We start from the raw sequence: 131,472 nt of genomic DNA on the forward strand, positions 1-131,472 counted from the left end.
TTAAAGTTACAATAAATAACGAACAATAACAGGTACTTTTTTTAAGATTGCTTTTTAGTTCCTAGTGAAGAAATTTGTACTTATTTATTGTTATTCTTAATAATAAAGATTTTACTATAAAATATCTGTTTTTTTTGTCATTTCGACTCCTTGGATTTTATTTTTTCTTTATAATTTTTATTTTGAAATTCACTTCGCCATTTCATTTTCTATCCGGGAATATGATTTTTGCGTCACTTTAAAAATCACTATTTTTTCTAATATGGCGCCCGGCCGACATTTTGAATTTTTCAAGTATCATTAATAGGTCAAAATAAGGGCCTACTAGGAATATAAAGGAAATAGTCTACCATAGTGACCTTAAACTACCTTAAAAATTACTGAAAATTGCTTCAAACATGGCATAAGGTCACATTAACATTTGATAGTGTACATTAAATTTTATTTTTACAAGATGGCGACGATCCGCCATTTTAAGACCTGATGCTTGACATACTATTTAATCTAGGCGTAGCTACATTTTAACGGAAATAACCGCGTTTTGATCTTTGAATTGCAATAATGCAAATTTAATCGCTTTGACCTTTTCGTGACCCATTAATCGCAAAAAAAATATTTATAAAAATATTAAAATTTATTGAGGGGATCCATAACAACTGGGTTAAATTCATGTCATAATATATAAAAAAGCTCTTTGTGGTTTGACATTTGAGAGAAAATTTAATTTTTGCAAGATGTCAGCCGTCCGCCATTTTGTTACGTCAGAGCTTGGGCTTGGCTTATCAAAGGCAAAGTCACGCCCTCTGGGGACAAAAAGTCAAGTTAATAATAGGAGAAAAAAATTTCTACTCGTCACTCCGTATTTAACCGGAAGTGAACTTTTGCCACTTCCGATTTCAACGGAAGATAAGCACTTTCCCGATTTCATGGATCTCTGATGGGGACACTGTAAAAATATATAGGGGGTCCTTGAAAACTCGGTAATAAGTCACAAAATCCCAAACGTCACTTTAATTAGACAGTTTATTTAACTTGATTTTGCTAAGATGGCGCCCGTCCGCCATTATGAATTTTGGAAGTGTCATTCATACGTCAAAACCTGGGCGTGGCCCATCATTAATGTCAAGAAATTAGCCACTCTAACGCTTCTATAGTCCTTCAATCCGATAATATTAAAAAAAATAACAAACATCCATAAACGCACACAAGCAATAAAGCAGGGATTCTTAAAAAAAAATTACAATCGCAAAGTCTCCGACTTCACGATCATTGACAACTGACATTTGACGGATGGACATAATTCAATCACCTTTTTTCAAGATGGCGCCCAACAGACATTTTGAAACATAGAGTTGTCATTTATACGTAAAAACCTGGACATGTGACACTGGCCTATTTTAACAAAGAAATTATATATTTTTTACCTTTTGATAGTTTCGTAATCAGAGGATTTAAAAAAGAATTAAAAAATAAACACAAATACAAAATTACGATTGAAAACTCTCTAACTTTACGATCATTGACAGTTAACATTTGACGGATGGATATAATTCAATCACCTTTTTTCAAGATGGCGCCCAACAGACATTTTGAAACATAGAGTTGTCATTTATACGTAAAAACCTGGACATGTGACACTGGCCTATTTTAACAAAGAAATTATATATTTTTTACCTTTTGATAGCTTCGTAATCAGAGCATTTAAAAAAGAATTAAAAAATAAACACAAATACAAAATTACGATTGAAAACTCTCTAACTTTACGATCATTGACAGTTGACATTTGACGGATGGATATAATTCAATCACATTTTTTCAAGATGGCGCCTAACAGCTATTTTGACACATAGAGTTGTCATTCATACGTCAAAACCTGGGCGTGGCTCATTTTTTACTGGCACATCATTAATATCAAGAAATTAGGCACTTTACAACTTCTATGGTCTTTTAACTTCACGATCATTGACAACTGACATTTGACGGATGGATATAATTCAATCACCTTTTTTAAAGATGGCGCCCAACAGACATTTTGATACATAGAGTTGCCATTTATACGTAAAAACATGACTTATTTGACAGTAGCCTCTTATAACTAAGAAATTAAATATTTGTTAACTTTTTAAAGCTGTTTAATCGGAGGATCTAAAAAATAATTAAAAAATAAACAAAAATACAAAATTGTGCAAAATTACGATCGCGAACTCTCCAACTTTACGATCATTGTCAGTTGACATTTGACCGATCGATTATAATTCAGTCACCTTTTTTAAAGATGGCGCCCAACAGCCATTTTGAAACATAGAGTTGTCATTTATACGTGAAAACCTGGGCATGACTCATTTGACTTTTACAATGAATATTTTTTACCTTTTTATATATCTCTAATAAATTAAAAAATAAATAAAAATACAGAACTGCGCAGATGCAGTTGAATATAATATCGTTTAAACGTAGTCAAAATTGCAAATTCTCCAACTTCATGATCAATGATAATTGACTGATCGATTATACCTCAATCACCTTTTTTCAAGATGGCGCCCGTCCGACATTTTGAAACTGTCACTTCCACCACGCCTAAATGGAAAATGAAGGTTTTTCAAGTTTTTCACAACTTAACAGAAAAAAAAAAACACATTTTAAGATAAACACTTTATTCTTCATTAGAAACGTTACAATATTATATTACAATAAATAAGTGAATTAAAAATATTACATTTTCTTATACCTTAGGGGAGTTATATTGCAATTTGGGTGGCATGAGCACAGAAAAGAAAATATATTAAGACGAATATCATACTCATTTAAATTATGCACATAATTCCAATAAATCCACATGCCACCATTCATTCAAGTTCCATAGCTAACTTATATACAATATATTTTATTATAGGTTATTATTATACATTATACATTTTCTTTTAATATAATAATTATATCATTTACTAGGTTTTCGTGGCATTTATCACCTCAAACCCGGTCAGTTTAGCAGCGGTAGGCAACGGATCGGACAAATCGTCCTTAGAAGTCTGATTATAGTTGTAACCGATATCGTGCGAACGTACTGGATAAGTCAACTGGTTTCCTCGATCCCACGAGTATAATTCCTATATAACATTAAGTTTAATAATGGTTTAATTAAAGAGGTATTTATAGTTACTTTCGTTTTATGGTTGTAGCTCAACATGGTGGTTTTTCTAAACGGGTTGGAAAACTGTAAATTGACGTCCAGCAGAACGTTCTTGTATAAATCGAAAGCGAACCGGATCTTCGTGTTTCTTTCAGTCACACTGTCGACCGCATACAATACTCCGCACACGATGAACATTTCACCCACTTTTTGATGTTCTATGCTGATGTTCCACGTGTATTGGGGGGACATTTTGTCAATATCAACCTGGAAATAAAGGAAAGTATTGAAAATGGTTTATTTTTTGCATAGTTCGTTATTAAAAGTTTAGGGTTGATCCTAAAAGAAAATGATAAAAAAAATGTTTGGTTCAAGGATATTGAAGTACTCATTAATTAAACAAGGCCTTGTATTTATAGAGGATCTTGGACCAATTTATTTCATCCCTTAAATGACCACGATCAAATTTTGAATTCTGAAGGGACTAGTGGAATCCTCTCAAGGATTTCATGGGGCAATTGACTTATTTATTTCTTCCAGGCAATTGAAGTCACTTCTTACTTTTTTTTTAAATTACAAAGTTAAGCATGAAAGGATAGAAGGAGGTTGATATCTCGAGCTTTGTACTTCCTGCTTTCTTGATTTCAGGAAAAGTCTCAAAAAATGCCTTCAATTAGTTGAAGAATTCAAGATTCAGTATTGTTCCTACCCTTAATTGCCTGGAAAAAATCAACTAGGACTTCAACGACTGAGACAAATTAAAAACCTGGAGAATGATCCAATATTGTTCTTCCCAGGAATAAACTAGTTCAACTGCCTGGAAGAAGAAAATCAATACTTTAAAAAGTGGGGAAATATTCAGAAATTTCAGTTTTCCTGTCTGGAAAAGGGAGAAACTACATCTGCTGCCTGGAATTACCAAGAAATGACTTCAAGTTGTGACCTAATGCTTTCACCAAATTAAAAAAAAAAAAATCATTCAGACTTACTCGTTACCCAGTGCCTTCACCAAATACTTCTAAAAAAAAAAAAAAAAGACGTCTAAATTTTACTTGTTGGCCACCAAACTTTACTACATAAAAAAAAATATTTTACTAATAATCAATCCGAGGGTAAATTCACCCAATATTTTGCAATACCGTTTGTTATAATACCTGTACATTTTTTTTCCAAACACAGGTAAAACGTCAAAGTCATTTTTCGTACGCAAAGACCAAAAATTCGTCTACATGAGTTCGAAACTCATTCGGCTGGTGCAGCGACAACTCACGAGAAAACTATCAACCTCGGAGGGCGGTGCGATAATCAGATCCCAATTCTATCGTTTAAAGAAAACCCAAAAGAAGTTCACGCAAGATGACGGACGTCCAGTTCATTTGAAGAAGGGGCTGCCCGATCAGATTTTGTATAAACTCACCTGGATTATGGTCCTGACCGGAAACCTGTTCGGCTTGAAGACGTGCATCTACGATTTGAGCCTGAAACCTTTTTTGGATTCTTTTTAATTTACTTTTTAGGTATTTGATGTGAATAAAAGTGTTACACTGAAGCCTTTATCTTCTTTTATTATTAAATATTATTTTACAGTAGTTTCTTATCATAATTCACGTAGTTAAAATCATTTCTTAAAAGAACGTTACACCTTTTCTTAGTAATTCCAAGCAGTGTCAACTCTTTTCAATCTCTTACAGATAATTAAAGTATTTTTTTATTAATTTCATCAATTTTTCCAAATATAAGTAGATTCTTTACAGTGGAAGCCATTTCTTATTAATTCCGGGCAGTTGCCACTTATTACAAATAACCCAAATCCAAAAATCTGTAGACTTTAACGTCCTATAAAAATAAACCAAAGCTGTAACTACTGAAAAAAAAATTAAAGAAATAGCATTAAATGTCTTAAATTATTATCAGACTCCTTAAATAAAATAAGGATTTGGCCTGAAATTAGTTAAAAAAACCTTCAACCCTTTTTCACCGTTTTATCAAGCATACACCCTAATCGATTAAGAGACAATCCTGATCTTTTGGTGCAGGAGCCATATAATACAGATCCTTCCTAAAATCGTCTTACCTTCATCACAGCAGTATTATTCGAATCTTCCACAGCGAAAATCAACCATAATCCATTCTCGTCCACACAAAAATCGACGTAATTATGCTGCCCGGAATATAGTTTGGACGTTCTATTCATATCCCCGGGTAGATCCAACGAAATGGTGCTTTTATCTGCTAAACTGTACTTGAAAATCCGTTTTGTCCCTTTGACGTTGTAGAAGAAGAACCCGTTGTAGACCACGTGGGAGTTGCCGCTGAACGGGTGGTCCAGACGATACACCCTGGAATATATTTAAATTTTATTAGATAACTTGATACAAAATTTGCAGACTTACATTGACGGTATGTTCTTCCTATAAACGGTTTTATTTCGATATTCGATCAGTTCGTTGGAGCTGGTCTCGTTGGTAACCCAAATGTAACCGGGTTTGGAGTCTGGATGCGCGTCTGCCATCCAGCAACCAAAGTGGAAATCCGAGAAGCGGTTGTAGACCGGTTTACCAACTGCGTAGAGCAAACAATCTACAAGAGAAATGTATACATTAAAATTTGATGATTTTTTTCCTTTTGTATAGGAATTGCATTAAAAAATTATTATTTTTTGACTTTTTGGCGCCCAACAGGTGGAGAACCTACTGGACGAGTAAATTGAAGAATTTCATGAGGACAGGGTGGGTTGTAGAAATTCTGGATTGGGATGGTTTTCAAAAGGTTTATGAGGTAGTTTGTAACGAAATTGAAGAAATTCTTCCAGGTAGTTTAATTAGTTTCTTATTAACTTTAGCTAGTTACAATTCTAGTTCTTCTCGTCAAGTTGGTTCAATTATATAATGAATTTTTTATTTTCTGTGTTAAGTAGTGCCTTCCAGAAATTTCCAGGCAGTTGAAGTAGTAGTAAAACATTTTCTATATATTATCTGGAATCAAGAGAGTAGCCTACTGTCTGGAAGGAATCCATTACATTTTCTGGAAAAAAATACCAGTCTTTTTTCTGACCATTAATAAAAGACATATTTCGTTCTACTTCTAGGTAGTTAAATCCAGATAATTAAAGAATACTACTGAAAGTGTAACCCATCTCTTGCTAATAAGTGGAAGTACTGAGTCTGAGGGAGAGAGCTAATGAATCAAGGAAGGAAGTTTTGAAAAAAATATTGATGACAATTAAAAAAATATATTAAAAAGCCAACGTGAAAAAAAATTGGAAGAATGGTTAGATAAAAAGAGAAAGGTTATAAACCTTTCAAGAATATTTGAACCGATATAAGAAATAGAGATAATAAAATTGTAAGACCATAAATAGAAGCAAAATAAAAAGGAGAGAAAACCTTCGAGACAACTTAAAGGAATTTTAAGAAACTTATTAAAAAAAGAGGATAGCTATGAACACGAGGCAGTTTTTGATTATTGAACAATAAATAGCTGATCAGTTTTGCTCAATCTCATCCAACCTAACTCAACTTAATACAACCCAACCTAACCTAATCTAATCCAGCATAACCAAACTCAATCCAATCCAACTTGACTCAATTCAACCAAATCAAAACCAATTCAATTTAACTTAAACGATTTTAACCTTAATCAAAAGTCAAAGTCAAAATTAATAATTTTAAAGCCTCATCAATTTTTCATTAAAAATAAAATTGTTATGGTTTCGGCTAGCACTCATTGGCCATCGGAATTGATTAAATCATGCTTTTATTGATTTTTATAGGTTATCGATCAGGAATCAATTAAATTATTAATACGATGCAGCTTTCTTAAACAAAAGATGTTAAAATTTAAAAACTAATACCTTGATTATCAATTAATCATGTTAATGATTATAAATATTTATAAGCCATTGTAAATTATAATTTAACAGATCTTGTTAGCAAAGTCGATGTATGTATTTCAACTTGAAATGTATAGACTTTGTTGTTAGTAATTAATTGATGAAATGAACATTTTATTAAGCATCAACTCTGAATTTAACATACTATTATTAATGATGTTGATATTGTTTGAGATTATTTCGATAGGCACTTATTGGCTAGGAATTGATTAATAAATAGTCAACTCAATTATTCTAAAAGATCAGAATTCAATAAAATAATTGTCATGATAAGCTTGTGTTAACTATAAATGAATAATTTTAGTGACGCTATCGGGAAAGAATTGATTCAATAAATTTCCTAATAATTATTGATTCTTAATATGTTTAGAAAATTCTATTTACCAGGATTAATTATTAATTAATTATTTTATTGATTAATTAATAATTTATTTGAGTAGAACAAAAATAATTAATATGAATTTTTATTGAAATAAAACAATTGCTGGGTGGTCATCACTGTTCATCAAAAGATGGGATTGTAAAACAATTGCTAGATATTAATGGAAATTGTTAAAGATCAATGTTAAAGGGAATTTTTATTAAATAAAGTAAATAGTTGATCAGTTTTGTTTAATGTAATCCATCCCAACCCAATAATTTAACCCAACTTAATCTCATCTAATCCAACCTATTCAACCCAATAAAATATAATTTAATTTAATTTTAACTATTTTAACTTAAGTTAAATTATGAAATTTGGAGCCTCATTAAATCTTAATTAAAAAAAAATCGTTATGCTTCCGAGGACCAGTTATCGGCCAGGAATTGATTAAATCATGATTATAAAATCATTTAACAAGAATTAATAAAATAATAAAGCATAAATAATTGATTGATGAATTAATGAAAAAAAATTATGATTAATTATTGATTTTGAAAATAGATTATTGATGATGTTGATATTTCATTAGTGACCATGATTTTATTGATTCTAAAGGTTTATCAATCAGGAATCAATAAATTTGTTGATATGATGAAGCATTATTGGACAAAGCAAATTAAAATTTATCAATTTACTTTATTAGTAAAGTTATTGAAATTATTACTTTGATTATCAATTATTCATTTTAATGACTATAATTATTTATCAACTAAATATCAATAAAAAAATTGCTATGTTAACTTTATGTTATTTAAAAATTAATGATGTTGATGATTAATCTTTTTAGCAATGAATTGATGAAATCAGCATTTTATTAGGCATCAACTCTCAATTAATAAAATTATTATTGATATTGGTTGAGATGATTTTTATACATTGATAAGTAAGGATTAAATTACCATCTCAATTATACTAAAGAATCAGGAATCAATAAAATAACTGCTGTGATAAGGATTTATTGTTGATAATCTTTACATTAAATTAATTGAATTGGTTTCTTGAATTGTGAAGGCTAATTAATAAAATAATTATTATAGGTGAATGAATTACTTATATTAATATCTTGGATTTACGATATTATCTTGGAGTTGAGAAAATGATTAATTTGTCATCTTATAGATCATGAAGATTCTTTTAGAAGAAATTAATGCAAATATTGTTTCGATTAGGGTGAGTTCTTATCGTCCACTAATTGATTAAAATATAATTTTATTGATTAATAATTTATCTAAGTGAATTAAATTATTGAAATGCCTGATAATCAACAAAACAAAAATAATTGTTATGAATTTGTATTGAAATGAACAATTCCTTGGTGATGATTGCAAAGCAATTGTTGCATTTTAATAAAAATCGTTAAAGATCAATTTGTAATATTTTTTTTATGTGATATAACTCACAAACCTGTGGTTCTGGTCAAATTCACTGTTTGATACTTGATATCCCCGTAAGGACGAATCTCCCATCTGGTAATCAGATCGATCAGACTGACACCACCTGGACTACACTTGACGTTATCACATCCAGGACATGGTGGAGGTACCGGACATAAGTTCTCATAAACCTCCTTGATCGGAGGTAAAATTCCCGATACAGATGGGAAGTATTGGCGGCTAAGGTAGAACCTGGTAGGATCCATTTCTGAAATTGATTAAAATTTTATTGAATTATTTGAAGATGCCACGTTTGCTTACCCTGCAGTTTTATTTCTCCACTGGTTATGTCTTTCTCGTTTTTACTGATGCAACGATAAAGATACTGCATGTCGTCGTATGTTACCCTGGAAATGTTCAGTTGCATGCGGGATTTGTATCGGTGTCGCACCTTCGAGTTGTCTATGCGGAATTTGTCACCGGTTTCTAATAATCTACCGTCGGAGCGTTCCCAGTATCTAAAATCAAACATTTTTCCTAGGATAAGAAATAAGGCATAAAGTTGGTTCTTAGCGCCATATTTTAGGCATTTTAGGCAGTAATAAACTTCGAGTCGAATATTTAGGATCAATAGGAATGATCATTGTCATTGGACACACCACAGGCACTTTTCTCTTTCTTTCATGCTGTGTATAATCTCCTGAAAGGACTCTTCCTGTTTTTTTCCTTATTTCATTGGGAACGTGCCAATTTATTCCAATAAATATAATTTTTTTTATGGGTCATTGAAGCTATTTTTTCAGCATAAAAACTCCTTTTCCAAGATTTTTAAATTTCTTTTAATGTATTTCAATTTTAAAAGTAAAAAAAATAATAAAAAATCATTTTTTCAATAAAAAAAACATTCTTTTTTACAGGTCATTGAGGTCAAATTTTGGAATAAAAAATTAATTTTCTTGGCAGTCAAATTTATTCCAATAAATTTAATGTTTCTTACAGGCAGTTGAAATTACCCTTTTTCCGAAAATCATTAGAAAAGTAATTTTTCCAGGCTGTTTAAGCTTTTTTTTAAACTATTCCAATAAATTTAGTTTTTTTTTAACTTCTCCCTCTCTGTCTTTTAACTCATTAACCAATACGGTCTACTCATAAAAACAATCGCACCAAAACCGAATTCCAGATTGCTCGCCCATTTATCCAGAATAATCGAACAAAAGACATTTTTATATTATATTATATAACCTTTTGCGTGATATTTTCCAAACAAAAGCTTCCGTTATATAAACCAGTACAATAAAATCGAAAAATTAATAAAAACGGAAAATTAGTTTTATAAAATTGCACAGATGCATATTTAAAATAAAAATGGAAACATTTATGAATCAAAATGGTTTTTTTCGGTCCTCCGAGCCGGATATATTGGCCAAACAAATATGAAGATTAATGTGTATTTAATGCTAAAATATCAATGGATTTGGAAATTGAAAGTCTATTTATCAACGTTTATATTATTATATTTATTAAGAATTAAAATTTTGTAATTTTGAACGACGTAATTTTTATTTTTTTTTGGAATAAATCAGTAATACTTAAAAAGATTTTTTAAAATTTTAATTATATACCTGATCGGTTCAGGAAAAGCCTCAATATCACACTCCAGGACAGCAGTAGACCCATTGGCCACCTCCACTACAGAGTTGGCAATTTTTATTAATGGTGGAACTACAAAAAAAAAGTTTTTTAAAAATATAAATAATTAACAAAAAACATACTTACAAGCCACTTCTAAATCAAAAGTATGATTGGCGGCTGGAGGAATTCCGTTATCGGCGGTACAAAGGTACTTTCCCATGTCCTCCCTGTTGACCGTGGTGATGTTTAGGGTCGAACCGGTTACGTGAGAATCTAACATTTAAAATAAAATGCCAAAAAATTTTTATTGGCGTATAAATTCACTTTATTCCAATATTATTTTTACAGCTATAGACTGAAATAAGGATATATAAATGAGAAATCGACTTTTCCACCTTTTGCTATATCATCGCTTAATTTTTTTAATAGTGTTTGGATCGCCTGAAAATAGTGTTTTTCTCATTTAATTTATCAAATTATATACGAAATACATCACTTTATTTCCATACTCTTTTAATTCCCAGACTGAGATAAGAATATACAGGAAAAAACATCTTGTATTCTGGCTTTTTAATTTTTTTTAAATTAATCTTTATTATTTATATTATATACAGTTATTACTTACTACTATTGACATAAGGTTTTTTTTAATATTTTTAATTTATCCTTATTAATTTAAGAAAAAAAATTACGGATTATCTTATCAAATTTTAAGGCATGTAGGGTTTTTCTTGAAATATTCCAATAAATTTAATGGTTTTGTCTAAACACTTCAGAATATTTTATAAACGCATAACGAAAATAACTACCTGTCACTGTGTTGTTTTTTCAATATAATTTTTTGAAGTAAAATTTAAAGTTTTTTTCTAGACACAAGTTGTTTGTTACTTCCAATTTATTTTCATTAATTAATGTTTTTTACACAAATAGTAATTTTTTTCAGGCCTCTAAATAGTTTAAAGTATTCCTATTGATTTATGTAATATTTAAACAGCATTTTTTTAAATAATTTTTTTAAATTTTGAGTTGAATTTTTTAACAATGTATTCCAATAATTTTTTTCAAACTTTCAAACAATTTAGTTCATTCTAATACAAGTAAATAATTTTTAAATAGTAATACAAATACACCGTCTCATATCTTCCATATGAACCGTAGCAAAGAGTCAAACATTGCATGCCACTTTCAATTTATATATTCCAATAATAATTTTAATTAATTTTTTTTACAAACAGTTGGATTTTTTATAAATGTATTCCAATAATTTCTGTCAAAGTTTCAAAAAATTCAGTTGATTTTAATACAAGTAAATAATTTTTAAACAGTAATACAAATACACCGTCTCACATATTCCACATTATGAACCATGTTAATGAGCCAAACAATGCACATGAGAAAACTTATAAAAAAAATAGAAAAAAACAAATTTTTTCCTATTTTCAAAACTTTCTAAAACTCCATTTAGAAACTTTTCGTATTAACCGCGTGGTAAAAAGCACCTGCGGTCCCCTTCCAGTATTTTAAATAAAACGAGACACAAATAGCCCCGACACGGTCCGGAAATACGAGTGTTTTCGAAAGTACAAAACGGCGAGGTGAAATAAAGTTACGTTCGAAAAGGGAAATTTTATCTGCGTAATTAATGGCAAAAGGGTTTTCATTTACACACAGAAGGAGAGTAAATGTTATTTTAACATTAAGAGAAGAGGCGGAGGGGCGGATGCTTTAAAGCTTTTTAACGAAAAAGGCCAATTTGTTAATTAGAGTTTGTTTTGTTTCAATTTGCCTGAGGCTTGTTTGTTGTTTTATTTCATTAAACATTAAGTTGAATTCGAGGGACTTTAAACAATTTTTTATAAGCTGAAAACTTCGATAGATGCACGTGACTTGCTATAAATAGATCACGGGGACCGAGAGCTTTTACAACGTGGGATTCCAAAAATAAATATTTCCAATAATTATTGATGAATTGATGAGTTTTATAGCATTTGCTTGGCATATCATGAAAATACCATGAACTGTCTAAGGAAAAATTATTGGAATAAATTAAAAAAGAAACTTCAACTGCCTGTAAATAATTTAAAAGTTTTAGAAATATATTTTGTTTAATTTACATTGTAAATAGCATAAATTAATTTTGTAATTTTCTTTAAACTTATCAATTCTTAAAATAAGAAATAAAAATTAAATGCCTTGAAAATGTTCCTTTTATGCGAAAAAATAACTTTAATTGTCGAGAAAAAAAATTAAAAACGACAACTAGAGTGAAAGAAAATTATTAAAAGAAGTTAAAAAAGAAACTTCATCTGCGTGCAAATAATTACAATATATAGGAATAATAAAATTAAATAGGAGTAATTAAATTCATTGAAGTGAATTAAAAAGAGCTACTTCAACTGCCTAGGATGTTGGCTTAATATTTAAAAAAAAAAATTCAATTTTCTAAAAGAAAAATTTCAACTACATGTAAAAATATCAAATTTATTGGAATACATTTTTAAAAATTCTTAAAATATCTGAACAAAATCATTTTAAATTAATACTTTTAATGCTTGAAGAAACTACTACTCCAAAAAAAAATTAAATCGAATTAATAAATTGAAAATAACAAACAACTGCGTCTTATTTACTTTGAAAAATTACTATAACTGCCTTGATAAATTATTTTATAGGCCATAAAAAGTATTCAACTACGTGTTCAAAAAAAGTCAAATTTATTGGAATAAATTTAAAAAAATATATTAAAATAGGTTTTAAATGGTTACTTTTATTGCTTGGCAAAACCAGTATTCCAAAAAATAAATTTTTGAAATTAATAAAATAATTCGAATGAATTGAACATAACAAACAATTTATAATTTACCTCGAAAAATTAAAAAAGAATTTATTCGAATAAACTAAAAATTAAATCGTAAACCATCTGTACAAAGTTCAATTAGTTAATATAAATTGAAAATTACTATATTTATCAAATTTATTAAAAAAACCTTTACTGATTTTAATAAAAAATTATCTTAACTTTAATTGCTTAGAAAAATGATTTTATATGCCAAAAAGGCAAATTTTAACTGCTTATAAAAAAATCAAATTAATTGAAATAAATTAAAAATTGCATCTAGAATTGCCTGGAAAAAAATTGAAGATATTAGAAAAAAACTAAACTACCTTAAAATTATATGAATTTCGTAAAAACTGTTTAAATTTATTGAAATAATAATTATAATTTTAGAAAATATTTATACTTAATAGAATATATTAGGAATTACCTTTTTTGTCAAGTTGCATTATGTGAAATTAAACGTCAAATTGTTAGAATTTATTAAATTCATTAAAAGGGATAAACTGAATTTAATAACATGAATTTTATGTTAAGAAAATTCATCGGGTTAAGTTAAGATAAAATTTTACTAAATTAAAAAAAGAATATTAATTATTTATTAGAATAAATGCAAAAAAGGTACATGAATTATTTATGCATACCATGCAACTAGGAAAAATTTAATTAATTAGAATAAATTAAAAATTACTTTGGATGTCTTAGGTAAAAAATTCAATTGCTTGTAAAAAAAAATAAATACAACTATTAAAAAAAACTAACATTTATTTTATATGATAAAAAATCTAAATACTGCCTTAAAACTACACAAATTCTGTAAAAAACAATAAAATTTAATAAACAAAAATTATACTGTTTATATAAGTATTTATTTTTATTAAATATAAATATTTATATAGGAACTACTTTTCTTGTTAAGTTACATTAAATGCAGCTCGTTAGAATTTAATAAGTTCATGAAAAGAGATGAATTTAAAAAAAGAAATATTAAAGTAAAATTAATTAAGTACTAAAAAAAAACAACTTTGGGTTAAAAAAAATTAATACGGATAAATAGAAGGAATAAAAAGAGAAAAAAACTTAAGAATTTCTTGGAATAAATGAATAGGGAGTTTTTCCAATGCCGAGAAAAGTTAAAAAGTTATTTGCAATGCTTGGAAAAAATAATTGCTAAAAAATTTCAAATTCTTAAAAAAATATTGGAATACACAAATACAAAAAATAAACTTTACAGAAATAAATTAAAACTTGCATAAAATTCAAAAAAAAAATATTTTCACTACCTTAAAATGACACATACTGCATATAAAAATTTAAAAAAATATATATTAAATAAATATTTTAACAAGTTTCTTGCTTGATTTATTTATAGATTAAAAAAAATTGGTATATATATTTTTTAAACTACAATTATCTACAATAAAAAAATCATATTTTATTGGAATAAATTAAAATTTACTTTAAATAACAAACATTATTTACACATATTATTTAAATAAAATCAATTGCAATTTCTATAAAAAAGTGAATTCTGTTTAAAAAGACATACAAAAAAATTTAAACATTTCGGAGCAAAAAGAAGTACATTGTATTAAAATCACGAAAACTGCTTAAAATTGAGATTAGTAGATAAAATTAAAAAAAAAAAGATAAAAAATAGAATTAATAACAGAAATATGCCTAACTCAAATAAAACTGCTTGGAAAAAAAATAAAATGTAATAAATTAGATTATTAGAATAAATTATAAATAAATTTAGATGTCTGCTGAAATTATCCCTGAATTGCATGCAATTATCGGAAGATTTGTCTATAAAAACAATTTTTTTAAAAGCAGTTTAACCTTCTTTTAACGAGAAATGCTTTACACAATAAAGCAACAATTTTTGTAAATTCATGAGTATTTAACGGCATATAAAACAAGCCTTTTTTCTGATCCGTTTACGTACTAAATAAATAACTTATTGACAAGATGGATATTTTCCATGAAAACAGATAACAAGATAAACAAGTCAAAGTCGTTAATACCACACATCGGGATTATACCGCGTCGAAAACGCGGTTAATCCCCGAACGAGAACCGATAGTTAATGAGTTTGGCCCCAAAAACTCTTGTTGAAACCTGAAATCGGTTTGTCTAGTTTCACCCCTAAAAGTTACACGTTGGAAAAGTTTAGTTTCGGGTCTTTAAATTAAAGAAAATCACGCGTATCGTATTCGAAAAGGATTTGAAGAATAATAAAGTTTTCCACCCCCGTAAATTTCATTTCTGCGACACACGCGGTGACTGTTACAGAACTCGTAAAAACAATAACAAGGGTGAAATTATATCTGTCGTCCTGGGGGATTTGTTCGTTTCTCATCGAAATAAGGGTGGAAAATGAGTTTTATACTGAACTCCTTACATGACTCTTCTAAAGGATTTTATTGGAAATTGAACTTAAGTACTCAAAAATACTCAAGAACTGCGTAGAAAAGCACGCTTTAAGAAGTTTATTAACCTTCTTAAAAATGAACTGCTTGGAATAATATGGAAAAATAGGTTAAAAAAATTAATAGCTAAAATAGTTTTTAGCTATTAATTGCTTAGCAAAATTGGCTAAAGAATGGCAAATAATTTGATATCATATTATATAGATAGATATTTTACTATCTATCTAATTACCTCTAAAAACTAAAAACCAGATTTTTCAGCTAATCCACTCTAGTCTAATAAAGTTGTAAAATAAAAAAAAAACAAACAAAGTAATATAGTAAAAAACTAATAACGAAATTAAACAAGAAAATCAAGAAAACTAAAAAATATTTAATAAAAGCGACTCGAAATAAGGCTCGTAAAGTGACGCTTTTGGTTGTCTTTTAATGCCATGGAATAATACTCAATGAGATCACCTTAAAATATGTCTTCTAAAGGGCTTTACTAAAAATTGAACTCAACTAGTCAAAAGTTACTTAAGTAGCATCAAAATTAGTTTTAACTGCTTGGAAAAACATGCTTTAAGAAGTTTATTAATCTCCTTGAAAATGAACTGCTTGGGATGTATGGAAAAAATATTAAATTAGCTTTTAGTTAAGAATTGCTTAGTAAAATGGGTAAAAATGCCAAATTATTCGATATTTTATTAAGTATAATAATCCATTCCGGACTGAAGAATTCTTTTAGTAATTTTTTATTTGTGGGCACCCAATTAATTATTTTATGATAGAAATTGTCCCTTGAGGTACTTTTTTACATTTTCCAAACATTGGCTGCGATTAACGTATTTTTGCCAGAAAATGCAATGGTAGGAAAGAAGTGTAATTGTAGCTAGTGTCTGGAAAATTTAAAAAATTACCTCAACTCCCTGAAATTAATTTTTATTTTATTATTGGTAAAAAAAAGGAAGGATCGATGTATATTTTTCTGAAAATTAAACTGACCCTTCTGTATTTTTTCTAGGTAATTGACTTCTGGAAAAATTAAACAAATAACTCAATAGCCTTAAATTACCTCAACTTGCTGTCAGTCTAGATAAGATATTACAAAATACATTAATATAATAAAGAAACAAAAACAAAATTAAAAAAGGTAATCGGGAAAACTAACAAATATTTAACAAAAATCGTTAATAAATTTATATCAGGATTCAGGGAGAAATTTCTATAATTCCTCTCATTCCCAATTTTATACAAGGTTACTTTCTCTTCTATCCTCAACTGCCTTGAAGAAAAAAATAATTTAAGTGATAAGAAATAAATCCTAAAAGAATTCCTTAGTACCAAATAGTTAGTCATGCTCTAAACGATTAAAACACCAACTTTTTTGCTCCATTTTATTTTACAATTTTTACTAAGATAGGACTAAATCAAGCCAGAAAAGTTCAATTCCATATCCTATGAGTAATTAAGTAAAATATTTAATTAAGCGACCCTTATACCATTTACAACTATATAAAACAACACGTTTTTAAATTTTCATGTTTTTGCCATTTTTTGACCTCACTTTGTTGTCATTCTGAGCAGTTCATATGAGTGAGATACTTTATTTCTAATTCTTAATTTCTTTGCAAAAAATATAAAAAAAGCTCCTCAGCTTTTTACGAAAGCCTGCGCAATAAGTTCTTAAAATAAAAAAATCAAAACAAATTATTAAAGTGAAGAAACAATAACAAAATTAAGCAAGAAAACCGAGAAAACTAAAAATATTTATTAAATAGCATTAATAAAACTGGAAATAATGCTCGTAAAGTGACGCTTTTGATATATTTTGATGCCATAATACATTAGGAATCAGGGAGAAATTGCCAAACTGTCTGAAAGCAAAAAATAATTTAAGTGCCTAGATATAAATCCTGGAAGTATTCCTTAGTACCAAATAAACAATCATGCTCTAAATTACCAAAACACGTATTTTTGCCCCATGTTGTTTTACAATCTCTATCTAAATAGAGATAATCTAGCCTGAAAGGTTCAAATCCATATATGCACTCTAATTTAATAAAACATTTTTTAAACTACCTTTATGCCCTTTACGACAATAAAAAACACGTTCTCATTTGTTCCATATTGAATTTCGGTAATAAAAAACGCATTCATTTTAATTGAAATCGTTTTAAAACCAATTAATTTTTTTTTCTTTTTAAGCCAACATGGATCGAATAATCTATTATGTATTGTATATAACAAAACTGTAAATTAAAATTTAAATAACGATTTATTGATTAAACCATATAGAGGTCTCACCTAAAGCCTTTATTAAAAAACTTTTCCAATAAAGAACATCGATAAAACGAAAAGCGATTAGGGTGGAAAAAAAGAGGCCCTCAAAATCCCTTATCAATGCCATTGTCTTAAGAGTTAAAATTTTTTTAAATTCTTTCTTCTGGGGAAGTGCTTAATTAAGGGCATTTATAGCAAGAGAATTTAAGGGAAAAAGTTTCCTCGTGTTCCTGTTAAGCTATAAACTAAGTTTTTGTTTTCGCAAAAAGTTAAATTGAAAATAGTATTAAAAGTTTCCTTAAAGTGAAGTTTCGTGACACCGAACAGACGTAGAGTTTATAGACAATGTGTACAGGTATAGAGTTTTATGGAAAGTTTTCTTAAAATGCTTGCGAGGGATAAAGTTTTACGTTAAGAGGGAACTGGAATCTAACTAACTTTAAATGCTAAAAAACTTACAGTGCAGCAACTAATCTTTGACATTTTTAGGGGAAATACACGTCAAAGCACTTCATTCGTATTTCAGTTGTTTGTCATATAAACTGGTTTTTAATTTGTTTTAATTAATTTAATTTTTTCCAACTGTGTTTTTATACCGTTGGCAGATTTCTTTAGGTATTCTAGAAATTTTAGGATAAAAGTCAAAATATATTTTTAAATAAATTTAAGGATGAAGTGTGAGAGGAGAAGTATGAGGTTAATCTTGAAATCCTCTCCTTAATCAAAAAACACCAAAAGCGTCGCTCTACGAGTATTATTTCCAATTTTACTGCCGCCTTTTGTTAAATAATTGTTAGTTTTCTCGGTTTTCTTATTTAATTTCGGCATTGTTTCTTTTCATTATTATTATTTTTTCTTTTATTTTAAGAGTTTATTGGGTAGGCTTGTGCAAAACACCTGATAAACTTTTTAATATGTTCTGCAAGGAAATTAAGAAAGAGAAACAACATATCTTATTCAGAAATGAATAAAAGAGGCAATAATTTGAAAAACGTGTTTTTTATATTATTGTAAGTATAAAAATATGTAATTCAATTATCCTACATAGAATATGGAACAAAATAGGGCAAAAAACTTAATACTTTAGTAATTTAAATTAGTAACTAAGGAATTCTTCCAGAATTAATTTTCTAGCTCTTAAATTGGAAACAAGAGGAATATTAGGGCGTTCTCCTTGACTCCTAATATTCTATTGCATTAAAAAATACCAAAAGCATCACTTTACCAGCATTATTCCCAGTTTTACAAACCCCTTTTTATTAAATATGTTTTAGGTTTCTACATTTTATCGTTTAATTTCGTTATTTTTTCTTTACTTTATTTATTTATTTTATTCTTTGATTTTAAGATTAAGTAGGCTTGTGTCAATCAGCTGAGAAACTTTCTTGAATTTTTTTTCAGGCAGATGGATGTATCTATTAGTTATTCCAGGCAATTGAAGATAAGATGCAAAACATATTTTTATGTAAAGAATGTAAAACATATTTTATGTAAGAATGAAGTGAGAAAGGAGACTTATTTAAAGGTGATCTCATGGCATTAAAAGATAACCAAAAACGTCACTTTACGAGCCTTATTTCGAGTTTTCCTAAGTCTTTTATTAAATATTTTTTAGTTTTCTCTCGATTTTCTTGTTTAACGCATAACTTAAATAGATATGAGTCGCATTATTTATTAAATAAAATACGATAGTTTTAAATAATAGACCATTTAAACGCCGGTTAAATATTTAAGATATTTTTAAAGAATTTTTTCAAAATGCCTTTATTTCTAGACACTTCTGTTTTTTTAATTTTCTTGTTTAATTTCGTTATTATTTTTTTACTTTATAAGTTTGTTTTATTCTTTTATTTTAAGAACTTTGTTTCTTAGGCCATTATTAAATTGAGAAAAGAGTAAATTGCTATTCCAGGTATCTAAAATGCTATTCCAGGTATCTAAGGATAAAAGACAAAATATTTTTTGGTTAAAATTGAGGCTAAAGTGACAAAGAAGAAGATCCTTCCTATATTAATCTATGGCATCAGAAAACACCAGAAGCGTCGACGTACGAGCATTATATCCAGTTTTATTGAGGCTTTTTGTTAAAGATTTTTTAGGTTTCACAATTTTCTTGTTTATTTCTCGTATTAATTTTTCACTTTATTACTTCTTTTTTTTATTTTAAAAATTGATTAATCAGACTGAAGTAAATTAACTAAATATTTACAAAATTGAAAATAATATACCAAATATTTTTTTGTGTGAAATGGGGGATAAAATAAGAAATTAATAGTATTTAAAGCTGATCTTAATATTTTTCCATGGCATTAAAAAATACTGAATGCGAACATTATTTCTAGATTTATTATCCAACAGCTTTATTATTGCGTTTTTAGTTTTCTCGATTTTTTGGTTAATTTCGTCATTAATTAATAAACCGTAGGAAGAACTACCCCATTATTATTTTTTTAGGTAATAAGGAAAAGAGACCAATTATCTTTTGGCATTATATATAGGATGAAGAAAGAAATGAGTGTTAAGGGTGATTTAATCGACTATTGCTCTATGGTATCAACAAAAGCGTCCCTTTACGAACATTATCTTCAGTTTTACTAAGACTTTTTATTAAATATTTTTTAGTTTTCTCAATTTTCTTGTTTAATTCTCTTATTATTTTCCTTATTTTATTAGTTTGTTATTTTATAAATCTATTAGGTAGATTTAACTAGATCAACTAAACAACTCTTTTTTTAATTTTTCTTACTAGACACTTATTTTAGACTGAAGAATTTTTTAATATCTTTTACGGTAGTTTAAGATGTAATACAAAATATCTTCTCGAGTAAAATGGGCGTTGAAGTGAGAAATGTAGAGTACATATTTTAAGGATGATCTTATTGACTATTGTTCCATGACATCAAAAAACACACCAAAAGCGTCAGTTTACGATCATTATTTCCATTTTTAGTAACACTTTTTATTAAGTATTTTTTAAATTTCTAGATTTTCCTGTTTTTTTACTTTTATTTATTTTTTTTCATTATTTTTATATTAAATGGGGGTGAGGTTAGAAAGGAAACGAATTAAATCGCGATTTCATTATTCCATGGCATCTAAAAAACACCAAAGCGTCGCTCTACTATTTCCAATTTTACTAAACTTTTCCCTTAAACTATTGTTAGTTTTCTCAATTTTCTTGTTTAATTGTCTCAATATTTCCCTTTATTAATCCATTCTGTCCTCAAAACTTATTGGACCTGATTTATTCATTTGTCCATCTCTGCGAGCGAATATTCAAACCACATCCATTTACTATAAAAGCTGTATCACCATCATGAATGACCCTTCAAAAGCGGGTCAATTTCAAATAATGTACTTTTCGCCTTCCATTTACCTCATCGATCTGACGGCCCTAATGGACAGTTAAGTGGACAGTGCTATTACGATCCAATTTAATTTCGACTTCAAGCACCAATTTCCCGACCGATTAATTAATGGTGTAACTCCCTGTATATCAAATGCTGTAACCTAGAACACATAGCATATTAAAACGTGTTTTATACATAATAAAATTAAAACATTGAACACACCATGAAATATAGGGAAAATTGATCATAAGCATGATCGCAAACATTCATTAATAAGATAGCAGAGGAAGAAGGAGAAGATGACTAGGCTTGAGTCAATCAGCTAAGAACCTCTTAATATATTTTTATTTTTCACGCACTGGATTATTTAAATAAATATTAAATCGTTCCTACTCACAGAAATTATAGAACAAATTGGCGGAAAAATGGCAAAAATTGATCATTTTGCCTGATCATCAACTTCACTGATGATTTTTTCGATACTTTTCTTCGTTTTTAGGTACATGATATCTTTTGCGTAAAATGGAGGTTCAGTGCAAAAGCAGAGGAATTAAATGGTGATTTAATTGATCATTTTACTTTAGCATTAAAAAAAGCGTTGCTTTACGGGTATCATTTCCCATTTTACTATCGCTTCTTGTTAAAAAAATTGACACTTTAATTTTCCTTTTAATTCCCACTCTATTTTTTTAATCAGTGTATTTTTTTGCCATGTAGTTGAGGATAGAAGACAATATATCTTTTCGTGTAAAATTGGGAGGATTTTAAGCGCGATCTTTCTGACTACTAATGTTTTATGGCATCAAAAAATACCAAAAGTGTCACTTATTGAGCATTATTTACAGTTTTATTAACCCTTTTTATTAAACATTTTTTTTAAAATTTTCTTGTTTAACGCATAACTTAAACTGATATGAGTCGCATTATTTATTAAATAAAATACAATAGTTTTAAATAATAGACTATTTAAAGGCTGGTTAAATATTTAAGATATTTTTAAAGAATTTCTTCAAAATTCCTTTATTTTTAGTCACTTTTTCCAGGCAGTTGGTTAATTCTTTTAGTTATTCTTGGCAATTGAAGAATATGTAAAATGAAGGATAAAGTAAGAAAGACGACATATTTAAGAATGATCTCATTGATTGCTGTTCAATTACATCAAAAAACACCAAAAGCGCCTCTCTACGAGCATTATTCTCAATTTTATCAACGATTTTTCCTTAATATTTTTTAGTTTCCTCAATTTTCTTATTTAATTTCATTATTATTCTTTTACTTTATTAGTTTGTTATATCCTTTTATTTTAAGAACTTTGTTTTCAGACCATTATTAAATTGAGAAAATAGTAAATTGAGCTATTCCAGGTATCTGAGAATAAAAGACAAAATATGTTTTGGTTAAAATTGAGGCTAAAGTGACAAAGGAGAAGAATTTATGGTTGATTTTAAAATCCTCCCTTTATTAATCTATGGCATCAGAAAACACCAAAAGCGTCGTCGTACGAGCATTATTTTCAGTTTTATTAAGGCTTTTTGTTAAAGATTTTTTAGTTTTCACAATTTTCTTGTTTAATTTTCTTATTAATTTTTCACTTTATTACTTTTTTTTTATTTTAAAAATTTATTAATCAGACTGAAGTGAATTAATTAAAGATTTGCAAAATTGAAAATAAAATACCAACTATCTTTTTGTGTGAAATGGGGGATAAAATAAGAAATTAATAGTATTTAAAGCTGATCTTAATATTTTTCCATGGCATTAAAAAATACTGAATGCGAACATTATTTCTAGATTTATTATCCAACAGCTTTATTATTGCGTTTTTAGTTTTCTCGATTTTTTGGTTAATTTCGTCATTAATTAATAAACCGTAGGAAGAACTACCCCATTATTATTTTTTTAGGTAATAAGGAAAAAAGACCAATTATCTTTTGGCATTATATATAGGATGAAGAAAGAAATGAGTGTTAAGGGTGATTTCATCGACTATTGCTCTATGGTATCAACAAAAGCGTCCCTTTACGAACATTATTTCCAGTTTGACTAACACTTTTTATTAAATATTTTTTAGTTTTCTCAATTTTCTTGTTTAATTCTCTTATTATTTTCCTTATTTTATTAGTTTGTTATTTTATAAATCTATTAGGTAGATTTAACTAGATCAACTAAACAACTCTTTTTTTAATTTTTCTTACTAGACACTTATTTTAGACTGAAGAATTTTTTAATATCTATTACGGTAGTTTAAGATGTAATACAAAATATCTTCTTGAGTAAAATGGGCGTTAAAGTGAGAAATGTAGAGTACATTTTTTAAGGATGATCTTATTGACTATCAAAAAACACACCAAAAGCGTCAGTTTACGATCATTATTTCCATTTTTAGTAACACTTTTTATTAAGTATTATTTAAATTTCTAGATTTTCTTGTTTTTTTACTTTAATTATTTTTTTTTCATTATTTTTATATAAAATAGGGGTGAGGTGAGAAAGGAAACGAATTAAATCGCGATTTTATTATTCCATGGCATCTAAAAAACACGAAAGCGTCGCTCTACTATTTCCAATTTTACTAAACTTTTCCCTTAAACTATTGTTAGTTTTCTTAATTTTCTTGTTTAATTGTCTAAATATTTCCCACTTTATTAATCCATTCTGTCCTCAAAACTTACTGGACCTAATTTATCCATTTGTCCATCTCTGCGAGCGAATATTCAAACCACATCCATTTACTATAAAAGCTGTATCACCATCATGAATGACCCTTCAAAAGCGGGTCAATTTCAAATAATGTACTTTTCGCCTTCCATTTACCTCATCGATCTGACGGCCCTAATGGACAGTTAAGTGGACAGTGCTATTACGATCCAATTTAATTTCGACTTTAAGCACTAATTTTCCGACTTTAATTAATTGCGTAACCCCCTGTACATCAAATACCGTAACCTAGGACACATGGTATATTAAAACGTGTTTTATATATAATAAAATTAAAACACGTAGTTTTCGCTTTATCGATATTTTATAACAGCAAAATTTATGGTTTTATGTTCCTGCATGGGCCAGCAGTAGTAATTTAAAATTAGCAGGGAATTTCAATTTTTTTTAAAGTAATAAATATGTTGTTTTTGTTAGTGGAATTTATGGAAGCACTGCTAAAATATTTTGGTTAAAAGTACAAATTAATATGGTGACTTTTAGTTGAAGAGTGGTATTCCGGCCGCACGTAAACTCGTTACAAGCATATCCGGGGAAACTTTTCCCAACTTCGGACTAAACGTCCCGTTAACAGGGGCAATCGAGGGTTTTGATTAACAACGGTTTTTCCGACAGTCCCTTAATCCCCTTTCGGGGTTCAGGGTTTTTGTCTTTGTCACGCAAATTGCGTCGGAAATTGATGGAACGTCAAACGACTCTTTTTATATAGTCTTTAAAGCGTTCCTTCTCAAAAAACCAAAGGACAAAGTCATCATTCACACCAGAAATTAATTTCTCACATTTAAATTATAAAGTTTGTTACCTTGCCATGCTCCTCGGTTTATGGGCTTCCCATCCAGCCTTTGCCAAGTTATCTTGGGCGAGGGGTTGCCTGTTGCCGAACAGTACAGACGCACCATTTGCCCCTCGTCGACGCTAATGGGTCCCGAGAGGCCCTTCTGAGACCCTACAACGAATTTCCTTAATTTTATTCTCTAATAACTTTAAATTAAATTATTTATTAAAAGAGTATGGAAATTATACGACTAGTTAAATATAAAACTGTAAGTTTCCTTGGTTCCTTTATAGCATCCTTAATGATGGACATGTTTCTATGCCCGAAACAAGTCGGATTAATATTTTTTTAAATAAATTTAGTGGAGGATGACCGAAGTGTCTTTAGTTACCCATTGACCTATTGACTCCACTGCATGGACTACTTTAACTTCAAATATAAAAAAGTGGCATTCGGGTCCAATTAAGTTATGCATCAGTATAATGTATTTTTAATGAATGAAACCTTAATTAGATAAACTTTCAGAACTGAATTATTAATATGAAATGTACATTATCCCTATTTAGATAGAAATTGTGGAATAAAATAATGGTATTTCTACCATATAAAGCTTGATTATTCATTTCTCACTGAAGAAATTTTCCAGAAATAATTTATTTTTATATAAGAGACAAAATATTATGTAAAATTAAGGTTAAAAAGAGAAAAAGAAGAATTTAATTTTGAAGAATTTAATCTTTCTTTTGATTCGATCAGCTAATAAACTTTCATACCGTACTATCATTCAGTGTACTATGAGGGATGAAAGCGAGAAGAGTGAGGTGCTGAAGGGTGATCTAATTGACTATTGTTCCATGGCATTAAAAAATAACAAAAGCGTCGCTTTACGAGTATTTTTTCCAGTTTTACTAAACCCTGTTATTAAATATTTTTTAGTTTTCTCGATTTTCTTGTTTAATTTTCTAATTATGTTCTTTATTTAATTAATATTTTTTTCGTTGATTTAGGAATTTATTTATTTAAGTGAAACTCGATTAGCACAACCTGCAAAAGAAAATAAAACAAACAGCTGGAGCATATAGAAAACAGACTTTCTTTAACATACAAAATAAACAGGGACACAAGATAACACATAGAGAAAAGCTATTTGAGCGATATTAGCAATCTCTTTGCAGATGATAGGGCTTAGTTAGAAGATAATCTGGAAGATGACTTGTCGGGGCTATCAATTGCAATAAATTAAGGTTTAATTTTTAATAAATCAAACCTTAATATTTTGAGTTGGTTTTAACAAACTTCAGCGAGTGCATTTTGTTTTCAATGGCTCCCAACTGGATTTTAACTAAGTACAGTATATAAATAATAACTTCGAAATAATGATTTATCATCGTGTGTCTACAGGAGGTTATCATAAAGGCTTAGCCCTCCATAAAATTGACATATTTTCGCATTAAGTAAGCTTGATCGATAGGAATCAGAGAGGGATGTCACCGCCATGAAACGAAAACTTTTTACCATTCGATTCGGGCTTTTCTATACCCTTAATGTGGGAAGCGACAAGTGAAAAGAAAATTTAAAATTTACTAATTTTTCATTTTAAAGTAATTTATATGAGACAATAGTTCGAGGAAATGAGTCTCGGAAATTCAAATGTTATTTATTGAATAATTTTTTTGTATATTTCTTGTTTTCCAAACAGTTGAAGTTGTTTTTTACTTTTCCTCCAGGCAGTGAAAAATAAGCAGATTTTTTGTTTAATACGAAAAGGTGGTTTTTGTTTTAATTCGGTCAGGTGATTTTTTGTTATTTTTTCAGCTTAAATTAATTTTTCATTTCATGCATTTTAAACCATTTTTTTTTTCCTTCTTCATTTTTTCTAGGTTTTTCTAAATCAAACAGTAATAGAAAATATTAAATTTAATAAATTTTATATATTCTATTTTAGGCATTTAAAATTAAAATATTTTAGTAAAATAGTTAGAAAAATAATAATAATATCGTTTATTTAGCATAATAACTACATACAAAAAACTGGTATCAAAAAAGAATATAAAATACATAAAACTGCAAGGAGAAAAAAAAACAAAAACCTTGAAAAGCACTAAAAAGTGATAAAAACTAACCTGGATTAAAAATGGTAAAGATAAAAAAGTTTAAAATTAAATATGAAAAACTGTATAAAAGTGAATTACTGAATTAATTTCTCCAATTTCTCACCAATTTGCATAAAAATTAGTTTATGAAAAAGATTTTTAATTTAGAGCAAAAAATTTTGAAAATTTTGAAAAGTTTAGAGTAAAAAGTAAATATGAAAAAAAATTATCAAATTAATAATAAGATTCCCCAGTAGAAAAACTAGAATAAAATCCCTAATCTCTCTCCGATTTCCCTGAAAATTATATCTGAGAAAATTATTTTTAATTTAGAACAAAAAGTGTGTCTATAAAAATTTCGAAAAACTCAAAAATGTAAGAGTAAAAAATTAAATATGAAAAAAAAAATTATCAAATTAATAATAAGTTTTCCAAGTAGAAAAACTGCAATAAATGCCCTAATTTTCCTCCGATTTTCATAAAAAAATTATTTTTAAAAAGGGTTTTTAATTTAAAACAAAAAATGTATCTACAAAAATTTTGAGAAACTCAAAAATCTAACAGTAAAAAATTAAATTAAAAAAAAAATCAAATCAAGTCTTTCACAATCATTTTTTTAACAAACTTATTAGGATTTATTTTATTAGTCACTTAACCAATTTAATTTCAAACTTCTTTTAGACATTTGACACATTTTATTAATTAAAACCTTCATTTAATATTTTCCAAGCGGTTGTATTCAGTTAATGAAAAAGCTAAACAAAAACTATTTAAAAGTCGATTGTTAAACGTGTTTATTTCTATTACTTTAATAATAATTTTTCTCTGCGACGCATTTAAAACTATTAAAAAAAACTCATTTTAAACGCCTGGAAAAAATATTTATTAATCTTGGATGCCTCAAATTGAAACTTTTTTTTAACAATTAAATAGCTATATTAGCTTTTCCAGGCAATTAAAGAAGACTGGATTTTTTATATAAGTCCTCTTTATTTAGATACAAATTGTCGAAAAAAATGGGGTAAAAACTGGAAAAAATCCATTATTATCCATTTCTAACTGAAGAAATCTTCTAGAGCTATTTTATTTTTTATGCAGTTCAATTTCTTGCACTTTTATAAGTTTTTCAGCTTCTCGAGGCAATTGAAGGTAAAAAACAAAATAACTTTTTAAAATTAACAAAAGAGCTTTTTTTTTTAAAGATTAAGATTATTTAAAGATCCGATTGGGTTGAAATTTGGTATTTGGAGTTTATTTAGGTCGCAATTAATAAATTTTGACAGATATTTGACACCATGCATCTTAAAGTCACGTGACTTTCATACCTCTTTTGCTATTGATCCAAAAGCGAGAGAGTCAAAAGCGTTGTTCTACGAGTATTATTTCCAGTTTTATTAAGGTTTTCTGTTAAATATTTTTAGGTTTCTCAATTTTCATGTTTACTTTCTTTATTATTTTTTTATTTTATTACTTTGCTTGTTTTTTTATTAAAAAAAAAATTAAGTAGTCATTAAGTAGAAAATTCTAAGCACTTTTAGGTAAGTTAATTTTTTTGTTATATTTTTTAATTTTCATGCAGTTAAAGCGAATTTTTTCCAGTTAATTAAGACCATTTTTTGAAAGTTTTCGGATCTATTTATTTTACCCAAGCAATTATTTTTATTAAAGAAATTAATATTTTTCAGCTACTCCAGGCAATTGAAGGTAAAGAACAAAATAACTTTTTAAAATCGAGAATGAAGTAAAAAAAGAGTCAAAAGCGTTGCTCTACGAGTATTATTTCCAGTTTTATTAAGGTTTTCTGTTAAATATTTTTAGGTTTCTCAATTTTCTTGTTTACTTTCTTTATTATTTTTTTATTTTATTACTTTGCTTGTTTTTTTATTTAAAAAAAAATTAAGTAGTCATTAAGTAGAAAATTCTAGGCACTTTTAGGTAAGTTAATTTTTTTGTCATATTTTTTAATTTTCTTGCAGTTAAAGCGAGTTTTTTCCAGGGAATTAAGACCATTTTTTAAAGATTTCCAGATCTATTTATTTCACCCAAGCATTTCTTTTTATTAAAGAAATTAATATTTTTCAGCTTCACCAGGCAATTGAAGGTAAAGCACAAAATAACTTTTTAAAATTGAGAATAAAGTAAAAAAGGAGTAAAAAGTGTTGCTCTACGAGTATTATTTCTAGTTTTATTAAGGGTTTCTGTAAAAATATTTTTAGGTTTCTCAATTTTCTTGTTTAATTTCTTTATTGCTTTTTTTATTTTATTACTTTGCTTATTTTTTTTTATTTAAAAAAAATGTAAGTAGGCTTGAGTAAATTAACAAAAGTGCTTTTTTTTCTACATTTGTTCGAACAACTCAAATTAAGGTACCAAATATCTTTTTGTATGAAATGAGAAATAGAGTAAAAAATTAATAGTATTTAAAGGTCCGATTGAGTTGAAATTTGGTATTTGAAGTTTATTTAGGACGCAATTAATAAATTTTGACAGATGTTTGCCACCATGAATCATAGTCACGTGACTTTCATAACTCTCTTGCTATTGATCCGATTATATTGGTATATATAGTATATTGATTTTTAATTTTGAATACTTATAAAGCAAAGATTTTGATTTATTATATATTTTGATATTTCCTCGAAGAATTAAACCAGTACTCCAGTTTTTAATTATTAGGTTAATAATGAGTTCAGTAGCCTGCAAACATCAAATTATACTAATATTTACCTACTGCTGACTAAATCATATAAAAAATTGGTCTGATGAGGCAATATTTCACATCAGTGGTCGAGTAAATAAGCATAATTGCCGAATTTGGGGAGATGAAAATCCACCAGTGTATAACGAATTTGTAAGAGATTCTCCTAAGCTGAACGTTTGGTGTGCAGTATCGAAATCTAAAATTTATGGGCCATTTTTTTTTCAAGAAGCAACAGTGAATGGAAACAATTACACCGATATGTTGAAAACATTTTTTTATCCTCAACTTCAGCAGGATGGAATTTTAGACACGGGCTACTTCCAGCAAGACGGTGCATCACCACACTTCTCCAGGGTCGCAAGAAATTCCTTAGATATTACTTTTGGAAACAGATGGATAGGGCGAGCGGGCACCTTATACTCCCGATCTAACAATTCCAGATTTTTTTATATGGGGATATGTAAAAGACCGTTGCTACAATCCAACCCTAAGAAATTTGGATGAACTGGGCAACAACATAGTAAACGTTTTCAACCAAATTACACCGCGAATGCTACAAAACGCCTTCGGCAACTTATTTCTCCGTCTACATTTATGTTCCGAGCAAAATGGGGGTCATATTCAGCAGCTAACATATTAGTTATAAATTAAAATTAATTTCTTCAATTGTTTGTTGTTAAAATTGTTGTAAATAGTTGTAATTTAATACATAGAATAAATACTTTTTATAGACATGACAATAGCGCAAATTATTTAATTATGATCATGCTAAATCACCGAATATGTATTCTAGGAAAATTTTCAAAAAGGTGTCATTTACTAAAATTGGCTCTGTAAAAAAAATAATGAATTTAAGACAATTTATACATTTTCGGAAAGGGGATTAAACAGGCTTTTATGTGAAATTAAAAAGTAGAGGGTGTTACATTTAAAATTTTTGAGAAATCGGCCTTTGGAAATCATCAATTTTTTTCCTCCTATTTCAGGTAAATTTTAAAACTTGGCAACACTATTAAAAAAAAACTTTTAAAATATTGATGAAGTTCTGTGAAAACCGCACATTGTTGTCATTTTTCGTTCTCGACTTATAAGCAGTTAAAATGTGTCAGTTTATAAATGGACACCTAGTATTATAACTATAATTGATTTTTTTCGATTTTGAACTAACTATACCAGCGTTTTGTTCCCATTACCAAACACTGGATTACAATGGGATTCGAGCAAAACTAAAGAAATGAGAGCACTTTAAAATATCGGATACGTTCGGTGTTACTTTATACTATCAAAAAAATCAAATCCTTGGCATTTGCATTCCTAGAGGAGTCAAATAACGATAAAAACTTGTTAAGGGATCTAAAAAATATAGTTTTAGGCATAGTATAAGTGGATATAATTATACGTTTGCTATTTCAGTTGTCTGCAAGTAAAAACTTACATTGAAGATTTCCGAAACTCACTTAACTGTCTGGAAAATAAATAATATAAACAAAAATTTCTAAAGGTAAATTTGTTGCCTATGATACTGAAAATATAAATGTAATTGTCTGTAAGAGGAAAATTGCCTTTAAAAATACGATTTTTTGTTTAATTTGATGCATCTAAGATACTTTTTGCATATGCATATAAATACATATTTTTGTTCTCCAAATATTCAAGGCACTGTTAGGTAAGTGCATGTTTTTGCTCTCCAGGCATAAATGCATGATTGCAGGCATAATTTTATCCAGGCAATTAAGACCATTTTTTTAAAGTTTCCACATCTATTTATTTTACCCAAGCATTTTTTTTATAGAGTAAATTAATATTTTCCAACTTCCAGGCATTAAAAATTTCAGTTATATTTTATTTCAGGCATTTATAATCAAAATGAGTTTTTTTCAAGAATTTGATATGATTTTATTAAACAGCAAAATTTAATAATAATAATAATAATAATAATTTGTTTTTGATATAAGTATAAGCCTTATAAGATATCTGAAAACATTATGTAAATTATCAAGATACTCTTTTTTACATGTAAGTCATTATTTTGGCCTTCCAGGTAACAGAATTTTTTATTTCAGGCTTCTAAAAGTATTTTTTATTAATTTTTCATTAGAATTCAATAGTGTTCTAGAAATTATCTTGATTTTTCTTACTTCTAGGTATATAAAGCCTTAAAAAAATTCCAGACATTTTAGCTGTCGTTTAATTGAGGATTACGTTATTTTACTATTTGGTTGCCCTTCAGCAATAATTGTTGATAATGGTGCTCAGTTTAGGTCCCACATGTTTCAAAACTTGATGAAAAACTATAGCATAGACATTAAGTATACTGCCTTATACCACCCTCAAGCAAACCCTACCGAGCGTATCAACCGAATTATGAAAACTATGTATCTGAAACCCATCGCTTATGGGATAAACATTTAAATTGTATTGGAGTGGCAATTCGTGGTTCAGTTTATGAGGTGACTGGATATTCTCCTAACTTTATGGTCTTTGGTAGGGAACTTCTGATCAAAAATGAATCAATAGATACGGTAGACTCTCCTATCTCTTTTGATAAATCAAGATCAAATTTACCAAGTGAGTATTCTAAGAACATGATATCTTTAAGGAAGTTAAACAAAAATTAGTTAAGGCTTATGAAGTAAATAAAAAGTTTATGATTTAAGGCGTCGGCCAGAAGAACTTTTGCCAAATCATTTAGTCTGGCGTCGAAATTATGTCTTATCTGACGCATCAAGATATTTTACGGCTAAACTAGCTCCTCGATTTATAGGACCTTTTGTTGTTGCTAAAAAATTAAGTCCTTGGACTTAATTTTTTAGTTAGAGTTAAAAAAATGATGATGGAAAGTCTTGTGGAGTATGGCACATAAAACATTTAAAGCGGCATCCTACGGATGATGTAGATTAGAGTAAATAGGTCGTAAGATAGTTTTAGTTTAATTTAGTATGTAGTTTTCTCGGTTTACTTAACGTAAACCTCCTTTTTTAGTGGGAGGGAATTGTAACGGTTGATTTTTCCTTAAACTATTTTATATACTAATCTAATTCTTTAAAAACAAAGTTCTAAACTATTTAATCAAACAATTAAAAATTATCGAACTGTATATTACTATTTAATTCACAGCCATCCTGTATAAATAATATTCGTTTAAAAAGAATCCTAGTCTAGCATTCTTTGTACCCGTTCTTCGTTTTTTTTTTGGGTTTTTCGCTCATGGTAAACCACCGAGCATCGGGCATTTTCTGCCAAGATCCACTTCTGTGCTACTAGTACAGACGCTGTTCTGTGGCAATTTAACGCTTTAGTAATTTTTGCGTTCCTTTGTGGATTATTAGCTACAAAATTAGCAAATTAAATGAATTATATCTCTGTAGGAGTTCTTTTGAAATTCATTTGCTGACTTTGGTCAGGATAAATAGTTTTGGTCTTATAGTAGCATAGAAAATATTTCCCTTAAATGAATCAATTTATATTGGAGGACTCGAAAGCTAGAACAATTTTATTAATTCTGTTGCTTTTCCACTGCTGAATTCTGAAGTGTAAAAAAAAGGGTTGAAAAGAAAGACCCAAAGCAGTTCTATTCTTCCTCGTTGGTCTCCGGTTTACAGATTTGATGAAAGTTAGTTTGATATGATAAAGCTCCAGATATATCCAGTTGTTTGATGGTGTGCTCGATTCCTTGAGTCTGTTGTGGTGTCCCAGGCTCCCAGATAAGTCGTTTTTTTGTAAATTTGGTGCAGCCTAAATGCTGAAAACAAATTGATTAATATATATTTTTTTGTAACTTAAATTAAGGCTAAATTGAAAATTTGCCTATTTTTACTTACCGTGTCCAAAGTGTAATTTTTGCAAGTATTTATTTTATTTAAAAGTAGTGCTTAAAATTTTACTTATCGACACAAAAGGTGTAATAACACAGTTTTTAATTTTTTCTTATATCGGCAGAAGGTGGGTTTATCTTCGTTGTATTTTTTTATAAGCTTTATTAAGTGATACCATGGTATAATAGCTCGTTTTTTAGTAGTGTTGATATTTTCATAACCTTACGGTTCTTCCCTTAATTAAAGTTATATAATTAACAACCTAAATTTTTAATTAAATTTACCTGTCATTTGAAAATAAATTTTAAAGCTTTTATTTGACCCTAATTTCCAGAGGCAGAGCTTTTACAGGACTTATAATTCGTAGATACTTGGGTCTTTATTTTGTGCAGTAGTTTTTATAGTAAGTATTGTGTGGCCCTTTACTTAAATTCTATAGGGGTGTTTTAAGGGTAATTTGGTCACTGGCGCCCCTGAGCTTTATTTTATTTACTTCCTTTGTTTTAAAGAACTTGCACGAGCACTCTCCGCCAGATAGGCTAGCTCAGCACTCTTTTCTTGTCCACCATTTTATATTGCATTTTATGTTGACCTATGGTTAAATATATGGGTGGCATGGTACTTGAGGCGAAAATTCAGGTTGAATAAGATATACGCAGAAAAAAAAAACCATTTTAAAAATGTAAATGTATATTGCAAAAAAAATTACGATAACCAGAAACCTCCCTGGGGATTTTCGTACTTTTGCAATTTATCACTGCAACTTCGCACTTTTCGTCGTTTTTTTTTCTACCCCTGTTATTTGGTAATTCTGTTCCTACACTTACGGTAGTTTCCCACGACTCGGGAATTTTGAATGATTTATTACGAACGTTCGTGTTGTATCCCTGGATCCACATTCTTATAAAATTTCATTTTTAAAATAAACGTTGTAATTCTGCTATTTTTGTCTTTCATTATACACTTCTTTTTCAGAGCACCACCATTTTAAAAGGGTAAAAAGGAAACATCCTTTAGCTCCTAATTTTTCCAGAATGAAGCGAAATTTCTCTCACGTTATGGACTTATTAACCAGAGCAATTTGTGAAGTATATTCAAGTATCTTGATTGATTGTCAAGCATTAATAAGAGCTTAACTAAATGGTCGGGTTTTCCAGGGTACACCTGGGAAATTTGGGGGAGTTCGTCAGTAGGGAGTAGCTGAGGCTTTATGACGAATGCCTCTGTTGCTCCCTAAGATTAGATAAATGTTGGTAGATTTATTGCGGACACGCATCAGCGTGGAAATTTACTTTAATTTGAGTGGACAGTTAGCTTACACGATGTTTCAAGTAAATTACTCTTGATTTGAATTTCTTATGAATTTTTAAGGTGGGATTAAAATAATTTTTGGACCTCTAAAATTTTAAAATTCATAAGTAATTTAAATTAAGAGCAATTTACCTAATATTTTAAGTGAATATACAGACATCTATTGCTAATCAAAGCAAAAAGGTTATAGGTTAATTGGTAAATTATTTTTTAAGACACAAATTTTTTACCAAAAACAGTCCAACAGAACTCATAATGGATCATCATTTTTGCTAAAAAAATATTACGTAAAAAATAATAGACCAATTAACTATAAACTTTCTTGCATCGATTAGCAATAGATCTCTTTGTAATTACAAGAAGTTTTAAGTAAATTGCTCTTGATTTGAAATTCTTATGAATTTTTAAAGCTGGATTAGAATAATTTTTGGACTGTTTTTGCAGAAGAATTTCTGACTAAAAAACGGTTTGGGGTGGGTGGTTATAAGTTAATTGGTTAATTATTTTTAAGGTTATAATTTTTTTACCAACTTAAAAGTCTTAAAATTATTTTAATCTAACTTTAAAAATTCACAAGAAATTTAAATCAAGAGCAATTTACTTGAAACTTTATGTTAATATACAAACATTTATTGCTAATTAATGCAAGAAGGTTATAAGTTAATTGGCAAATTATTTTTTAAGAAACACATTTTTTACCAAAAACAGTCCAACAGAACTCATAATGCAACATCATTTTTGCTAAAAAAATTATAACTTAAAAAATAATAGACGAATTAACTAGATTTTTTTTCTTGTCGATTAGCAATAAATTTCTTTATAATTACAAAAAGTTTTAAGTAAATTGCTCTTGATTTGAATTTCCTATGAATTTTTAAAGTTGAATTAGAATAATTTTCGGACTGTCTTTGCAGAAGAATTTCTGACTGGAAAAACGGTTTGGGGTGGGTGGGGGGCTAAGGGAGGTGTTAATAAAAAGCAAGATTTTAGCAGAAACAGTCCAAAAATTATTTAAATTTAACTTTAAAAATTTATAAGAAATTCAAATCAAGACCAATTAACTTATAAACTTCTGGCGTCGATTAGGAATAAATGTCTGTATATCCGCAAAAAGTTTCAAGTAAATGGCTCTTGATATAAATTTCTGATTAATTTTTAAAGTTGGATTAAAGTAATTTTCGGACTGTTTTTGCAGAAGAATTTCTTACTGTAAAAACGGTTTGGGGTGGGTGGAGGGCTAAGGGTGGTATTAATAAAAAACAAGATTTTTCGCAAAAACAGTTTAATCTAAAAAATAATAGACCAATTGACTAGCAATTTTTTCGCTTCGATTAACAATGGATCTCTTTATAATTACACGAAGTTTTAAGTAAATTGCTCTTGATGTGAGTTTCTTAGGAATTTTTAAAGTTGGATTAAAATAATTTATTTTTGCACTGTTTTTGCAAAAATTCTATTTTTCATTATAACCACTTTTACCCCCCACCCACCCCAAACCGTTTATACAGTAAGAAATTCTTCTGCAAAAACAGTCCGAAAATTATTCTAATCCAAATTTAAAAGTTCATAAGAAATTCAAATCAAGGGCAATTTACTTAAAACTTTTTGTAATTGCAAAGAGATCTATTGCTAATCGATGCAAGAAAATTTCTAGTTAATTGGTCTATTATTTTTTAAGTTATAATTTTTTTTAGCAAAAACGATGTTGCATTATAAGTTCTGTTGGACTGTTTTTGGTAAAAAATTTGTTTCTTAAAAAATAATTTGCCAATGAACTTATAACTGTCTTGCATTAATTAGCGATAAATGTCTGTTTATTCACACGAAGTTTTAAGTAAATTGCTCTTGATTTAAATGTTTTATGAATTTTTAAAGTTAGATTATGAAATTTTACTTGAGAAAATAATTCAATAATTGACTTATAACCTTCCTATACTGATTAGTAACCCCTCCACCTATCCTAATAATTTTCCCAGTAAGAAATTTTTTCGCAAAAACAGTTCAAAATGGTTAAAGATTAAAAAAAAATTAACTGTTTAAAATATTTATTATGTTTCTTCAAGAATTAATTATTTAATTGTTTTTCGGATATTTTAAATTAATGTCTTCTTTACAGACATTGTGGGCTAATTTTTTTCTATTTAACAATAATTTTATATTTCCTATAGGCCGGATATTATTTATTATCTTCCAAAGAGTTGTACGAGCCTCAGGAATTCTTAACTTAAATTATTACTTACAAACATGACTAATTTCTTTTCCAAGCATTTGAAAGTTTTCTAAAAAAAATAATGATAATCGTACCTAATTAAATTATGCTTAATACTATGTTTCTTAGATCCCTCAACAACTTCTTATCATCATTTGAGTCTTCTAGGCATCCAAATACCTATAATTTCATTAAAATTATAAAATAATGTCAGTCGTGTCCATTTAAGTTATGCTTCAAGACGTACATCTTATAAATTTCAAACGTTCGCACACGAATAATTTTCAGAACCTGCAAAAAGACAGTTTTTCACCAAATAAATACCAAAATTGATATAAAAGCCCGATAAAATATTCAATTGGTCTATTATTCAACATCGATTTTAAAGAAATATATCTTGCTAGTAGCCGTGCTAAGACCATCGACGACGCTTTAATTGGAAATTCTTTTGCGGATGAAAATTTACTGTTGGTTTTCCTTTAAACATTTATACCGAACGATATTCATGAGGTCGTCGGAAAAGTGCCTTAAATTGAAATAGCTACGTCTCTATTTCGTGGTTTTTAATTTAACTTGCCGAGAATATATTGCATATGTATATATTCATAATGAATTATTAAGTGGTAGAAAAGAGCATTTTTAGATGATTAAAATAACTGGAATATTTGCTACATTTACTTAAGGAAAAACTGTTGTTTTTCTAGAATCCTAATATAATGCCCACCGTGTCCGATTAAATTATGCTCTTCTTCTAACTGAAAAACACGCAATATATTTTTTACGCTTTTCTAGCTGGATATTTTGTTACACAAATGTTTATCCAATTAAAAAAAAATTATTTAGAAAAATAATTTGAATTAGATTATTTAAACCTCAAAGTGAAAAAAGAGTAATTTATTTATTAAAAGAAATGCCTGGACAGAAAAAAAGCCTAGAAACCTCCAAAACAAGAATTAAAAAAAAAAATGCCTGGAAGTCGATTGAATTATGGAAGCATTAAAAATAAAATATAAAAAATGCCTGAAATAAAATACTGTATAGATAAGTCTTAATCATTTATTTAAAGCATAATTTAAATGAATTCGATTGACATTTTTTATTATTTCGGGAAGAACACTTTTACCTATTTTGTTACGTAGATTTTTTTAATTTAAAAAACGCATCTATAAAAATAAATAAATTTAATATTTTAATCGAATTTTCAGCTCACAGTGGTACATAGGCTTCCTGTAAACAAACATTAAAATATTTTATTAAAAATTAAAAAAAAAATAATTAGAATGCCCGGAAAGAAAAAAATATATTAAAAAATATGGTTTAATAAAGTAAAGAATACTCTCAGATACTTTTAAATACCTAAAAGACAATTTTTCAATTATTATACAAAAACACATAATAAATATCTTATGTAATGTTATTTATCATTCCGGAAATGTCTAGAAGCCTTATAAATAACCAATAAAAAATGCCTGAAATATAATAAACCATTTATACTCCTATACAAAAAAAATCTTTAATAAAAATAAAATTTGATCATTTATTTAAAGTATAATTTAAATGGATTCGACTAACATTCTCTTATTATTTCAGAAAATATAACTTCTCCATTTTTCCTAAATATTTTGTTACATAGATTTTCATTATTTAATAAATCCATAAATAAAATTGAATAAATATAATATTTAAATCGAATTTTCAGTCCATTTACAGGGGCAAGAATTCCTGTAAATAAATAGTTAAATATTTAAAAAAAAATATATTAAAAAATATGCTTGAATGAAATAAATAATACTTCCAGATACCTGGAATCTTCTATTTTTTTTTAATTAGTAAAAGAAAAATTTTTTAATAATTATACAAAAACAAATAAATTATAAAAAATGCCTGAAATGTAAAAAACCATTTATATGCCTTAACGAAAAAATTCTAAATAATTTATTAATATTAAAATATTTCTTAATCCTAAATATTAATTATTAATAAATCCTGGATAAAAATGAAATTTGATTATTTATTCAGAGCATAATTTAAATGGATTCGATTGACATTCTCTTATTATTTCAGACAAAACAGTTTTTCTCCTTTTCCTAAATATTTTGTTACATAGATTTTTATTATTTAAAGAAAGTATGAATAAATTTAACATTTGCATTGAATTGTTAGCCTGCAGGGACAAAAATTCCTGTAAATAAATATATTTTAAGTATTTTTTCGAAGAATATTTAAAAGTTAATTAAAATCCTTGGAAGTGAAAAAATATTAATTTATGTATTAAAAAATATGCTCGAATATGATAAATAATACTTCCAGATACCTGGTATATTCTACATTTTTTTTAAATACTTAAAAGATTATTTTTTTTTAAGTATACGAAAACAAATATTAAATGTTTTATGTAATGTTATTTTAAATATAGAAATATCTGGAAGCCTTAAAAACTAATTATAAAGAATCCCTGAAATAAAATAAACCATTAGTGCCTACATAAAAAAATCCTGGATTAAAATAAAATTTTATCATTTATTTAAAGCATAATTAAAATTGATTCGACTGACATTTTCTTATTATTTCAAGAAGAAAAAGTTTTGATCTTTTTTCTAAATATTTTCTTAGATTTTCTATTTAAAAAATAAATAAATTTAATATTTATATCGAATTGTCAGCTCTTAGGGGCAAGAACTCCTGTAAACCAATATTTAATTTTTTTCTCGAAAAATATTAAAAAAGTAATTTAAATGCCTGGAAGTATAAAAAATATTAATATATTTATTAAAAAATATGCTTGAATGAAATAAGTAATACTTCTAGTTGCCTGAAAAATTAATTTTTAATAATTATTAATATTTTATGTAAAGTGACTTGTCGATCCAGAAATGTCCGCAAGACTTAAAAATAAATTGTAAAAAATGCCTAAATCAAAACAAACCATTTATACGCCTACACAAAAGAAATCCTGGATAATTTGAAGCCCTGGATATAAATGAAGTTTGATCATTTATTTAGAGCATAATTTTAATTGATTCGATTAACATTCTTTAATTATTATAGGAAGTACAATTTTTCCTCCCCTTTCAGAGAGATGCTATAAGAAATCTGACAAATATTTATTTTTTTCCCACAAAATTAATTTTAAAAAATATTTGAAAAAAAGCATAATTCAAATGGACACGATTGGAAATCTGCTCATGCTTGAAAAATTAAAAACTCTAACTTAAGAAGACGATTGCAAAAAAACTATAAGTTTTTCCTTTAAAATTGCAATGCACTTTTTACATATTCATCCATCGGAATCCAACAAGACTACAATCAGCAGAGTCGTAGCACTTGTGGTTTTAGAGTCATTAAAAGTCAAAGAAAGTCGTCAAAATGGCAAAATTTTACTGTCAAATTTTATCTGCAATCCCAACACAACCCCGTATTTTTGTGATCTATGAGGTGCAATTATGCAAACGGTTTTCACCTTGTTTCTCGGCTTTTTTACGTTGAGTTTTATGACCCCGAAATCTCCATAAAAAGATAAATTATTTAACGGCCTACCCTGTTTACCCACCGGCTAGGGCATAATCTATGCATAAGATTTCGCCCTCTTTGAAACGCACCAGGGAGTCGTTTATAGCGCGGTATGTTTGCCAAAGTTGTTCGGAAAGCAGGAACCAGGGCACCCCGAACAGTCCATTTTTTTTTTGTATTTGTTAAATGGCCTTTGCATAATTTAATAGTACACGAATAGCTTTTTTATATATTTGTTTTTTTTTTTAAATAAATTCGTTACTGGGTTTACTAAACGGCAATTTCTTAAAAAATTTAGTAATAAAAGTATCATAAAATTTTTTTGTTAAATGACCCTTGCATAATTTAATACTACACGAATAACTTTCTTATATATTTGTTTTTTTCCTTATAAATTCGCCACTGAGTTTATTAAAGGGCAATTTCTTAAGAAATTTAGTAATAAAAGTAATTTATATTTTTTTTGTTAAATGACCTTTGCATAATTTAATAGTACAGGAATAATTTTTATATATATTTGCTTTTTTCAAATAAATTCGCCACTGGGCTTACTAAATGACAGTTTTTTGAGAAATTTAGTAATAGGAGTAATATATTGTTATTGTTTGTTACATGATCCTTGCATAATTTAATAGTTATATACCCCCCAGTAATCGATTTTTTTTCACCAAATTTTTTTTTTTCGAAATCGAACTAACTATACCAGCGTCTTCTTTAGACCACCTACATTACGAAAATATCGGCGTATAACGAGATTCGAGCAGAACTAACTGAATGACAGCACTTTGAAAATTCGGAAAAAGTCATTTTTCGACCCTCGTTTTTGAGGCCAAAAATGGGCTCCAAAAATGCGATATCTCAGCTACTATCAGAGCAACGACATTGCGGATGGTCTCGTTGGATTCAGAAAAACGAAACTAAGGCAAAACCGTTGGAATTTTCCAGATCGGACCAGTAGAAGCCGAGATATCGACCTCCAAAGTTGGGTTTTTTCGTTTTTCGGGTATACCTCGTATCGTATCGTATCAATTTTTTTCCCAAAAAATTAAGTCATTTTTCGACCTCGTTTTTGAGGCCAAAAATGGGCTCCAAAAATGCAATATCTCACCTACTATCAAAGCAATGACATTGCGGATGGTCTCGTTGGATCCAGAAAGACGAAACTAAGACAAAACCGTTGGAATTTTCCAGATAGGACCGGTAGAAGCCGAGATATCGACCTCCAAAGTTTGGATTTTTTCGTTTTTTCGGGTATACTCCCCCGTATCGATTTTTTTCCCAAAAAGAATTTTTTTTTTTCGAAATCGAACTAACTATACCAGCGTCTTCTTTAGACCACCTACATTACAAAAATACCGGGTTATCAAGAGATTCGAGCAGAACTAACCGAATGACAGCTTTTTGAAAATTCGGAAAAAGTCATTTTTCGACCTTGTTTTTGAGGCCAAAAATGGGCTCCAAAAATGCGATATCTCAGCTACTATCAGAGCTACGATCTTGCGGAAGGTCTCGTTGGATTCAGAAAAGCGAAGCTAAGACAAAACCGTTGGAATTTTCTAGATCGGACCGGTAGAAGCCGCGATATCGACCTCCAAAGTTTGGGTTTTTTCGTTTTTCGGGTATATAACACGAATACCTTTTTTCATATATGTGTGTTTTTTTTTTTTAAATAAATTCGCCATTGGATTTAGGATGGACTAAAAGCAATTTCTTAAGATATATACTAATAAAAGTAATTTATATTTTTTTTGTTAATTGACCATGCATAATTTAATAGTACACGAATAACTTTTTTTTAATTTATTTTTTTAAATAAACTCGCTACTAAACAGCAATTTCTTAAGAGATTTAGAAAATGAGAGGCGGCATTACTTTTATATGAAAAATACTACGTCCGGTGCAGGTTTATGGGAAGCCAAGAATATTAATATCGTGACGTGCGATGCATTTTTCCAAGAAAAATTTATGGTTGAGGATGTTGGAAACGTATAAAGCTGCATTTTAATATTACGAGATTAGTTGATGGAAACTGTTTCGGGGAAATGAAAAAATACATTTTTACTGTACTTTTGGAACTGCTTTAAAAGCGAAAAAACCCCAAAGCTTTAGAGGTCAAAAGCCTAAACGGGAAAACAAAAATTCCCTTTTATTATCATCGCCAAAACAGGGGCGTCATTAATCAGTCAATTTTCACCATCCGTGATTCTATTTGCCCCCTTTAAAATCCCCGTCATTTTGCACTCGAATAACAGAAATTCTCGGTTAAAAAAGTAAAAAAAAAAAACCAAAGTGATTAATTGACTAGCGGGGCTGAGGGGAGGGTGGTTGATTGATTATCGCGTCATATACCCGAGGCTTATTTTAATGTGCACCTGGGAATTTATCGAGACAACTTATGAAAAATTACTCTATAAGACATTTCCTGCTCGAATTGACTTTTTTTTGTTGTCGTTTGTTTTAATATAAATAATGCGCCCGCTATTGCAGAATAAAATATGCATGCATTAAACATGGTGTAATTAAATTGGGAAAAACTGGGTTGTTTTAAACTAAAAGTGTTTACATAAAAAAGGGAAAATTAAACTGTAACTTTTGGGGGCGTTTTTCGTATGGGGGAAAATGCGATTTTATGTTTTGTGGTGCATAATAAATAATACTGTGCATTATATTAGGCCAGTTATTATATTTTAAGAGATATATATTTAATGGCTTATTCTAAAGCTTAAGTGTGTGGAAATAAAACATAATTTCCCCTTAGCCAGTTAGGTCAATAATTAAACAATAAACTACTTAAAAATTAGGTAGTGCAGTGGGTTTATTAACTTGCCTTTTTCCAGGCACTTGAGCTATCCAATTTGTGAGCAGTTTTAGACTATTCAGGACTTATTACTTATTAATTACCTTTCGGGCAATTGAGTATTAAATTATTTAAATTTTAGTCAATTTAATGGTTTTATTATTTTCACCAAACCCTGACTTAAAATTAACAAAAAAAAAATGCTTAACTAATTAACCGGCCAAGAAGTCGAGATTTTGGTTATCCTAAGACCTACATCTTCGTCGCAGTTAAAAAATAAGTAAAGAATTATTATAAGATGAGTGTCAATGTACGTGATTGGATAAACCACAATAGAAAAACACAATTTTAGAATGATACCGATGATATTAATGTACTGAGATAGGTATATGTTCAAAAAAGTCGAGATTTTGGCTCTCCTAAGACCTATATCATGGACGCAGTATAAAAATAAGTGAAGAATTATTATAAAATGAGTGTCATTAAACGTGACTGGATAAACCACAATAGAAAAACACAATTTCAACATGATACCGATGACATTAATGTACTGAGACAGGGATATGTCCGAAAAAGTCGAGATTTTGACTCTCCTAAGACGTATATCATGGACGCAGTTTAAAAATAAGTGAAGAATTATTACAAAATGGGTGTCATTGTACGTGATTGGATAAACCACAATAGAAAAACACAATTTCAGAATGATACCGATGATATTAATGTACTGAGACAGGGATATGTCCGAAAAAGTCGAGATTTTGGCTCTCCTAAGACTTGTATCATGGACTCAGTTTAAAAATAAGTGAATATTTATTATAAAATGAGTGTCATTGTACGTGATTAGATAAACCACAATAGAAAAACATAGTTTCAGAATAATACCGAAGACATTAAAGTACTGAGACAGGGATATGTCCGAAAAAGTCGAGATTCTGCCTCTCCTAAGACCTATATCATGGACGCAGTTTAAAAATAAGTAAAGAATTATTATAAAATGAGTGTCATTGTATGTGACTGGATAAACCACAATAGAAAAACACAATTTCAGAATGATACTGATGATATTAAAGTACTGAGACAGGGATATGTCCATAAAAGTCGAGATTCTGCCTCTCCTAAGACCTATATCATGGACGCAGTTTAAAAATAAGTGAAGAATTATTACAAAATGAGAGTCATTGTACGTGACTGGATAAACCATAATAGAAAAACACAATTTCAGAATGATACCCAAGATATTAATATACTGAGACAGGGATATGTCCGAAAAAGTCGAGATTCTGCCTCTCCTAAGAACTATATCATGGACGCAGTTTAAAAATAAGTAAAGAATTATTACAAAATGAGTGTCATTGTACGTGATTGGATAAACCACAATAGAAAAACAGAATTTCAGAATGATACCGAAGACATTAAAGTACTGAGACAGGGATATGTCCATAAAAGTCGAGATTCTGCCTCTCCTAAGACCTATATCATGGACGCAGTTTAAAAATAAGTGAAGAATTATTATAAAATAAGTGTCATTGTACGTGACTGGATAAGCCACAATAGAAAAACACAATTTCAGAATGATACCAATGATATTAATGTACTGAGATAGGGATATGTCCAAAAAAGTCGAGATTCTGCCTCTCCTAAGACCTATATCATGGACGCAGTGTAAAAATAAGTAAAGAATTATTACAAAATGAGTGTCATTGTATGTGACTGGATAAACCACAATGGAAAAACACAATTTCAGAATGATACCGAAGATATTAAAGTACTGAGACAGGGATATGTCCAAAAAAGTCGAGATTCTGCCTCTCCTAAGACCTATATCATGGACGCAGTTAAAAAATAAGTAAAGAATTATTATAAAATGAGTGTCATTGTACGTGACTGGATAAACCACAATAGAAAAACACAATTTTAGAATAATACCGAAGATATTAAAGTACTGAGACAGGGATATGTCCAAACAAGTCCGGATTTTGACTCTCCTAAGACCTATATCATAAACGCAGTTTAAAAATAAGTGAAGAATTATTATAAAATGAGTGTCATTGTACGTGACTGGATAAACCACAATAGAAAAACACAATTTCAGATTGATATCGAAGATATTATTGTACTGAGATAGGGATATGTCCAAAAAAGTTGAGATTCTGGCTCTCCTAAGACCTATATCATGGACGCATTTCAAAAATTAGTGTAGAATTATTATAAAATGAGTGTCATTGTACATGACTGGATAAACCACAATAGAAAAACATAATTTCAGAATAATACCGATGATATTAATGTACTGAGACAGGGATATGTCCGAAAAAGTCGAGATTTTGGCTCTCCTAAGGCTTATATCATGGACGTAGTATAAAAATAAGTAAAGAATTATTACAAAATGAGTGTCATTGTACGTTATTGGATAAACCACAATAAAAAAACACAATTTCAGAATGATACCGAAGATATTAATATACTGAGACAGGAATATGTCCGAAAAAGTCGAGATTCTTCCTCTCCTAAGACCTATATCATGGACGCAGTTTGAAAATAAGTGAAGAATTATTACAAAATGAGTGTCATTGTACGTGATTGGATAAACCACAATAGAAAAACATAATTTCAGAAAGATACCGATGATATTAATATACTGAGACAGGGATATGTCTGAAAAAGTCGAGATTTTGACTCTCCTAAGACATATATCATGGACGCAGTTTAAAAATAAGTGATGAATTATTACAAAATGAGAGTCATTGTACGTGATTGGATAAACCACAATAGAAAAACACAATTTCAGAATGATACCGAAGATATTAATATACTGAGACAGGAATATGTCCGAAAAAGTCGAGATTCTTCCTCTCCTAAGACATATATCATGGACGCAGTTTGAAAATAAGTGAAGAATTATTATAAAATTAGGGTCATTGTACTTGACTAGATAAACTACAATAGAAAAACATAATTTTAGAATGATACCGAAGATATTAGGGTACTGAGACAGGGATAGGTCCAAAAAAGTCGAGATTCTGCCTCTCCTAAGACATATATCATGAACGCAGTTTAAAAATAAGTGAAGAATTATTACAAAATGAGTGTCAGTGTACGTGATTGGATAAACCACAATAGAAAAACATAATTTCAGAATGATACCGATGATATTAATGTACTGAGACAGGGATATGTCCGAAAAAGTCGAGATTTTGGCTCTCCTAAGATTTATATCATGGACGCAGTTAAAAAATAAGTAAAGAATTATTACAAAATGAGTGTCATTGTACGTGATTGGATAAACCATCATAGAAAAACACAATTTCAGAATAATACCGAAGATATTAATATACTGAGACAGGAATATGTCCGAAAAAGTCGAGATTCTTCCTCTCCTAAGACCTACATCATGGACGCAGTTTGAAAATAAGTGAAGAATTATTACAAAATGAGTGTCATTATACGTGATTGGATAAACCACAATAGAAAAACATAATTTCAGAATGATACCGATGATATTAATGTACTGAGACAGGGATATGTCCGAAAAAGTCGAGATTTTGACTCTCCTAAGACGTATATCATGGACGCAGTTTAAAAATAAGTGAAGAATTATTACAAAATGAGTGTCGTTGTATGTGATTAGATAAACCACAATAGAAAAACACAATTTCAGAATGATACCGATGATATTAAAGTACTGAGACAGGGATATGTCTGAAAAAGTCGAGATTTTGACTCTCCTAAGACATATATCATGGACGCAGTTTAAAAATAAGTGATGAATTATTACAAAATGAGTGTCATTGTACGTGATTGGATAAACCACAAAAGAAAAACTTAATTTCAGAATGATACCGAAATTATTAAAGTGCTGAGACAGGGATATGTCCAAAAAAGTCAAGATTCTGCCTCTCCTAAGACCTGTATCATGGACGCAGTTTAAAAATAAGTGAAGAATTATTATAAAATGAGTATCATTGTACTTGACTAGATAAACCACAATAGAAAAACATAATTTCAGAATAATACCGAAGACATTAAAGTACTGAGACAGGGATATGTCCGAAAAAGTCGAGATTTTGGCTCTCCTAAGACCTATATCATGGACGCAGTTTAAAAATAAATGAAGAAGTATTATAAAATGAGTGTCACTGTACGTGACTGGATAAACCACAATAGAAAAACACAATTTCAGAATGATACCGAAGATATTAAAGTACTGAGACAGGGATATGTCCCAAAAAGTGAAGATTCTGCCTCTCCTAAGACCTGTATCATGGACGCAGTTTAAAAATAAGTGAAGAATTATTACAAAATGAGTGTCATTGTACGTGACTGGATAAACCACAATAGAAAAACACAATTTCAGAATGATACCGAAGATTTTAATGTACCGAGACAGGGATATGTCCGAAAAAGTCGAGATTCTGCCTCTCCTAAGCCTATATCATGGACTCAGTTTAAAAATAAGCGAAGAATTATTATAAAATAATTGTTTTCATACGTAATTGGATAAATTGCTATAGAAAAATACATTTTCAAATTGATATCGAAGATATTAGAGAATTGAGACAGGGATAATTCCGCATTTACAATGTTAAGTTGAAAGTTAATTAGCTCTTTTTTGATGTCCATAATTTTAATATTAGAAATTATACAGATTTTATTTTATCCCATAAGTGTTACACCATTTAAATGCTTACCAAAGTTTTATAAATTACTTAATAATTATAAAAACTTGTGATAATATCAATCATTTTAAACGATAAATTAAGAGGACATATTTTACGATTATAATGTTAGGCCCATGTTTGCTTTTTTATATTTAATTTTCGTCGCCTTATTTGAATCCTTTTTACAACCTACATTTAATTTTCAAGTTTTATTACTTTAAGTATCTTAGTTTTATCATTTTCTATTTACAATAATTAACCCTAACTATTTAATGACTTACCAGTGATCATGGGAGGAATAAGCAACTCACTGGCATTCGGCCCGCCGAACTTATACGCGGATATTCCTGGTAATCCAGGAGTTCCGTTAGTACCTGGACGTCCCGCTTTCCCTCTAGGACCGGCAATGCCTAAAATATTAATTTTTTAAAACACCCGCCTTACACCCCCTCAGGTGGGGGTTGAAATTAAACGCCCCGAAACTTTTAATTGCTGCGGGTTAAAATGAGGAAAAAAAACGAAAAAACAAAAAATTTTAATTCTGAAGTAATATTCGAGAGAACGGAGCGGATCGCTCTGAGGTTGAAGTTTTAATCTGCATAGAACGCAGCTGTTAACATAATTTTTTCCCTCTCATTTCTCACTGTTTTCTATTTGAATTAATTGGACAAAGGGAGATAGAATGATTTGTAAGAACGATTTATAAATGTTAAAAACTTCTAGCTTACGTACCTCTTTGTCCTGGCGGGCCTTGGGGACCAGGGAATCCGCGTTCTCCTTTTTGACCTAAAAAACAATTAAACCATAATAAAACATACATTTAGTTAAATTCGACTTAAAAAGTCAATATATAGATAGGACCTTAATCTTAAAATAACCCCTGACAACCTGAATCTGACTGCAAAAAAAGAAAAATAAAGTTCTCCAGTATAAGGAAAATAAATCGGCTCAAAGTTGAATATCTGTTTCAATATCCTTGATTTTTAAAATATTAAAAACATCTCTATCAAACTATTTAAGATTAAAATAAGTTTTTATAAATGCCTTTATATCTTATATTAGAAGTTTTACCTATAAGGCTGTAAAATTTTATGATAATTTTGTGAATACTTTGTCTAGTGAGACGAGCATGGAAAACTTAGGAAAGAAGGCTAAATCTAACCTATTATCAAACCAGTGGTGCTTTATAATTTTAAATGTCTTTTTTTTATTTGATCTTAAGAGAAAATTAAGTTATCAATAATTATATTTATAGGTATGGTTAAGTTGAACTGCTAGACTTTTACGAGATTATTTTACTGCCTTATATTAGCGTAATTTCTTATTAATTTATTTATATGCGATGTCAGAACAATCTCTAAGCTACCCAAATTTGGCTGCAGCTTTAGAATGTCTAATTAGTCCCAAAAAATTAACTAATTCAATTTCAAGTAGTGCGTCAACTGCCTGGAAAATTTTTAAAAATTCCAGGCATTTGAAGTCATTTCCAATTCTTTGTTAACAGTCTTTTTTTTGCTTTAAATGTCTGGAATTTTTTTTGTATTTTTCAAACAGCTGAAGCACAAAAAAGCATTCTTCTAAGGAATGACTTTAACTGCTTGAATTTTTGGGAATTGCATTTTTCCAATTTCAAGAAGTGTTTCAACTACTTAGAAAATAAGAAAAAATACTTGAGGCAATTGAAAATATTTTTTATTTTTTGAACGTAATTTCCCCAAAACGCTAAATTTATTTTTATTTTTAGGTATGGTTAAGTTGAACTGTTAATATAGCTAGACTTGGCCATTTATGAGATTATTTTGCCTTTTTGTATTAATAAATAATATTGCTACATATTAGCGTAATTTCTTAATAATGACCTTATTAATTTATTTATATGCGACGTCAGAACAACCGCTAGGCTACCCAAATTTGGCTGTAACATTAGAAAATTTAATTAGTCCTAAAAAATTAACTACGTTTTAAGTATTTTTAAGAAAACTTAATCAAAATTAATTAAAATCCTAATTACAATTTTTTCTACAAAAATCTTTTTATGTTTTCTTAACACCCTGTACTTTTTTTAAAAAACGCTAAAATAGGTGTCTAGTCAACGTCAAATTGTTTGGGAAAAGTAAAATACGAGTTTTCATGTTGAGTGTTTTTTGATACATAAGCAGTTTGTAAATAAAAATTTTTGTTTCCAAAATTAATTGTTTTTTCGCATTTTTTGTTTTTTCATCTATTGAAAAATGCTGAAATATCTGTCTAGTCAAATTTTTGGAGAAAAGTATATAAGTTTTCAAATTTGTATTTTGACTATTTTTTGGATTATAGGCAATTTGTAAAAAAATTGAAAATATCATTTCCTCTAAAAAATTATTTTTTTTAACACTCACAGTTTTGTGAAAAATGTTGAAGCACGTCTTTTGTCGAATTATGTAAACAATGCGTGCAGAAATTTTTATTTTATGAGTTATAGGCAATTAGTGAACATTTTGAAAAAAAAAATTTTTTTTCTCCAAAACTCAATTTTTGCCGTAATACCCTATATATTTATTGGAAATCACTGGAATAGGTTTTCAATGGAATTAATGTAGGAGTGCATCTACCAGTTTTAAAATTTGTATTTTGGAGTGTTTTTTATAAGTTTGGAGTGTTTTATAATCATCATTTAATATATGTGTGGAAATTTTAAAAGAAAAAAATTTTTTCTACAAAAATAATTTTTTTTCACAACGTTTTGTAAATTTTTTGGAAAATGCTAAAATATATTTCTAGTTAAATTGTATAAGGAATGCATATACAAATATAACATTTTTATTTTAAATGGTTTTTGAGGTATAGGCAATTTGTATACAACTGATAAAGCAAACTAAATTTAACTATCTGAAGAAAAATTGAGCATTTTATGCTATTTTCTGGATTTTTTAGATAGTTTGGATCGCCTGGAAGAAAATTTCCTGGGAATAGAATAAACATTCTACAATATAATGCAAGAAAAATTGCTTTAATTGCTGCAAATATTTTTTATTTTGAAAATAGTTGTTTTTTAAGTTTCCAGGCAGTTCAAGCTTAAAAAAGACAGCTTCCAGAAAGTGAAAATTGACTTTAATTGTTCAAAGAAAAATCCAGGTTTTTTACTGCTTTTAAAAAATTAAAACGACTTCAAATGCTTAGAAGTATTTTTTCTTATTTTCCAGGCACTTGAAGTATAAAAGAAAACTTTTTTTTTATTTAGTCAAAGTACCCGAAAAAAAGAAAAATTACTTTAATTAACTGGAAGCATTTTTTAAGCATTTTCTAGGCATTTAAAACATAAAAAAGACTGTTTCCAAGAACTGAAATTTATTCAACTGCCTGAAATTTTTATTTTATTTTCTAGGCAGTCAAAGCACCACTTGAAATAATAAAAATTGCATTAAAAAAACCGGAAAATGACTGACCTAAATTTGCCTGGAAGCATATTTTGTTATTTTCCAGGCATTTGAAGTAGGAAAAAATATATTTTAACAAGATTAGAAATGACTTTAAATGCCTGGAATTTTTTAAATTTTTAAGGCAGTTGAAGCACTTGAAATAAAAATTAAATTATTAGGGAAACCGCTTTCAAAAATAAAAAAATATCTTCAAAGTTCTTGCAAGTATTTCTTCTTATTTTCAGGCACAACAAAGCACAAACAAGATTCAGCTGGATCTTGTTGTATTTATCAGGTAGTCAAAGCACTACTCAAAATAAAAAAAGATCAGATTTTCAAATAAACTACTCCAAAAAAAGGGAAAATGACTTTAGTTGGCTGAAAGTATTTTCTCTTATATTCCAGGCATTTGAAGCGCGAAAAAATGAAGCACACAAAAGAATGAGTTTCCAAAAAGTAAAAATTGACTTAAATTGTTCAAAGAAAAATCCAGGTTTTTAAAAATAACTGCTTTTAAAAAATTAAGACGACTTCAATTGCTTGGAAGTATTTTTTCTTATTTTCCAGGCATTTGAAGCACAAGCAAGGTTCCTTTTAATAATTTAAAAATTACTTCAACTGTCTGGATTTTTTTTTATTTTAAGTAGTCGCAGCATCATTTAAAATAAAAAATATCCAGATTTTTCGAAAAAAAAATTAAGTATTTCTTTTTATTTTCCAGGCACCTGAAGTATTAAAAAAATTATTTTCTAGATAGCCAAAGCACCACTTGAAATTAAAAAAAAATTGATTTATAGAAAAACAGTTTCCAAAAAAAAGAAAAATGAGTGCAATTACCTGCAAGCATTTTTTTTAAGTTTCCAGGTATTTGAGACATAAAAAAAAAATTTTCCAAAAAGATTCAACTGCCTGGAATTTTTTTTTTATTTTCCCAGCACCTGAGGTATAAAAAAAATCATTTTCTAAATAACTAAAGCACCACTTGAAATTTAAAAAAAAATTAATTTATAAAAAAACCGTTTCCAAAAAAAAAAGAGTTCAATTGCCTGGAAGTACTTTTTTTTACATTTCCAGGCATTTGAAACATAAAAAAGACTGTTTCCAAGAAGCGAAATTAATTTAACTGCCTAAAATTTATTTTATTTTCCAGGCAGTCAAAGCACCACTTGAAATTAAAGAAAATCGGATTTTCAAATAAACTGCTTCCAAAAAAAATGGAAAATGACTTTAGTTGCCTGAAAGTATTTTCCAGGCGTTTGAAGCAAGAAAAAATGAAGCACACAAAAGAATGACTTTCCAAGTAGTAAAATTACTTCAACTGCCTGGAATTTTGTTTTAATTTTCGGGCAATTGAAATACTACATGAAATCAAAAAAAAAACAAATTTCTGAAATAACAACATCCAAAAAGTAATACCTGACTTTAATTGTCTGATTTTTTTTAATCTCTAGGTATCCGCAGCGCAAAAAGGACTATTCCTAAGAAGTCAAATTAGTGTAATTGTCTGGAGTTTTCTATTTGTTTTCTAGGCAGTTGAAGCACTACTAAAAAAAATCAGGATTAAAAACTGCTGTTAAAAAGGAAAAAGTCACTTCAACCTAAAAAGAGCTGCTTCGTAAAACTCAGGAATGACATCAGCTGCCTGGAATTTTCTAAGTAATTGAACTTGAAAAAAATCTAATTCCAAACAGTTAAAATAATTGCCTGGAAATATTTTAAAAAAAAACTGCCAGGCATTCGAAGCACAAAAATTACTGTTTTCAAAAAAATTGTAAATGATTTTAACTGTCTGTTTTTTTTTAAATTTTCCATTCAAGCATTACTGGAAATTGAAAAAAATCTTGCAATCTACAAAAAAACTCCAAGCGGTTGAAGTTATTTCTCATTTTTTGACAGAAGGCTTTTTCGTGCTTCAACTATTTGGAATATAAAATAAATTGATTTATAGAAAAATAGTTTCTAAAAAAAAGAAAAATTAGTTAAATTGCCTGGAAGTACTTTTTTTTTAATTTCCAGGCATTTGAAACATGAAAAAGACTGTTTCCAAGAAGCGAAATTAATTCAACTGCCTAAAATTTATTTTATTTTCCAGGCAGTCAAAGCACCAAAAAAAAATTAGATTTTCAAATAAACTGCTTCCAAAAAAAATGGAAAATGACTTTAGTTGCCTGAAAGTATTTTCCAGGCGTTTGAAGCAAGAAAAAATGAAGCACACAAAAGAATGACTTACCAAGTAGTAAAATTACTTCAACTGCCTGGAATTTTGTTTTAATTTTCAGGCAATTGAAATACTACATGAAATTAAAAAAAAACAAATTTCTGAAATAGCAACATCCAAAAAGTAATATCTGACTTTAACTGTCTGATTTTTTTTTTAATCTCTAGGTATCCACAGCGCAAAAATTACTATTCCTAAGAAGTCAAATTAGTGTAATTGCCTGGAGTTTTCTTTTTGTTTTCTAGGCAGTTAAAGCGCTACTACAAAAAATCAGGATTAAAAACTGCTGTTAAAAAGGAAAAAGTCACTTCAACCTAAAAAGAGCTGCTTCGAAAAAATTAGGCTCAGGCTCAAAAATCAGCTGCCTGGAATTTTCTAAGCAATTGAATTTAAAAAAATCTAATTCCAAACAGTTAAAATAATTGGCTAGAAATATATAAAAAAAAACTGTCAGGCATTCGATGCACAAAAATTACTGTTTTCAGAAAAGTGGAAAATTATTTCAACTGCCTGTTTTTTTTTTAATTTTCCATTCAAGCATTACTGGAAATTGAACAAATTATTGCAATTTCGAACAATTTCGAGTAGTTGAAAACATTTCTCATTTCTTGAAAAAATAATTTTTTGTATCTCAACTATTTGGAAAATAAAAAAAAAACTTCCAAGAATTTTAGGCACCAAAAATACCGTTTCCTGCCCGCAAGTTTTCTTTATTTTCCAAATAGTTGAAGCACGAAAAAGCCTTCTTCCAAGAAAAGAGAAATGATTTCAACTGCTTGGAATTGTTTGAAATTGCAACTTTTTAATTTCCAGTAGTGCTTTAGCTGCTTAGAAAATAAAAAAAACTTCTAGGTATTTAAAGCACCAAAAAGACTAAGTATTTGCCATAAATCGAGATATCAACTGCCTGGAATTTATTAAATTTTTCCAGGCAGTTGACGTTTTACTTAAAATTAAAAAAAAGACATTGCTGAATCCAGCTAAAAAGAATATATCAAATATTAAGTACGAATTTACAAATAATAATTTTTCAAAGATGACTGAGGATTGTAGGAGCCCTTCTAACATCTTTCTTACCCAAAGGGTTGATTATTGTGTAAAATTGCTTCCGTATATATAGCGTATTATATTTAACGCCCCGTTTAATTTAATAACCGTTTCCGCGCATACTGACTTCAAGACAAAGTTACGAGACAAAGTTTCCCCGGGAGCTTCTTCTTTACAGTGAACTTTTCATATAACCCTATTTTTAAAAAGCGTTAAGAATATTCCGTTAAACCCCCGACAATTCTCGTCTCTTATCTGGAAAAAGGCACTTAAATTTATTATTTATTAAATTCTGTTAAGAGACGGAAAAATTCGCGTTAAAACTCAGTTAAAAACTACTTTATTTTGTATCTGTTTAATGTCTCTTAAGTATGAGTTTCACGTAAATTCCCTCGCTTTTAAGCATTAAGTAGTTTGATTAATGAGTTTTCCTCATTAAGATAATTAAGAGAAAATGCTTTGATCGTATATTCTCTTACACGTTCGAGGAGGGAGGAAGTGTCTAAAGCCCCCTTTATTTTACGAAAATTGTAATTTGAAGCTTTTATGGCTCAAACCACTTAGTTTTACAAAATCTACTGTAATTTAAAGCTTTCCGAGAATCGTGTAAAGTTTATAGCTTTTTTATTACATATACTCCAAAAATATGATTTAACAAAAAATGTTATAATGGAAATTGGGAATCTATAGCAGAATATTAGGCAATTTTAATTTATTAGGCAAAGATTTCTGGAATAGACACTCAAATAGCCTCAAATGCCTGGAAGAGCAAAAATGTACGTCTTCATTGTTCTTCTGTGATCTTAGCTTTGACTATGTTTCGCATGATATCTCATATGCAAACTCAAAAAATGCCTTTTGAGTGTAATGCAAGTCTCTTATTCGTCACATCATAAAAGGCAGAAAGTGTGATCACCATCACTAAGGTCACCAGTTCCGTTTTTAGGACTGAAAGTAATTAAATATCTTTTCATAGGTATTTTTGTTTATGTTGCCGTTTGTGAAGGAAGATCAAGGGTAGCTAGATCCTGTTATCGATAGGGCCAATGCTTAATAGGAAAGAAGATAATGGTAGTATATTTGATGCGAAATACCAATTCAATTTTTGTTCTGTACAAAAATTCCAGGGTTTCTAGCCTAATTTTTTGGATAAAATCACCAAATTTTCTATTCAAAAATAGGTACAAATAACAAAAAACTCTCTAAACAGTTAAAATAATTTTTTCCTAATTTTCTCTATATAGAAATATATAGAAAATTTTAATTTTGCATTGGAATTCTAATCAAAAATAGATGAAACCATGTAAAATAACATTTAGTCGTAAGCCTCAAAATAAAGAAGTAATGGAGGATTTTTGATAAATTTGGAAATTTTTGGGTGAAAATTTGAAAAAAAAATTAATCACCTAAAAAGCTTCAAAAAAGTCTTATAATTTTTTTTTTTAATTTAGCAAATAAAAATTATACCAATATTTTCAAAAAGTATTCCTCAAAAAATCCAGGAGGATACCCATGAGAAAATGTTTATAATTTTGATTTTTATTTTTTTTCTACATAAATATTGGCTGAAGAAAAAAAATTGTAGAACAAAAGCTGTTTGGGATATTAATGGGCATCAAATACAATAGAAAAATAATTTTTAAGTCCAACAGTTTTTCAGAAAATTGGGTAAAACCCTTTAAGAGTTTTACCTAATTATCTCGAAAACTATTGGAAATATGGAGAATGTTCTTTTAGCATTGGAATGCGAATTGAAAATAGAATAAGTGATAAATAATAACATTTAGTCGTAAACCTCAAAATAATAAAGTTATGGGGAATTTTTTAAAAATTGTAAAATTTTTAGATAAAAAATTTGAAAAAAAAAATTATTTATTTTACAAATTGAATATTCGCTCAAAAGGCCTCAAAATAGTTTATTTTTTATTTAAAAATATTAATACCACTAAAAAGCCCATTCAATTTCCTTCATTTAATTATATTATATAAATTTTCGTACGTCCATTCCTTAAAGAGATATACAGAGTGTTCTAAAAGACAAAGTAATTACGAGTACAGTAAATTCAACCCCCTGTAATTTAGTTATTAAGGAGCCTATTTAAAAATGTTTGGTACCACTGGAAAGGCCATTAAATTTTCCTTATTTACTCACTCTATAAAAATTTGTGTACCTTTATCTCTTAAGTAGATATTAAGGGTGCTTTATAAGGCACATAGTTCTCGACTTAAAGCAAAATTTTCAAGTAAAAACTTAAGAAGAAAAATTAAAAATTTTAATTTTTTTACAAATTCGCTCAAAAAACTTCAAAAAAGTCTTATAAAAGGTTTTTTAAAAATGTACCAGAAAAAAGTTATTATAAAAAAGTCTTCCAAAGGGGTATCCATAGAAAAATATTGTTTTTTATTTTTTTTCTGAAGAACTATTAAATCAAAAAAAAATTGTTAAAATAAAAGTTGTTTAAAATGTCAATGCGCAATAGATGCAATAGAAAAATAATTTTCAAGCCCAACAGTTTTTCAGAAAATTGGCAAAAACCTTTTAACAGTTTTACCTAATTATCTCGAAAACTATAGGGAATATAGAAAATTTTCTTTAAGCATTGTATTTCAAATTAAAAATAGAATAAATCATAAGGAATGACATTTAGCTATAAATCAAAAAATAAAAGAGTTATGGAGGATATTTGAGAAACTGGAAAACACCTGTGACTATCACTCAATTGATCCAAAAAATCTTGAAAAATAAGAGTCCGTGGCATTCCATTTATATTCGTCCAAGTTTTACTTTTTTTTAATCCATGGACTTGAAATTTACCTAAATTCATAGTATGTATACATTGTTTAAAAAAAGATGATGAATCTATAAAACTATGAATTCAATTGCTTTTCATTAGTTCATTAGTGTATGTCCAATGGTCTCTGAAAGCCAATGAATCTCCTTGGATAAACAGGATATAAATAGTTAAAAATCCATTGGCTTGGACAAAATTATCATCCAGAAAATGTTTTTTAACTAATTCATGGACAGTTTGACCTAGTTTGGAACAATGCAGGACGTCCACTGAAGGATGTGTGCTGTTTGCAAAAATTCTTGCCACTGTCTATTGGACCTAATAAAATGCCATTTAAAGTCAATGAAAATGAACTCACACCATTAAATAAGCATACATTTATTATCCTTTATGATATTTGGGATCTAAAATGGGTTATTATTCCTCAAACTTACCATTGATGCCGTCCTTTCCATCCCTTCCGGGTATCCCATCTTTGCCGGGCATCCCGTCATACCCGTTCCTCCCGGGCATCCCGTCCAATCCAGGCGTCCCGGGAATACCGATTCTACCATCCAGACCGGGACGTCCTTGTTCACCCTAAACGTGCCAGACAAGGAGAGCGAGGTCAGTGACAACTTTATCGGTCGAACTCACCTTTGGTCCGGGAAAGCCGGGCATTCCAGGATTGGCGGCCAGTCCTGGATCGCCTTTGGGTCCGGGGAATCCCGGTAGGCCGGTTTTACCGGGTGGTCCCACGGGACCCTGGTCACCTTTCGAACCTGGAAAACCCACCGGACCTGGAATGTTTGTTTCATAATAATAATAATAATACTTTTGTTATTCCATAAAAATAATGCAATATTACAATATTAATACACTCTATACAAAAAAGAAAACAAAAATTTTGTTTTTTTTTGGTTTACAGTGAAATATTGAAGTAAGGATTTGGAAGACCCTAGGTAGGCAAAATTAAACATACTGTGTGAGTAGGCTATAAAATTTTTAAAAATCTGACTTGTCCCAAGTGACATTTAACCGTGAAAAAGTCAAAAAATAAATTAGGTTAGATGCACCAGAATTCGTCAAAATTCTGGCAATTTTATGACCTATTTTCCCGTTAGACCACCCAGCATATATTTGATGAATTTCCTCCTCACTTTCACCCCTCACCACTCACGTACGAGTTAATTAATTTGCTTGATTTTGACGTTCAATTATAACATGGCGTGGGTGGTAAACACTCGATATTTTAACATCAAAAGCGTTCACGAACTACCGAAATTGTTATTTCGGGTTATTCATGTGAAATTTCGCAGATTCCCTCGCGCTAATTCAAAATGTCAATAAACAGAAATTTATTTTTGGCATAAGATTATTGAAGGGGAGTTAATTAGGCATCGGTTTCAATACGATAAAATGCTTAATTCTTAATGAATTTAGTTAGAGACTAATTTATTAATATGTGTGTTTTGGTGCTTACCCTGGATGCCGGGTAGTCCTGGATCGCCCCTGTCTCCCTTAGGTCCCGGTATTTGGGGGCAGAAGTCTTTGATTTTTTTGCAAAAGCTTGCCAACTGCGTTTCCTAAAATTACCAGAGAAATTGCTTTGAGGGTTTTTCTTTAACAATAAAATTGCGAAGTAGTATGAATCGGATTTGAGGCACTATTTAGAAAATGAAACAATGATATAGGAAATAGTGGAAAAGTCGAATTACCATTTATATATGCCCAGCTCAATCTGAGAATTGGAGGAGGACGGGAATAAAGTGATAATTTTCTTATGTAATTCGACCAATTAAACTCAAAGAATACTATTTCCAGGCGATCCAAACACTATTAATAAAATGAAACGATGATATAGAAAATAGAGGTAGAAGTTGAATTTTCATTTATATATCCCTATCTCAGTCCGATAATTAAAAGAGGATGAGAGTAAAGTGACATTTTTCCTGTATAATTAGGCCAATTAAACCTGAAAAACACTATTTCCAGGCGATCCAAACACTATTAATAAAATGAAACGATGATAAGGAAAATAGAGGTAGAAGTTGAATTTTCATTTATATATTCCTAACTTACTCTGATAATTATAAAAGAATTCTCATTCTTTTCTGGTGTGATATTTTTCTCGTACACCAATTAAGTGTCACTATTTAACAATATCCTAAATTATGAAAAACAATAACATACATAAATTTATATTCAGAAAAAATAAAACTTGTTATATGAATGAGTCAGAAATGGAAATTAATGTAACATAAAAAAATAGAATTCTTATATATTATTATTGTAGTAACAGAATATTCGTAAAAAATAAATATTTCATTATTATTATTTCATAGGCAGCTTTGGGTCTTTTGTTTGTTATTCTCTTACTGCAAAAAATCAACTTTACTATTTATATATTTTATTGCCTTTTTTCTTTTATTTATTAATTTCTGTATTTTTTTATTTTATGTGTATTATGTTTTTTTTGTCTATAGCCTTATTTTATAACTATACATTTACTGATTTTTTCTTTTTTTATATTGTTTACAAGAAAAAACAATTTTTTTTAATGTTACTGATGCCAGCCATTTTCTATTTCAAAATTTCTCATTATAAGAATTTTTTGTAGGGCCCTGAGGATGCAAAAATAAAATTGCAAAACGTTGGCTAACCGCTAAAGTGACTTAAATTTCATTTAAATTTCCGATCCTTAGACCCGCAAAAAATATAACATCTAACAACTTTAAAGCCAAAAATGATTGCTGGGTTAATTTCTTAATCTGAAGCTAAGAATCAATAAACATTTCTAAATTATTTGCAGTGTAAACAAATATAAAATTGGTATAATCTGTAAAAATATTATTCTTCGTCTTCTTTACGTTTCCAAAAATCCAATTATGTGCTCTGGATACGTCACTTATGGTTTTTAGATTGGGTGTAATCTGGCAATGCATGTAGCTTACAAAATTTAAGATATCAGATAATCAGATTAACATAAACGATATCACTAAATGGAAGTAAATTGAACTTGTAAAAAATTGATATAATTGAAATTTTACAAGTCTCTATATTTGATAAACCTAGCAACAATTTCAACAGCTCTTTAGCTAATATTAAATCGCAAAATATCATGTGGTGGTCAGAAATAATATTAGCTAATATGACGCCTATTTTTTGGACAATAAATTGATTAGAAAGAAATATTGCAGCAATTAAAGTGTTTACAGTTCTTGTTACTCGAGTAGCTGAAAATTGTGATTTTCAATAAGACTTATAAGAGGTTTATCGACATTAAGAAAGTTTATATTAAAATCTCTCAAGCAAAACACCTATTTCATCCCTTTATCTCACTGTGAAAATAAGGACAGCATGAAAATAAAGTGAGAGAAAGACTTATAGAAAATGTTGTTTATTTACCTCTAGTTCAAATTACTCACATTGTTCCTATACCATGTTTATTATTCTATAATAGCTTTTTTTGGAGGTTCGGTTAATTTGATGGCGATTTTATATACTCGTAACATATTACTTTTATTTCAAAAAATCTATATACAAAGCCATTTCTCTCATTATAATTAGAATAAGATAAATATTAACCGTTAGTAAGTTATTTATTCTTAATACTAAACGACAAAGCCAAACCCTAATTATCGAAAGAGTGCAATAAGCCTAAGATCTGATTAATCAGATGAGACTTTCAGACCAAATAGAAGCTGTTATAACGTTTAGAGATATAGGGGACATAGTAGTAAATTGAGAAATGGACAAGACTTAGGTAACGTATTTTTATTTATAACATACATAAAAAACTTAGTGAAGAAGAGAGATCAAACCAAGAATAAAAGTCCTGATCTGAATGCAGCATATCAAAGGAATCTTAAAGACCATTTCCAGAAGATTTGGAATACAAAGTTATCTGGAAAGGAGAGGATTTTAAAGGTTATGATAATGAAAAGTTAAAAAGTGCTCAATTTGAATTACTACTTGTTGGAACCAAGGAAGAAAAGAGGGTTGAAAATTGAAAAGAGACAGACCAGATATAGAATTTGGAAAGTGGCTTCCTGAACCAGCATTTATCAGACGTTAAGTAATCTCGACAATACTATTAAAAAAAATAGATATACGAAGCAAGAATTTCATTGTATTTTTTTTTAATTTAATAAAATACTCAAGAACGTATGTCTTTCCTTCTATTAGTAAAATGAATGATAAAATATATATTTTTACATAATATTAAATTAGAAAATAGCAACTTAGAAAAACTTAGGCCTCTCTATAGTTCGTGAATGGTATTTCTGATGTTTCGCTTTGTTTATCATATTAATCAGTGCCTATAAAAATCACATTTCAATTTAATATTACTTTATCCACAACGGTATATTTTCAATACAAAACTTAAAATTCTGTTATGTGATCCATAGTGTTATCGAATTCGAACTGCTGTACCCAAGCAACACATGATAGTCATGTGAGAAAGTAAATATATAGATTTTTTTCTCGCCTATAATTTTGTTAAAAAACATTTTTCTTTTAGGTGAAAATTTTCTGAAAAAAAAAAACGTTTTTTATTAATCCTACCCTTACCCCCCCACCCACCCCACACAACTTACCAGTAAAAAAATGTATTAAAAAATTATTGTTTTCCAAGATAATACGCATGAATAACGGCTGGTTTTGCATTAATATCCAATCTAATAACACGGTTTGTTTATTTAAATTTCACATAATTATATATACTTATGTATATTAATAAATATTTAATTGAAAAACAGTGCTATTAGATTGGATATTATGGGCGAAAAACAGTGATTTTTTATAAGAATTTCAAAGAAATATTTTTTTATTATACCTTTAGTACGATTTTATAAATTGACAAAAACGTTACGCATAATTCAAATATTTCTCTGTACAACTGAATAGTTGTTATAACTTCTTATGTAGCAGAAAAATAAAACATGGTTATATACAAAAAAAAAAACTCGGATAATTTATCCCTTTATAATTTATTACCATAGACATTAATTTTTAAATCGACGCATGTTAAAAACACATAAAACAATAACAATTCGCACAAACCCCTCGATTTAAAATGCGAATTAAACAATACATTTGAAATTTAATTATTATTCCATGAAACGTTTTAATAATTAAAGTAATTATTAATTACATATCGTTGCCCGTTTAATTAAGGCATGGATTAAAGCTAGAACATAATTTATATACCTATGTATGTACATTTATTTTATGTAAAAGGCATATATAAGCAGGGGGTTTTATGGCAAAATACTTCCATGACAGTCCAATTTATATTCCGGAAACTGGACCATTTGTGTTAAGGAATTGCCGGAAATGAAGTAGCTGGGAGGCCTGTACGTTTATAAATTGTTATTTTTTTATAATTAAATCCTCTAGTAATGGAAGTTTTCTTTTTTAATTTTAAAAATACTTAAGATAGTCCCATAATGGTTTGGATGCATAAAAACCATAAAAATTTAAAAAGAAACCCCGACAGGGTTGAAAACTATATAAAACTGCCCCGGGGCTCATGTTATCCCTTCGAACCCTTCCCGCCTAAAAAAAGCGCAAAATCCGCAAAAAAACCCTTAACGTACTTATCCTCGTGCACCTGCCCGACAGTTTATGTTTTCCCGCTGTGTCGAAACGACCCCGAAATAAAAAAAAAAATAAAATAAAACCCCGTTTGATTTATCGCTTTATTTCCTGTAATTCTGGCGAGCACTAACGACGAAAATAAGATAGAAAATGAATGTAGTGTTTTTTTTTTTGGGATGGTGTGGTTTGTACACATCGTACTAGGGTTGGTAATTGTAATGTTTAAAGTGGGCTTATAAAGTCGCTGGTTTTTTATTGAATTTAGGGCATACTCTCGTTGTATGGGCTTACATAGAAAAATGGGATATCAATTTAAGAAATATGTAATTTATATTTGAAACATTCATTTCAAACAAGCATTCGCGACCATTGGTTAGTATCAGTCACGAGGTACTTCCCACACATATTATTGCCTCGGATCTCTCTCTTTTACACTAGATCTAATGCTAAAGCAAATTTACAATAAAAAAGACAGGGCCACACTATGAAGTTTATAACATTAAAAATAACTAAACAAAATTTTCCAGTTGGATTTTTCTCGATAGTGTTCACAGAAGCCGAGATGTCGACCTCCAAAGTTTGGGATTGTTCATTTTCTGGGTATCATTTTATGGTATTACCCGAATCGAATTTTTTCACTGAAAATTGATGTTTTTCGGATATGAACACCAGCATCTTGCTTTTATTACTTATATTACGAAAATACTGGGTTATAACGGGATATAAGTAGATCTAAGGGAATGGGAGCATTTTGAAAATTCGCAAGAAAGCTATTTTTGACGATTTTTTGAGGCCAAAAATGGGCTCTAAAGATGCGAGATTTCGGTAAATAAAAAAGCTACCACCTTGCAAATAGTCTCATTATAATCAGAAGGAAAAAAACTAAGAAAAACCGGATGGAATTTTCATGATAGTTTCAATAGAAGCCAAGATATCGACCTTCAAAATTTGGGATTTTTCACTTTTCGGGTACCTCCGGCCATTGATTTTTTTCACCAAAAAAATTTTTTTTCGATATCGAACTAATACCATCGTCTTGTTCTCATCCGATACAACACAAAAATATTGGGTTATAACGGGATTTGAGTAAAACCAAGGGAACGGGAGCACCTTGAAAATTTACCAAAATGCCATTTTGACGATTTTTTTTTGGGGTAAAAAATGGGCTCTTAAAATGCGAGATCTCAGTTAATAGAAAAGCTATGACCTTGCAAATGGTCTTATTGTAATCAGAAGGAAAAAACTAAGAGAAACCCGTTGAAATTTTTACGGTAGTTTCAATAGAAGCCAAGATATCGACCTTCAAAGTTTGAGGTTTGTCAGTTTTTAGGTCATGGATTTTTTTCCACCAAAAAATTTTTTTTCGATATTGAACTAACTATACGATCATCTTATTTTTATCCTATAAAACACAAAAATACCGGGTTATAATGGGATTTGAGCAGAACTAAGGGAATGGGAGCACTTTGAAAATTCGCAAAAATGCCATTTTTGACGATTTTTTTGAGGCCAAAAATGGGGTCTAAAAATGCGAGATCTCAGATAATAGAAGTGCTACGACCTTGCAAATGGCATCATTGTAATCAGAAGAAAAAAACTAAAAAAAAACACTAAAATTTTAATGATAGTTTCAATAGAAGCCAAGATATTGATCTTCAAAGTTTCACAATTTTTCATTTTCGAGTACCTCCGGCCATGGATTTTTTTTACCAAAAAATTTTTTTTTTCGATATCGAACTAACTATACCATCGTCTTGTTCCCATCCTATACAACACAAAAATATCGGGTTATAACGGGATTTGAGCAGAACTAAGGGAATGGAAGCACTTTGAAAATTAGCAAAAATGCCATTTTTGACGATTTTTTTGAGGGCAAAAATAAGGTCTTAAAATGCGAGATCTCAGTTAATAAAAAAGTTACTATCTTGAAAATGGTTTCATTGTATTCAGAAGGAAAAAACTAAGAAAAGCCCGTTAGAATTTTCGCGATAGTTTCAATAGAAACCAAGATATTGACCTTCAAAGTTTGAGATTTTTTACTTTTCGGGTACCTCCGGCCATGAATTTTTTTCACCAAAAACTTTTTTTCGATATTGAACTAACTATACCATCGTCTTGTTCTCATCCCATACAACACAAAAATGTCGGGTTATAACGGGATATAAGTAGATCTATGGAAATAGGAGCACTTTGAAAATTCGAAAAAATTCCATTTGACGATTTATTTGAGGCTAAAAGAAGAACTACGACCTTGCAAATGGTCTTATTGTAATTAGAAGGAAATAACCAAGAAAAGCCCGTTTGAATTTTCACGATAGTTTTAATAGGTTTATGGCAAAATATTTCCATGACAGTTTAATTTATATTCCGGAATTAATTTGTGTTAAGGAATTTCCGGAAATGGAGTAACTGAGGGAGACTGTACGTTAACAAATTAATTTTTACATAATTAAATAAAAAAATAATGGAATAAAATAATTTTTGTCATAGTATCTTTTTAAGATACTTTTTCAAAGTTTAATTCATGTATAATGGAAGTTTTCTGATAAGAAACTGGAAAATAGAAAAACTTTTGTGTCAATTAAAAAATTCTATGATACATCTAGTTTTTCACACAGATCCACATTTTTTTATATACAGTTTCATCCAGATTTAATTTGATTTTCGGAACTCTTGTTGGATTATAATAAAAAGGAAAAACTTGATATTTAATATCCTTGTCTTAAAAAAATATTTTTTTTTTAAATTAGTTCCCAGACCGCACGATAAATTTAAATTAAACTAAATTGAAATTTTTAATTAAACACTAACAAAAATTAATTTAATGACATGATAAAACTCGGGTTGGCGTTAGTTAAAGGCGTCGATCTAATACCCTTTTAACGAGTTCCGGAAATCTAAAGAACGTTAATAATTAATAGAATGTTAACGCTTCGTTAACCTTAATTAACAAAAGTTTTAAATTAGTTTCGAATTGGCTGGCTGCTAATTAATTTCGGACAATGCAGCTGCAGGGTGTAAATTTAAAAACAGAAAAAATCCCACAAAGCAGTAGAAGAGCAATTAATTGACCTTTTCCAGACAAAAGTAGATTTATAGTTAACATGTAAAAAAAATGAGAATAGAGCTTAGGAAGTCCTATAAGGATTTTTCTCAATAATAGATAAGTCGGAATAAGAATGACAACCGGATCGTAGGAATGGCATGTCACGGACATAAATCGATTTCCTGCAAAGCCATTTATATGGCTTTCGAACAGGTACAGCTCAATTCGTTATTACTTACATTCATCGAATAATTTGTCGATAAATTTAATTTAATAGGATTTAAAGGAATTTACTGTTGGGTTTCTATGACCCATCAAGATCTAAAAATTGTGTTTTTCGAAGCGAGCAATTCCGAAACGAACGCCTTTATCGAAAGTTCGCCCTTTTGCCACAATTTCTAATACATAAATTTTCACTTCTATATGAACGTACTACTTTATAGTTTATAAGCGATATAACATATATAGCGAAGATTTATTACGGCGCAGCGACTTTTACCTCTTTTATATAATAAATTTAAGTTTATCTCCGAGCTAGAAGGTTCTTTCCTTATTGTCCATAATTGCTTTAAAAAAAAAATAAAAAAAGCAAAATCTACGTTTTTCGCTTGAATTCTTAGACAAATAAGCAGCTAAATGAGAGAAACATCCCCGCATCTCTCCACCCCCCCTTAATCCTTAAAAGTGCTGAAAATTTTATGACGTCCGCGACGAAGTCGGAAAAACGGAAAATTTCCCGTTTTGTTATTCGAACGTTTTATGTTTACGTGGTCGGCCATAAAAGTTGTTTGTTATCGGGAACGAAAGTTATCTGGATTAAGAGGCAGACAATAACTAAGTATTCAGTCAGCATGGGATTATTTTATATGCATGTATTTGTTATGTATTTAAATAAATACGACTGTTTCTTGAGAAAGAAGTTTATTTAAATAATTACAAGACATACAAAAAGTCGCTAAACAATCGACATGAGACACAAGGCAAGACATGATATAACTGATTTATGTATTGAGCAACCTGACAGATGTTAAGAAATTTAAGTTACGTTTATATTTTGTACGATGCTTGGTACGGTGTTAAGGCACAATCACAACAGTATTTTCTTTATTTGAATGAAGGTTGATTTTGGTGAAAATTCAGGAAAAATATGATATATGGAAAATCCTTTTTTTTGGCCTTTATCTATTAAATATGACATGAAAATTAGGTATATTTTTTTACATTCTTTTAGCGAATAACTTTAAAATGGCTTGGATTCAAAACAGATGTCTGGAATGTGATTTAAGTATAAATTCTTGGTGCAAATTAAGGCATGTGTATAAAATATTAAAAATACTCCAGGAAATTTGGAAAAAGATTGCTTCTGATGATTAGAACAATTATTGGCCTGGATTATGAAGAAATACATAAAATGTTTGAAAGAACATACTCCAAAGAATCTAGAAAAAGAAGCCAGAAATCCAAATCGTTAATAAAAAAACTGAGAGGGAAATCAAAAAAAATTATCACAAGCATTTTTTGGAAATATTCGTGGTTTTTGAAGTATTTAGATTATATAAACAGTAACTGGGAAGAATTATAATAAAACTGCCTTAATATGGCCAAAAACGACATTCCGGCAATATCCCGAAATTCAATATTTCCGTCCGACGTAGTATATGATACGAGCAGTAAACATCTTAAAGGGATTCTTTTGATACCCTCCTTTAATATCGTTTGGGGTAAAGAGACATCTGGGGGTATTAAACGACAGACTATTGCCGACCTAAGCGGACATCTTCTTTTCCCTTATATTATATGAAGAAAATATGCTAAAAGGGCATTACGTCATTGAAAAAAAGGGGCTGTTATAAGGATATAAAAAGGTAATATTGTCTAATTTGTTAATAAATATTTTCGTGAAATGGTTGGAGTATTTTTTTTAAGTATTTTTAGTTTTATTTTGGTACCTTTAAAATTTCCTGAGTTAGAGGAAATTTTGTCTACCAAGTCCCAAGAGAAACTAAATATGATGTTTTGGAAACGTATATTTCAACATCAAATTTTTTATTCATTAACGCACATTTTTAGGCAAAACTTCCGAACTACTTAAGTTATTCTCGAATTTTGTTTACAATAATATAGGTAATTTATAATAATATGCCAGGGCAGTTAGCTCAAAAAATGGCCTTTAGGAGAAGTTTTTGCAATCAAGCTGAATTTTTCACAGATCGTAGTACCCATCAATAGTACTTTGTGAAAAAAAGTTACACCTTCCAAGAGGCTTGCTTTTTCCGCCATGTTGAATTAAAGATGGCGGATGGTACTATTTTTTAATATATCGTAACTTTCTTATTTATTAACCGATTTTGCGAGTGCGAATCTGTGATAGTTAACATCTGTGATAATTTTAATAGAGAAATAGATAAGGGAAATTTTGTTTTAGCAATTTTCTTGGATTTTAGAAGAGCCTTTGAGACAGTAAATCGAAATATTTTACTTCTTAAAATGGAAAAAATGGGTATAAGAGGTACGGTTCTAAATTAGTTTAAGTCGTATTTACATAACAGAAAGCAAGTGGTCAAGTTTAAAAATAATTTGTCTCTCGCAAAAGAAATTGTTCATGGTGTTCCTCAAGGCACTGTGTTGGGCCCAATTTTGTTCCTTATGTATATAAATGATATTGTTAAGGTAATGAGTAGAAGTAATTCAGTATTATTTGCGGATGACACTATGCTGTATGTTGTGGGCAAAGATGTAAATAAAATGCAAGACGATCTAAATTTTGATTTAAATAATATATATAGATGGTTGTGTGATAATAACTTGAGCATTAATGCGGCTAAAACAAAATTTTGTTTATTTGGAAATAAAATTAGATTAAATGAAGTTAATTTAAATACAATAAATATCAAAATTAATAATGAAGCAATTTCCTACCAAAGAGAAATTAAATATCTGGGTGTTATTTTGGATCCACATTTGAATTTTTATTCGCATATAGACAGCATAACACGCAAAATGTCAAAAAAAAATAATTTTTTATCGAGAATTGGCAAAAACCTATCTATACAAACAAAATTATTAATCTATAATAGTATTATTGTGCCGCATTTAGATTTTTGTTCTGCACTCCTGTTTGGTGTTCCGGATTACAAGATCAATAGACTTCAAATCATACAAAACAGAGCCATGAGGGTCATACTAAAATGTAATAGATATACACCGGTGGATAATATGCTAAATATCCTAAATATTTTGGCAGTAAAACAAAAAATATTGTTTAATACATGTATGTTTGTTTTTAAATTAAAAAATAAATTGCTACCAGAATATATTTGCGAAAAAATCACAATATTTAGTGATTTGCATAACTATGCTACCAGACAGCGAGGGGATTTTGTACTAATGGGGAGACATACTTCAGACAGAATGACAAATACCATTCTCCATAAAGGCCTCAAATATTTTAACGAATTGCCAATACATTTAAAGAACAGTGAAAGCCTAGTCACATTTAGAAAAACATTAAAAAGATATATATATTCCATCCCAAGAAATTAAATTATATTATATTGTATAGGTATAAGGTATAAATGTTTTATTTTGGTTGTATTGCTTTGTGTTTTATTATTTTATCTTTACTCTTTTAATATAGTTTAAGGTTTTATATTTCTAAATTTTAAATTTTTTAGGCTCTAGATTAGGTTTTAAATTTTTTATATTTACATATTTTTATTTTTTTTTTTTTATCTTAGTTAAGGTCTTAAATTTTATTGTTTCAAATTTATGATAGTTTTAAGTTTTATATATATATTTTTTAAATTATCTGTTGTCATTTGCTGGTATAATTTATACTTATACCTATAATACCTATTTGTTAGTTTACTATATGCCATTTAAATTTTCCTTTTTATTTTTAGTTATATTCTAAAAATTTTCTTTCTTTGTAATTTTTTGTAGCATGATGCTAAATAAAGAAACATTATTATTATTATTTTTGTTAAGTAAAAAACATTATATTTGCTTAAAAATATGAAAACTATTTTGACAGGTTATATTTTTGTCAAAAAAAGTTAAAAACATATTTACACTTTTCTTTTTTCATCTTATTTTACAGGCTCAAAATTTTTCTCCAAAAATTGAGGTGGCAAAAAACTACAGCAAAATACAAAGTAAAAAAATCCAGTTGACGTAAATCCGCAACAGTTCTTTAATAGAGTATTGCTCACTATGAGACACGAAAATGATTTGAAGACGTTTTTCGAACATGAACTAAGTACCTATCCTCCGTATTTCTTTAGCGAAGGAAAACTCCGCAAAGGGAATAAGTCTGTTCTGATTTCCCATCTTTGTAAAGATAATTTTGAATTTGAGAAACACTTTCAGTCATTGATGGTGGTTGCTCACTACATAAAATAGTCTGGCCCAAATTAGTAACATTTGGCGATATATTTAAAATCTATTGCCATTATGTTATTGAAAATTTTGGTTTCAACTCTTGGGTAGTTTTTGATGGTTATAGTGAAAAGTTCACCAAGGACGAGAAACATCGTCAATCAAAAATTACGCCTAGGGTTGAGTTTCAGGAAAACACATCGCTGGTCTTCTCGCAAGCAGACTTCCTATCAAATTCTTCAAACAAAGAAAAGTTTATTTCTTGCCTAGCCGAGAAGTTGAAAGAAAAGGGTATAAAAGTCACACATACGAAATCTGATTGTGACAGAGTTGTTGCCTGAACCGCAATAACAGAATGTCAATCGCAAGATGTAGTAGTCTTTGGTAATGATACAGATCTAATTGTAATTTTAATTTCCTTAGCATATAAGTCTAACCATTAGCTATATGTTTGGGCACCCAGCACGAGTAAAGCTTTTGATAAATTTCTAAATATTTTTAAAATTCAAACTTTGCTCTCAGAACAGATCCGTGAAAATCTTTTATTAATTCATGCATTTACAGGATGTGATACTACCTCGTATCCATATAAAATGGGCAAAAAAGAATATTTGACGTATTAAAAAATAATCCTGAAATGTATGATTTTATCAAAAGTTTTAATGCCCCTTATATGAATAAGGCTGTCCTAAGTCAAGTTGGACAAAAACTTATATTAAAATTTTTTCCCGTCCAAAACTGTGAAAATCTTAATCAGTCAAGACTTCATTGCTATAAACAAATCACCTCTACACAAGGTTTAGGTTCTAATTTTGATTTGGCAAATCTTCCTCCCACAGAAGACTCCTGTAAGCAACATGTATTTAGAGTGTATTTACAGTTACAAAGATGGAGAGGAAACGAGTTGGACCCACTTGAGTGGGGGTGGTTTTCCAATGGCAATGAGCTTTTCCCAGTAACATACACAAAACCCCCGGGGCCCGAACATCTAATGGCTACTTTTTTTTGCAAATGCAAAGATCTATGCACAGCAAACTGTATTTGTGCTTCGTATAATCGAAAATGCGGCGTTTTATGTAATAAATGCAATTTAGCTTGTATGAATGCACCCAGAATTGATTTGGATGAAGTGGAAATAGATGATGAAGTTTAAGTAAAATGTAACCAAATAAGTCGTTATAATTTTTAACGATAAATGTTAGTTAAAAGCTATTAAAAGCTTCGTTTGTAATTTTTTGGCGCAAAAAAGAATATCTACCAGTATATAATGTTCCTTATTATTAAGAATAACAATATTTTTTTTTTATTTTTTTTTAATGTTTATATTTCTTTTATAAGTTAAAACCAAACTATTTTTGTTATAAACATATTTTTGTTTTTAGTGTATTTGTTACAAAATATTTTGGTACATAAATCAAACAAGAAGTAAAGTTACATAATCCTGCATAAGTTTTATTATCTTTTTTTTGGTATTTTGTAAGCGCTTTTTAACTCTCTAACTTTATCTCCTAAAGTACCTATCATAAATTATTTTTAAGAATAGCACCAGCCGCCATCTTTAATTTAACATGGCGGAAAAAGCAAGCCTCCGAGAAGGTGTAACGTTTTTTTACAAAGTACTCTTGATGAGTGCTAGCATCTGTAAAAAATTCAGCTTGATTGCAAAAACTTCTCCTATTTTTGTTAACTGCCCTGGCGTATAATAAAGTTCTTGGATTTTAGGGTAGACACGTTAATGTAGACTAAATATTTGGGCCGTTAGGGCGGTTTGAAGAAGGTTTCTTTTTCTTAATTAACTATTTTTTTGCATTAAATTAAGTTTGCTTTTTAAACAAAAAAAACATGTTCATGACTATTTTCTTGTAAAAATTTATCTAAGAAGCACATACGCCCTTAAAGGAATACTCCTGAAATAATAAAATTCACTTGTAATTGCAAATCACTTGCGAATTTTCAAAGTGCTGCCATTCCCTTAGATCTTAGATATATCCCGTTATAACACGGTATTTTTGTGTTGCATCGGATCAGAACAAAATGATAGTATAGTTAGTTTGATATCGAAAAAAAAAATTTTTTCCCAAAAAATCCGGGGAAAAATTGGGAAAAATCCCAAACTTCTAAGGTTGATATCTTGGCTTCTATTAAAACTATCGTGAAAATTCCAACGGGCTTTTCTTAGTTTTTTCCTTCTGATTATAACAAGACCATTTGCAAGGTCGTAGCTTTTCTATTAGCTAAGATCTCACATTTTTAGAGCCCATTTTCAGCCTCAAAAAAAATCATCAAAAATGGCATTTTTGCGAATTTTCAAAGTGGTTCCATTCCCTTAGATACATCCAGTTATATTCCAGTATTTTTGTGTTCTATGGGATGAGAACAAGACGATAGTATAATATCGCAAAAAATTTTTTTTTTCGATTTCGATTCCAGAGAACGATTTTTGTACCTCAAAAACTCTATGAGTTAGAGGCAATTTTGCCCACCAAGGTCCAAGACCCATCAAATTTAAAGTTTTTGAAACGCATATTGTAATATTAAAATTTTTTAATATTGCGGAGGGTTGTTGGGTGGAAATAGAAATAAAACGGAAACCTGTTTACTTAAATGTCGACGTTTCGACTTATATTAAGTCATCCTGAGACACTGAAATGGATAATGTTTTTTTCAACAAAAAAAACATTCACGTTTCTTTAATTAGGTTTCTTCTATTTTCCTGGACTTCGGTAAGAGGTGTAATGTATAAAAAATAAATTTTATATTTTTTTAACGGATTGTACCTGAATGTAATTTTAATTGTGTCGTGGTTTTTTTTTGTTGTTTTAATTTTTGTACACGTAAAGAACATTTATTTTAGTAATGTTTTTTATGTACTTGAAATTATTTTGTTTCATGTCTATGATTACTTGAATGATAAACATTATCCATTTCAGTGTCCTGAGGATGACTTAATATAGAACGAAACGTCGACATTTAAGTAAACAGGTTTCTGTTTTATTTCTGACCCCACCCAACAACCCTCCGCAAAAATGAAGATATTGGGTCACAAGCACGAAACTAAAAATCAAAATTTTTATTTATTGACGCACATTTTTAGGCATAACTTCCCAACCACTTAAGATACTTTCAAAAATTTTCCACATTATTATAAGAAAATTCCTAGAGAAGGATTTAAAATTAAAATCTCTATACAAGACTAAGGATTTTGGTATTAAAAGCAGTTTTATTGGAGGTATTTTTTTCACCGCTATTTTTTGCTTAAAATAAAAAAAAAACGGACAATGCATAAATATTCCAGTGAAAAAAATATTTTATTCGAATAATAAAATGCAGTAGAATACCAAGAAATGTTCCTTAAGTATATTTCAAAAGGGCGATTTTAAATATATACAATATAAATATTAATTGCAAAGAGGACAATTATTATTGAAATTCTGTTCCGAATAAATGAAGCATTTTCCATAATTCGTTCACTTCCAGAAACCTCAGAAAGTCATGAATATTCCTCAATCCTCTGCTGTATCTCTCATAGGAATATTCTCAGCCTATAGTTATTTTCTCGCAAATTTACGAACACTATGTTTTCAATTCATAAAAATTCAGAGATTAATGGGACAAAAAGTCAATGCTCTCAGATTATGTTTATTTTTTAAAACACGTGTTTCTCCCTAAGGCATCATCAGATCTAAAAGTAAAAAACCACCCTAGTCCAGTCAGGTTTTTCAATTCATAACATGGAATAATTGTCATTATGTCCAAACAATTTCAGGACAATATATGTGTGTCTGTGGCGTTCAAATTTCATTTGACTACGGAAATCGAAATTTTCCCTGATAAATTGCCGACCGTTCATTGTTTATTGTCGTAATTGTATTTAACTGTCGCAGTTAATCCGGTCGTATGCCTTTCGTTTCCGAAATGTGGTGGTCGAATGCAATTTTTAAATTAGCGGAATCGAACCTGGCACCGCTGTTTTAGTTTTAGGACCTTTAACCGGTCGTTTTCGATTTAAAAAATGCCTTTGAGTCGGGATAAAAAACCTATTGATATTTTTTCATCTATGTTTCGAATTTTATATTTCTAACTTTTTTGGATTCAGTGATAAAAGCATTTTGTCCCAAAAAATTTCTTTTTTTTATAAAGTTTTTTTAACTTCCAAGGCTATTTTTTTCATTTTAATATTTTTGTTCGAAAAAACGCTGAAACGTGTGTCAAATAATTTTATTAGAAGAAGCTGTGTACCAAATTTGAGATCTCTAACTCTTTTGATTTAAGAGATATGAGCATTTTGTCTCAAAAAATGGTACTTTTTTTATACAAATTCTATGACTAATTTTTTTTGGTAAAAACACGCTGGAATAGATATCAAATAATTTTAATAAAGAAAGATATGTTCCAAAATTCACATGTCTAACTATCTTGGTTTCAGAGATATAAGCATTTTGTCTCTAAAAATGGTTATTTTTTTAATATTTTTTTCCAGATTCCATGAATTATTTTTTTACTTTAATGTTTTTTTTTTTCAAAAAAAAAACGATATATTTAGGTTTACACTGATTTTATTAGAGTAAGCTGTGTTCCAAATTTCACATCTCTAACTGTCTTGGTTTAAGAGATATGAGTATTTTATATCTAGAAATAATAATTTTTTTAAGATCTTTTTTTCAAATTTCATGATTAATTTTTTCATTTAATTTTTTTTTGTAAAAAAACGCTAAAATAGGTGTTCAATGATTTTATTAGAAGAAGCTGTGTTCCAAATTTCACATCTTTAACTGTCTTGGTTTAAGAGATATGAGTATTTTATGCCTAGAAATGGTCATTTTTTTAAAATCTTTTTTCCAATTTCCATGACTATTTTTTTTATTAAATTTTTTTGTTGTGAAAAAACGCTAAAATAGGTGTCCAATGATTTTATTAGAAGAAGCCGTGTTCCAAATTTCACGTATCTAACTCTCTTGATTTCAGAGATATGAGCATTTTGTCTCTAGAAATGGTAATTTTGTAAGATTTTATTTTCCAGCTTTCATAACTAATTTTTTCATTAAATTTTTTTTTCAAAGAAAACGCTGATATTGGTGACTGGTCAACGATTTTATTGAAACAAACTGTGTACCAAATTTCTCTTATCTGACTGTCTCCATTTCAGAGATATGAGCAATGTTTAGACGGACCAGAATATTGCGGTATTCCTTGGATTAACCGGGATGCTGCTGTTCCTGGTAAAACCGGGGCGTTGCAAGTGTCGGAGATCGGGATACCCAGCATTTGATATTTATTGCTTATTTATATATTTTATGTACTCTTGCTGACTAAATATGTTGTTGAATTAGCTTTATGAACATTATTATTAATATTATAAGTATTTTTATTTTTAATAATTTTTTCGGAAATTTGTTGTTTTTGTATGTAGCTATTTACGCTAAATAAAGATTATTATTATTATTATTATTATTATTATTATTATTATTATGTCTAGAAATGGTATTTTTTTTAAGATTTAACTTACATGACAAATTTTTTTATTTTATTTTTTTTTTGTAAAAAAACGCTGCAATAAATATTGAGTGATTTTATTAGAGGAAGCTGTGTTCTAAATTTCATATCTCTAACTGCCTTGGTTTAAGAGATATGAGCGTTTTGTGTCTAGAAATGGTAATTTTTTATGATTTTAATTTCCAGCTTTCATGACTAATTTTTCATTAATTTTTTGTTTCAAAAAAAATGCTGAAATTAGTGACTGTCCAATGATTTTATTGGAAGAAGCTGTGTACCAAATTTCTTCTATCTAACTGTCTCGATTTCAGAGATATGAGCATTTTACATCTAGAAATGGTAATTTTTTTAAGATTTTATTTCCAACTTCAATCACTAATTTATTTATTAAATTTTTTTTAATGAAAAAATGCTAAAATGGGTGTCCAATAATTTTCTTAGAAGAAGCTGTGTTCCAAAATTTACACGTCTAACTTTCTTGGTTTCAAAGATATGAGCATTTTATATCTAGAAGTGGTAATTTTTCCTTAAGATTCTATTTCCAACTTCCATGGCTATTTTTTTCATTAATTTTTTTTTGTGAAAAAAACGCTGAAATATATATATCCAATGATTTTATAAGAAGAAGCTGTGTTCCAAATTTCTTGTCTCTAACTGTCTTGGTTTCAAAGATATAAATAAGTCTCTAGAAATGGTATTAAAAAAATAATTTACTATGACTAATTTATTCAATTTATTTTTTTTTATGAAAAAACGCTGAAATAGGCATCCAATGATTTTATTAGTGGAAGCTGAATTTCAAATTTAACATCTCTAGATCTATCAGTTTTAGAGATATGAGCATTTTGTCTCTAAAAAACGTAATTTTCTTTAAAAAAACTGTTTCCAACTTCCATGACTATTTTTTTAAATTTAAATGTTATTTTCGAAAAACGTTAAATAATTGGCTTTTTCTGGTGTACTTTGTATTATAATAACAGGCGCAAAACTTTTTTTACCTTATTTTTTTGAGGTGATTTTAGTACCATTTTCATACAGGTATGACCTATAAACCATTTAATTTCTATTCTAGATCTTCTATAAATAATAATAATGACAGTTGTTATTTCTATAGGGATATAAGGAAGGCCTATTCTATCCATGTGGCTACTCTTATTTAACCTACCTAATTCCTCTAAAGTGAAAATAAAATAATATCACGCAACTTATTAGTGTACATTAATGTGTTATTAATGTACGCAAATATGGTAGCAAAAGAAAGCTACTTACAGATTGATTATAACGATACAAAATTACGTAATCTAATAGCTTTATCTAGTAGCAGATAGAGATTTGCTTTAAAAAGTAATGAAATAATCTCCAAGTCACAGGTCTCAAATTTATTAAATTAAAGTAAGAGGATTACACTTGTTTCGCCCATACTAGGCTTACTATATTAGTGAATATACAAGTGGATCTGATGAAGGCCTAGTATGGGCGAAACACGTGTAATCCTCTGACTCTAATTTAATAAATTTGAGACCTGTGACTTGGAGTTTGTTTTCATTACTATTTAATGTAAGCCGGTCTCTTTGAGAAAATATGGACTATTTCTTGGGATTTAAGAAGTAGATAGTAGATAATTATATTATAAAATTATTTCAAAACCTAGTTCAGTTCAGTATACAATTGTTTATAAAATCCTCAAATATATTGAAACATCTTAATTATTAACATCTTGATGCCTTTGATAAAACTCAAACTGTCTTCCCCCGGTATGCCGTATGACCGTAGTGTAAATGAACCTTGAAGGGTCTTATCGGCGATTAAAACTTCCTTAAATGACTCCTACTTTGAACCCGATGTATATTAAGGGGCATTAAGGGGTTTCGCGAATAAACTCGAAAACTCTGTCTCGAAACTTTTAACTCCCGAAATAAATTATGTCCTGATCTCTTAAGTAATTTTAATCATTTATCTAGGTTTAGGGTTAACGGCGGAAGTTACGAGATAAATGGACTTTCGAACCGAATGTGACATTTGTTTTTTTGGTGTAAAGTCGCCGCAAAAAAAAATGCTTTTATACTTTTCACTGACTTAAATATATTTACTTTGAAATATTGCTTTATATCAAAGTACAAATTTATATAATTATATTTTTTTTATTAGTGGGATCAAACTCATTTAATGTACTGCGTATCAACTACAAAAAAAAATTGTTCCATTGTGATACTCCAGAATTGTATTTTACTATAAATTGTAGTATTTTATCAATTACCGTGTTATTTAAAATATTTGTGCAGTTTTCTAAATTCTCTTGGAAAGCTTTTTTTATAGAAGTTTTATAAACGGAAACTCTCTTTATTTCTTAAATTATTCAATTAACTGTACTAGGAAGATTTTAATAATAAAATAAATTATTTACTTTTTAACAATAGAATTGTATAATAATTTTGATTAGTCGATTTCTGTTGCATTTGTAACTTTCATAGTATTAAAAAGCACTTTTTCTCAATAAGGATGTGATTAAAAGAATTTATAGACCAAAGTTCTTTGAAGAGTGATAAATCAGGATTAATAATTTTTATAGGCGTATTTTCATTCACCAGCAAGGGTGCCAAAATGGTATTTTCTACATTGGATTCACTATTTGATTCCTCACTTTCAGATTGTTTCACTTGTGTGTCCATAACCTCTTCAAATGGAAAATCACTCATGATTTTGGATGTTATAGTAATTGTTGTATCCTGTATCTCCTTTAGCAGTTAAAGGCCATTATTCAATTTGAACGTTTTTAATCAAATTATAGAGGAAATCTGACTCTAAATCAACTGCCTGGAATAAAGTTTTAATTTACCCTAAGGTTCTCAGAAAACTCGAAATTTAACATATGTAGTTTAATGTATGTTTTGTAATTATTTGAGAATTTATTCCAAGAGTCTGGGAGCAGTCAAATTGGATTTTAATGGTCTTTATGTACTCAATAAATATACTAAACATGCCTGGAATATCCTTTACAGGTCGTGCGATATAATTTAAAAAAAAACTCATTGTTCAATTGACTAGAAAAATATATACGAGCACAACTTTAACTGCATGTAAGAAACGTAAAATGGCCTTATCTGTCTGAAAGAAGTACAGAAAATTAATAATTATATAAAAAGTAATAACTCAATCAAGAACTGTTTGTCCAGGAAGAATTCAATAACTTCTTCCAGGCATTTGACGTCACTAATAAAGAAGAACAGCTCTGGATTAACTCAACTACCTGTAAGTAGACTTAAAACAAAGTAAATTACTGTCCAATAAATTTTTCCAAGCCTACTGTACTGTTGTTACAGTCATGGCACGCTAGATTAAAATTCACTTATTTTAAGACAAAGATGGCTAGGTGTGTACCGTTTAGTCTTCCGTCCGACCTTCAGATGTGTTTCAAAGTCATAGACAATTAAGAATCTGCAAATTTTGTTTAAAATTGAGACAAAGCGGGTATGAAGGAATTAAGCCCTAAATTTTTTTTTTAAAAATCTGTGCTCTGTTAATTCAACTGTTTGTTAAAGGAAAATGCAATAATTTCTTTTAAGCACTTAATGGCATTGAGGAAGAAGGGAGTGATTTAGTAAACCATCTGTCTATTCAAGAAGAATTCAGTAACTTCTTCCAGGCGTTTGACGTCATTGAAAAAAAAAAAGAAGAACTCTGGATTAACTCAACTGCCTGCAAGCAGGATAAAAAGAAATAAATTACTGTCCAATAAATTTTTTCCAAATCTACTGGAATGTTGTTACACAGTCATGGCACGCAAGATTAAAATTCACTTATTTTAAGACAAAGATGGCTAGGTGTGTACCGTTCAGTCCTCCATCCGACCTTCAGCTATGTTTTAAAATCTTAAACCATTAAGAATCTGCAAATTTGGTTTAAACTTGAGAGAAAGCGGGTATGGAGGAGTTAAACCCTAAACAATTTCTGTGCTCTAATGACTCAACTGTTTGTAAAAGGAAAATTCAATAATTTCTTTTAAGCACTTCTGACATTGACGAAGAAGTGAGGGATATAATATACCAAATGTCTATCCAAGAAGAATTCAGTAACTTCTTCCAGGCATTTGACGTCATTGAGAAAGAAGAAGAAGAAGAACTGTAGGTTAACTCAACTGCCTGCAAGTAGAATTAAAAGAAATAAATTACTGTGCAATAATTTTTCCAAGTCTACTAGACTGTTGTTACACAGTCATGGCACGCTAGATTAAAATTCACTTATTTTAAGACAAAGATGGCTAGGTGTGTACCGTTCAGTTCTCCATCCGACCTTCGAATGTGTTCCAAAGTTTTAGACAATCAACAATCTGTAAATTTCGTTTAAAATTGAGAGAAAGCGAATATGGAGGAGTTAAACCCTAAAAAATTCTGTGCTCTAATGACTCAACTTTTTGTAAAAGGAAAATTCAAAAATTTCTTTCAAGCACTTGATGACATTGAGGAAGAAGTGAGAGATTTAATATATCAACTGTCTGTTCAAGAAGAATTCAGTAACTTTTTCCAGGCATTTGACGTCATTAGAGAAGAAGAAGAAGAACTCTGGGTTAACTCAACTGCCTGCAAGTAGGATTAACAGAAATAAATTACCGTCCAATACATTTTTTCAAGCCTACTGGACTGTTGTTACACAATCATGGCACGCTAGATTAAAATTCACTTATTTTAAGATAAAACATGGCCGGTCGCGTACCGTTCAGTCCTCCATCCGACCTTCGAATGTGTTCCAAAGTTTTAGACAATCAACAATCTGCAAATTTCGTTTAAAATTGAGAGAAAGCGGGTATGGAGGAGTTAAACCCTAAAAAATTTCTGTGCTCTAATGACTCAACTTTTTGTAAAAGGAAAATTCAATAATTTCTTTCAAGCACCTGATGGCATTGAGGAAGAAGTGAGGGATTTAATATACCAACTCTCTGTCCTAGAAGAATTCAGTAACTTCTTCCAGGCATTTGTCGTCATTGAAAAAGAAGAAGAAGAAGAAGAACTCTGGGTTAACTCAACTGCCTGCAAGTAGGATAAAAAGAAATAATTGACTGCCCAATAAATTTTTTCCAAACCTACTGGACTATTGTTAAACAGTCATGGCAGGCTAGAATAAAATTCACTTATTTTAAGACAAAGATGGCTAGGTGTGTACCGTTTAGTCTTCCGTCCGACCTTCAGATGTGTTTCAAAGTCATAGACAATTAAGAATCTGCAAATTTTGTTTAAAATTGGGAGAAAGCGGGTATGGAGGAGTTAAACCCTAAAAACTCATTTGTTTGTAAAAGGAAAATTCAATAATTTATTTCAATCACTTAATGATATTGAGAAAGAAGTAAGGGATTTAATATACCAACTGTCTGTTCAAGAAGAATTCAGTAACTTCTTCCAGGCATTTGACGTCATTAGAGAAGAAGAAGAAGAAGAAGAACTCTGGGTTAACTCAACTGCCTGCAAGTAGGATAAAAAGAAATAAATGACAGCCCAATAAATTTTTTCCAAACCTACTGGACTATTGTTAAACAGTCATGGCAGGCTAGAATAAAATTCACTTATTTTAAGACAAAGATGGCTAGGTGTGTACCGTTCAGTCCTCCATCCGACCTTCGAATGTGTTCCAAAGTCTTAGACAATCAAGAATCTGCAAATCTGGTTTAAAATTGAGAGAAAGCGGGTATGGAGGAGTTAAACCCTAAAAACTCAACTGTTTGTAAAAGGAAAATTCAATAATTTCTTTCAAGCACTTAATGGCATTGAGAAAGAAGTGAGGGATTTAATATACCAACTGTCTGTTCAAGAAGAATTCAGTAACTTCTTCCAGGCATTTGACGTCATTGAGAAAGAAGAAGAAGAAGAACTGTAGGTTAACTTAACTGCCTGCAAGTAGGATTAACAGAAATAAATTACCGTCCAATAAATTTTTTCAAGCCTACTGGACTGTTGTTACACAATCATGGCACGCTAGATTAAAATTCACTTATTTTAAGATAAAACATGGCCGGTCGCGTACCGTTCAGTCCTCCATCCGACCTTCGAATGTGTTCCAAAGTTTTAGACAATCAACAATCTGCAAATTTCGTTTAAAATTGAGAGAAAGCGGGTATGGAGGAGTTAAACCCTAAAAAATTTCTGTGCTCTAATGACTCAACTTTTTGTAAAAGGAAAATTCAATAATTTCTTTCAAGCACCTGATGGCATTGAGGAAGAAGTGAGGGATTTAATATACCAACTCTCTGTCCTAGAAGAATTCAGTAACTTCTTCCAGGCATTTGTCGTCATTGAAAAAGAAGAAGAAGAAGAAGAACTCTGGGTTAACTCAACTGCCTGCAAGTAGGATAAAAAGAAATAATTGACTGCCCAATAAATTTTTTCCAAACCTACTGGACTATTGTTAAACAGTCATGGCAGGCTAGAATAAAATTCACTTATTTTAAGACAAAGATGGCTAGGTGTGTACCGTTTAGTCTTCCGTCCGACCTTCAGATGTGTTTCAAAGTCATAGACAATTAAGAATCTGCAAATTTTGTTTAAAATTGGGAGAAAGCGGGTATGGAGGAGTTAAACCCTAAAAACTCATTTGTTTGTAAAAGGAAAATTCAATAATTTATTTCAATCACTTAATGATATTGAGAAAGAAGTAAGGGATTTAATATACCAACTGTCTGTTCAAGAAGAATTCAGTAACTTCTTCCAGGCATTTGTCGTCATTGAAAAAGAAGAAGAAGAAGAAGAACTCTGGGTTAACTCAACTGCCTGCAAGTAGGATAAAAAGAAATAATTGACTGCCCAATAAATTTTTTCCAAACCTACTGGACTATTGTTAAACAGTCATGGCAGGCTAGAATAAAATTCACTTATTTTAAGACAAAGATGGCTAGGTGTGTACCGTTTAGTCTTCCGTCCGACCTTCAGATGTGTTTCAAAGTCATAGACAATTAAGAATCTGCAAATTTTGTTTAAAATTGGGAGAAAGCGGGTATGGAGGAGTTAAACCCTAAAAACTCATTTGTTTGTAAAAGGAAAATTCAATAATTTATTTCAATCACTTAATGATATTGAGAAAGAAGTAAGGGATTTAATATACCAACTGTCTGTTCAAGAAGAATTCAGTAACTTCTTCCAGGCATTTGACGTCATTAGAGAAGAAGAAGAAGAAGAAGAACTCTGGGTTAACTCAACTGCCTGCAAGTAGGATAAAAAGAAATAAATGACAGCCCAATAAATTTTTTCCAAACCTACTGGACTATTGTTAAACAGTCATGGCAGGCTAGAATAAAATTCACTTATTTTAAGACAAAGATGGCTAGGTGTGTACCGTTCAGTCCTCCATCCGACCTTCGAATGTGTTCCAAAGTCTTAGACAATCAAGAATCTGCAAATCTGGTTTAAAATTGAGAGAAAGCGGGTATGGAGGAGTTAAACCCTAAAAACTCAACTGTTTGTAAAAGGAAAATTCAATAATTTCTTTCAAGCACTTAATGACATTGAGAAAGAAGTGAGGGATTTAATATACCAACTGTCTGTTAAAAAGAATTCAGTAACTTCTTCCAGGCATTTGACGTCATTAGAGAAGAAGAAGAAATCTGGGTTAAGTCAACTGCCTGCAAGTAGGATAAAAAGAAATAAATTACCGTCCAATAAATTTTTTCAAGCCTACTGGACTGTTGTTACACAATCATGGCACGCTAGATTAAAATTCACTTATTTTAAGGCAAAACATGGCCGGTCGCGCACCGTTCAGTCCTCCATCCGACCTTCGAATGTGTTCCAAAGTTTTAGACAATCAAGAGTCTGTAAATGTGGTTTAAGATTAAGAGAAAGTGGGCATGGAGTAGTTAAACCCTAAAAAATTTCTGTGCTCTAATGACTTAACTTTTTGTAAAAGGAAAATTCAATAATTTCTTTCAAGCACCTGATGGCATTGAGGAAGAAGTGAGGAATTTAATATACCAACTCTCTGTCCTAGAAGAATTCAGTAACTTTTTCCAGGCATTTGTCGTCATTGAAAAAGAAGAAGAAGAAGAAGAAGAACTCTGGGTTAACTCAACTGCCTGCAAGTAGGATAAAAAGAAATAATTGACTGTCCAATAAATTTTTTCCAAACCTACTGGACTGTTGTTACACAGTCATGGCACGCTAGGTTAAAATTCACTTATTTTAGACAAAGATGGCTAGGTGTGTACCGTTCAGTCCTCCATCCGGCCTTCGAATGTGTTCCAAAGTCTTAGACAATCAAGAGTCTGCAAATGTGGTTTAAGATTAAGAGAAAGTGGGCAAGGAGTAGTTAAACCCTAAAAAAATTCTGTGCTCTAGTCACTCAACTGTTTGTAAAAGAAAAATTCAATAATTTCTTCCAGGCATTTGACGTTATTAAAGAAGAAGAAGCAGAAGAAGAAGAAGAAGAACTCTGGGTTAACTCAATTGCCTGCTAGTAGGATAAAAAGATATAAATTACTGTCCAATAATTTTTCCAAGCCTACTGGACTGTTGTTTCATAGTCATGGCACGCTAGATTAAAATTCACTTATTTTAAGACAAAGATGGCTAGGTGTGTTAACTTTCAGTCCTCCATCCGACCTTCGAATGTGCTCCAAAATCTTAGACATTCAAGAATCTGCAAACTTGGTTTAAAATTAAGGGAATATAAGGCTATGAGAAATATTAATTTAATATTATTATTAAGATATTAAGATATTATTTATAATATAAGTAGGACTAAAAAAAATTACTGTGCAATAAATTTTTTCAAGCCTACTGCACTGTTGTTACACAGTCATGGCACGCTAGAATAAAATTCACTTATTTTAAGATAAAGATGGCTAGGTGTGTGCCGTTCAGTCCTCTATCCGATCTTCAAATATGTTCCAAAGTTTTAGACAATCAAGAACCTGCAAATTTGGTTTAAAATTGAGAGAAAGCGGGTATGGAGTAGTTAAACCCTAAAAAAATTCTGTGCTCTAATGACTCAACTGTTTGTAAAAGGAAAATTCAATAATTTCTTTTAAGCACTTCATGACATTGAGGAAGAAGTGAGGGATATAATATACCAAATGTCTATCCAAGAAGAATTCAGTAACTTCTTCCAGGCATTTGGCGTCATTGAGAAAGAAGAAGAAGAAGAACTGTAGGTTAACTCAACTGCCTGCAACTAGAATTAAAAGTAATAAATTACTGTGCAATAATTTTTCCAAGCCTACTAGACTTGTTGTTACACAGTCATGGCACGCTAGATTAAAATTCACTTATTTTAAGACAAAGATCGCTAGGTGTGTACCGTTTAGTCCTCCATCCAATCTTTGAATGGTTCCAAAGTCTTAGACAATTGAAAATCAGTATTATTATATTATTTATTATTTCCGAATGCCTAAATTTAACAATCCCACTTCTGAGATCCAGTTTTTTAATTGCATTTAAAAATACTAACTTGGGAATTAATTCTTTCAACAGTCTGTTGTTTTATGTCAACTTCATAATATTTCTATTTCTATTTCATTATCTATTCTTATCTATGTAACAGTTAATTTTTTAAAAACAGTAAATGTCCAAGTTATTTTTTTTTACTTGTTGAGTATTAATTATATTCAATTTGTACTCAAATTGTACAACAAAAATGATTTAGGTCACAAAAACTTAAAAATTAGACTGACTACACGTACGCAATTCTGCAATAACAAAGCACACAGGATGCCTCCGCTGCCCTATATCATTGACCTGGATTGTTTTACTTACCTCTGAATGTTTTAATAATATTTTTATCCATACCTCAAGTTCTCAGTTGATTTTCCATTGCTACAATATTTTTACAATAAAAATCAAAATTTGGAAACTACACTAGTAAATTAAGTGGATCGGAGTTAGAAGTAATCAGACAAAATGCCTTTATGCCAGTTTTTTAGAGCAAGGACCTGGTCTATTGTTTTAAAGATTCTGTTGAAGACTTCATATTGTTGAATTATAAGAGGCGCTTTTGAATTAATGCTATTTATAGTCAAGAAATTAATCTAATTAAATAAGGAAATGTACGAAATTCTTTTGAGGAAAGTGACTTATGTCAATTACCCACTTCATGAAATTAAAATAAAATATACCAGAGAACCTTTTTCTTTGTTTTAAGGAATTATTTTTAAGTATAGGTTATCTCAGTGGTTTTCAAGGAAAATTTGAAAATAAAACTATACCATTTTTCCAGTTCTGAAATATTCAAGCAACTCTTTTGTCCCCATTTATCTGGATAAAAAGTATTATTATAAGGATCTCACTCGTATGTCCCAGTGCATAGGTTCAATAAAATACCCGTATATAGATGTGGGCTCTGTTCCTTTTCAATTATAAGATACGAACATGATTTTGTCTATTGAGCGGGATTTTCTAGACGATGATAATAGCCTACTCCGCCGGCGATTGTTTTATACTTTTTGCGAAAAAGTGCGCCCGATTGTGCCGATATTAAAAGAAAATTGATCGGCGAGCTTTTTATCATTTTTATTAAAAACGACGAGAGATCTCGGGGGATTTTCATGATCTTTCTCTTTTACTATACGTAATTTTATTGTACGGGTAGAGGCATTTAAAACTTTCTCGAGTATGCATTGCGACAACAAAATAACAACAAACCTTCCTTGAATAAGAAACTCACTACTGATTTCCTAGAAAACGTGTGGAAACTTTGCGATATCCTGGAGTCCACTCGAAGGACCCTTAAGGGAAAATCACCCCATTGAAATCCTTAACGAGTCCTGTTTTTTTCCTCTATAGAGTTGCTTATTACAGTAACATAAGAGAGGGAGTTTTGAAACTTAAACTTTGCCACAGGGAAATGTTTGTTTTAAATTCAAATGAATGTTATTGTGCATGGATGAATAAAATTGTATGGAAAAGTGGATTTTTTGGTTGAAAAAAAAGAGATGAAGAAGATCTAGAAGGAGTTGCGAAGTGAATATCTAATAGAGTTTCTAAAAACTAAAATCAAATTAGTTACCAGTTTAAGACTTCAAAATAATGGAGAATCAGAATCACTTAGTTATCATCTACTGTATATAGTAAGCAAAACTATTAATTTTTTCCCTATTTTCAGGCATAATAATTCATTCCCGGTCAAAAACTCATAGTGAAATTATGACATATTCTGAAAATCTAAAATTGTAAATTGACTGGCTATTTTTAACAACATTTTACGGAAAACGTAATTATGTAAAAATTACGAGAATATTTAACAATTTAAATTAACTATAATAATGTTATTGTTATTAGAATGAAAGAATTTAAATTTCATTAAAAAAACGCAATAAGAAATATAATAGTATAAATAAAAGCAAACTTATAAGGGATTTGCAAAATATCTGTGTTAATAAAAAATATAAAATATATAATAACTAAACACATGTAAATTCATAGAAGAAATGTAAAATGTGTGTTTACCAACTAGCTTTACATTTTCATGTAATGTTTACATTAACGGCAGTAGATTATTTGTAGTTGCAAATTAATAATTTCGTTTTTTTTTAATTATGTTGTGAAGTTATTATAGCCTACAGTCCATTGTTGTTCAACTCTTAGAAATAACAAATTAATTTAAAATAAAATTCCAGGTTTCTTTGGGCGCCTGTTGGAAAACGTTTTTTTTTTCTTAATTTCTGCATTTTCGTAATTAGTTGTTTTGCTATAAGGTATTTTGGTAAATTTGAAATAAATGAAAAAAAAAAACAGTTTTTTTTGGTTCAATAACTTGATAAAAATTGGAATATATTAAATTTACCTGAAATACTAAAAATTTGCATCGAAACGCCTTTTTGTTTAAATAATTAAAGAAAATTAATAAATTAAATAAATAAAATTTAAATTGGTGGTCAACATTGTAAATTTCTTACAAATTATTGAATTTTTTTTTGTAGTACTTTGGTACCTGGCGAAAAAGTTGGAACGCAGATTTTTTCAGTTTCTGATGATTCGTCAATAATTTCTTTTTTTAAATTGAAGAAATCTATTTCAAATCTATTACCTGAGACACCCTGTATAAATTTAAAATACCCAATCACCGTCGATCAATAGGAGATAGTCTTCTTAAGTCGTGTTAGGAATTTTATTAAAAAGTTTTAATTACCAGCATTACAAAACACTGTATGCCGAAGACATAAATTTGCTAAAAAACATATTAAACCTTAATTTCTATATAAACTACACAAAATTCGGATAGGTAGTTCTTATGAAAGTTACCTTTATTTCTCCCAAGTAACCTAAAAATATGGGGTGTTCCATTTCAAATTCTGGTGCTAAAGTCGGTGCAGCACTTTTTGAACACCCTGTATTGATGAAACTTAAATGATTAAAAGGTATAGGCCCCTAATAAAATGGCCATCCTGTACATGGGTTATTGAAAAATAAAAAATTTATAAAATTAAAAAAAAAATTAAAATTTCAAGCTACTGCTTGAGAATTTTTTTTTTTAAAACACAATTTTTAAAAATTGTATTTTTTTTTAATGATCTGTGTCACTAATGTAAATTACGTATAAGTTATTGAAAAAAAATTAAAATTTCCAGGACTTTTGTTTCAATAATAAAAGAAATATTTTTTACAAAATTCTGGAAAGAGACCAAGAAACGTTTTTTTTTTTAAATTTCCCTGGACAATAAGGCAAATAACGTACAAGTTAGAAGAAAAAAAAAGAAAAGATAAAATTGGAAAATTCCAAGTTTTTCCAAAATTGCAGATTTCAACTAGTTTATAAATTAAATTATGTTTATAAGTTATTGATAAAATACAAAAATTATAAAAGGAAAAAATAATAAATTTCCCGGATTCTTGGTGCAATAGCTTAAGACAAAATTGAAACTTTTTTAAATTATCCTGGTCTATAATATAAGTTACGTACCTACAGGTTATTGGAACAAAATAATCAATTTAAAAAAAAATATATATTTTTTGTATTTAAATTAAGTCCAAATTATAGAAAAAAATTGAAAAAACTAATTTTCTTGTGTTTTGATGCAATAACTTGAGAAAAATTCGAATATTTTAGATTTTTTCAAAATTCTGGAAGCCCATTATGGAACGTACCTTTTTTTTAAATTTGTTACTTAAAGTTATAAAATGGAAAAAAAATTGTTATTTCCAGGTATTTTTTTCTGGAACAACCTGAACCGAATAAATTAAAATATCTCGGATATTTTCCAAATGCACCAAGCAGTCAGTTTTGCCCCCATTTTTAACCCTAATATGTTTACTTTTAACCGATATAAATTAATTTTTAAAATTTATTCCATCACGTCGGCTATTAAAATAATCCGTCTATCGTCACCTTTAATCTAAAAATACGCTTTTATCGCGAAACCCGGAATAAATGAAGAAAAGTGCCGAAACGGGATCATGAATTCCCAAGAAACTCGGAATTTCCAATATTTCCCGGACGTTATAAGGAAATACAACCCCTTATAAAAGCCCTTTCTTTAGTCTGAGGGTGCATTAGCTAAATCAGGGTGAATTGCTAATAGAACATAAAATTGTCTCTAACATGAGAGAGCAAAAAATGCTTTAAAAGTCAATAAAACTCTTTTTTAATTGCTTCGATGTACTCATATTTGCGAAAGCGTAATAGGAACGATCCAATTTTTATGATTAAAATCCCATCTGAACTTTTATATTTTGTGATTTGCAATCGTTTTAAGTAAAAAAAAAACTGGCTGGATTAAACGTGAAATTACGCTTCAAGTCGTGGTAATAAATCCGTTTTTCCTCAAGGGTGCATAAGTGAAAAGATCCCGAAAAGCTTCGCATATTTTTTCCACATTCAATGCCGGGAAATGTTAAGAAATGACCTGCAATTTATGCTAAAAGCACGTAAAGGGAAAAATGGAAACCTTTGTGAAGAAGAATGGAAATTCCTCTTCACGGTTTTTTAATATCTTTAATGAAAGAAGAAGATAAGGCAAAAAAATGAATTTTTTTTCTCATAAAACTCTTTTAGGACAGGCAGTTGGAACAAAATGCCAAAATTTTGGGAAACAAATCATCTTTTCAGATGAAGCCCATTTTTGTCTTAGTGGCGTTGTTAATACGCAAAATTGCCGCTTCTGGTGTCACACAATCCTCAAACCATCAATGAGTTGTAAGTTAATATAACTAGGGTTATTCGCGAAATTCAGCCCAACTTGTTAGAAAAAGTGATTGAAAATTGGGTTCATCGTCTAAACGTCTGCCGCCGTAGCCGAGGTGGACATCTTAATGATATTTTGTTTAAAACATAATGTTACATAATAAACTACAACATGAAACATCAATCATAGAAATTAACCAATTCGTTTTTATTTTTTAGCAATTTAAACTTATAACATTCTTATTGGTAGACCCTATATTAGTTCCTTGACATTCAAATTATTCCTTTATTATCCTCTGCCCTTAGGGTATATCCCTGATAGGTAATAATATTATTAAAAAAAATTGATGCGAAGATAATATAAAAACAGAACAGACGTTATTCAAATACATTTAAGTTATGCATTGAAAATTATACTGGGACGTTCTGTAGGCGTTTCTAGACATTCATTATTCATAAAATTCCAGAAATTTTCAGATATTCATAAGGTAAGTCCCTACAATATTCATCAAATGTTTTAATATTATAAAAAACAAGCAAAAAATATAGGCAACTTAAGAAGAAAACAAACGTGATTCAAGTCCAATTAGGTTATGCATTAAAAAAATAATATTAGGGTACTCTATAGGGTCCTAGATACTCAATATTCAGAATATTTCCAAATTATTTAATAATTCCAGGGTATATAAACCCTAGAATATCCCTGCTATGTATTTATATTAAAAAATATGAATAAATGCGACGACAATTTAAAAACGAAATAAACGTTATTTAAATCTATTCAAGGTATGCATTGAAAATTGTACTGGAACACTCTAGACATTCATTATTCACAATAGTCCAAAAACGTTCTCATATCCTAAGGTAAATACCTGAATTTATTCTCAAATAATTTTATATTATAACGCAGACAACTTAAAAAGAAAACAAACATGATTCAAGTCCATTTAAGTTATGCACCAAAAAAATATACAAAAGAACTCAATATTAATTCTAAGGGATTAAATATTTACTATATTCCTAAAATGTTCTAAACAAAATTTAAAAATAAAATAGATGTTACACATATCCATTTAAATTATGAATTGAAAAGGACGCTATACGAAATTGTAGACATTTATTTTTCACAATATTCCAGAAACGTTCTGATGTATTAAAGGTATATCTCTGTAATATTACTGTAGGTTATAAAAGTCCAGCAACCAAAAAATACAGTCTTTAAAAGAAAACGAACGTGATTTAAGTCCATTTAAGTTATGCAATAAAAAATTATACTGATGTAATCTATACCAGTTCCTAGACTTCTAATATTCCACTCATATTTAAAAAAAATATTCTGATATCCCAAGAGTATATATCGTTAAAATATCCCGACTATTTTAAAAAAAGGAAATAATAAATGCAAAAACAATTTAAAAACAAAACAGACGTTATTCAAATACATTTAAGTTATGCATTGAAAACTATATTAGGATTTAGATTACAAAGGTTTTGATATACTAAAGGTATATCCCTGGAATATTTCTCTAATGTCTTTATATTATGAGAAAACAACAACCAAAAAATGCATACAACTTACAAAGAAAACACACTTTTAAATTATACATTAAAAAATTATACTCAGGTACTCTATACGAGTACCTAAACATTCAATATTCACAATATTTCATATAAAATGTTCTGATATCCTAATACCCCTGAAATATTTGTAGTATATATTATATTATAAGAAAACAAAAAATAAATACAAAGACAATTTAACAATAAAACAAACGTTATTCAAATTCATTTAAATAATACATTTATAAATTATACTGACTTAGTTTAAACGAGTTTATCCATTATTTTCAATCTGCCTGAAGTTTTCTAATATACTAAGGACATATCTTTGGAATACCCTGGTATGTATTTATTTTATATAATTATATTCCTTGAATATCTTTGCTATGTAGATATATGAAATAAAAATATATAAATGTAAAGACAACTTAAACATAAAACAAATGTAATTCAAATTCATTTAAATTATACATTTGTAAATTAAACTGAAGGAGTTTATACGAGTTCATTCATTTTGCACAATATACCTGAAATTTTTCAATATACTAAGTAAATATCTCTAGAGTATCCCTGGTATATATTTATATTAATAATTATCAAATATTAAATGCACAAACTTAATTCAAATTAATTTAAATTGTACATTAATAAATTAAACTGAAGCAGTCTATATGACTTCGTCCTTATTCCACAATATGCCAGAAATTTTCTAATATACTGAGGACATATCTTTGGAATATCCCGGGTATGTATTTATATTATTAAAAAAAAACAAATAATAAATGCAAAGACAATTTAAAAATAAAACAAGCGTTATTCAAATCCATTTAAGTTATGCATTAAAGAATTTCACTGAAGCAACTTATACGAGTTTCTAGACATTTATTATTCACAATATTTCTGAAATTTTTTGATTTACATATTAAGGGTATATGCCTGCTATGTATTTATATTATAAAAAATGAAATATTAAACGCAAAGACAATTTAAAAATTAAACAAACGTAATTTAAATCCATTTAAGTTATGCATTTAAGAATTTTACTCAAGCAACTTATACGAGTTTCTAGATATCTATTATTCATAATATTCCTAAAATTTTCTGATCTATTAAGGGTACATTCCTGGAAGATCTCTGCTATGTATTTATATTAAAAAAAAAAACATAAGTAGATGTAAAGACAATTTAAAAATAAAATAAACGTTATTTACATTCATTTAAGTTATGCATTTAAGTATTTACTGAGGTACCCTATACGAATTTCTAAATATTTAATGTTGAAAATATTCTTGAAATTTTTTGATTTACATATTAAGAGTATATCCCTACAATATGCCTGCTATGTATTTATATTATAAAAAATAAAATTTTAAACGGAAAGACAATTTATAAATAAAACAAACATAATTCAAATACATTTCAGGTTATGCATTTAAGAATTTTACTCAAGCAACTTATACGAGTTTCTAGATATCTATTATTCATAATATTCCTAAAATTTTCTGATCTATTAAGGCTACATTCCTGGAAGATCTCTGCTATGTATTTATATTAAAAAAAAAACATAAGTAGATGTAAAGACAATTTAAAAATAAAATACACGTTATTTACATTCATTTAAGTTATGCATTTAAGTATTTACTGAGGTACCCTATACGAATTTCTAAATATTTAATATTGAAAATATTCTTGAAATTTTTTGATTTACATATTAAGAGTATATCCCTACAATATGCATGCTATGTATTTATATTATTAAAAATAAAATTTTAAACGGAAAGACAATTTATAAATAAAACAAACGTAATTCAAATCCACTTAAGTTATGCATTTAAGAATTTTACTGAAGCAACTTATACGAGTTTCTAGACATCTATTATTCACAATATTCCTAAAATTTTCTAATCTATTAAAGGTATATCTCTGGAATATATCTGCTATATATTCGTATTTAAAAAAAATATGTATAAATGCAAAGGCAATTTATAAGTAAAACAAAGGTTATTCAAATCCACTTAAGTTATGCATTAAAAATGATACTGGCGCACTCTATACGGGTTTATTAATAAATTTATTTTTTTATTTTATTATTCTAAGAATACATCCGTGGAATATTTCTGCTATATTTAATATTGTGAATAAAATAAACAATAACTGCAAAGAACGTTACTTAAATCCAACTGGGGTACTCTGTAGACTAAATTTATTAAAATTAATTAATTATAATGTTCCTGGCATATTTTGAGAACTAAAAGATGTACATATCCCTAGAAAATTTCTGTGATTAAAGAGGCCACAAAGAAATAACATTAATCCAAGACAAACGTCACTTAGATCCATTAAAGTTATGCATATAAAAACTGTTTTTTGTATATTAAGTTCCTCGAATTTCTTGATAATTTACATTTTTAGAAGTGAAAACCCATCTGATCGTAATGAAATTATGCTTCGCTACATGCCGTTACTTTAACAGGCACTATACATATATATTGCAAGTAAAATGTATTAATTAATACAATAACGTTGAATTTCTATGGGGATGTTAAAACATCCTCCCCATTTATGCCCAACAGGCGTAACTTTAACGACAATATTACCGAAGAAGAAGTTTCATTGTTTCATAACGTTCCGTGGAAGCGTATTTAGTTTCTATAAAGCCGATGCCATAAATGTTATATTGAAGTATTATATCTACAGAGGTTCTATAGATATTTTTATTGTTTTAAGTGGAGGTAATGAGTATTTATTTTATTTTGATATAACTTACTTGTATCCTGCTGGAACTGGTAACCCAAATCCCTTGATCGTCCACGCTCGTTTTCCTCCTTCTTGCCTCCTCGTCGTTCTCATCCATCAATGGGACTTTGGTATGGTGAGGATCCTCATTTTTCGACCCTCTAAGAAAATTATAATCGCTGTGTCTTCCTACACTGCGTTTACTTCTTTCTGCTAAGGTCGGTGGTGGAGTAATTTCCAACTTAGGCCCCCTGTTCACCTCTAAATACGTGATGATCCTGAGAACTTCCTCACGGAACATCTCGGTACGCATTTCCGTTTGGAAGTTATGACGGAAATCCGGTTTGCTCAGGTAGTTCTCGCGGATTTCCGAGATTATTAGCCTGTTGAAAATAAGCTGTAAATTTGGTTATTTTTGGCTATAATAAATTTAAGTCAATATTTATTTAAATTGATCGACGTTTCGTCAAATATATAAGATTCCTCAGGGCACCAAGAGACTAAATGATTTTTCTCTCGGATGATTTAAAATTAAAACTCACCTATTATTTATACAGGGTGTTCCGAAATTACATCGCAATATTTTACCAACTGCATCTTTGTCTAAAAATATGACAAAAACTTCATATACAGGAATCTTGAAAAGTGAATAGTTTTCATGTTACAGGGTGTTTTATAATTTCTATTGAAGATGGTTTTTTGTTAATATATTCGAAACGCCTGGTCGATTTTAGAAAAATGTCATTTATTTGTATGTTTCTTAAAAAAAAAGTGCATACCATTGAAGACAAATTTATTTGTGCATATATATACAGGATGTTTCATTAAAAAAAACATAAGTTTGGCTTATAGCTCAAAAATAGTAAATATTAAAAAAAAAATACCCTACGCCACTGCATTTTACGGAAAAAATCTATAAAACTGTTTTTTTACGTATTCGATAAGTTAAAGAATAACCGAAATACAAGGGGGGTCCCAAAATGTCGAATTTTTAAAAATGGCCTATATCTTAAAAACTAAGAGGGATTTGGAATTTTTGTTAACGGCATCGTTATTTTCACGAAAAAGTAGCACACCGTCGCGAAAACCGCATCACGCTAACGTTAAAAATAACGGAGATACCCCGCAAGAGTACCCAAAATAAGACACCCTGTACAAGTTTTTTGGACTTGTTTACTAACATAGTTGTCCTTCTTTTTTAACATATTATGCCTTCTTGTAATTGAGCAGCTATATTAAAGAACGTTTATAAATAAATAAATAAACACTATCCTAAAAACCAAAATATCAAGAGCAGACAAAATTAATTGTATCTCTCTTATTAGTTCAACTGCAAGAAAGATATTAAGAGTAGAAATTATTCAACTTGGCACCCTGTATATAAAATTGCACATACATATACAATAAATCAGAATGCATAATCTTTAAGGATACAATGCACTTTATCCATGCTGTAACATAAATCTTGGATGGAATAAATAAAAGATTCTTCGCTTATACGTTAGGTAACTTGACAATACCCGCTACAAATCTGATTTATTTTGTATTATATGTATACAACGCAAAAGGCTTTAACGAGTACATAAAGAAATGGTTTATGTAATTATATGAAAAATTGCATTTAAATTGAACAATTTGCAACAGTGGGTGCAATTATTTAAATTTGACTCCTTTCAAATTGTTCATTCTTAAGTCTCTAGGGCCGGAAACGACGTGCGGCACTTACGAGATTTAATAAATGGGGGTTAATTAACCCCCCTGCAAGGGTGTCAAGTGTATTTTCCAGAAATAAAAAGTGCTGCTTCGCTTTTTCTTTCTTCTCATTTAAACCGCAACCGTGAGTTTGATAAATGGGTATTTAAAGCTGTTGGGGGTACACTGAGATTCTTTCTTTTTTATTATTGGGGTGAATTTTAACTAATGATATGTTCTCTTTGGTACTTACCTATATACATAATGGGCCAAAAAAATCTCCGTAAGGAAAACGAAAAAGACACAACACACGACCCGCACCGTGTAACTGGGGTTTATTTGATCGATGGCTAATTTCGCCCCTTTGGGGACTATTTTGTTGTCCCTGGACTGGCTGGCTGACATTTTCCTATAGGGAAAACGTATAATAATCCATTATTATTGTTACTTTGTAAAATGTCCCTTATTTGCCCTTATAATGAATAATTGATGATCACTCCTGAATATTTTATGATTTTTGGGTCATATTATGTCTAAGAAAGAAAACGAATTCTTCTCGGAAATTAATGCTTAACCCGACAGACAGTTCGTCTAACATTGTTAAGGGTAAAAGCCCTCCGGAAAACGCCTGGTTGAGCTCTTTATTTCACGGAAGGAAGTTGCATTTTCAGGTGGAAATTTAAATTGGATATCACGTTTTCCTTACTTTATGAAATTATTAAAAGGTCGAAAATGTAATATTAAAATAGCATTTTTTTATAGGGTTAAGTGAATCTTTTGAAAAAATAGCCTCAGTTTTGAAAAGTATGAGAAAAGGACTCTATTATATTCAAAAACCATATACTAAGTGATAATTGCTTCCAGGAATGTTCTTAAGATGTTTTTGTTGAAAGTACTGTGGAATCCAAAATAACTAAATAATAAATTATTTAATATTTAATAAGAATAAATATTATATTCGGTGTTTATTTTAAGATAATATTCTAAGGAAAAAAATAAAAATCACCGATGAGATTAATATTTAATTTACTAACGATCCTTACAATCACTGGTGAGACAAGTAGGTTGTTTTTTTTAAGAGCAAAAGAGACATAGGCATTTTTTTAATGAATCTAGATCATTCTATTCTTAAGTTCACTGCTGAGATTTTTTTATTATCTCTAAGTTAATGAACCCGTAAAAAATCACTATTGAGATAAATTATTTATTTTTCTATAAGCTTATAAAGGAGGCAAATTAATTTTCTAGTTCCAGGTCAAAACGTTCATAAAATAAAAAAACAAAAATAATTTTTTAATGGCACTAGATTTCCCGGTTCTAAAATCACCGCTAAGATAAAAAAATTAAAGTAAAAGCCAATTTTTTTTTATTAGTATACTCTGTGTATATTTACCAACAAAAATCCTAAATATTTCAAGAAAAAACTAAAAAATTACTGCTGAAATAAATAATCTTTTTTCGAAGTACTCTTTTTTTGTATTAGTAAAAAATACCCTTTGAAAGAAATAATTACTTATTACTCTAACAGAATAAAAATTTAAATAAGGTTAATGAATCGTTCAAATCACTGCTAAGATAAAGAAAATTAAATTACAAACTGATTATTTTAGTAGTATACTGGATATTTAATTTACAAAAAAAAAACCAAAGAAATCATAAATGTCAAATATAAATAAAAAATAACTGCTGAGATTTCCAAGCCAAACATCTTTAATAAAAAATCACTCTTGTGATAAATTATTTATTTTTCTACAAGTTGATATAAGTGACAAACATAATTCTTTGTTAATAAAAAATCACTGTTAAGTTCTCTATTATTTTCAGGTCAGGATAATTGATTTTTTTTAATAAAGGAAAGAAACAAAAATAATTTCTTAATGGTTCTAGATCGATCGGCCCTAAAAGTCAACACTGAGATTTTTTATTTTTTACTATTTTTCAATAACAGTAAAATAACTAAATTTAGGACAATAAGCCTTTAATATCAGCAGTGATAATATAATTTATAATATAAAAATTGATTTTTTTAATCATACAAAATTCTAAATACTTCATAAAAAAACAAAAAATCACTGCTGAGATAAATATTTGTTTTTCAAGAAAGAAAAGAGATACAAATTTAAATCGGCCTTAAAAATGAGAGCTACTGAGGTCTCAGTTTTTTACTGTTTTTTTGTTAATAGAAAAAAAAATATTTATTGTATTAAATTACACTAAACCCTTAAAATCACTGCTGGGATAAATATTTTGTTAAATAAAAACAGATTTATTTATTGGGATTTTACTAATTTTATATTTTAAAAAAAGAAATACTGAATATTCCAGAAAAGAGTTAGAAATTACTGCTGAGATAAAATATAAAAATAAAATAAATTTCTTATTCCAAGTATAAACCGGTTTTTTTATATAATTTAAAGAACTGTAAAGGATCACTATTGAGATAAATTATTTATTCAAGCTGATATGAGAGGCAAAGATAATTACTTCTGGTTTCAGGTCATCAAACTCCTTAAATCAATAACTTTCCTCACTAGTGATTTTTTACTGTTAAAAAAATCAGTTTTTACAATAATTCTTTTTTATCTCGCCAGTGATTTTAGGGATTCAGTGATTCTTTATTTTTATTGCAACAAAAATTATCCTCTTCTGGTTCCGGGTTAAATATTTCATCAAAAAAACCATTAGGTCAATGAATCCATAAAATCAGTTCTGAGATAAATATTTTAATGGGTAAAAACGGATTTATGTATTAGTGTATTATATATTTATTAATTATTATAATTAATTATATATTTATATACTGTCTATGTGAACAAAATTTCAAGAAATGCTTAATATGACACGAAAATTAAAAAATCAGTACCGAGATAAATAATTTATATTGTCCAAGAAAAAAAGAGATAAAAACTATTTTTTAATGATTTTAGGTCAATCGACTCTTAAAATCACTGCCAAGATTTATTGTCTTTTAATATTTTTTTTTTAAATAAAAGAATGAAAAATTGAATTAGGTCAAAAAAGTCTTAAAGTCACTGTTGAGATAAACAAGTTATGTTTCCAAGGATAAAAGAGACAAACGTACTGTTGTAGTTTAAAATTATTGCTGCGATAAATATTTTCTATTTCAATTAAAAACTGATTTTGTTTATTAGCTTTATACTCACGAACTTGTAAAAAATCACTATTGAGATAAATTATTTAATAAATAAAAAGCAAAAATAATTCTCTGCTTGTTCCACTTTAAAATATTCCTTATCTCTGCTCAGATAAATTATTTATTTTCTTCAAGAAGAAATTTCAAGAAATTCTTAATATTCCAGAAAAAGGTTAAACATCCCTGCTGAGATTTTTTATTTTTTACAATTTTTTTAAATAATAAAAAAAATTACATTCAGTAAAGTCTTAAAGTCACTGCTAATATAATTTTTTTTTTCAAGTAAAAACGGATTTTATTTAATTTTAAAGAGAGAGAAAAATTATTTATTTATGTTGATATGACAGACAAACACAAATAAAGCTTGATGCTAACAAACTCCTAAAATCACTGCTAAAATAAATATTCTCGTTTCAAATATGAGCGCTAAATTACTGAACTTGTCAAAAATAACTAGTGAGTTTTCTATATTGATTTCAAGTCAAACAATTCTTAAAATCAATGCTGAGATAATTCATTTAGCATCGACTTTCATCATTTTTCAAACATCGATTTAAGTCAACCTTTAAAATCAATTATGCTTTTCACAAGAGTTTTTTTTGTTATTTATTTTTTTTGTAGTGCAAAAAGATAAATTAGGACAATAAAAAAATAATAAACCATTAGAATTACTGCTGAGATAAATATTTTCTTAAGCAAAAACAGTTTTATTTATTCGGTACTCATTATTTATTTTAAGAAAATTTCAAGAAATTCTTAATTGTTTAGAAAAAAAATTTAAAAATCACTGCTGTGATTTTTTATTTTTTACTATTTTTATTAAATAAAAATTAAATTAGTTCAATGAAGTTACCGCTAAGATAAATATTTCTATTTTCAAATTTAAAATAGATTTTATTATAAGCGCTAAATTAATAAATTAAAAAAAATAAATGTTCATTCATTCTAGGTCAATAAACCCTTAAAACCACTGCTGAGATAAAGAAAACTAAATTACAAACTGATTTTTAGTACTGTACTGAATATTTAATTTACAAAAAAAAAACCAAAGAAATCATATATGTCAGGAAAAAATTAAAAATAACTGCTGAGATTTCCAAGTAGAAACATATTTAATAAAAAATCACTTTTGTGATAAATTATTTATTTTTCTACAAGCTGATATAAGTGACAAAAATAATTATTTGTTGGTAAAAAATCACTGTTGAGTTCTCTATTATTTTCAGGTCAGGATAATTGATTTTTTTTAATAAAGGAAAAAAACAAAAATAATTTCTTAATGGTTCTAGGTCGATCGGCCCTAAAAGTCAACACTGAGATTTTTAATTTTTTACTATTTTTCAATAACAGTTAAATAATTAAATTTAGGACAATAAGCCATTAATATCAGCAGTGATAAGATAATTTGTAATATAAAAATTGATTTTTTTAATCATACAAAATTCTAAATACTTTATTAAAAAAAAATCACTGCTGAGATAAATATTTGTTTTTCAAGAAAGAAAAGAGATACAAATTTAAATCGGCCTTAAAAATGAGAGCTACTGAGGTCTCAGTTTTTTACTGTTTTTTTGTTAATAGAAAAAAAATTATTTATTGTATTAAATTACACTAAACCCTTAAAATCACTGCTGGGATAAATATTTTGTTAAATAAAAACAGATTTATTTATTGGGATTTTACTAATTTTATATTTTAAAAAAAGAAATACTGAATATTCCAGAAAAGAGTTAGAAATTACTGCTGAGATAAAATATAAAAATAAAATAAATTTCTTATTCCAAGTATAAACCGGTTTTTTTATATAATTTAAAGAACTGTAAAGGATCACTATTGAGATAAATTATTTATTCAAGCTGATATGAGAGGCAAAAATAATTACTTCTGGTTTCAGGTCATCAAACTCCTTAAATCAATAATTTTCCTCACTAGTGATTTTTTACTGTTAAAAAAATCAGTTTTTACAATAATTCTTTTTTATCTTGCCAGTGATTTTAGGGATTCAGTAATTCTTTATTTTTATTGCAACAAAAATAATCCTCTTCTGGTTCCGGGTCAAATATTTCATCAAAAAAACCTTTAGGTCAATGAATCTATAAAATCAGTACTAACATAAATATTTTAATGGGTAAAAAAGTAATGTTTTCAAGGAAAAAAGAGAAAAAAGTAATGTTGTAATTTAAAATTATTACTGAGATAAATATTTTCTATTTTAATTAAAAATTGATTTTTTTAAATTATTTTTATATTCACGAACTTGTAAAAAATCACTATTGAGATAAATTATTTATTAAATAAGAGGCAAAAATAATTCTCTATTTGTTCCAGATCAAAATGTTCTTAATCTCTACTGAGATAAATTATTTCTTTTCCTTAAGAAGAAATAACACTGCTGAGATAATTATTTCGTATTTCAACTAAAAACCGATTTTCTTATAAGACCTAAATTAATGAACCCTTGTGAAAAATCACTATTAAGATAAATTATTTATTCCAAATCAACAAACTCCAAAACGCATTGATGAGATTAATAACTTATGTTTGTCACCGCTGAAATTTTTTGTTATTAGTGCAATAAAGAAATTAGGTCAATAAACCATTAGAATTGCTGCTGAGATAAATATTTTCTTAAGCAAAAACAGATATAATTATTATTACAGTACTCATTATTTAATTTAAAAAAATTTTAAGAAAATTCTTAATAGTTCAGAAAAAAATTTAAAAACCACTGCTGAGATTTTTTATTTTTTACTATTTTTGTTAAATAAAAAACAAAAATTAAATTAGTTCAATGAAGTCACCGCTAAGATAATTTTTTTTTCAAATTTAAAATAGATTATAAGCTCTAAATTAACGAACTAAGAAAAAATCAGTATTGAGATCATTTACTTATTCAATAAGGGACAAAAAAAATTTACTGCTTGTTCGAGCTCAAAACTTCCTAAAATCTCTGCTGAGATAAATAATTTAATTTTTTCAAGAAGAAAAGAGACAAAAATAAATTTTTATTCATTCTAGGTCAATAAACTCTTAAAACCACTGCTGAGATAAATATTTTTTTAATAAAAACTCATTTATTTATTGCGGTATACTTTGACTATTTAAGAAAAAAATAATTAAAAAAAAAATTATTTAAAAAAAAAGTGTCTTTTAATTTAGATTTAATAAAAAAAATAACTTTTTTATAGTATTTGTGATAAATATTTTATTTTTCCTAAGAATTAACAACAAAACTGCTTAAAATAAAGCTTGAAACCACTGTTATAGGTAAATATATTAATGCTTTTTATACAGTGCTTTCATTTCAAAACGATCCACCTTCCACTTAATCATTCTTCAATCATTATCCACTTAATAACTTTCATAAAAAAAAAATAAAAATTTGATATACAGGGGGACGTTTAATTATGCATTTACTGAAGTTCTGTCAATCACCTCCTCACCTCCAGCTAACCTCACTTTAATATGTCAAATAGGAACCCCTATCGTGTGATACATCAATAGTAAGCAGCGTAAAATTCTCTATTCAACGGTACCAAAAAAAATTAAATCGGTAAATGTGTAAGCAAATATTTTGCGAAAATGTCTAGAAATAATGAATATTTTATTTACGCCAAACTTTGGTATGTCAAATGGCTACCCCATGGTGTAATACATTATTTTAAAGGGCATTCCTTATGCTTTCAACGGTTGTAAAAAAAAATAAAATTGATTGACCAAGAGAAGCAATTATAGTGTAAATCGATAGGGTAGAAAAACAAATTTAATTAGTTTAACAAAGTTATTTTATTAAATATTTAAAATGCGCGCCGTTATTAGCAAGACAATAAAAAAGCCTATTTTTAAACTCCTTACGAACATTGGCAAGGGTCTGCCCGCTAATTTCTCTGCATTCTTGAAATATTCTATTTTTGAAATTCTCAATACTCTCAGGTGAGGTTTTATAAACTTTGCTTTTTAAGTAGCTCCAAAGAAAAAAGTCTAGTAAGGTTAGGTCCGGAGACCGCGCAGGCCATTCGATTGCACCACGTCTGCCAATCCACTTTTCTCGAAAATTTTCATGAAGCCACTCTCGAACTACCAAAGTGTAGTGCGCGGGAGCTCCATCCTGCTGAAAATGTATATTATTTTCATTCAATAATATCGCACCATGTTGATCTACTTGATTTTCCATAGAGTGGATGATGGAAGGGTATATTGCATTTTCTAAAAGGTTTAAATAAATTTCGCCAGTCAAATTTTCTTCCAAAAAAAATGGCCCGATTATTTCATTCCCATAAATACCTGCCCAAACATTAATTTTTTGGGGATATTGAGTATGGCCTTCCCGAAAAACATGCGGATTTTTATTATCCCAGTACCTACAGTTATGTCTGTTCACCAGGCCATTTAAAAAAAAGGTCGATTCGTCACTGAAGCAAATGTTCTTCAATAAATGGGGATCGTCGTCAGTTCGCTGGCACATCACTTCAAAAAAATTGAATTCTCCTATCAAAATCATCTTCTCCGAGTTCATGAAGAATATGAATTTTATAAGGAAAGAACTTTTTTTTTTTAAACTTTATGTTCGGAACCAGTGGAAATATTTGTTAGTTTTGCGGCCTTTGGTATAGACAAAGTTGGATCTATAGCAAATTGTCCTAGTACTTCAACTTGGCATGCTTCATCGACAACTCTATTTTCATATTTTTTCTTATTGCAAATCGATCCTGTCTCTTCAAATTTTCGTATCAATTCTAATACGTATTTATGGCTCACGTTTTTATCTTGATACCTTTCATTAAATGCTCTCGCGGTTCTGCGAGCACACCGATCTTGAGCTCCATAAAGGAAAATTATTTCTAATCTTTCGGCTAGCGTATACACCATTTTATTAACTCACTGTTTTAACTAAAATTGAAAAATTGCACGCGTCAAACTGACAGTTTTAACAATAATAAATCGCCTGCTTTTTAAACGCCTTAAAAATGTAAGGTATTGCAGTGTTTTTTTGTACCTTTTAGGTAGGTTTCGCAAAAAATATAAGTGAAATAAATACACATACAAAGTTATAAGACTGCAAAGATGTTTGCAAAAATTTGAAGACACTCTTTTTTCTCGCAAATAACGGTACACATTCTTTACTTAAAAAAATAAATAATTTGCTTGAACTAAATGTACTGTTTGTTACCACACATATTTAACTTCTAAATTGCTTGTATTTTTTTTTTTGATGATCTATTATAAAAAATGTAAGAATAGGTACCACACTAAAAGTAATCATTTAAAATACCAAAGTTTGACGTAAATAAAATATTCATTATTTCTAGACATTTTCGCTAACTATTTGCCTACACATTTACCGATTTTATTTTTTTTTGTACCGTTGAATAGAGAATTTTACGCTGCTTACTATGATGTATCAGACGATGGGGGTTCCCATTTGACATATTAAAGTGAGGTTAGCTGGATGTGAGGACGTGATTGACAGAACTTCAGTAAATGCATAATTAAACGTCCCCCTGTATATCTAATTTGACGTAGTTTTTTTTTTTTTTTTTAAGAAAGTTATTAAGGGTGGATCGTTTTGAAATGAAAGCACTGTATAGTGATTTCAGGTTTAAAATCACTCTAATAATAACTTAATTTACTTTGGCATGATAAATATTTCACTGCATCTAAGCACATAAGGCATAGCAACAATTTTTTTAAGGTTATTAAACTATTTTCGTTTCAGACAAGTAAAGAATCACAATTGTCGATAAACCCTTAAATTCACTACTGAGATAAATTTTGTCAGTAACTTATTTTTTAAAATAAATATTTTATTATTTCGAAACATATCACAAAAAAATACAAGTCAAATCACTATCGAGATAAATGTGTCACCTTATCGATAAAAGAAAAATGAAAAATTTACAAGGAAACCTTTGTTTACGTTACTACCAAAACAAATATTTTATTTAATTTTGAAATAAATACCATATTTTTTTCAAGCACTGGTGTAATAATAGTTTAAAATTTTTAACCATATTATAAAAAAAACGCCATTGTTTATTGATAAATATTTAAAATCACATTATGCAGTTATTTTTTTTATTATATATTGTAGGGAAATAAGGGACATTTTTTCAGTTTCCAAGATGATTAATCCTTAAAATTACTTATAAGATAGCAATTATTTTTGCACACAAATAACGGAAAAAAGCAATTTTTTGGTGCTAGGTCGATGAATCCTTGAGAAAATAAACTGTTGTTTATAAAAAAATCACTTTTTTTATCACCACTAAGAGATTAATTGAATTGATTATTGAGGAAATCACTGCTGAGATATATGACTAACTCAAAAAAAATATTCTTTCACCACTATAAGCTTTTACAAGGGTTTGGTAGATATACTGGGCCACCCTGTATACCCCTTTTTTTATTAATTTTATTTTATCCACAGGGTGTCGCATTATAAATATGATATTTATTAAGGCATTTGAAGCACAAATTTAGCATATTTTTAGTAAAATTCCTCACATGACTGGAAGGAAAACTCAATGGTTTTCTCCTAAATATAGGAAAATCGCACCTTTTTAGCTAATTTAGGGACAAAAAAAAACAGAACTACATCTCGCGCCAAGAATATAAACACCGGGAAAACTCGATACGAAGAACACGTCGGAAAACGTGGGCACGAAGGCGTCCTGCCGACCCGACACGCGGAAATCAACTGAAAACTTACTTAGAAAACGCGCTTTTCACCATAGTGAAAATCTACCAACTCTCTCGCGCTCTAACAAAACTACCAGACGCTCTCTCTCGCTCCCACTCGTTCATCTCCTGCGGGCAACAAACAACACGCGAAAGTTACACCCGAATTATAGTTTTGAGTGAATGGCGTCCCGGCGATAAACCCGTTTCGTTGCATATTCAGGGAGGGAGTTCCTGTGTGCTCCCTGCTTAACGTGTGACTTATGCAAACGGAGTTTGGGTGAAACTTCTATACTCTATGTATGCCCTTAAGGAGTTCTGTGTTAGTGGGGTGGAGTAGATTGGGAGATAAAGGAGGTTTTTTTCTCAATTTAAAGAAAAACTGATCGATTACTCTGAAATTGTTGACGTTTTTGGTAAAGAACCCATTTCTTACATTTTACTTACAACCCCTTTTCTATACATGGGTTTTTAAAATATTTGGATTTTTGTAAAGCCTTTGACAGTATCAGGAATTCTTTTAATTCACTGAATGGATATGCACGAAAAAGTTGATATTTTATAAAAAAAGTCGACTCATTGGACAATCATAAAATTAAAGGTTACACAATTTAAATACATAATTGAAAAAAAATATATACAGGGTGTCCCATTAGTGCGATAACGGACGATAGCTCCTTATCGGTGATACAAAAAAAAAATTTTATAAAAAGTTACTTTACTGACTAAGGTGCATAACATAAAAATATTTTTGGATATACAGGGTGATTCATAAATGTGATATGATACACAACTTTTTTAATTTAAATGAAACACCCTATATTTTATTGCATTTTTGGATTGCTTTGAAAATTCTGCATACCTTTTATCAAGCATCGTCTATACCAAAACTTACCCGTTTGTGAGATATTTAATATTTTATCAAATAATCGACGTTTGCACGTCTCCACAAAAACAAAAATAATTCACTCATTTGGGATCCTACAAGCCAAATCTTTTGTAGGTTGTTAGTGCATACTTACACTTACTTTATGGTCCTATGAGAATTTGATAATATTCTACAGGGTGTTCGCAATACTCTATCCAAAACCAAAAAATGTAAACAACCATATCTTATTTTTTTCAAATGGAATGACCCATATTTTTTTATCTTAAAATGTTCACAATGTGATAAGCTTTCTTTTTTGTTAAGCATGTCCTATACTTATCTATAATAGTTATCGAGTTTTTTACACTTTTTTCGCCCTTAGGTTGGGACATGCTTTAAAATAAATTACCATTGGTTAAAATTGCTCAAGTCACTCAAGTCAAACCAGAAAAATTTCTAAATATAAAAAAAAAGTTTTGACTTCCCCCCACCACTTTATTTTAAGAAATATAGAAAAAAATTTACAACAAAAGACAAAGGTAATTAAGAAAGCGTTAAAATGCATATATTATAAATACCACTTATTTTGAAAAAAAATCGTAGAAATAACTAGTTTTCTATTTGGTCATGCCTAGCGGCTGTGCCACAATCTCGAAAATAATTGTCAGCATTTCCTTTTAAGCACTTTTGTAAAAAAATTTTTACCGGAACGCTCTATCTCAATTAGCCGCTGAGATATAGATGGTGAACATTCTTATTTGCCCACCCGGTACATAATTTCTGCCTGGTTTGTGTTTAAAAAAAAATGTTTCTTGCTATTATTCTTCAACTGCCTGGAAATTGAACCTAATTAAGGCATTTTGCGCCAGACAGATGAAGAAATAAATAAAAAGGAGTTTCTTCCAGGCAGTTGAGCGGCACATAAAAAAGAACATTTTAGCTTCAATATCCTGGAAAAATAGAGCAATATCTTCAACTGCCTGGAAGAAGTCCTTTCAATTATCTTCTTCCAGAAAGTTAATTCTTTTGTTCGAAATTCCTCTGTTGCCTGAAAGTAAAAGGTTATTTTTAATACCAGCTTAATTTTAATTAAATTTCGCATGTGGAAAAAAAAGTTACTCTTGCAAAATTATGATTTAAGGCACTGTTTTCAAAATATCTTAGTTTATTTGTACAAAAACGCCAGTAAAAATTCTGCAAAAACTTTGAAAAAAAAATTAAATTAGGCTTAAATCTTAAACTAAATCTATCAAATAAAATAATGACTTAAGGTAACTTTCGTTCATCTTTTATATTCAACTTTTTTACAAATTCAAGCCCGATTTCCTTTTTTTTTTAAATTTTTGCAACATTTTAGCAGGTATTTCTGAACAATTAAATTAGGATAGTTTAAAAATAGTGCCTTAAATTATAATTTTGCAAGAGTAACTTTTTTTTCCAAATTAAATGGACAATCTAACAGTTGACTTTTTATAAAAAAATATTTTATTACCTCGCAGATTTGAGGCAAAAATAATTAACAATTTACTACAATAACCTGCATGCGAATACGAAATTTAATTAAAATTGAGCTGGTAGTTTAAAAGTTATGATAAATAAACAAATAATTATTCTAAACTTTAACACCCTGTATCTTTGTTATTAAAGATTTTAGAGAAAAACTTTATAATAAAACTCTATCTGTTTTTAAATTAAAATTAATAACGTTTAAACTGGATCTGCCTGTATATATATTAATGGTCAATTAAAAAAAAATACTCTTGGACAAACGTAATTAAGTGACACAATAGCCAAGTTAATTACATCTAAAAGCCCACCAATAAACACATTTTTATCGACATAAAAAAATTCAATCCACAAATAAGGAGCAAATTATTGTGTTATTTTTATTTTTTATGAGTCATTTTATAGCAAACAAATAATTCTTGTACATTTTCTTAAATTAATTCATTAATTGTGATACACTTAGGTTCATTAGGAATCCGATTGTAAAAGAAAACAGCCTTTAATTAATGTACTTTTGTGAAAGGGCACAGCTACCCACATAGCATGCGATATCCACTGTATATACTTGTAAAGTCCAGAAAGTGCAAAAAATATCGTGTATGTTCATGTAGATTGAGATTAACTTAATTTTTTAAGTATAAATAATAAATGTATATATTTTGTGAACATTACCGTCGCCTATACCTTCGATATATACATCGACAATGACGTCTCTTGGCGTCATTTTAGGAAAGTCACTTTGATGTCTTTAATAAAAAAAGAACAGACAATGTCGAGAATTCAACCGAAGATCACCTGTACCGTATTTGCTGTACAACAACTTTTGTTTTGTTGCAACAACAACAATTTGTTGTACAGTAAATATGGTGCAGGTGATCCCGGGCTAAGGCGTATTGTGTAATGTTTGTTTCACATTTTGGGTGTTGAACCTACTTATCATCTTAAAAAAATGCCAAATTGGATTAGATCAGGTATATTATTTCATATTTTAAAAGTTTAATTATAGTCAAGAATTATTTTTTTAATGACTATTTTACTTGCTTCTGCCATGTATTCATGAACAAAGTGGGAGGCCATATTGTGCAATAAATCTTTTTTTTTTATAGCCTTTTTCAGTTGCAGTCTATGTTGACACTCTCCAAACTCCGTTTGGCAAAGGGAATCATCCTTTTCACATTTTGTTATTTGATTTAATTTTAAGTTAAACAATAAAATCGTTAATTTTTATTAGAGTGCCTTAAGAACAATAATTTTCAAATATTTGTCTTATAAGTGTAGGTATGTAAAAAATTACATTGGTTATAATGTAATTGTAATTCTTTAACTTCTATTTGTAATGTTCTGCCGCCCGAAATATACCGTTTATATACAAAAAAACTTTAATTTTATACAGCGTTTATATCTTGATCTAAAATTAAAAGTTGTCAGTATTTTTGTGCTAAATGTTTCCTCCTATTCTCCTTCCCCATTTTTTAGAGTTTTCTTGACCAACGAATAAGCATATGCTTTATTTTGTTAAACTTACAAATGACTAAATAAATATATATTTGGAATTTAAATAAAAATATCTTCTCAATAAAAAATAATAGAAATAAAAAATATTTTCTCAATATTCCTCAAAAACTATTTTAAGACCTTAAAGTTACTTATACTATTTTAGGTCGTTTTAAATGACCTAACATAGTCTTTAAACGCCGTCCTATGTAAATATTTGACGTCTTCCAGAAGCCTTTTTCAATTCCATTTAAGACGTCTTTTAGCTTTTTATAGGACTTCATTTTGGATGTAACATTTGTACGTTACTTTAAGGTAGTAAGGACGTCAAAATGACTCGTCATGTGGACCAGAAAGTACGAAAAATTACGTATTTAAGACATTATTTTGTTACCTAGGAGATTATACATATATGGTATATCTAGAATATCTTTTAAAGGATATAGGTACCTATATACCTTAAAAATATTTATTATATATCCTGGATAGATGTAACAGATACATAGAATATAATAGATGTTTATAAGACATCTATAGAATATAACGCTTGAATATAGTTTAAATATCTAGTATATTCAGGATATGCACAGAACGTACTAATAGTATATTCCATGTATTACCTAGTGTGTGACAAATGTATATTTATTTCATATCCATAAAATACACAGAGCATTAAAAATAGACATTGTATGTATAAATGTCAGGATATATATACAATGTCTATTTTTTATATACATAGCATTTACATATAATATATGTTTGCTATGTGGGTAGCTATGTAAGCAGTTTTGAAATCCTCAAGTATCAGCCAATTAATGATTTTATAAAAAATTTTGAACTAAAAACAAATAAATTTAATAAAATAAAATATACATGCGTTTTAAACTTGGGGTTCTAAAGTTTGAGTTTCGCAGTCGCAAAATAAAGGAAAACTTTTAATAACGATCGTTTTCGTTATTTCATTTATTTGTTTTGAAATCAGAATTTTGTAGTGTGGCAAGTTTACTCTTAGAAAATGTCTTATTTATATCTGAAAAATAAAAATTAAGTCAACTTACTTACATTGAACCATAAAACAATACGGCAAATGTATTTTCACTATTTTGCATATTGTCCTACACCATGTTCATTTTTCTTTAACATTAAATATTACCCCTAAATAGAACAAACAAACCCGCGTTTAAATTACGCATTTAATACTCAAAACCCGTGAAGGTACTACTTACTATTAAATATAAACAAAATCGCATGCCATTACATTCCTTAATGACATCATTGAACCACAGAACCTAAGAAACTGTATATTACACCTTTAGTACGATTTCATAAATTGGCGAATACGCCGGGCATAATTCAACATTTTACAATGATGCTATAACTTCTTATTTAGCAGAAAAATTCGACATGAATATATAAAAAAATTATCCTAATTTATCCCTTTATATTTTATTACTATAAACATTAATTTTAAACCCGACGCGTGTTATAAACGTGTAAAACAATATTAATTCGCAAAAACCCTTTCGATTTAAAATGCGAATTAAACAATACCTTTGAAATTTAATTATTTTTGCACGAAATGTTTTAATTATTAAAATAATTATATATGTAGATATCGTTGGCCGTTTAATTAAGGCACCGTTTAAAGCTTTAGAACATAATAATTTATAGATGTATTCGGTACATTTATATTATGTAAATGGCATATATGAGCAGGGGGTTTTATGGCAAAATATTTCCATGACAGTCCAATTTATACTCCGGAAATGGAGTAACTGGAGGGACTGTACGGTTACAAATTAATTAAATCCAAGAGTAATGGAAAAATTTTAATAAGGGTCTAAAAAATTAATAAACTCATGTGGCCAGTACTTGGAACACTTATTTTTAAATTAAAAAACACTAAGGATTTTAAGGTAAAAAAATTAAACGAGGACAAATAATCAAAATACTAGTATTTTTTATAGATATGGCTTATATGCTAGAAAACTATCGACAATAATTAAAATATAATTGTTTATATATATTTACAGCTAAAAATATGACTTACCTCAGCTCTTAGTTGCTTGTTCAGAACAATCCCTCTTTATGCAATATTTGAGCAAAAGTGTTCAAATTGTAAAAATATCCCTTCAGTTTGCCAGGTATCGTTTTTTAAGCTTCATTATTTTAATTACGCAGGTTCTTCTGAGATGTCCTTAAACATACTTACCATCGTTTTTTTTTTTTTTTATTTTTTAGAGAGGTTAAAAAAATCTGCAAACAGACACCCCGGGCCGGCCCGGGGTAGTGTGGGGTTAAGGTTTTTTCCAACCCCGACCCACTAAAAACCATTCCTCTAAGTCAAATTTTTAGGGAAGCACACTGATACATGCTTGGTCAATATTTTCAAGGGAAAAAGCACACTTATACATGCTGTGTCAATTTTATTCAGGGAAGCACACTGATACATAATTTGTCAATTTTATTCAGGGAAAAACACTGATACATGCTTGGTCAATATTTTCAAGGGAAAAAGCACACCTATACATGCTTTGTCAATTTTATTCAAGGAAGCACACTGATACATGATTTGTCAATTTTATTCAGGGAAAAACACTGATACATGCTTGGTCAATATTTTCAAGGGAAAAAGCACACCTATACATGCTTTGTCAATTTTATTCAAGGAAGCACACTGATACATGATTTGTCAATTTTATTCAGGGAAGTACACTGATACATGCTTGGTCAATATTTTCAAGGGAAAAAGCACATTTATACATGCTTTGTCAATTTTATTCAGGGAAGTACACTGATACGTGCTTGGTCAATATTTTCAAGGGAAAAAGCACACTGATACATGCTTTGTCAACTTTATTCAAGGAAGCACACTGATACATAATTTGTCAATTTTATTCAGGGAAAAACACTGATACATGCTTGGTCAATATTTTCAAGGGAAAAAGCACACCTATACATGCTTTGTCAATTTTATTCAAGGAAGCACACTGATACATGATTTGTCAATTTTATTCAGGGAAAAACACTGATACATGCTTGGTCAATATTTTCAAGGGAAAAAGCACACCTATACATGCTTTGTCAATTTTATTCAAGGAAGCACACTGATACATGATTTGTCAATTTTATTCAGGGAAGTACACTGATACATGCTTGGTCAATATTTTCAAGGGAAAAAGCACATTTATACATGCTTTGTCAATTTTATTCAGGGAAGTACACTGATACGTGCTTGGTCAATATTTTCAAGGGAAAAAGCACACTGATACATGCTTTGTCAACTTTATTCAAGGAAGCACACTGATACATAATTTGTCAATTTTATTCAGGGAAAAACACTGATACATGCTTGGTCAATATTTTCAAGGGAAAAAGCACACCTATACATGCTTTGTCAATTTTATTCAAGGAAGCACACTGATACATGATTTGTCAATTTTATTCAGGGAAAAACACTGATACATGCTTGGTCAATATTTTCAAGGGAAAAAGCACACTGATACATGCTTTGTCAATTTTATTCAGGGAAGTACACTGATACATGCTTGGTCAATATTTTCAAGGGAAAAAGCACACTGATACATGCTTTGTCAATTTTATTCAAGGAAGCACACTGATACATAATTTGTCAATTTTATTCAGGTTAAAACACTGATACATGCTTGGTCAATATTTTCAAGGGAAAAAGCACACTGATACATGCTTTGTCAATTTTATTCAAGGAAGCACACTGATACATAATTTGTCAATTTTATTCAGGTTAAAACACTGATACATGCTTGGTCAATATTTTCAAGGGAAAAAGCACACTGATACATGCTTTGTCAATTTTATTCAAGGAAGCACACTGATACATAATTTGTCAATTTTATTTAGGGAAAAACACTGATACATGCTTGGTCAATATTTTCAAGGGAAAAAGCACACCTATACATGCTTTGTCAATTTTATTCAGGGAAGTACACTGATACATGATTTGTCGATTTTATTCAGGGAAGTACACTGATACATGCTTGATCAATATTTTCAAGGGAAAAAGCACACTGATACATGCTTTGTCAATTTTATTCAGGGAAGTACACTGATACATGCTTGGTCAATATTTTCAAGGGAAAAAGCACACTGATACATGCTTTGTCAATTTTATTCAAGGAAGCACACTGATACATAATTTGTCAATTTTATTTAGGGAAAAACACTGATACATGCTTGGTCAATATTTTCAAGAGAAAAAGCACACCTATACATGCTTTGTCAATTTTATTCAAGGAAGCACACTGATACATGATTTGTCAATTTTATTCAGGGAAGTACACTGATACATGCTTGGTCAATATTTTCAAGGGAAAAAGCACACTTATACATGCTTTGTCAATTTTATTCAGGGAAGTACACTGATACATGCTTGGTCAATATTTTCAAGGGAAAAAGCACACTGATACATGCTTTGTCAATTTTATTCAAGGAAGCACACTGATACATGATTTGTCAATTTTATTCAGGGAAGCACATTGATACATGCTTGGTCAATATTTTCAAGGGAAAAAGCACACCTATACATGCTTTGTCAATTTTATTCAAGGAAGCATACTGATACATGATTTGTCAATTTTATTCAGGGAAGTACACTGATACATGCTTGGTCAATTTTATTCAGGGAAGTACACTGATACATGCTTGGTCAATATTTTCAAGGGAAAAAGCACACTGATACATGCTTTGTCAATTTTATTCAAGGAAGCACACTGATACATGATTTGTCAATTTTATTCAGGGAAGTACACTGATACATGCTTGGTCAATATTTTCAAGGGAAAAAGCACACTGATACATGCTTTGTCAATTTTATTCAGGGAAGTACACTGATACATGCTTGGTCAATATTTTCAAGGGAAAAAGCACACTGATACATGCTTTGTCAATTTTATTCAAGGAAGCACACTGATACATAATTTGTCAATTTTATTCAGGGAAAAACACTGATACATGCTTGGTCAATATTTTCAAGGGAAAAAGCACACCTATACATGCTTTGTCAATTTTATTCAAGGAAGCACACTGATACATGATTTGTCAATTTTATTCAGGGAAGTACACTGATACATGCTTGGTCAATATTTTCAAGGGAAAAAGCACACTTATACATGCTTTGTCAATTTTATTCAGGGAAGTACACTGATACATGCTTGGTCAATATTTTCAAGGGAAAAAGCACACTGATACATGCTTTGTCAATTTTATTCAAGGAAGCACACTGATACATAATTTGTCAATTTTATTCAGGGAAAAACACTGATACATGCTTGGTCAATATTTACAAGGGAAAAAGCACACTTATACATGCTTTGTCAATTTTATTCAGGGAAGTACACTGATACATGCTTGGTCAATATTTTCAAGGGAAAAAGCACACTGATACATGCTTTGTCAATTTTATTCAGGGAAGTACACTGATACATGATTTGTCGATTTTATTCAGGGAAGTACACTGATACATGCTTGGTCAATATTTTCAAGGGAAAAAGCACACTGATACATGCTTTGTCAATTTTATTCAGGGAAGTACACTGATACATGCTTGGTCAATATTTTCAAGGGAAAAAGCACACTGATACATGCTTTGTCAATTTTATTCAAGGAAACACACTGATACATGATTTGTCAATTTTATTCAGGGAAGTACACTGATACATGCTTGGTCAATATTTTCAAGGGAAAAAGCACACTTATACATGCTTTGTCAATTTTATTCAGGGAAGTACACTGATACATGCTTGGTCAATATTTTCAAGGGAAAAAGCACACTGATACATGCTTTGTCAATTTTATTCAGGGAAGTACACTGATACATGCTTGGTCAATATTTTCAAGGGAAAAAGCACACTGATACATGCTTTGTCAATTTTATTCAAGGAAGCACACTGATACATGATTTGTCAATTTTATTCAGGGAAAAACACTGATACATGCTTGGTCAATATTTTCAAGGGAAAAAGCACACTTATACATGCTTTGTCAATTTTATTCAGGGAAGTACACTGATACATGCTTGGTCAATATTTTCAAGGGAAAAAGCACACTGATACATGCTTTGTCAATTTTATTCAAGGAAGCACACTGATACATGATTTGTCAATTTTATTCAAGGAAGCACACTAATACATGCTTTGTCAATATTCTAAAAGTTTAAGTAGATTTTCTAAACGTTAGTTAAGTCAAGTCAAGTCAAGTTATAAATATTATTAACAAGATACATAATCTGAAAACTTACATTTTACAAATTATAAATATTAACGTATATACACCACAAAGGTCTTTCTGCAGATTATTTACGATTGGATATTAATTCATTTGGATGTCATTAAATTTTAGTTATTAAAAGCCCCCTATTTTGATTATATTACAAAGAGAAAGCAATTTAAATAAAGAAATTTAACGAATAAATTTCCTTTAGAACAAAAAACCCCTTAAAAAAGATTTTAATAAATTCTAAATGTCTTTTTGATAAAATAAGTTTGGAGTGCGGATTTAGCGAATAAATCTGCCAATATTTCTTTTTCTTATTTATTAGAACCCCATAATATTGTTTGAATATAATGATCTTTTTTAAAGTGCAGATTTAGCGAATAAATCTGCTAATAAGCGAGAAAAACTTGAATAAAGTAAAAATTTAACTTTGTATTATAACCCCTTAGTGATTTTATGTAAATGTGAATTTATTTATTTTATTTGAACCCCTTTAATAGTTTTACCTAAAATGTGAATTTAGCGAATAAATCCACAAGACACTTGAAAAAAATGAAAATTTCAAAGATGTTTAACTGTTTTAAAATATGGAAATTTAACGAATAAATTTCCTTTAGAACAAAAAACCACTTAAAAAAGATTTTAATAAATTTAAAATGTCTTCTTGATAAAATAAGCTTGAAGTGCGGATTTAGCGAATAAATCTGCTAATAAGCGAGAAAAACTTGAATAAAGTGGAAATTTAACGAATAAATTTTTCATGCACCCCCCTTAAAGTGTTGAAGTATAAAGTATAAGAGTTTTAATTTATTTTATTTGAACCCATTTATTAGTTTTGTTTAAATGTGAATTTAGCGAATAAATTCACCGCAATATTTTGAGAAAAATTTTAAAGAGTATGAAAATGTTTATTTATTTTATTTGAACCCCTTTAATAGTTTTACCTAAAATGTGAATTTAGCGAATAAATCCACAAGACACTTGAAAAAGAAATGAAGATTTTAATGAATTCTAAATGTCTTCTTGATAAAATAAGTTTGAAGTGCGGATTTAGCGAATAAATCTGCTAATCAGCGAGAAAAACTTAAATAAAGTGGAAATTTAACGAATAAATTTTCCATGCACTCCCCTTATAGTGATGAAGTATAAAGTATAAGAGTTTTTATTTATTTTACTTAAACCCATTTATTAGTTTTGTTTAAATGTGAATTTAGCGAATAAATTCACCGCAATATTTTGAGAAAAATTTTAGAGAGTATGAGAATGTTTATTTATTTTATTTAAATATTATTTATATTAAAAGATAGAAATATTTTAAAAAATATTAGAATTAATTAAAATTCATATTTGTATTATAACCCCTTAGTGATTTTATGTAAATGTGAATTTAGCGAATAAATCCACAAGACACTTGAAACAAAATATGAAGTATTTTAAAGAAGTTTGACTGTTTTAAAATATGGAAATTTAAAGAATAAATTTCCCATGCACCCCCCTACAAGTGTTGAAGTATAAAGTATAAGAGTTTTAATTTATTTTACCTGAACCCATTTATTAGTTTTGTTTAAATGTGAATTTAGCGAATAAATTCACCGCAATATCTTAAGAAAAATTTCAGAGAGTATGAGAATGTTTATTTATTTTATTTGAACCCCTTTAAAATTTTTTTCAGAAAATTTTAAAAAATTATTAGAATTTATTAAAATCCGTAATTATTGTATTATATCCCCTTAGTGATTTCATCTAATTGTGAATTTATTTATTTTATTTGAACCCCTTTAATAGTTTTCCTTAAATGTGAATTTAGCGAATAAATCCACAAGACACTCGAAAAAAATATGAAGTTTTTCAAAGATGTTTGACTGTTTTAAAATATGGAAATTTAACGAATAAATTTCCCTAAAAAAAAATATTTTTCAGAAAATTTTAAAAATATATTAGAATTTATTAAAATCTGTAATTGTATTATAACCCCTTAATGATTTCATGTAATTGTGAATTTATTTATTTTATTTGAACCCCTTTAATAGTTTTATTTAAAATGTGAATTTAGCGAATAAATCCACAAGACACTTGAAAAAAAAATGAAGTTTTTCAAAGACTGTTTTAAAATACGGAAATTTAGCGAATAAATTTCCCTACAAAATTTTTTTTTCAGAAAATTTTAAAAAATTATTAGAATTTATTAAAATCCATAATTGTATTATATCCCCTTAGTGATTTCATGTAATTGTGAATTTATTTATTTTATTTGAACCCCTTAAAGAGTTTTATTTAAAATGTGAATTTAGCGAATAAATCCACAAAACACTTGAAAAAAAAATGAAGTTTTTCATAGATATTTGACTCTTTTAAAATATGGAAATTCAACGAATAAATTTCCCTAAAAAAAATTTTTCAGAAAATTTTCAAAAATTATTCGAATTTATTAAAATCCGTAATTATTGTATTATATCCCCTTAGTGATTTCATTTAATTGTGAATTTATTTATTTTATTTGAACCCCCTTAATAGTTTTATTTAAAATGTGAATTTAGCGAATAAATCCACAAGACACTTGGAAAAAAATGAAGTTTTTCAAAGATGTTTGACTGTTTTAAAATATGGAAATTTAACGAATAAATTTCCCAAATAAAAATTGTTTTCAAAAAATTTAAAAAAAATATTTGAATTTATTAAAATCCATAATTGTATTTTATCCCCTTAGTGATTTTATGTAATTGTGAATTTATTTATTTTATTTGAACCCCTTTAATAGTTTTATTTAAAATGCGAATTTAGCGAATAAATCTGCAAGACACTTGAAAAAAAATGAAGATTTCAAAGATGTTTGACTGTCTTAAAATATGGAAATTTAGCGAATAAATTTCCCTAAATAAAAATATTTTTCAAAAAATTTTAAAAAAATATTAGAATTTATTAAAATCCGTAATTGTATTATAACCCCTTAATAATTTTATATAAATGTAAATTTATCGAATAAATTCACATAACTGATTTTATTTCTCCCTGATGCTTAGAACAAAACTAAAACGAATCCAATATCCAATCGTAAATAAGAACAATGGATACGCATTAATGAAAATAAAATATTTATTCTAATTCAATACAACATTTTTAAGTTTGACTTTCTTTTATTATAAACAAAATCGTTTTGTTATTCAAATGTGAATTTAGCGAATAAATCCACAATAAACTTGACTTTAAAATTTGTAATTGGCATGTAAATTTAACGAATAAATTTACTGAAGAATTGCTACTAGTAAAATATCATTTTTGCTTCGATGTTAAATATTTATAAAATAAAATTTCAAAACTTGCATGCAATTGTAAAAAAAAATCGGTACTTACATTTTACTCCAACTGTACAGGAACCACATTAAACACACACACTAAAAAAAAACACCCAAACACTCTGTACCAGGAACCACAAAGGAAACATTTCATTGCGACCTATTTCGACCGCTGCTCGAACAAGACTGACTGAATAAACTGAATTACCTTCCACAGTCCCCCCCCCTCCCTTTTACCCACCCGAATCCATCCGAGTACCCCCGAGAGGGGGTACTATAGGATGCGCGCGTTTTTACTTTCACTTTTCTTGCGCATAAGTTACGTTATTTTTAACAAAATTATAAATAATTGGCGCTAAAGCCTTTTTTTTTTATTAATCGAGCAAAAATGAAATTATTTAAATTTTCTGAACCATATGCAAAGGAAAAATAAAAAAATTATTTCAAAATATAGAAATTAAATAAACACAAATTAATTTTGATGTAAAAGAACAATTTATTATTTTTTTGATTTCTCTCTTTCTTATTCATTTTTTTAATTAATTGTTCTGACGAAGTTTTCAGTTTTTGTAATTTAATCCCAATTAGTTTTTTTTGTCGGTTTAAACTAAAAAAATTTTTTTTTATATAAATCTTATAAAAATTAAAATGTTTATTGTTTAAAAATATTGAAATTTTATTATAGTTATGATTTTTTTTTTCAAAAATTGATCATTATAACTGCCCAATTTGTATTTGTTGGTATATTTTCTCGGTTCAGTAGTATATTTTTCCTTGGCTTTAATGTAAGATTTTTTAAAATATTATATCAATTTTTAATTTGTTCTTTTGTTAATTGAAAATTGATTTTCTGTAAAAAATGTTAAATACAAATTTTATATATTTTTTACTTTCTTTTATACAGAATTTAGGTTTTTTATTAATAGACATTTTCTCAATGTTCTATTGATAAATGTAGTCCGAAAAAAAAACAAAAATTTGTAATTCATGAATTTTTACTTTTTGTATAAAATAAACTTAAAGGAAACTGAAAAGTAACCAAATAACTCAATTATGTTGAATTTTTATGAAAATCTTCATTAAAATTGAACTTAAAAAAAAAATATTGCAATTGGTTTAAAAGCATCATTTCGTCGGCTTAAGATGCAAATGGCCTTCAAAATTTTAAATTATTCAGGAGATGCAAAAAACTTGTCAGAATGAGAAAATATAATAAAACAAGATAAGTTTCCAAAATATTTTATTTTGTTTAATGCTTGAACATAAAAAATTATTGCTCTTGTCAAAAATAGGCTTTATTCTTGAAATATTGGGAGTTAGGTGATATGCGTTCCATAAGCATGGGTTCGCAACAGGAGATAGGCAATAATCTGATCCATGGCAACTTAATTATAAAAAAACTTTAAAGACGCAAGCAAAAGACAAAAAGAAAGAGGCATTTTACAAATGTGGTAAGTTATCATAAAAAAAAAGAAAGTCCTTAGGAATTGAAGATTTAAGGTCCATTAAGTGTTGAAATTTTTTAGATTTAATTGGTATTGGAGTCGGATACATTAACGGCAACTCTTCTAAATTACAGATTTTTTTTATCTTTTTTCGTCATTCTATAAGGCAAAGGCATCCATTCTTCTGTATGCCTGATTTTAAAGAGAATTCCGTGTTCATTATACTGGACTGCTCTAATGTTTATTACAGTAGGATCACCTGACGATCTATCAGGACGGATGGAACTAATGTATTGAACATCTTGAAAGTTTTTGAAATATGTATGATCCAAGTGCTCCACCACGTAGGGTTTCGGATTTATACGAGCAGTTTGACAAATATCGACATAGTCTGCTGGGACGTTTATGACTCGGTTTTTTAGTTTCCGCTCGATTGTGGAGTGCATTGAATCGCAGTCCATTTGCGTATGCCCTTTTTCTAAACATTTTTGCTCAATTGTAATCCCATGCTTTTGTGCAAAGTTGAAAGGTGCGTTGGCAAGAATTGCATTTCTGTTTTGTCCAGTGCAACCATCACTGTACAAAATGACTTTACTAGTAGAGTTTTTTTGGGGTGTAATATTAGTCTTCATTTGTTTCACCCTGTATAAAGACATCAATTCCTATTCAAACTATAATTTCATAGGTTGTTGGTGAAAGTGTCCATGTATAAATAAAAATTTAAAAGTGGTTAGTTTAACTTTTATCTAGTGATAATGATTTTTGTCCTGATTTCCCTATAAGTTGCAATACTGTGCGCCGGGCTTAATTCAACATTTTACAATGGTGCTATAACTTCTTATTTAGTAGAAAAATTAGACATGAATATATAAAAAAAAATGTATCCTAATTTATCCCTTTATATTTTATTACTATAGACATTAATTTTAAACCCGACGCTTGTTATAAACATGTAAAACAATATTAATTCGCAAAAACCCTTTCGATTTAAAATGCGAATTAAACAATACCTTTGAAATTTAATTATTTTTGCACAAAATGTTTTAATTATTAAAATAATTATATATGTAGATATCGCTGGCCGTTTAATTAAGGCACCGTTTAAAGCTTTAGAACATAATTTATAGATGTATTCGGTACATTTATATTATGTAAATAGCATATATGAGCAGGGGGTTTTATGGCAAAATATTTCCATGACAGTTCAATTTATATTCCGGAAATGTAGTAACTGGAGGGACTGTACGGTTGCAAATTAATTAAATCCAAGAGTAATGGAAAAATTTTAATAAGGGTCTAAAAAATTAATAAACTCATGTGGCCAGTACTTGGAAAACTTATTTTTACATTGAAAAGCACTTAGGATTTTAAGCTAAAAAAATTAAACGTTTATATTTATGGCTTATATGCTAGAAAACTATCGATAATAATTAAAATTTAATTGTTTATATATATTAATAGCTAAAAATATAACTTACCTCAGCTCTTAGTTGCTTATCCAAAAAAATCCCTCTTGATGCAATATTTGAGCAAAAGCGTTCAAATTGTAAAAACATCCATTCAGTTTGCCAGGTATCGTTTTTTGAGCTTCATTATTTTATTACGCAGGTTCTTCTGGGATGCCCTTAAACATACTTACCATCGTTTTTTTTTTTTTTTTATTTTTTAGAGAGGTTAAAAAAATCTGCAAACAGACACCCCGGGCCGGCCCGGGGTAGTGTGGGGTTAAGGTTTTTTCCAACCCCGACCCACTAAAAACCATTCCTCTAAGTCATATTTTCAGGGAAGCACACTGATACATGCTTGGTCAATATTTTCAAGGGAAAAAGCACACTTATACATGCTTTGTCAATTTTATTCAGGGAAACACACTGATACATGCTTGGTCAATATTTTCAAGGGAAAAAGCACACTTATACATGCTTTGTCAATTTTATTCAAGGAAGCACACTGATACATGATTTGTCAATTTTATTCAGGGAAGCACACTGATACATGCTTGGTCAATATTTTCAAGGGAAAAAGCACACTTATACATGCTTTGTCAATTTTATTCAGGGAAACACACTGATACATGCTTGGTCAATATTTTCAAGGGAAAAAGCACACTTATACATACTTTGTCAATTTTATTCAGGGAAACACACTGATACATGCTTGGTCAATATTTTCAAGGGAAAAAGCACACTTATACATGCTTTGTCAATTTTATTTAAGGAAGCACACTGATACATGCTTTGTCAATTTTATTCAGGGAAATACACTGATACATGCTTGGTCAATATTTTCAAGGGAAAAAGCACACTTATACATGCTTTGTCAATTTTATTCAAGGAAGCACACTGATACATGATTTGTCAATTTTCTTCAGGGAAGTACACTGATACATGCTTGGTCAATATTTTCAAGGGAAAAAGCACACTTATACATGCTTTGTCAATTTTATTCAAGGAAGCACACTGATACATGCTTTGTCAATTTTATTCAGGGAAATACACTGATACATGCTTGGTCAATATTTTCAAGGGAAAAAGCACACTTATACATGCTTTGTCAATTTTATTCAAGGAAGCACACTGATACATGATTTGTCAATTTTCTTCAGGGAAGTACACTGATACATGCTTGGTCAATATTTTCAAGGGAAAAAGCACACTTATACATGCTTTGTCAATTTTATTCAAGGAAGCACACTGATACATGATTTGTCAATTTTATTCAAGGAAGCACACTGATACATGATTTGTCAATTTTCTTCAGGGAAGTACACTGATACATGCTTGGTCAATATTTTCAAGGGAAAAAGCACACTTATACATGCTTTGTCAATTTTATTTAAGGAAGCACACTGATACATGCTTTGTCAATTTTATTCAGGGAAATACACTGATACATGCTTGGTCAATATTTTCAAGGGAAAAAGCACACTTATACATGCTTTGTCAATTTTATTCAAGGAAGCACACTGATACATGATTTGTCAATTTTCTTCAGGGAAGTACACTGATACATGCTTGGTCAATATTTTCAAGGGAAAAAGCACACTTATACATGCTTTGTCAATTTTATTCAAGGAAGCACACTGATACATGATTTGTCAATTTTATTCAAGGAAGCACACTAATACATGCTTTGTCAATATTCTAAAAGTTTAAGTAGATTTTCTAAACGTTAGTTAAGTCAAGTCAAGTCAAATTATAAATACTATTAACAAGATACATAATCTGAAGACTTACATTTTACAAATTATAAATATTAACGTATATACACCACAAAGGTCTTTCTGCAGATTATTTACGATTGGATATTAATTCATTTGGATGTCATTAAATTTTAGTTATTAAAAGCCCCCTATTTTGATTATATTACAAAGAGAAAGCAATTTAAATAAAGAAATTTAACGAATAAATTTCCTTTAGAACAATAAACCCCTTAAAAAAGATTTTAATAAATTCTAAATGTCTTTTTAATAAACTAAGTTTGAAGTGCGGATTTAGCGAATAAATCTGCCAATATTTCTTTTTCTTATTTATTAGAGCCCCCATAATTTTGTTTGAATATAATGATCTTTTTTAAAGTTCAGATTTAGCGAATAAATCTGCTAATAAGCGAGAAAAACTTGAATAAAGTGAAAATTTAACTTTGTATTATAACCCCTTAGTGATTTTATGTAAATGTGAATTTATTTATTTTATTTGAACCCCTTTAATAGTTTTATCTAAAATGTGAATTTAGCGAATAAATTCACAAGACACTTGAAAAAAAATGAAGATTTCAAAGATGTTTTACTGTTTTAAAATATGGAAATTTAACGAATAAATTTCCTTTAGAACAAAAGACCCCTTAAAACAGATTTTAATAAATTCTAAATGTCTTTTTGATAAAATAAGTTTGAAGTCCGGATTTAGCGAATAAATCTGCCAATATTACTTTTTTTTATTTATTAGAACCCCATAATATTGTTTGAATATAATAATCTTTTTTAAAGTGCAGATTTAGCGAATAAATCTGCTAATAAGCGAGAAAAACTTGAATAAAGTGGAAATTTAAGAGTATAAAATCTATGAAATATAAGAGTTTTAATTTATTTTATTTGAACCCATTTATTAGTTTTGTTTAAATGTGAATTTAGCGAATAAATTCACCGCAATATTTTGAGAAAAATTTTAAAGAGTATGAGAATGTTTATTTATTTTATTTGAACCCCTTTAATAGTTTTACCTAAAATGTGAATTTAGCGAATAAATCCACAAGACACTTGAAAAAGAAATGAAGATTTTAATGAATTCTAAATGTCTTCTTGATAAAATAAGTTTGAAGTGCGGATTTAGCGAATAAATCTGCTAATAAGCGAGAAAAACTTGAATAAAGTGGCAATTTAACGAATAAATTTTTCATGCACCCCCCTTATAGTGTTGAAGTATAAAGTATAAGAGTTTTTATTTATTTTACTTAAACCCATTTATTAGTTTTGTTTAAATGTGAATTTAGCGAATAAATTCACCGCAATATTTTGAGAAAAATTTTAGAGAGTATGAGAATGTTTATTTATTTTATTTAAATATCATTTATATTAAAAGATAGAAATATTTTAAAAAATATTAGAATTTATTAAAATTCATATTTGTATTATAACCCCTTAGTGATTTTATGTAAATGTGAATTTAGCGAATAAATCCACAAGACACTTGAAACAAAATATGAAGTATTTTAAAGAAGTTTGACTGTTTTAAAATATGGAAATTTAACGAATAAATTTCCCATGCACCCCCCTACAAGTGTTGAAGTATAAAGTATAAGAGTTTTAATTTATTTTACCTGAACCCATTTATTAGTTTTGTTTAAATGTGAATTTAGCGAATAAATTCACCGCAATATCTTAAGAAAAGTTTCAGAGAGTATGAGAATGTTTATTTATTTTATTTGAACCCCTTTAATAGTTTTACTTAATTGTGAATTTAGCGAATAAATCCACAAAACACTTAAAAAAAAAATGAATTTTTCCATAGATATTTGACTGTTTTAAAATATGGAAATTTAACGAATAAATTTCCCTAAAAAAAATTTTTTCAGAAAATTTTAAAAAATTATTAGAATTTATTAAAATCCGTAATTATTGTATTATATCCTCTTAGTGATTTCATCTAATTGTGAATTTATTTATTTTATTTGAACCCCTTTAATAGTTTTACTTAAATGTGAATTTAGCGAATAAATCCACAAGACACTTGAAAAAAATATGAAGTTTTTCAAAGATGTTTGACTGTTTTAAAAAATGGAAATTTAACGAATAAATTTCCCTAAAAAAAGATATTTTTCAGAAAATTTTAAAAAAATATTAGAATTTATTAAAATCTGTAATTGTATTATAACCCCTTAATTATTTCATGTAATTGTGAATTTATTTATTTTATTTGAACCTCTTTAATAGTTTTATTTAAAATGTGAATTTAGCGAATAAATCCACAAGACACTTGAAAAAAAAATGAAGTTTTTCAAAGATGTTTGACTGTTTTAAAATACGGAAATTTAGCGAATAAATTTCCCTACAAATTTTTTTTTTCAGAAAATTTTAAAAAATTATTAGAATTTATTAAAATCCATAATTGTATTATATCCCTTTAGTGATTTTATGTAATTGTGAATTTATTTATTTTATTTGAACCCCTTAAAGAGTTTTATTTAAAATGTGAATTTAGCGAATAAATCCACAAAACACTTGAAAAAAAAATGAAGTTTTTCATAGATATTTGACTCTTTTAAAATATGGAAATTTAACGAATAAATTTCCCTAAAAAAAAATTTTTCACAAAATTTTCAAAAATTATTCGAATTTATTAAAATCCGTAATTATTGTATTATATCCCCTTAGTGATTTCATTTAATTGTGAATTTATTTATTTTATTTGAACCCCCTTAATAGTTTTATTTAAAATGTGAATTTAGCGAATAAATCCACAAAACACTTGAAAAAAAAATGAAGTTTTTCATAGATATTTGACTGTTTTAAAATATGGAAATTTAACGAATAAATTCCCCTAAAAAAATATTTTTAAAAAAATAAAAAAAAAATATTTGAATTTATTAAAATTCATAATTGTATTTTATCCCCTTAGTGACTTTATGTAATTGTGAATTTATTTATTTTATTTGAACCCCTTTAATAGTTTTATTTAAAATGCGAATTTAGCGAATAAATCCGCAAGACACTTGAAAAAAAATGAAGATTTCAAAGATGTTTGACTGTTTTAAAATATGGAAATTTAGCGAATAAATTTCCCTAAAAAAAAAATATTTTTCAAAAAATTTTAAAAAAATATTAGAATTTATTAAGATCCGTAATTGTATTATAACCCCTTAATAATTTTATATAAATGTGAATTTAGCGAAAAAATTCACATAATTGATTTTATTTCTCCCTGATGCCTAGAACAAAACTAAAACGAATCCAATATCCAATCGTAAATAAGAACAATGGATACGCATTAATGAAAATAAAATATTTATTCTAATTCAATACAACATTTTTAAGTTTGACTTTCTTTTATTATAAACAGAATCGTTTTGTTATTCAAATGTGAATTTAGCGAATAAATCCACAATAAACTTGACTTTAAAATTTGTAATTGGCATGTAAATTTAACGAATAAATTTACTCAAGAATTGCTACTAGTAAAGTATAATTCTTGCTTCGATGTTAAATATTTATAAAATAAAATTTCCAAACTTGCATGCAATTGTAAAAAAAAATCGGTACTTACATTTTACTCCAACTGTACAGGAACCACATTAAACACACACACTAAAAAAAAACACCAGATTAAAACACCCAAACACTTTGTACCAGGAACCACTAAGGAAATATTTCATTACCGCTGCTCGAACAAGACTGACTGAATGAACTGAATTACCTTCCACAGTCCCCCCCCCTCCCTTTTACCCACCCGAATCCATCCGAGTACCCCCGAGAGGGGGTACTATAGGATGCGCGCGTTTTTACTTTCACTTTTCTTGCGCATAAGTTACGTTATTTTTACCAAAATTATAAATAATTGGCGCTAAAGCCTTTTTTTTTATTAATCGAGCAAAAATGAAATTATTTAAATTTTCTTAACCATATGCAAAGGAAAATAAAAAAATTATTTCAAAATATAGAAATTAAATAAACACAAATTAATTTTGATGTAAAAGAACAATTTATTATTTTTTTAATTTCTCTCTTTCTTATTCTTTTTTTTAATTAATTGTTCTTACGAAGTTTTCAGTTTTTGTAATTTAATCCCAATTAGTTTTTTTTGTCGGTTTAAACTAAAAAAATTTTTTTTTCTATAAATCTTATAAAAATTAAAATGTTTATTGTTTAAAAATATTGAAATTTTATTATAGTTATGAATTTTTTTTTTCAAAAATTGATCATTATAACTGCCCAATTTGTATTTGTTGGTATATTTTCTCGGTTCAGTAGTATATTTTTCCTTGGCTTTAATGTAAGATTTTTTAAAATATTATATCAATTTTTAATTTGTTCTTTTGTTAATTGAAAATTGATTTTCTGTAAAAAATGTTAAATACAAATTTTATATATTTTTTACATTCTTTTATACAGAATTTAGGGTTTTTATTAATAGAAATTTTATCAAATTTCTTTTAATAAATGTAGTCCGAAAAAAAAACAAAAAAAATTTTAATTTATGAATTTTTACTTTTCGTAAAAAATAAACTTAAAGGAAACTGAAAAGTAACCAAATAATTCAATTACGTTGAATTTTTATGAAAAACTTCATTAAAATTGAACTTTAAAAAAAATATTGCAATTGGTTTAAAAGCATCATTTCGTCGGCTTAAGATGCAAATGGCCTAACTCCAAAATTTTAAATTATTCAGGAGATGCAAAAAACTTGTCAGAATGAGAAAATATAATAAAACAAGATAAGTTTCCAAAATATTTTATTTTGTTTAATGCTTGAACATAGAAAATTATTGCTCTTGTCAAAAATAGGCTTTATTCTTGAAATATTGGGAGTTAGGTAATATGCGTTCCATGAGCATGGGTTCGCAACAGGAGATAGGCAATAATCTGATCCATTGCAACTTAATTATAAAAAAACTTTAAAGACGCAAGCAAAAGACAAAAAGAAAAAAGGCATTTTACAAATGTGGTGAGTTATCATAAAAAAAATGAAAGTCCTTAGGAATTGAAGATTTAAGGTCCATTAAGTGTTGAAATTTTTCAGATTTAATTGGTATTGGAGTCGGATACATTAACGGCAACTCTTCTAAATTCCAGATTTTTTTATCTTTTTTCGTTATTCTATAAGGCAAAGGCATCCATTCTTCTGTGTGCCTGATTTTAAAAAGAATTCCGTGTTCATTATACTGAACTGCTCTAATGTTTGTTACAGTAAGATCACCTGACGATCTATCAGGATGGATGTAACTAATGTATTAAACATCTTGAAAGTTTTTAAAATATGTATGATCCAAGTGCTCCACCACGTAGGGTTTCGGATTTATACGAGCAGTTTGACAAATATTGACATAGTCTGCTGGGACGTTTATGACTCGGTTTTTTAGTTTTCGCTCGATTGTGGAGTGCATTGAATCGCAGTCCATTTGCGTATGCCCTTTTTCTAAACATTTTTGCTCAATTGTATATAATCCCATGCTTTTGTGCAAAGTGCAAGGTGCGTTGGCAAGAATTGCATTTCTGTTTTGTCCAGTGCAACCATCACTGTACAAAATGACTTTATTAGTAGAGTTTTTTTTGGGGCATAATATTAGTCTCTAAAAACTTGTAAATGATGGTAGCAAATGTGTTGGCAGTTTGTCTGGCATGACCCTCATGCCAGAGGAAACAATATCCATCCAAGGATTTAATGTCCATAATTGTAAAATTATGGACTATTAATTTTGTTTTATAATATATGACATTAGATTTTGGACTCATTAGAACTGATTGCAAATCCATTGAAGAAACTTTTATATCTTCTTTTGTTTTGTCAACCTCTTTTTCCTTTCGTGCCTCCTCCTTTTTCTTCTGATGTTCTTGATAGGTAGCTTCGTCGATATTACCAGTCTTGTAACCCACACACGTATCACATTGATCCTTTTTAGGTGAAAAAAGTGCTAAATTAAAATCGTCGAAACTGTTATTAAATGCCGCAATAGATAGCGGTTGTGAATCGTTTTTTCTACACCAGTCATTCTTATAAAACCGATATAATTCCATTTTTGTTTGCCAAGATCTTTCAAGGTATAATTTCTTTGTGCTCTTTCGACAATAATGTGACTCTAGTTTTGGAAGAAAATTCCCTTCTTGACTCGTTCTCTTTTTTTCGGTCCCTAGCTCATGAAGTACTTTTCTTTTCAACCAGCGTCCTTAGAAACAATAGTTTTTCGTTCCACAAAAAATTCCAAAATTTTGTAAAAATTTCTGTTATTTGATCTTCTGTTATCTCATTGCACTTATCTACAGGTTTTTGTGACTTACCATTACTGCATTTGCATCTCGGTCCTATAGCTTTTCCTTCTTTTTAATATCATAATTCCATTTTTCTTCTTGATTTTGTTTTCCAAAATATTCCTTTCCTTCTTGTCTCAAAATCTTATTTTTATTTTTCTTCCATTCCTTTTGATCTACATGACGTCTCTTTCTGCGTGTCCGTGAAGGGGTTTCGATTGGAGTGTTATTTTGTAGCTTTTCTAGTACTTCATTTTCACTTGAACTTGTTTCATTTTCACTGGATTCATAAGATTTATCTGAACGATTAGAAGAAACTTCAATAACTTCTTCTTCCAAAATGGAGGTTGGTACTTCTTTACCATGAATTGATTCTGGAACGAAATTCTGACGATCTTCTGGTTCTTGCTAGATTAGTACTATCAGTTAAGAGTGTAGATAAATCCTCATTTTGATCGAACGTTCACAAAATGTTAAGAAATCTCTTGTTACATCGCTTTCGGAATCGCTTTGTCTGTTGGGCTTCCTGGGTGTTTTGCTTAGCCAATAAAAACATTTTCATCGCACGGGATTGCGGATTCATTCTAAAATATACAGCGTTAATTAGAAAGTATACTTTTATATAGCGAAGCAAAAATTCATAATGTTAGTTTCTTAAAGTAAAGCCAAATTTTAAATTAGATTTTTTATAGATATTATAGGGGAAAAATATTAATAGGTACTTTTGTGTTTATCATCGAAACTATAAATAATGGCCTATCTCCTATCCAAACTAAGTAAGTATAAGATGAAAATTGCCTAACTCCAACACAATATTTTAACATCAGATTTACCCAAGAATGCACAAAATTTAAATACTAAATTTATGTTCTCTAGATAATTTGAACGTCAAAGGTAATTAAAGCATTAAAAAATTATCGATACTTACCTCAGATATCGTTTTATGCGCACATAAAATTAAGAACAACAACGTTTCACCTGTTATTACCATTATACATTGGGAGTTAGGCCAATTGCGTATTGTTGAAAATTAAGCCGGCGAGTTTCGACTGGTATTTTGTCGCGGCATTTTTAACATTTCGGTTGTTAGGCGTATTTAAGTCGACGCGGTTAATTTTTATGAACCTAACCAACCTAAATATATCGGAGTTAGGCCATTTGCATCTTAAGCCGACGATCTAGGTTTTTTCATCTTAAATACCTTAAAAATTTGATGATTTTATTTTTTTTTAAATTCGAAATTCATATAATATATATATATTCCTTAAGAAGATAATAATAATCATTTATGTATTCTTTTTATAGTAAATTAAGGAGCTCAAAAACTCATAATTAAGAAAAAATAATTCCACATAAAAAAAGGCTTAA

General features: G+C 28.8%; 1 protein-coding gene across 6 annotated transcripts; it reads right to left on the reverse strand.

The window, feature by feature from the left end:
• Positions 1-2,637: 2,637 nt before the first annotated feature.
• Positions 2,638-110,976, reverse strand: LOC126734833 (uncharacterized). Of its 6 annotated transcripts, none has more exons than XM_050438598.1 (17): positions 110,884-110,976; positions 96,211-96,366; positions 94,297-94,648; positions 58,839-58,941; positions 58,013-58,155; positions 57,811-57,955; positions 48,654-48,707; positions 48,203-48,331; positions 24,855-24,998; positions 10,596-10,724; positions 10,442-10,541; positions 9,141-9,337; positions 8,851-9,087; positions 5,524-5,710; positions 5,205-5,469; positions 3,161-3,397; positions 2,638-3,107 (listed from the first exon to the last, which is right to left on the reverse strand). In XM_050438598.1, exons 2-17 carry the CDS (start codon positions 96,360-96,362, stop codon positions 2,946-2,948), a joined length of 2,736 nt encoding a protein of 911 aa, XP_050294555.1. In that variant the 5' UTR covers positions 96,363-96,366; positions 110,884-110,976; the 3' UTR covers positions 2,638-2,945. The 6 variants fall into 6 exon arrangements, with proteins under 6 accessions (XP_050294555.1, XP_050294549.1, XP_050294551.1 ...); XM_050438592.1 differs by lacking the exon at positions 110,884-110,976 and adding an exon at positions 110,720-110,850; XM_050438594.1 differs by lacking the exon at positions 110,884-110,976 and adding an exon at positions 110,716-110,744.
• Between the last annotated feature and the right edge of the window lie 20,496 nt (positions 110,977-131,472).

Source organism: Anthonomus grandis, chromosome 4 (genome assembly GCF_022605725.1).
Source record: "Anthonomus grandis grandis chromosome 4, icAntGran1.3, whole genome shotgun sequence".
In the NCBI taxonomy this organism is placed as follows: Eukaryota; Metazoa; Arthropoda; class Insecta; order Coleoptera; family Curculionidae; genus Anthonomus; species Anthonomus grandis.

Excerpts from the sequence above, each read along its gene's own strand:
- LOC126734833 (XM_050438592.1), bottom strand. The coding sequence starts at position 110,766 with ATGCAAAATAGTGAAAATACATTTGCCGTATTGTTTTATGGTTCAAT. Across the intron at positions 58,942-94,296 it reads CCAGTTCCAGCAGGATACAA|GAAACGCAGTTGGCAAGCTT; the intron begins GTAAGTTATATC and ends TGGTAATTTTAG. Across the intron at positions 48,708-57,810 it reads TGGAAAGGACGGCATCAATG|GTCAAAAAGGAGAACGCGGA; the intron begins GTAAGTTTGAGG and ends ATTGTTTTTTAG.